The sequence below is a fragment of the Panthera tigris genome, chromosome C2, assembly GCF_018350195.1.
Source record: "Panthera tigris isolate Pti1 chromosome C2, P.tigris_Pti1_mat1.1, whole genome shotgun sequence".
Taxonomy (NCBI): domain Eukaryota; kingdom Metazoa; phylum Chordata; class Mammalia; order Carnivora; family Felidae; genus Panthera; species Panthera tigris.
The window spans coordinates 103,424,100-103,568,278 of record NC_056668.1 but is presented as its reverse complement, the minus strand read 5'-3'; the positions used below and the strand labels follow the sequence as shown (position 1 = coordinate 103,568,278).

General features: G+C 37.7%; 1 protein-coding gene, 1 long non-coding RNA gene and 1 other non-coding gene across 4 annotated transcripts; 1 reads left to right on the top strand and 2 right to left on the bottom strand.

Moving 5' to 3' along the window:
* Window positions 1–38,489: 38,489 nt before the first annotated feature.
* Window positions 38,490–106,615, bottom strand: KPNA4 (karyopherin subunit alpha 4). Of its 2 annotated transcripts, XM_042998386.1 has the most exons (18): window positions 106,269–106,339; window positions 105,587–105,708; window positions 81,046–81,090; window positions 80,072–80,161; window positions 79,938–79,967; window positions 79,802–79,854; window positions 76,834–76,929; window positions 76,224–76,309; window positions 66,527–66,613; window positions 63,709–63,878; window positions 63,576–63,620; window positions 60,486–60,617; window positions 54,205–54,333; window positions 52,700–52,804; window positions 47,794–47,865; window positions 46,412–46,574; window positions 43,797–43,891; window positions 38,490–40,474 (listed from the first exon to the last, which is right to left on the bottom strand). In XM_042998386.1, the coding sequence occupies exons 2-18, from the start codon at window positions 105,596–105,598 to the stop codon at window positions 40,376–40,378; spliced, it is 1,509 nt and encodes a 502-aa protein (XP_042854320.1). In that variant the 5' UTR covers window positions 105,599–105,708; window positions 106,269–106,339; the 3' UTR covers window positions 38,490–40,375. The 2 variants fall into 2 exon arrangements, with proteins under 2 accessions (XP_042854320.1, XP_042854319.1); XM_042998385.1 differs by lacking the exon at window positions 105,587–105,708 and having other exon boundaries at window positions 106,269–106,615.
* On the bottom strand, window positions 53,659–53,987 carry LOC122230892. The gene has a single exon (XR_006207959.1).
* A 222-nt stretch (window positions 106,616–106,837) lies between the features above and the next one.
* LOC102970251 lies at window positions 106,838–115,984 on the top strand. Its single transcript, XR_001510764.2, has 3 exons — window positions 106,838–107,315; window positions 110,352–110,497; window positions 115,663–115,984. It is a non-coding gene; the product is annotated as an uncharacterized LOC102970251 (long non-coding RNA).
* The last annotated feature ends 28,195 nt before the right edge of the window (window positions 115,985–144,179 follow it).

Below are 144,179 nucleotides of genomic sequence, written 5' to 3'. Positions count from 1 at the left end.
TTTATTTTGAGAGAGAGAGAGAGAGCATGAGCAGGGGAAGGGCAGAGAGAGAGGGAGAGAGAACCCCAAGCAGGCTCTGTGCTGTCAGCACAGAGCCCAATGTGGGGCTCAATCTCACAAACGGTGAGATCTTCATGACCTGAGCTGAAACCAAGAGTCTGATGCTTAACCAACTTAACTGATCCACCCAGGCATCCCTTATATTTGTTTTTAAAAAGAATTCAGCAGGGGAAAACTAGCCCTACCAGACATTACAGCATACTAAAAAGCCTTTATATTAAAAGAATGAATTATGATGCAAAAATAGACAAATAGACCAGTGGGATAATCTACAACAGGGGTCAGAAAACTATGGCTGTTTTCTCATAGACAATGTTATGGCATTGTCTATGGCTGGTTTTGCCCTAAAACAGCAGAGACTTAAGGGCCTACAAGCCTAAATACCTACTATGTAGCACTTGAAGAAAAAGTTTGATGACACCTAGACTAGAAGGTCCTGAAATAATTTCAGATGCATATGAAATTTAGTATATAATAAAGTTGGCATCTTAAATTACTGAGGCAAAGATGGATTTTTAAATAAATGCTGCTGTGACAATTAATTAGCCAATTGGAAAGAGATAAAATTATATCCATACCTCTCAACATACATAGGAATAAATTCCAAATGGATTGAGTCTAAATAAAATAAAAATTAAACTATGCATGTATTACACAAAAATGTGGGTGAATATCTCTTCATACTCCAAGCAGGGAAAAGCTTTCCTTTTTTTAAAAGAATATTTCTTTTTTTTTTAAGTTTATTTATTTATTTTGAGAGAGAGCAAGCAAGGGAGGGAGAGAGAGGGTCCCAAGCAGGCTCTGCACTGTTAGCACAGAGCCCAAAGTGGGGCTCTATCTCATGAACAGTGAGATCTTCATGACCTGAGCTGAAATCAAGATTTGGACACTCAACCGACTAAGCCACCCAGGCACCCCAGGGAAGGGCTTTCTAATGATTCAAAATCTAGAGGCAATTAAAGAAAATATTGATAAACTTCACTACATAAAAATGAAAAACTTGGCGTGGCAAACCCACCATAAACAAAGACAAAAGACAACTGCAAAACTGGGAGAAATATTTGCAACATATTTCATAGACAAAGGGCCAATAACCTCACAGATAAAGAACTAAAATTTGAGGGACAAATGACCATATATCTGATAGAAAATTGGGGAAAAGATGCGAACAGACAATTCACATAAAAGATATAAAAGTGGCACTTACACATAAAAAAGATATTCAAAGTCAATCATACTTAGAAAAATGCAAATTCTGTATAACACTTCTCATGTATATATCTGTAAAATATCATGGGAAATTAAAAATTATGACAGCACATTCTGTGATAAGGCTCTAGTGAGTCTCATACACTGCTGATGAGAATGCAGATTCTTTTGGAGCATATTATGGCAATATCTAACAAAACTAGATATGCACTTACCTTTTGATCCAACAATCCTAGGAATTTACTTCAGGAGACACCTCCAACAATATAAAAATACATATGCACAAGGGTATATGTTGTGGTACATTAGCAGTTGTTTGTATTTGCAAAATACTAGAAACAACCTAAATGCCTATTCACAAAGAGTGGTTGAATAAATTACAGAACGTCCATCTAGTGGAGTAGTAACCGGCTGTAAAAAAAAGAATGAAGAAGAGCTTTATGAACTGATATATGGTGATTTCCAGGATATAACATCAAATGAAAAAAGCAAAGTTCAGAAGAATATCTACAGTACACTACTTTTCATGTAAAAAAAGAAGAGGATCTAAGAATATTCATGTATCGTCGCATTTGTGCAAAAAGAAACACAGGAAATGTAATCCAGAAACTAGTCATTGACTGGTGATGTACAGGGCATAGGCAGGAAAGGAGGGAAAAGAGTGAGGGATGGAAAATGCAGGTAAAGCGTCATTTCTCTGAGTATGCCTTTGTGTGTAATTTTGTCTGGAGAAGCAGTTGCCTCCCACCCTGCTGACTCCCCTGGAGTTTTCATCCTGCCGCTGACACCCCTGCTGGTAAGCCTTCTGCAACAACTCCTGGCCTGGCGGACCCAAGGGTATTACTCATTTCTCATCTCACTTTGCTTTCCCGTCTGCCACAACACCCATATGTGACTCTAAATAAATTAGGAATTATTTTGGTTGCAAGTAACAGAAAAGCAGCTCCCAAGTAAGGATTAACAAGTGTTAGACAAGTAAGGTTTTCATCTACTCGCATAACAAGAAACCTGGAGGTAAGTGGTGGCCTGTGTTCATTCAGCGGCTCAGCTCTGCGACATGGGGACCAGCGCTCTGCAGTTCTCTTAGCCTCTCCCTCAGGGGGCAGGAAGGTGGTCCAGCTTCAGACACGTGGCTCAGTCAGTTGAGTGTCCCACTCTTGATTTTGGCTCAGGTCGTGATCCCAGGGTTGTGGGATGGAGCCCCTTGTTGGGCTGTGGAGCTTACTTAAGATTCTCTCTCTCTTGGGGTGCCTGGGTGGCTCATTAGGTTAAGAATCCAACTTCGGCTCAGTGATCTTGAGGTTCGGTTTGTGCGTTCAAGCCCGCGTTGGGCTCTGTGCTGACAGCTCAGAGCCTGTGTCTCCCTCTCTTTCTGCCTCTGCCCTGCTCATGCTCTCTCTCTCTCCCTCTCAAAATAAATAAATAAACTTAAAAAAAAGAAAAGAAAAAAGAAAAAAAGGGAGGAAGGGGCAGTGCCAGTCATGGCTGTCTCTTTTACCAGGAAAGAAAAGTTTTTCCAGAAACTCCTCAACATTCTTATATGCTGTCTTCTTAGCCAAGGGGGCCGGGATGGACCCTAATAGCCTTTCCAATATAAATTATTATTTAAAAATACATGTACATACAGTGATTTGAAAGAAGGCTATTTATGAACGAGACATTTTCTGGACTTCTGATGAAAAAAACTAAATAATGAAACCAATTTTGTTTCTTACAAGAAAACTCTGAACATTTAAATTCGAAGGAGTTGGAAATACAAAGCAAAGTCAGCATCGGTCCCTGCTTGAACTGGATTTAAATTTTTTTTTTTAATGTTTTATTTATTTTTGAGACAGAGAGAGACAGAGCATGAACAAGGGAGGGGCAGAGAGAGAGGGAGACACAGAATCCGAAGCAGGCTCCAGGCTCTGAGCTGTCGGCACAGAGCCCCACGCAGGGCTCAAACTCACGGACCGCGAGATCATGACCTGAGCCAAAGTCGGACGCTCAACCGACTGAGCCACCCAGGCGCCCTTGAACTGGATTTATACGTGCTAACTGTCCCGTGTGAGAACCATTTTGAATGTTACTGAGATGTTCTCATCTTTGTTAGCAACCAGCCCCAAACTGTGAGCCAGTGAGCCGAGGGCCATGTGGTGCCACAAGGTGACACAGCCATCAGGAAGGGCGGTCTGTGTGCCCACACGGCAGCAGCCATCACAAGTTTCAATCAGAAGCTTGTTAAAATAAACTTGTTACAAAACAGGTTAGTTCAGTTCCATGTCAAACACACACGTGCAAGGTACTCCTCTGCACCCGCTGAGTATCAACACAGCAAACTTAAACTTTATTTCCGTTTCATCTTTATGTGATAAAGCTGTTTTACCCTTTTTCCTGTTTCAAGTGAGAAAATAATCTCCAGGATCAGGAGACGGTCAAAGACTCAAGTATGAAATAAAATCGGCTTTTTAAAAATATTTTCTGATTGCAAAAGTAATGAAACTCCCCATTTAAAAAAAATCATTGGTACAGAAATGAAGAAAGTAGAAAACGGAATAATCCTACCCTTTAGAGTGACCACTGGTTATAGTATGAGAGGTATAGAAATCTCCTTACATGGCAACATTCACAAATAAGGGGGGAAATGGACTCAGAGTAGAAGCCTCACTGTCTCTCCCAGGCACCAAAAGATGCAGTGAGTGGAGACTTGCAGAGTGCACTTAACATACTTAAGGACTTCGTGAACAGGTCATATATGTATATATATATATATATATATATATATATATATATATAGTCAAGTTGGCTAACATACAGTGTATACAGTGTGCTCTTGGTTTTGGGGGTAGATTCCCATGATTCATGGCTTACCTACAACACCCAGTGTTCATCCCAACAAGTGCCCTCCTCAGTGCCCATCACCCATTCCCCCTCTCCCCGGCCACTGTCCGTTGAGTTTTAAAGTGCAATTCCTGGGGCGCCTGAGTAGCTTAGTTGGTTAATCATCCAACTCTTGATTTCAACTCAGGACATGATCTCACAATTCATGAGTTTGAGACCTACATCAGGCTCTGTGCTGACAGCACGGAGCCTGCTTGGGATTCTCTTCTCCTCTCTCTCTGCCTTTCCCCCTCTTAGTCCCTCAATACCCCCCCCCTCAAAAATAAATAAATAAACTTTTTTTTTTTAAAGTGCAATTCCTTTAAACTGCCTCCCACCCTCAATTTCCAACACCTGGGAAAATTCTCAAGTTTCCTCAAGATTTCTGAAAACTGCCATGCATTTAGCTTTAAGTCCCCTTGTCCCCATGGGTGATGTCTCTAATTCACCTCCCATGTCATCCTAGAAGGCAGAGCTCAACCCCACTTCTGGTTTGCACAAGAAATCTCTTCACCCAACGAATGTTATGTTTGAAAGTCCTTACCAGAGTTTGGAGGACGGCATCGTACAGTACCCAGCATTCTGCCACTTCCTTTGCCTCCCTCTGCTCTCCTTTCCTCCTGAACCTCCCTTCCCCAAATTCTTCCCCCTCAGTTATTCAGGCAATCTCCTGTTTCTTGTAAGCCAATGGTTCCCAAAATTTGGGGAGGCCAAACTGTTCCCTCCAAGCTCTTAAATAGAGTTCACTGCTTTGCAAGCCATTAGAGGTTGGTCCTGGTGCTGCACCACCCCCTGCTCCCCACTACCCACTGCTCTGTGGGCCCAGCTAGACAGTGGTCCTCAGTGCTGCATAGAAATGAGGCCCCATCTCCAGCCCTGTGCCCCTTAGATCCCAACGTCTCACAAGGTCCCTTATCATCCAGTCCTGCAGCTTCTGTCTGAATCTCTCAGGGTCAGCAGCATCAGTACCACCCAAGAATGCGTTAGAAATGCAAACTCTCAGGCCCTATCCCTGATCTACCACATCAGAAACTCTGGGAGCAGGAACTGACATTCTGTTTTAACAAGCCCTCCAGGGGGGTCGATGCATGCTAAAGTTTTAAGCATTTCTGCATTCACATCCAGGGTTTTAAAGCTACCCCATATATGCCTGTAAAATTATTTTGTGAATAAAGGAACACCCACCCCCCACCAAAAGAGGAATTTTCACACCAGCTACTGAGAGAATAAGAATGTCCCCGTCTCACTATATTCCACATCCATCATAATACATTTGCTTCTTGCTTGTCTCAATCTTCCCCTCTGATCAGATACCTTCTCTGCTTTCTGGAGGGAGGCGGAACCTGAGACCAGCCATCCCTTTGACCTTTGAGCACAGCCTGATTCACCGAGTGGCCAAGCCACTCCAGAGTAACCTGGGTGGATCCAGCCCGTGGGTGTCTGACGGGCAGGGGATTCACAATAGGACACTTAGGTGGGGGCAAGGTGTGCATAGAATTAACCAGCAAACACCAAACTTTAAGATGCGAGGTTGAAAGGCTAATATAAATTAGGAGCACTCCCCCTAGCTAACAGGTAATTAACTTAAAGGCTTTGAGTTATTTTGGAGGAGCAGAGGAGAAATGGGAAGGGAAGAGCAGCCCCTCCCCCACCCCATCCTGCCCAGAAGCTTACAGACCAGGTCATAAATAAATTCCCCCAAGAGGTGGGGGACACCCTATTCTGCACAGACTGATGGTCTTTCCAGAGAATGGAAAGAGGCCTGAACTTCTCTGGGCCATCACCTCCTAAGAAACCCAGCTGTTCTTTATGAGATCCGAATTTGCTTTCTCATTTCCACCTCCCAGTCTGCCTCTTCACCCCTCAAGTCCTGATTATCTTTGGTTGCTTCCATCTCTCATCAGACCTCCTCTTATGCATATTCACTACCTTATTCTTCTGGTCTTTCTTTCCTGACCTAATTTTCTACCATTCCACTCCCTCCAGAACTTTCCTTTCCCCTGTGACTTCTGGAACTTCTGTTTCCAGGAAAACAAACTCTCCTATAAACTCCTCTTTTCCACTAAAAGTTCTTTCCATTTCTGAAACTGGCTATTCCCAGAGGAGCCATGTCTCCTGCAGCTCCCTCCGAGAACTCTGCTCTCTCCCATGCCCAGGTACCTGGGCCCCCTCTCACCAGCCATGGACACAGATGAGAACACTTTTTGTGCTTGCTCCTTCGTTCCCCAACAACAGCAAACCCTCAGCTTCCAAAGTTTCCCCAGTGATGTGCTGTGGCCTCAGAGGGGTCACTCACATGTACTCTTGCTGTTCCATCCGAGCTCTTACGTAGAGTTCACTGCTTTTCAGGCCATTAGAGGCTGGTCCTTATGCTGCCCCTTACCCACCCCCACACACACTGCCTGCTGGTCTCTGGGCCCAGACGGCGGTCTTCTGTGCTGCATAGAAGTGAGGCCCCATCTGCAAACCCCAAAGTCTCACAGGCCCCTCATCATCCGTCCTACAGCTTCTACCTAAACCTCTAAGGGTCTCCATTTTCTTCATCTTTCTCCATCTCCCACACACCCAGACAACAGTATCTTTTTCCTACATTTTATTGTTCTGTTTTTTTCTCCAGCTTTATTGAGATATAATTGACAAATAGCATTGTGTAAATGTAAGGTGTATGAAGTGATGATTTGATATATGTATATATTGCATGATGACCACAAGAAGGCTAGTTAACAACAAATATCACCTTACATAATACATTTTTTTCTTTTTCCTCTTTTAGACAAAAAAAAAAAAAAGTTAAAACCATCCATGCATATTGAGATACAAATGGATTCCAGGGGGTGGGGGTTATTTACAGCCCCAAATGGCAAGTTTTACACCCTTAAGCATCTCTATCTTCTAGAAAGTAACTCAGTTTCGGCTTTCAGGATACCACGTGCTTTGATTTAACTCCTCCTCTCTGGCCGTGTCTTCTCTTTTAGGAGTCCTTTTCTGTGCCCGTGTCTACAGGTCCATGTTCCCTTCTTGGGCCCCCCTTTCCTTGCGCTCCACGCATTTCTCTCTGCCAGTCACACTTATTGTCCCAGCTTCCATTACCACAGGTAGGCTGAGGATTCTGTCCTACAGCTCTAGCATGGACTCCTTTCTCCACCACACAGCTGCATATTTTCCTGCTCATTGGACATCTATCTCTTCTTGGATGCCTTCCAGATACCTTATCATTAACATGTCCTAACTCACAGCCCTTCCCCACGCAGTAGCTTTTTGCCTTTGTTCCCCTTCCCTGCACATGGCCCCATTTGGTTGCCCTGATTCCTACTTTCTGCTTTACGACCATGAATTACAGAGTCAGGACTCAAATCCTGACCTCATGGTTCAGGTCAATATGATTCCCTCTTGGATTTCCTATGTAATGGGGCTCCCCACCTAGAGTTTTGCTCTCCTCCAAGGCCATGCTTTCCAATCCATTTCTCATGAAGGACTCATGGAAAATGACAACTTCTGTATAGCATACTGGGATAACTATTTGAGGCTTCTCGAAGAAAACACCAGGTTTTGCCTATTGCCCCCAAAGCTAAAAGGTTCATAATCTGGGCTCTCTTTAATGTGATTCCTGCCACACTGGGAAGCTCTGGGCTAATCTAAAATTTCCTCCTAATGATTATTTTCATTTCTATGGTTCTTTTGCTTTTACAGTAGTATTTCACCTTCACTCACATTAGCTTCTTGAACATTTTCCTAATACATCGAATAGAGTAGTAGACAGGACTTGAGATTTGGGGGTGGGACCTGAGAATGAGATCAGACAGAACAGTACAGGAGGGAAGGAAGTGCAAGTTAAAATGTGTTCCTGCTTCAGCCAGTTATCATTTCACAGTATGTGCCCCTGCAGATAAGATGTTTTTTCTTCTGGCTTTAGAGTGAGGGGTGCCAGGGTTGTTTCGATAAGCCCGCCTCGCGAGGGTGGCTGCTTGCGGGAGGATGGGCCCAGAGCTCTGTTTTCTAGGAGGTAGGGGCATCAGTCCCCTGGGCTTCAAGGGGTAGAACTGACCGCCCTAGAGGGAATGGGAACAGCGGTCTGGGCCCCCCGGGGTGAGTGCCAGAACACAGCTTCCAATGCAGGGAATGCCCCCCATGGGTCCTACAGACATGAGAGCTCGGGACTGGCACCTGGGAGCTATCCCCAAGTGAGGCCCTTCCTTGGCTAAGCCTAGTGCCGAGGGAAGGAGCGTCCTGCTTCAAAGGGTCACTTAGCCTTGTGGCCCACTTGGGTTCATGGGGCACAATCACTCAGAGGCCAACAGTAATAGTCTATGCTAATGCAGGACCAGCCTCAAAAAATGACACTAAATACCAGTGAGACACTATAGCAGCAATGGCTGTCTGGATTGAGGGGACATGAGTGCTTTCCCCGCTTGAGGGGGCTGACACCCCTTTAAACAGGGCAAACCCTTCTGCAGAGTGGGCCTTCTAATGCACAGACTTTACCAGGTCACTGTCCTGCTCAGAATCCTTCTGTGATTCCATCAGCTCACATAGCTCTTCACGATCTGTCTCTGCCTCCTTCTCTAGCCTCCTCCCTTGTTTTCTCCTCATCCCCTTCCTTGTGTTCCAGTTGATGACATTAAGAAATTTTGGGTTCAGAGTGAACAGCTAAGAAAGAATTCTTCAGATGTTTTGGGTGCAAAAAGGTGATTTTTTTATTATAGCACAGGGACAGGACCCCTGGGCAGAAAGAGCTGCACTGGGGTTGTAAGGAGTGACTGATTATATACTTTTTAATTAGTGGGGGTTAGGGATAGCATAAGTGCCTAAGGAATTTGGAAGCAAGGCTTGCAGGACCTCGAGGAGCTAACTGCTGTGAAGACAAGTTTACTTTTAGTCGTTAATAACACATAAACATTAAAGCACTAAGGCAGCCATGTCCCTGAGGAAGGTCACGCTCCGCCTGTCTCAGGCGTGTATCTGTGGGCTGCAAGCTGTTAGGTAATTTAATTTAAGCTACATTTCTCTTGCCTCTGTTTCCCTCATCACAATCACACCAAAATTACTTGCAGCTCCTGGCCTCTCCCGTAACACCCCATACTCCCCTAAGGCTGGCACTCACTGCCGTCCAGCAAGGAAATTCATGGAGGGCAGGAACTATGCCCACAACTGTGCCTGACACCCAGTGAGAACCCAAACACTTCCTGAAGCGTGTGAGTGAATGCATGAGTCCGCTTTTGTGATAAAGCACCAAACCAGAGAGGAGAAACTTGGGTCCCTGCTGTGCCTCTGACCCACTACACCACTCTAGATACCTCCGTCTGGGCCTCAGTCTTCTCATCCATCAAGCGAGAGGACTGGTCTCTGAATTCCTTCCCAGCTTCAAAGGCCTGTGCTCCCCAAGGGCTCTCCGATCCCAGCTGTTCTGCAAAACTGCCTAACTCTTGACCCTTGCAAATAATGGAGGTTTAAATTTGTAACAATTGCTACAAATTTCCTCACCAGCAGAAACTGGAAAGTAACTAGATGTAAACAGTATATTTTTATAATACTTTTTAAAAATTCCACATTTGGGGGAAGTCAGCAATACCTGGCTTCCTCACCTGCCTCCCACCCCCACCCCCACCCCGCCAAACTCCTAGTGTTTGGGGTTCAGCTTGAGGACATAAGGTTGTGACTGTGGAGGAGAGAGGGTGTCAGAGTCTCTGTGCCTCCTCTCTTCCTGCTTTCATTCGCTTCCCCTCACTCCTCTGCCCAGTTCATTTGGTTGGAGGAAAGAATAGATACACTATCGGTCTCAAGGCTGACTGTGAAGTAAGATCCAAGTGAAGGAGGTGAAAAGGTAAGTAACACAAGGTCAGGGGCAGGCTCTTCTGTAAGTCCTTTCAAGATTATACTGATCTTCTCAGACCATAGTCACCAAACAAAAAGCTTTAGTCATCAGGAGGAAAATGGGTCACATTCATGCTACACTTTGTATTGGGCAGTGACTCTAAATTGAAAATGAAGCTAATAAATGACCCAACTCAAGAAGAAAGAAAAGAAAGGTCAGTCTTGCAAGGGAAGAGAAACTCGGCCATTTAAAAAACATTTTTTTTTAAGTTTACTTATTTATTGTGAGAGAGAAAGAGAAAGAGCACAAGTAGGGGAGAAACAGAGAGAGGAAGAGAGAGAATCCTAAGCAGGCTCTACACTGTCAGCACAGAGCCCGATGCAAGGCTTGAAGTCACGAACTGCAAGATCATGACCGGAGCTGAAATGAAGAGTCAGATGTTTGGGGCGTCTGGGTGGCTCAGTCGTTTAAGTGTCCGACTCTTGATTTAGGCTCAAGTCATGATCCCATGGTTTATGAATCTGAGCCCCACACTGGGCTCTGTGCTGACAGTGCAGAGTCTGCTTGGGATTCTCTCTCTCTCCCTCTGACTGCCCTTCCCTCTCTCTTTCTCTCAAAATAAATAAATAAACATTAAGAAAAAAAGAGTCAGATGCTTAACCACTGAGCCATCCAGGCACCCCAGAAACTTGGCCACTTTTAAGAACCTCTCATCCAGAAATTCTCTTAGTGTGTTTAAGACGAAAATTAAGTCTTAAAGTGATTGCTTCCATTAGGGTTTCTGCCAGGTAGAAATTTTATAATTGAAAGGCCTTGCTAATAACCGCTAATCAAAATAATATTGACCATCAAATACTAAAGCATTGAGTTATTGTATCTATTGTGGGCAGGCTGAAGTCTGTGCTAGGGTGCATTCTTGTTCCTCTATATATTTGTTTCCTATATATTTTGTTTTGTTTGAGAGAAACTAGTGCTATACTAATAACTTAGGCACACACCTACACACACATACATGCATGTACATAACTAGTCCTCCAGAATATAATCTAAATTTTCCTCCTAATGATTATTTTCATTTCTATAGTTCTTTTGCTTTTACAGTGGTATTTCACCTTCACTCACATTCGCTTCTTGAACATTTTCCTAATACGTCGAATAGAGTAGTAGACAGGACTTGAGATTTGGGGGTGGGACCTGAGAATGAGATCAGGCAGAACAGTACAGGAGGGAAGGAAGTGCAAGTTAAAATGTGTTCCTGCTTCAGCCAGTTTATCATTTCACAATATGTGTCCCTGCAGATAAGATGTTTTCTCTTCTGGCTTTAGAATGAGGGGTGCCAGGGCTTGTTTCGATAAGCCCGCCTCGCGAGGGTGGCTGCTTGCGGGAGGATGGGCCCAGAGCTCTGTTTTCTAGGAGGTAGGGGCATCCGTCCCCTGGGCTTCAAGGGTTAGAACTGACCGCCCTAGAGGGAATGGGAACAGCGGTCTGGGCCCCCCGGGGTGAGTGCCAGAACACAGCTTCCAATGCAGGGAATGTCCCCCATGGGTCCTACAGACATGAGAGCTCGGGACTGGCACCTGGGAGCTATCCCCAAGTGAGGCCCTTCCTTGGCTAAGCCTAGTGCCGAGGGAAGGAGCGTCCTGCTTCAAAGGGTCACTTAGCCTTGTGGCCCACTTGGGTTCATGGGGCACAATCACTCAGAGGCCAACAGTAATAGTCTATGCTAATGCAGGACCAGCCTCAAAAAATGACACTAAATACCAGTGAGACACTATAGCAGCAATGGCTGTCTGGATTGAGGGGACATGAGTGCTTTCCCAGGTTGAGGGGGCTGACACCCCTTTAAACAGGGCAAGCCCTGAGGTTTTTAGCAAATTGTATGCTTTACAATTCTTTCAGTCTGTGTGAAAGCCCATCTTCAAGTATTGAGAGAGTTCTTTTAAGGTCTCAGTTACTCTTGCTTGTTACACTATAAACAACCTATTTGAACAGAAAAACTGTGACAATTCTTACAGTAAGACAGGAAGTAAAGGTGACATTGGAGTGGAAGCAGTCTGGAATTTACCAGATACCGCATTTTATCACAGGTAAATACCATTCTCTCTTTCTCTCAACGCCCCCCCCCCCATCTCTATGTTTAAAAGAGGGAAAAGGACAAGAACTCTGGAGAGAACACTGTGGCCACCTGAACACTAGTTGGGGTCACTTAGAGGCCTTCACCTTTTCATCCTCTGGTGAGCTCTTCTCCATGCATCCAGTGATTAAATCTCAACGAAACCACTCACTCCAACAAAGACAGAAACATTGTAAACAAAAAACATTGCCCTAAATTTCTGCTTGTTCTCTCTTCCTCAACTTTCTTTTGGAGGGGGTGATGGATCAATTATTATAATTTACTTTGAAGGTAAGGAATTGTAATAAAAATTTTAAACAAAAAGTTTTAAAAGTCACAACGAAAAAAAGTATCCCAAAAAGTCATAACGGGGTACTTGGTACTATAGCTCTGAGCTCTGATGACTAAAGGTAAATAAGAATATGAGTTCTTTGAATGTAGGGAGAAAATTCTTGACTTCCAGATTGGCATATTTCAGGTGTTTTTAAATGTTTGGAAGTCAAAATGTGTTTTCCTATGGGTGTGGCAGGAAGTAGACAAATGAAGGAAGAAACATCATTAAAAAAAAAAAAAAAGTGGGTCTCTACGTATTAGAACAGAACTAGTTGGGATTAACAACTTCCTGCTATGGAATTTGAGGGAAAGAAAGGAAAGAGTGGAAGGGTGGGGGCAATTCTCAGAGCAGGTCACGAAGCACAGAACCGCTTGATTGCTCTCCAGAATAATGGTTTACACAGGTAGCCACTTTCTTCATCTGTTGTCATACAAAGGTCTTTTATAAGTCACATTACTGTCCTTTGGCCATCACTGCATGGGCCGTCCAAAATCCCCATTCTAATCCCCAGTGTGGTTAAACTTGATACAGAATCTCTTCTCTAGTCTCATACATTGCCCAGAATCTTCATCTATGAACAAACCCCTCATTTATCTTTGGCACAATCACCCTTCTCCTTTAGGGTGCAACAGAAATCTCACTTTTATAGAAAGAACCTTTCTGACTCAGGCTACAGGAACATCTCTACCACCATATTTTGACTCTACCTAGAGAGAGGTAATCTCTATTTTTGTACATATTGCTTAGGTACTTATGCTTCTTCTTCTTTTATTTTTATTTTTTATTTTAGAGAGAGTGTGTGAGTAGAGGAGGGAGAGAGAGAGAGAGAGGGAGAGAGAGAGAGAGAAAAAAAAAGTCTTAAGCAGGCTCCATGCTCCACGTGGTGCCTCGTGCAGGGCTCAATCCCCCGACCCTGGGATTGTGACCTGGGCCAAAATCAAGAATTGGAGGCTCAACTGACTGAGCCAATCAGGCACTCCACCTTGTGCTTCCTCTAATCTATATGGCTTCACAGTACTCTTGGAAAGCTTTTTTGCATCCTAGAGCCACTTAAGTTAGGTGAGCTTTCAAAGAATAGAGGATTTTTTTAATAGAACCATTTCTATATTAATTTTTTTCCTAAAATGAACTTTATTTCAAAGGCAAGTATTAAAAGTTGTTAAGTGTCTTATAAACTATCATTAATTATTTATTTATGATTAAAAACTAATCTTTTAGGCCAAGTACACAGTGGAAGGGGTAGATAGATCCTTCTAAGGCTACTATGAATAGATAACAATTATTACAAATTATAGGAACAGCATTTAGAAAAAACAAACAATCATGCTAGTCATCACACTAGTTATTTAATGGCAACACATTGGCTTATTTAACGCCTAATGGTTTCTTCATATTCCATCACACAAAAGTACAAAAGCATGTAAGTATATGTAGTGAGTGGACTCCTCATTAAATTGAATCCAAGGAGTCATTAGGGAATCACTATATGTAATTTTATTTGTAGGAAAAAATCAAATTAGTAACCCCATCACTCCTGTTTGGGATTATTGAAGAAGATGAAAATTACATAAATATTTTAAAATGGACGTTAGTTTTAGTAATAAATAGCTGCTGACTTAATTTTGGATAAACCAAATCTTAGTTGGTGCTAAAGGACCAAAGCCAGCGGGTTGACATCTACTTGATGCTCATTACTCAGAGATTTTTTTTTTAATAGCCATTGTCCCTCTGAATTATTCCCTCAGAAGTATGTGTCTGTGGTCAAGGGAAGCTAGCAGTGAAAAGCATGAAGGTGACTGAGAAATAACTCCAAGTATCCATCTTGAATGAATAGTCTTTGGTACCTCCATATATGAAGAACATGTCATTTTGATCTTTGAATTTATATGGACATCCCATCTCATTTCCCAAAGGGTTTAAGGCAACCCACCATTCTTAATCCACAGTTTAAAACTGATACTTGAGGAAGTCATTAGACATGAGGGAAATATGAAAACAATTTTAAAAGTTGAAGTGTCTAGTATTCAACTGTCTGGGGTTCACCCTTGTGTATGATTGCTTCCCTCCCCTGAGTATGGGTGGGACCTGCGATTTGCTTTTTTTTTTTTTTTTTTTAACACATTCATTTTTTTGAGAGACAGAACATGAGCAGGGGAGGGGCAGAAAGAAAAGGAAACACAGAATGTGAAGCAGGCTCCAAACTCTGAGCTGTCAGCACAGAGCCCGACGCAGGGCCCAAACTCATGAACTGTGAGATCACGACTTGAGCCAAAGTTGGACACTCAATTGACTGAACCACCCAGGTGCCCTGACGTGATTGCTTCTAATCAAGACTATGGCAAAGGGGATGGGATGGCACTCCTGTGATTACATTATGTTTCTAAGATTCCAACTTGCTGGCAGGCTTGTTCTCCATCTCCTGCTGGCTTTGAAGAAGCCATGTTATGAACTGTCCGTGAAGGGGCCCACATGGCAAGGATCTGCAGGTAGCTTGTAGGAGGCCTGACAGCTTCAAGGAACTGAGTGATCCTCGAGGTGGACCCTTTCCCGTCAAACTTCAAGATGAGATTATAGCCCAGCCAACACATTAGTTGAAGTCTGGTGAGACCCCAAAGCAGAGAACCCAGTTAAACCACACTTGGGACTCTTGACCTACAGAAACTGTGTATGTTGTTTTAAACTGGAAAAAAAAAAGTGAAACTAAATAGGAATATTTTCTTTTTCAGCAACTCTATATGCAGAAGGATTTTTAAGTTCCATAATTCTATCCTGTCCAATTTCCTAAAAACCTTCAGGCCTATGCTAAGAGAAGAAGAAGAAAGAAGGGAAATCAAAATGGCAAATATAGAAGGTAAGCTTAGCAGTAATATTTAAGACATAAAGGAGACAGAACTAAGAGGGATTCTGTGAGATGACTAACCATGGTCATTCTTGGTAGCCACTTTTCACTATGTTTTTTTCTTTTTCCTTTTTCTCTTCCTCCTCCTATGTTCCAGAAAGGATGCTCGGCACTTTCATGTATTACCTCATTGAATCCTACCATGAGATAGAACACATGTATTTTTCTCAGATTAACAAATTGAGGCTTGGATAGATTAAGTAGTTTTTCTTGTCTAGTACGTAAAGCAGAGGTAGGATTCAAACCCAGGCCTGCTGAACACAGATGCCCATGTTCTTTCCACTGCACTAAGGTCTAAGCAAGGAATCAGAAAGTCTTAGTGTCTGAAAATACACAGGGTTTGGTAGACCGTCTCTACTTCCATAGAAGCTACCTCTTTCTTTTTTTCTTCCTCCCTTCCTTCCTTCCTTTCTCTTTCTTTCCTTCCTTCTCTTTCTTTCTTTCTTTCTTTCTTTCTTTCTTTCTTTCTTTCTTTCTTTTTCTACCTATAGCACTTTGTAATGATTCTGCCTTCAGACCAAGAGTGTGTTGGAATAAGGACTGTTGGGGCACCTGGGTGGCTCAGTTGGTTAAGCGTCCGACTTCGGCTCAGGTCATGATCTCACGGTCTGTGAGTTCGAGCCCCGCGTCGGGCTCTGTGCTGACAGCTCAGAGCCTGGAGCCCATTTCAGATTCTGTGTCTCCCTCTCTCTCTGCCCCTCCCCTGTTCATACTCTGTCTCTCTCTGTCTCAAAAATAAATAAACGTTAAAAAAAAAAATTAAAAAAAAAAAAAGGAATAAGGACTGTTGAATGCAAAAGTTGCTTCAAAAGGAGTTTATGTAAGTAAGAATGCATATTTATACTTAAAACAATATTTTCAAAATGACTAATATGCATTATACCTTGCTTTCTGAATATATGACCATTAGAGTTAGCCCTGGACATCCATTTGCCTGGAAGAGAAATTAGGAATATTATTGGTAATATTAGCTTCTGACATTCAAAAATAAAATTCTGAAACAAGAGAATAGCCTTGTAAGACATGCTACACTATAGTCTTGAGAGAAACAAAGCATCTACAAATCTTTTATCTCCCCCATTAGCATATCAAGGATCAGACTTGGCCAGCTTTATGAGTGGGATGTCCAGAGAGGAAGAGGAAGGACCACAAAGTAGACCCTTTCCCATTTCAGTGTTAAAAGAAAATGTATCTGTGATGCATTAATTTGTGTAGCATCTTGCGGGCCATGAGATATCCAGATATCTAGTTAAACATTATTTCTGAGTGTGTCTGTGAGGATGTTTCCAGGAGAGATTAGCATCTGAATCAGTAGACAGAGTGAAGCAGATTGCCCTCTCTAATGTTGGTGGGCCTCATCCAATCCACTGGGGGCCTGAATAGAAAGAACAAAAGGGGGGAGGAAGGAAGAATTTACCCTGCCTAATTGCTTGAGTTGGAACATCAGTCTTCTGTGCTCAGACAGGGATTTATACAATTGGCTCCTGGTCTCAGGCTTCAGGCTTGGACTAGAGCTAAACCATGGGTTTTCCAGGACCTCCAGCTTGCAAACAGTAGATCATGGGACTTATCAGCCTCCATAATCTACTGAGCCAATTCCTCATAATAAATCTTGCTCTCTACATATATGTATGTGTGTGTGTCTGTACATATATATGTATTTATGTGTATACACACACAGACACACACACATTCTCTCTCTTTCTCTCTCTCTATTCGTTGTTTTTTTTGAGAACCCTAATATAATATCCTATAATTTGGATATGCAGAGAAAATGTACCTTCTTTATTTTATTTATTTTAAAAAAAAATTTTTTTTTTAACGTTTTATTTATTTTTGAGACAGAGAGAGACAGAGCATGAGCAGGGGAGGGTCAGAGAGAGAGGGAGACACAGAATCCGAAACAGGCTCCAGGCTCTGAGCTGTCAGCCCAGAGCCTGATGCGGGGCTCAAACTCACGGACCGCAAGATCATGACCTGAGCCGAAGTCGGACGCCGAACCGACTGAGCCACCCAGGCGCCCCGTACCTTCTTTATTTTAATCTCTAGCTGATCTAGCAGATCTGGTGATCTTCCCAATGAGCTTCCACCCACCTGTTACAAACGTAATATTTTTATTAAATTTTTTTTAATATTTATTCATTTTTGAAAGAGAGAGAGAGAAACAGAGAATGAGCAGGGAAGGGGCAGAGAGAGAGGGAGACACAAAAATCAAAGCAGGCTCCAGGCTCCGAGCTGTCAGCACAGAGCCCTACGCAGGGCCCTAACCCACGATCCACAAGATTATGACCTGAGCCAAAGTTGGACGCTCAACTGACTGAGCCACCCAGGTGCCCCACAAGAACAATATTTTTAAATAAAATTCCAATTTGAAGTTTAGTTCAATCTTGTCATTTAAAAAGTCTCTTTAGGTAGTGTTTGGTCTTGGAGAAACAATTGCTGAGGCTCCTTCTCTCTCTAAGGTGGGTCTGGATGATAAGGAGAGGGGTGTTCCTCTGTAACTTTGTGCAGTCGGTTGGGGGAAGAGGCAAGGTCCTTAGAAACGTGTTCAGGTTTTGCTTTTGCACCTGGAGGCTCTGCAAAATCCATCATCTACTCAGTCCCGCTCTGTGCAGCTGGACTTCGTGGCTGAAGTCTGAGGCTGGTGTGAGTGGGGACTGGGCTCTCTCAGTGTAGGCAGTGCTCCCCCGGCTCCCCTAGCTGCCTGGCTTTCCCAGACCTTTCCCTGGCCTGCAGACCCCAGAGTCTGCCATATTCACTCTCCAGTCTTTTAGCCTTGTTCTCCACCCCAGGCTCTGGATGAGGGTGAGTCACCTTGCTCTGCCTCGCTGGGACTCAGTGTAGACCTGCAGCTCCGGCTTCCTTGTCTGTCCTGCGTGGGAGCAGAGAGTGGCAGCTAACCTGTTTCTGTCCAGCTGTGCTGGTCACTGCACTGACATGGAAGTTCCCTTGCGGGTATAGGCAGCCTGAGGTGGGGGTACCTTCCACGAGTCTGAACTAAGTTGTGTGTCCATCTTCCTCCCTCCCTATTTCCTTTTTGTTTCCACTTGAAGGATTTGAGGGAAAGCGGAAGTAATAAAGACCATCCAGTGTACCCAGGAGACTCTGTCCGTGTTCTCAGTAGTTGCTAAACAACTTTTAGGAAAACTGCTAGGGACCATGTTAAGGAGCCTTCATTAGGTTTTCAAAATCAAACTCAAGACACCACAGGATTTGACTGAGTAATCAAAATAGTCATTGGAAAAATCGCAGTTGGGCATCTGACTCTTGATTTCCGCTCAGGTCGTGATCTCAGGGCATGTAGGATCCAGCCCCACCCCCACCCGCATTGGGCCCTGCACTGACAGTGCAGAGCCTGCTTGGGATTCTCTCTCCCTCTGCTCCTTCCCAACTCACACACACGCTCTGTCTCTCTCTCAATATAAATAAACTTAGAGAGAGAGAGAGAAAAAGGAAGTGCAGCTCTAAGGAAAGGCCTGCAGGAAGAAGATGGAACAGTAGGAGAGGTGAGCAGGTGGACCTGATGCGGTGCTATTCTTCATGTTATCCCCTTGATGTTTATGGCAAGTTTAGAACGGCGGGAGGCCCATAGCTGCCAGTGTAAACAATGGCCCTATGCTGACCCTGTTAACCTCTTCCTCAGACCCTTCACACTCTTTGGCTTGGATTTAGAGTTGCAACTGCAATGCCTAATAGTTAATATATCTGATATAGAGGTCATCCGGCTTTGCTCCCAGGCTGCACCTGCCGGCTCGCAGGCCTCACCAAAGGGTGCACATGCTGGCTGGCTGGGCACCTTGGGCCCTGAGCCCAGCCTCTTCCACCACCTCCGGCTCTGCTCCGAGGAAGGTGCCGCGAGATGCAGCTCCCCATCGCACCCACCCTTGGCCACTCCCCACTCCCCGACCCTGGCACCCCCCCCATTATAAGGTCAGGAGAGGAAGACAGAACACATCTTCTTTTTTTAAAACTTAATTTGTAACATTTAAATAATTAGACATAAGTAATATTGATTCAAGTTTGTACTTTTCTTCCAGGCCTGACCAGAAAGAAAGGGAAGGGGCAGAGGAACTGGTGGGGAATGAGATCAGCACATCAAGGAGAAAGGCTAGCAGCGAGCTCTACTGTGAGTGGCCCAAGTGTATCTCTCATAGCGCTCCAGAAAACAGATGGTAGATGGGTGCTTCTTTTCAACGAATAAGAGAAGCCCTTACCTGAACTTGTATACACAGAAGTTGATAAATCATAAATTCATATGGTTTATGGTGATTCCGTGGGCTGTTTGCTTTCCTTTCAATAAATTCCTTGTTGCTTAAATCAAACAGAGTACATTTCTGAACTGCAATGAATGACAAAGGCTAGGGATGATATGGTCTATAATAACAAATTAAAAAACAAACAAATCTGGGGCCAAGCAAAATGCCCCAAAACAGAATTTATAAGTAAATTATGGTCTATCCATACACTGCAATACTATGTAGCCATTAAAAATCATGGAGTAGAAAATTTTGTGACTTGAGAAACTGGTCATGATGTAAGTGAAAAGAGCAGGATATAAAATGACATGGTATATTATCAAGTATACTTTTAAAAAATACACCATATGCATACTGAAGAGACTAAAAATAAATACATCATAATGGTAACAGTAATTATTTGTTTGGTGGATAATAGAAATTTATTTTCCCATATTTCCAAATTTTAGAAGTTGAGTATGTATTATAGTTATAAACTGTTATAAACACATATACACACACGCACGTACATATGAGATCTGGGGAAAGGAAATAAAAGGCAACACTACGAGTTATCACCAGAAAATTCCATTTCAATACGGTGATGAAATGTGTATTTTCTGTATTTCCATTTGGGAAACTGTTGAAATGAAAATGTAGGAGCACGTAAAGGAATAAACCCTTAGCAGTAAGGAGATTAGGTGAAGGAGTAAATCACTAGATGAGAGGTATCAAGTGATCTCAGGGGAAAAAAAAGTAGATAGGAGCAGGTTGGTCAGAATGGAAGTTGCTCATAAGTCTGGAGACTGGAGTGCAGATGGGGATTGACCTGGAAAGCTGAAGGAAGAGGCTCCAGGCCAAGAGTGGGCTGGTAGATAGAGAGATGAAGAAGGGGTCTGAAAACAAGGATAAACTGAAGGTTGACCTTTGGCCCCTTAAACTCCCTTCCCTACCCTTATGTGCAAGTAAAAGAATTGACATTTATCTTGAGGGCAAAAAAAAAAAAAAAAAAAAAAAAGGGAAAGCAAAACAAGTGGGCTCTTAGCCAAAGAAAACGATCTGCTTAGGAAGAACTTTGGCTTCCTCTGTTTTCCTCCCCTTCCAACCTGGGCCCTGATCCCACGACCCTGGGATCGTGACCTGAGCTGAAATCAAGAGTGGAATGCTCAACCTACTGAGCCACCCAGGCGTCCCTTATTCTATCCCTTTTCTACAATATTTCTTAACCCCTGATATGTAAGAAGAGTATTATCACTTCCACTCTTCACCCCTGTGCCCTTCTTCCACCTCACAACTTTTGTTAGCTTTACTTAAAAAAAAATCTTGATTGATATATAATTTGCATGCCATAAACTCTACACATTTAAAATGTACAATTCAATGTTTTCTTGTTAAGTTTTATTTATTTTTTGAGAGAGAGAGAGCGCGCGAGCGAGCATACACGCGCACAAGTAGGGGAGAGGCAGATAGAGGAGGACTGAGGAGGAATCAGGCTCTGTGCTGACAGTCTCAGGCTGATAGCAGTGAGCTCAGTGTGCGGCTCGAACTCGCAAACTGCAAGATCACGACCTGAGCCAAAGTCGTAAACAGTTGTGCAAGTATCACCATAGTGTAATTTTAGAACATTTTCATTACTCCCATACGCATTTGTTAACCACTCCAGACTTACACAACCACTGATCTGCTTTCTGCCTTTATAGATTTACTTACTCTAGGCACTTCATATAAATGGAATCATACAATATATGGTCTTCTGTGACCAACTTTTTAAACTTAGCATAATGTTTCTGAGGGCCATCCATGTTTTAGCATGTATCAGTATTTCATTCCTTTTTATTGCTGAATAGTAAACTGTTGTAAGGATATACCACATTTTGTTGGTCTGTCTCAGTTGATAGACATTTTGGTTGTACCCACATTTTTTTTGCTCTTATGAATAATGTTGCCATAAACTTAGATTTATTTTTCATTTTATTCTGTAGCCATAATTGCTTTATCTGCCTTGATTATGGATTGATTCTAAAAGTTGAAAAATAACAAATAAGGTTACATTATTGTGGACATGTTGCTTACTACAGAGCAAAATAGTTTGCTAAGATTTTATTTACTTCTCTATAAAACTAACCTCATAATCACCTTTTTTCCCCTGAGGCATCCCTTCCAGAGCCTTCCACCATCTGCTATAATGTCGACTCATTGCAAGTGGTAATCCAGGAATTAATTGATCAATTCCTTCATGGATCCCGTCTTTCTCTTTCTTGTTTATTCCTTTACAAGTAACTTCCTCAGAAATGGCTCATAAATTTTTGAAGTCTATGTGTGCCTGAAAATATCTTTATTTTACCTTCACATTAATTTGACCAAATATAGAATTCTGCATTCAAATCTAGAATTCCCAAAGCCTTGAAGAAGTTACTTCACTGTCTTCTGGCACCTAATATTACTGATGATAATTTTTATGACAATTGATTCTCATTCCTTTATTGATAGTCTATTTATCCTTTCCTCTTTGAGCCTTTTAATGATCTCTTTATATTTGGCATTCTGAAACTTTATGATGATATATCTAGCGTGGATCTTGCTTCTTTTATCATATTTGGCAGAGTCATGTTTTTCTTTAGATATTAGAAATGTTTGTTATTTTCTCGATAATTTCTTCTCCATTTACTCTGGTCTCTTTTTTTGGAACATACATGTTAAACCTTGGATGCTACTTATCATCCCCCCCCCCTTTTTTTTTTTTTTTTTTTTTGCTTAACATTCTAGGAAGTTGGTTTTTTTTGTTTGTTTGTTTGTTTGTTTTTTTTTTTTTTACTTTATCCACAGGTCCTTTTATTAATTTCTTTTTTTACTTTGGCAATCACATGTATATTTCATTTTCGGTAGCTTAATTTGTGTTTCTGAATGTTTCTTCTTCCTTACATTCTATTCTTGTTTTATGGGTTACTGGCTTCTTACACCTCTCTAAATATTAATTTGAAGATTATTTCCTCCTCTTTTCCTGAATCATATTGTTTTGTTTTTTTCTGTGATCAGGTGTCTTGCTTATATTGACCCTTATCTTTCTTGCCACTGGTTTTCATGTGGGTAGTGGTCTTTCATTTTCTCTTCATCTTTAAGAATGGAGGGTCAGACTGGTTGTGCCAGGTAGCTAGTGTGAGTTTTCTCTGCTGTTGCATTGTAGGTCCTTTTCCCCAAGAGGCTTTCCTTTTTTTTTTTTTTTTTGAAAACAATGTGGTTTTACTTGATCAGTGGAATGTGGTTCTTCTTCTTTTTTTTTTAATATATGAAATTTATTGTCAAATTGGTTTCCATACAACATCCAGTGCTCATCCCAAAAGGTGCCCTCCTCAATAGGCTTTCCTTAAGCTGACAAGATGCAGAATTCTGCATGCTTTGGCTAGTTCTTGTCGACTGCAGACTTTGCCTTAGGGTATGTGGACAGGACGCTGATCCTCAGTCTGACATCCTCAACATTTCAGATTGAAATGCTTGGGATTCTCTTTCTCTGTGCCTCTCCCCCAATCTCTCTAAAATGAAATTTAAAAAAATTAAAAAAAAAAGAAAATGGATAGAACTAGAAATGGAGATTTAATGAACAACTTGAAGCATAAAGATAACCATTAGAAGAATTCAAAAATAATGTATCAAAATTGGGAGGAGAGAGAGAATAAAAGTGTAAGGTGTTAGTGAGCTACGTCTTTGTCTTTCATATTACAAGGAGCATGTACTATTTAAAGTTGATAAAACTAGAGAGATGGGTATTATTGAAATAATACTATAGACTATAGTTATAAAATTAGGGAAATGAAGGGACAGTATTCACCATAGCTCCCCAAATATGCTATTTTGTATGAAAAATAAATTTTAGATATTTTCAATCCTCAATTGGATCCTTGAAAATTACAGGCCAAATGAAAACATTTCTGTCCTGAGACTAATTTAAAAATACTGCGTTCTTCCATAAAGCCATTAACACTGCCACCTTGTGGCAGGAAACGTGAAGCTTTACGTAAAAATTATTTATCCATGTGGTTGAAAATTCAAAAAATATATTTTAAAACATCATGAAATGAAAAGTGTCTCTCCAACACTGTCCTTCAGAAACTGGGTTTTTCTCCACAGAGGATCCAATGTTAACAGTTTCTTATGAATATTTTTCCACAGAGATTTTAAGCATATTCAAGCAAATGTGTATCTGTAGTTATATTTTTAACACAAATAATAGAATACTATATACATTTTGCATTTTCAGTCTTTTAATATTTGGGGGATTTTTCTATATCAATACACAAAGAGACTTCCTTAATTTTTTAGTAGGTGTATGATGTTCCCTTTATATGTATGTTGATTGATTGATTTAAACCAGCACCCTCTTGATGGTTAATTCCAGTCTCTCGATTTTTCAAATGACGTTGAAATGAATACATTTGTAGGTATGCCATTTCTCACATTTTGGGAAGGCTATGTGTATTTATAATTTTGAGAGAATTGGTCAAAGTCCCCTCTACAGAGTTTGTATTAGTTTGTACTCCAAACAGCAAGGCAAACTAATGACAACACATTTTGTCATCCGGATTCTTGGTCTTTAACAATCAGGTAGACTGCAAATGGCTTCTTGCAGTTTTAATTTCACTTATGGTGAGGGTGGGGATGCTGAGTATATTTTCATATGTTTAAGAGCCTGTGTTAGTTTGCAAGTGCTGCTGTAGCCCAGTATTGCCAAGTGGGTGCCTTAAACAACAGAGATTGATTGTCTCACAGCTCCGGAGGCCAGAAGTCTGAGATCAAGGTGTTGGCAAGTTTGGTTCCTTCTAAGGGCCGTGAGGAAGGATCTATGCCTCTTCCTTAGCTGCTGGTGAGTTGTGGGCAATCCTTGGTGTTCTTTGGCTTGGAAAAGCATCTTTCTGATTGTTGCCTTCATTTTCACATGGTGTTCTTTCTTTGTGCAGGTCTGTGTCCATGTTTCCTCTTTGAAAAAGTTTTTTTTTTTTTTTTTAATGTTTATTTTTGAGAGAGACAGAGTGTGAAATGGGGAAGGGGCAGAGAGAGAGAGGGAGACACAGAATCCAAAGCAGGATCCAGGCTCTGAGCTGTCAGCACAGAGGCCCACGTGGGGCTCGAACTCAGTGAGATCATGACTTAAGCCAAAGTCGGATGCTTAACCTACTGAGCCACCCAGGCGCCCCCATATTTTCTCTTTTTATGTGGACACTGGTTACATTGGATTAGAGCTAATTTGATTATCTTTTTAAAAATGCTTTCTCCAAATGAGGTCATGTTCTGAGGTACTAAAGGTGAGGGCTTCAACATAGAAATTTTAGAGGAACACAGTTCAACTCAAAACAAAGTTATTTATATTTTCTTAAACTGTCTGTTCATATGCTTTATCCATTTTTCCATGGAGTCTTTAAAAGTTGATTTGTAGGACGTTTCATATGTTAGAATAATTGGCTCTTTGTCTAGAATGATTAGAATTATCTTTTTAGTTGTTTTTCTTTTGAAGTTTTCTTATGAAGATTTTCCTGCACAGATAATGATCTTTTATGTAAGTAAATTTATCAGTTTCTTGTTTATGGTGCTTCTGAAAGTTTGTATTATATCCAGAAAAATCTTCCTCTCTTTACAGTTAATTTTTTTTCTTTTAAAAGGTCAACTTTGGGGGGCTCCAGGGGGGCTCAGGGGGTTGAGCATCCAATTTTGGCCCAGGTCATGATCTCGTGGTTCGTGAGTTCCAGCCCCACATCAGGCTCTGTGTTGAAAACTCAGAGCCTGGAGCCTGCTTTGGATTCTGTGTCTTCCTCTCTCTCTGTGCCCCTACCCCACTCATACTCTCTCTCTCTCAAAAATAAACATTTAAAAAAAGTTTAAAAAAATTATCTTTTAATTAAATGTTTGTGTTCAACTACAGCATTTTTTAAAAGTTTTTATTTATTAATTTAAGTAATCTCTACATCCAATGTGGGGCTCGAACCCATAACCCCAAGATTAAGAGTCACACACCCCTTTGACTAAGCCAGCCAGGCACTCCCAACCATAGCATTTTTTAAAAAGTGAGATATAATTTACCTACAGAAAATTTCATCCTACTTAGTGGGCAGTTCTATGAATTTTGACAAATGAATATAGTTGTGTAATCACCACTACACTAAGGATATAGCACTTCTCCGATCACTCTCAAAAATGTCTCTTGTGCCCTTTTATAGTCATATTTTCTCCTCCCTAGACCTGGGCAACCCACTAATCAATGTTTTATCCTTATAGTTTTGCCTATTCCAGATTATCATATGATTGGAATCAAACAGTGTTTGAATTTGGCTTCCTTAAGTGTAGCAGAACGCATCTGAAAATTCATTCATGTTGTGTGTATCCATTTATTTATTTTTATCGATGGATAATAATCTATTAGATGGATGAGCCAGTTTATCCATTTGTCAGGTGAAGGAACTTTAGGGTTGTTTATAGTTTTGGGTGATTACAAATAATGCAGCTATACACATTCATGTGCAGGTTTTTGAGTGAATGAAGTTTTCATTTCACTTGAGTAAATAAATACCTAAGAGCAGGGGTGCTAGTTGTAGGGTAAAGTCTATGTTTGGCTTTAAAAGACACTGCAAACTGTTTTCCACAGTGACCGGCCTACATCGCATTCCCACCGGGAATATAAGACAGCCAGTTGCTCGGCATCCTTATCAGTCCTTGGCAGTCTGTTTTTTGTTTGTTTTTGCTTTTGTTTTAACTTTTGCCACTCTAATATAGGTGTGTACTAGTACTTCATAGTTTTTACTTCCATTTCCCCCATGATTAATGACGTTGAGCATCTTTTCATGTGTTTATTTGCCATGCATGTATCATCTTTCATGAAGTGTCTACAAATTTGTGCTCATTTTAAACTGGGTTATTTTCTTATTGTTTTGAGAGCTTATGTATTTTGAAATTACACTGATTTCCTGCATTAATATTTTAAGTTCTCTTCACCTTAATCTGGTACATTTATTATAAAATTTATTCCTTGGATAAAATAGTTACTGTGAATCTAGTTTTATTATATACTCTATATACACACACACAATGCCATGGAAGAGGCCTGTTGGAGCTGCTCTAAAAGCAGCTGCCATGTTGAGAGAGCATGGCCTGAAGGCACAGCAGGAGCTGGCCCCTGGTCACTGGGCTCCAGGGGTAAATCATAAACACGGACAACTGGCATCCAGAAGTGTCTTCTTCCCACAATTGTTCTATGGTGTCACTCCAGTGCTCTCTATTGACAAAGCCTAACATTGTGCCAGCTGGTAATGGAAAAATATTTATGGTCCAGCTCCAGTGTCACAAAGTAGTGCAAAGACGGGTGGATTTGGAGCTGAGAGACAAGTAATAACGGATAGGCTTCTAAGTATTTTTTAGGCCACTCCTTCTTTTCTATTTCTACTATGCACTGCCCTGTTCAAGACCTCTTTATCTCGTGCTCAATTGCTCTAAAACTTTTCTAATTGGTCTTCCTGGCTCTATTCTTATCTTCCTAAAATCTACATTCAGCAAAGTTGACAGTGATTTATTTAAAAATCTGAAAAGGACCCTCTCCCTCTTAAAAACCCTAAGTCTCTCTCCCTAAATAAAACATATTATATGTTGCTTGTTCTCATCCCTTCCCACCACTCCCTGATGTGAACTTTTAGAGTAAAAATGATTACAGGTATACCTTGAAGATACTGCAGGTTTCATTCCAACCACCTCAATAAAGTGAGTATCACAATAAAGTGAGTTGCATAAATTTTATGGTTTCCCAAAGCACATCAAAGTTATGTTTACACTATACTGAAGTCTGTTAAGGGTGCAATAGCATTATGTCTAAAATGTAGATACTTTAATTAAAAAATATTACTAAAAAAATGCTAACCATTATCTGAGCTTCGGCTAGTCCTAATCCTTTTGCTGGTGGAGGGTCTTGCCTCAATGTTGATGGCTGCTGACTGCTCAGGGTGGTGGTTGCTGAAGGCTGGGGTGGCTGTGGCAATTTCTTAAAATAAGACAACACTAAAGTTTGATGCATTGACTGACTGTTCCTTTCACGAATGACTTTTCTGTGGCATGTGATGCTGTTTGACATCAATTTACCCACAATAGAACTTTCATAATTGGAGTCAATCCTCTCAAACCCTGTCACTGCTTTATCAACTTAGTTTATGTAATATTCTAATAAATCCTTTGTTGCCATTTCAACAACCTTTACAGTATCTTCACCAGGAGGAGATTCCAGCCCAAGAAACCACTTTCTTTACTCATCCATAAGAAGCAACTCTTTGGGCGCCTGGGTGGCTCAGTTGGTTAAGTGTCCAACATCAGCTCAGGTCATTATCTCACAGTCTGTGAGTTCGAGCCCCACATCAGGCTCTGTGCTGACAGCTCAGAGCCTGGAGCCTACTTCAGATTCTGTCTCCCTCTCTCTCTGCCCCTCCCCTGCTCATGCTCTGTCTCTGTCTCAAAAATAAATAAAAATAAATAATAAATAAAACAAAAAAAGAAGCAACTCCTCATCCCTTAAAGTTTTCTCAAGAGATTGCAGCAATTCAGTCACACCTTTGGGCTCCCTTTCTAGTTCTCTTGCTGTTTCCACCACATCTGCAGTTACTTCCTCCACTGGTCTTGAACCCCTAAAAATCATCCATGAGGGTTAGAGTCAGCTTCTTCCAAACTCCTGTTCATGTTGATATTTTGACCTTTTCCCATAAATCACGAATGGTCTTAATGGTATCTAGAATGGTGAATCCTTTCCAGAAAGTTTTCAGTTTACTTTGCCCAGATCCATCAGAGGAATCACCATCTATAGCAGCTACAGCCTTACAAAATGTATTTCTTAAATTATAAGACTTAAAAGTTGAAATTACTCCTGATCCATGAGCTGAAGGACTGATGTTGTGTTTACAGGCATGAAAACAACATTAATCTCATTTTACATCTCCATCAACTCTTGGGTGCTCTGTCAATGGGCAGACATATTTTGAAAAGAACTTTTTTTACTGAGCAGTGTATCTCAATAATGAAGCAGCAGAAAGTGAAATTAAGAAAACAATCCCATTTAGAACTGCATCCAAAATAATAAAATATCTAGGAATAAACTTAACCAAAGAAGTGAAAGACCTGTACTTTGAAAAATACTGATGCAAGAAATTCAAGATGATACAAAGAAATGAAGAGACATTCCATGCTTATGGATTGGAAGAACAAATATTGTGGGCTTAAAATATTCAGTAAACCACAATGTAACCAGATGTTTGGTCATCTAGGCTTTGTTTTTCCATTTATAGAGCACAAGCAGAGTAGATTTAACAGGATCCTTAAGGGCCCCAGGATTTTCGGAATCGCCAATGAGCACTAGCTTAAACTTAAAGTCACCAGCTGCATTAGCCCCTAACAAGAGAGTCAACCTGTCCATTGAAGTTTTGAAGCCAGGCATGGACTTCTTTCTAGCAATGAAAGTCCTAGATCGCATCTTCTTTCCATAGAATTCTTCTTCCCATAGAATTCCCATCTGTATTGAAAATCTGTTGTTCACTGTCGCCACTTTTACTACTGACCTTAGCTAGATCTTCTGGATAATAGGCTGTAGCTTCTACATCAGCACTTGCTGCTTCATCTTGCACTTTTATGTAGTGGAGATGCTTCTTTCCTTAACACTCATGAGCCAGCCTTTGTTAGCATAAGCTTTTCTTCTGTAGCTTCCTCATTTCTCTCAGCCTTCAGGGCACTAAAGGGAGTTAGGGTCTTGCTCTGGATAGGTTTTGACTTAAGAGAATGTTGTGGCTGGTTTGATCTCATACCCAGATGACTAAAACTTTCTCCATCTCAAAATAAGGCTGTTTTGCTTTCTTATCATTTGTGCTTTCACTAGAGTAGCACTTTCAATTTCCTTCAAGAACTTTTCCTTTGCATTCACACCTTGACTAACTGTTTGATGCAAGGACCTTGAACGAGAATATTAGGAAAAATTACATGCCAACGAACTGGACAACCCAGAAGAAATGGATAAATTCCTAGAAACATATATCCTACCAAAAATTAAGCAAGAAGAAATAGAAAATTTGAACACACTGATTATCAGCAATGAAATTGAATCAATAATCAAAAAACCCCCAACAAACAAAAAGTCCAGAAGCAGACAGCTTCACAGGTAAATTCTACCAAACATTTAAAGAGTTAATGCCTATTCTCAAACTATTCCAAAAAACAGAAGGAAAACTTCCGAATTTACTCCATAAGGCTGGTATCATACTGATACCAAAACCAGACAAAGACACCATAAAAAGAGAGAGAGAGAGAGAGACAGAGAGAGAGAATTACAGACAATATCTCTGATGAACATAGATGCAAAAATCCTCAACAAAATACCAAGAAAGCGAATCCAACAATACATTAAAAAATCATTCACCACAATCAAGTGGGAGTTATCCTTGGGATGCAAGGGCATTTTTTGTTTTGCTTTGTTTTACAAGGGTGGTTTAATATTCACAAATCAATGAGTATGGGGGCACCTGGGTAGCTCAGTTGGTTAAATGCCCAGCTCTTAGTTCTAGCTAAGGTCATGATTTCAGGGCTTTGTGGGTTCGAGCCCCACTTGGGCTCCGTGCTGACAGTGCAGAGCCTGCTTGGGAGTCTCGCTCTCCCTTCCTCTCTGCCCCTCCTCCACTTGCATGGTCTCTGTCTCTCTCAAATAAATATATAAACTAAAACAAACAAATCAATGAGTACGATGCATCACATCAATAAGAGAAAGGATAAAACCATGTGATTATTTCAATAAATGTGGAATAAGCATTTGACAACGTACAACATCCATTCATGATAAAAACCCACAACAAAGTTAGATCCAGAGGGAACATAACTCAACATAATAAAGTCCATATATGAAAAATCCATAGCAAACATCACACTCAATGGGGAAAAACTGAGAGGTTTTCCCCCTAAGTTCAGGAACAAGACAAGGATGTACACTCTCACAACTTTTATTCAACATAGTACTGGAATCCTAGCCACAGCAATTAGACAAGAAGAAGAAGTAAAAGACATTCAAATTGGTATGGAAGAAGGAAAACTTTCACTATTTGCAGATGACATATTATATATAGAAAACCTCCACCCCAAAACTATTAGAACTGATAAATGAATTCAGTAAAGTTGCAGGATACAAAATCAATGTGAAAAAATTTGTTGCATTCCTATACACTAATAATGAAGCAGCAGAAAATGAAATTGAGAAAACAATTCCATTTAGAATTGCACCCAAAATAATAAAATAATCTAAGAATAAACTTAACCAAAGTGAAAAACCTGTACTCTGAAAACTATAAAACAATGATGAAAGAAATTCAAGATGACACAAAGAAATGAAAAGACATTCCATGCTTATGGATTGGAAGAATAAATATTGTTAAAATATCTATACTACCCAAAGCAATCTACAGATTTAGTGCAATCCCTATCAAAATACCAACAGCATTTTTCACAGAACTAGAATAAACAATCCTAAAATTTGTATGGAACCAAAGAAGAACCCAAAAGGCTAAAGCAATCTTGAAAAAGAAAAACAAAACTGGAGGTATCACTACTCCAGACTTCAACTTATATTGCAAAGCTGTAGTAATCAAAACAGTATGGTATTGGCTGGCATGAAAATATACACATACATCAATGGAATAGAAAACCCAGAAATGAACCACAATTATATATATGGTCAATTAACCTTCAACAAAGAAGAAAAGACTATACAATGGGAACAAGGAGGCAGTATGGAGATTTCAGAGAAAGCAGATGCTAACTTGAGGATTAATGGCATGTCACTCACAGATGATGGTTTAAGTGTGACCATTTTGATTGATTAAGGGGAGTTTAATGTGAGAAAAGAATTTGGGTCAAGAATGAACCCTTTAAACATTTAATTACCAGGAAGAAGAATGTGCTAGAAAGGAGACAAAATGCTGGGTAGGCGTCTGGGGTGACATGAGAAAAGGAGGTGGCAATGACCAAAGAAGAAAAACAATGAGATATTGTGAGATTTAGTGGTCAAGTGTCTAATGTTTCTGAGCCAAGTTAAAGAGAAAAAAATGTTCATTTAATTTAGTGAAATGTTGGCACTGGCGATTTTTCAAGGGCTTTATAGAGTGATGGGGCAAACAAGATTGTAATGGGTTGAGAAGTGAATGAGACTTGAGCAATTGGAGGGAGCAAGCAAACTCCTCAAGACAGAACTTTGGTTCTGATGTTAAGGAGAGGATGGGGTGGGAGCTGGAAGGGGAGTGCTTCACTTGCATTTTAAGATAGGAAGTAATTGAGCATGTTCAAATGTTAATAGAATCACACTGAAGGGGAATAGTTGAATAGAAAAAAGAGAAAAGCCTTAATGCATAGTGTGGGATTCCTGAGAAGTAGTAAGAAATAGAATTTAAGACAATAGGACTGCCATGGTTATGAGGAAAGATATCTTCTTAAATGGAGCACAAAGGAGTGGATGAGTTATATATGTGGATTTCTAAGCTGGAAGTGAGCTGAGCAGTTCCTCCTCCCATATAGTTCTCTTTGCAATCTCTCCCCACCGAAATAGGAAAAGACATCTACTAAGAATGAGGAAGTGGGGGTTGAGGGTTTGCAAAAAAATTATGTCTAAATAGGTAAAGAAAGTCTGAAGTTGGAGATACTGAATCTAGAGATACTAAGCCTAATTTTTTGTGTGCTCCATCCAACACTCTGATACAGTCCCAAAACAGTGGGGTCTAACAAAAGTATCATGTACATCTATCATTGTACTTACTTTTTATCTGGTTATGACTGTCTCTCTCCCCATAAACCCTGAACAAGTGCTACATTTTAATTGGCTTTGTATCTCTAGCTCCTGATTTAAGGCCTAATCCAATGTGGGCTCCCAGATATTTGTCAAATATAAAAATGAATAAAGCTTCTGCCTTTATTTGAAGTAAAACTTGAAGGAAATTTTCCCTAGCTGCTATGAGTACCTATTATTTATTTACCTAGAATATTCTAAGTGCTTTACATACATTAACTCCTTCAGGCTATAAAATAACCCACTGAGGTAGGCATTAGGATTACTTTCCATTTTTCAGATGAATAGGAACATAGAGATAAGTTTGCAAGGTCCCACAAAAATTCAGAGGCAGAGCTGGGATTTGAAGCCAGATTATCAAATGTGCCAAGGTCTGAATTTGTACCAAAGGCCTCTACTATAGCAGTAAAAAACCGAGTAAAAACCAGGGATTATCAGACTTGTTTAGATTAAGATTGGGATTAGACAAAATTGAGGGAGTTCCTTGTGCTTGCTCCTAATTATTTCTAGCAACCAAAATTTGTGTAATTGCTATTCAGGCAGAAGAAAGCCTATGTAATTATTTTAATCAATGAGCAGCGCAACAACCAAAAAAGCATTTTAATAATTTTGTACTACAGATCGACTAAGATAGCAATCACTTACCTTTATGATTTGGATAGTTTCTTTGTAAAACACCTACTGATATGATGCAAAGTTATTTCAACAAAATACATGTTTAAAAACATTAATTGCATCAATAGTATTAGATAGTAGGTTGCCTCTGCTTCATAGTATGTAAAACTGTTATTTGAAAACCCCATGAAGATCCATTTCACTATCTTATGAGTGTCAGATATCCAGATCTGATATTGGGTATAACATCAAAAATGAAGAAAAGGAAATTTTAAAATGACCATTCATCTGGCAAGGGATGAAATATCTTTCCTTCTGATAGGAAGCATTCTAAACCTCTGGTGCAATGAGGCAAATTTTTAAATTCCAATCAAAGACTGATTTTTAGAAGTAGTCCCTACAATCAGTTTATCAGAGAGGATGCATCATTATTACTGCAAACCTTTATTGAGTCCCCATAGAACTCATGACACTTTCATGGGGTTTACAGAGCTTTGTTTATATGCAGACCTCCCCCTTAAGAAACGTACAATCTAGTGGAAAGAAAGATGGAGAAATGCAGATGTGATAAGAGCAATGACTGATAGTCTCTACAGACTGAAAAATCACCATAAATGTAAGGCACATAACCGCAAAATAAGTTGATGGAGATGGCAAGGGTAGTAGATGGTACTGGACATACTTGGCTTCCTGAAGAAGACAGAGATCTGGAAAATTCAAGATACAAAGAGTGGAGTTGAGAAAAACCAGGATGCAAACAAGGCACTTCCTACCTGCTGCCTCTCTGCAGCTGGGCAGAATTGCAAAATGAGGGATATGGGGATAGAGAGAACAGGAAAACAGACTTTTCAGTTCTCTTAGCACTTCTGAGCACTAGTTGACTCAGACTGGAATGAAGTTACTAAATCTAAGTACCTTAACAGCAGTCCTAACCATTTTAAATAGGTTCAAAGTGGGGGGAAAGGACGTAAAAACCAGTTCCAGTGCGCCTGGGTGGCTCAGATTGTTGAGCGTCTCTGACTCTTGGTTTTGGTTCAGGTCATGATCTCGCCGTTCATGGGTTTGAGCCCCACGATGAGCTCCACACTGACAGTGTGGAGCCTGCTTGGGATTCTCTCCCTTTCTCTCTGACCCTTTTTCACATTCTTTCTCAAAAAATAATAAAAACCAGTTTTTCAGCACCAGTTATATAGTGACAAGGGTGACTGCACTGGGAGCTACTTGATTTGAGGCAGAGTGTTAACTGTTTATGGAGGAGCACAGTGGCAAGTACAAAGGGAACTGGAGGTAGAAAATACCTACAATAGGTAAGTTTTGTGTTAATGAGTTGAACAGGGGGATGACTTGTAAAAAACAAGAGAAGTGTGGTAATACAGCAAGTCAAAATAAGCCTATATTGATTCCTTCCCAATCCCACAATTATGAGCCAAGATGGGGAGGGTTTGTTTTTGTTTTTTAAAGAAAAATCCTCCTGAGTCCAAGAGTTGGATATTTAGCATTGATAGTACGTCAAAAGAGCAAAAAGGTAACTATGTACAAAGGGTGGGGGAAAGATGGCTCACAAGGCTCAGAAACAGAGGAATGGAATGGAGAAGACAGGATGTTGAATTAATTATCTGGAGGGCAGGGCAGGTAACTGGAGATTAACGGCATCACAAAAAGGATACAGATTTAAGCAGACTATTAGACATTTTTAACAGTTGTTTGGAGAAAAAATAGATGGGAAATCTCAGATAAAGTTAGAGAGTAACAAAGAATCCATCAGCTACACAAAACAGAAGTTAAGACATGGGCAGGGAAAGTAAGATTCATGCTTTGAAGAATAACAGAAAGAAAAACTAAAGTGGAAAATGTTGTAAAAAATGTCTTCATAAAGAATAAAACTGGAAGAATTGATAGTCTGGAAAAGCTAAATAACCTGGAATAAGGACCATATTTAGAACTGAAGGATAAAAAATTCATGGAGAGAAGGGAGAAACTGGGGTAAAAATACAAGCAATGATAAGGGACTAGTGCAGTCCTCTGGTGAGAGGCAGATCAGAAAGAATTTGTAGGGCAGTAATTTTCACATTCTGCTGCCCTTATTCACGTTAGCAGCTGTCAGTTTTATAAACAGTACAACTTAACATGGACATTCTGAACCAAATTTGTCACCTAAGGGGCCTGAATTTAAAGGGAGTATTAAAAATTAATGGAAATGCTAGGTTAGGTCTTAGGGAAAAAATACTAAATCTATCTTCTCTGTCATTGTTGATACTTGACACGATAGCCCACAGTTGCTTCTTGTCACACTGGAATACAGACTTGACAAATCTGTTTTTCATCTTCCTTCAATTTAGGAATTTGGATTTTAAGGCTGTCAACGTGCACCTTAATTTTGCTTAAAGGCATCTAAACTTTTATTACTGTACTTATATTAAAAAACATTTTATTAATGTGTTTGAAAAAAAGTTTGTAGGTAAACTTTTAAATTTTTTAAAGTATGGGTCTCTTATGTAAAAAAATTTTCCTAATGTTTATTTATTCTTGAGAGACAGAGCTCAAGTGGGGTAGGGGCAGAGACAGAGGGAGACAGAATCTGAAGGAGGCTCCAGGTTCTGAGCTGTCAGCACAGAGCCAGATGCAGGGTTCAAACCCATGACCTGAGCAGAAGTCACTCAACCGACTGAGCCACCCAGGCACTCCTCTTTTATTGCTAAGTAATCTCTACACCCAATATGGGGCCTGAACTCATGACCTCAAGATCCAGAGCTGTATACTCCACCAACTGAGCCAGTTAGGTGGTCCAATGTGTTTATTAAAAGGAAGTTTTCTCCTTTAAATGTTCAAAATGTCAAGTTGGCTAGGTATGGATTTGCTAGTTTGGGAATACTGAAACAAACATCTGGGCAAATTTTTCTTTCCTAGTCAGTATTAAATTACTGGCTGATATTTAATGGATTTTGCCTATTGGTAAAATAATCAAGAAGAGGTACAAAAATTTACCAGATTCCCTGACCTTCAAAATAGTCAATTCAACCTTTATACCTATGATGTTAACTTTTATACTTAGGTGAATAATTCACCAAACCTCAAAAGTTACTTGTGACTGCCTTTGATTCAAGGTAGGTTGGTCTGTTTCTAGTTCACCTCCTTAATATCTACAATGGAAAGTTGTTTTGAAAACTCAAAATAATTTCAAAATTCATACTCAAGCTTTTACAAGTGTTAGCCATTCCTCAAAAGTTAGAAAAAGCTGCATCATTTTATGCATTGGTTTACAAATTTAAATGAACTTAGAACAATGGCTGAAGTGCAGCTTCTAATGACAAGGGAATTGAGATAAAGCTTTCATCTAGCCCTTAGTAGCTGTGGGACTCTTGGCAATCATTTAAAATGGGGGGGGGGGGGGGTGCGCACTAAGATCATTCATTTATACTCTGAAATTCATGGACTCCTACAGACTCCCTAAAAAGCTGTTAGCTTCTGCATTTGGGAGTAAGCTGGTCCAGAGTTTTCATTCAATTCCAATAGGTGGTCCCAAACCAAACTTGCAATATATTAGGGGGATCACTTCCAAATTGTTCCAGGGTCTAAAGACTGATAGTCCTTTGTGGTAGGCAGAACTCTAAGACGGCTCCCAAGATTCCCTGGTGCACATACTTTATAATCCCCTTCCTTCAAGTGGGGCAGAATCTGTGAGTATGATGGATGTTATAGGTTGCAGCATAGAGCAAAAGGGAAAGGATTTTGCAGGTGTAATTTAGGCATTAATCAGTTTGGCTCTGAGATCAAAAGGGAGATTACCCCGGATAAGCCTGACTTAATCAGGTGAACCCTTTAAAAGGGGGGTTAGGGCCTGCTCTGAAATCAGATTCTCCTGCAGACCTTGAAGTAGCAAGCTGCTGAGTTCCACAGCTGAAATGAAATGGATTCTGCCATATAAGCATGGAACAGGACCCCCAACCTTGAGGCTGTGGCTCTGGCTGACACTTTGCAGCCTCGTAAAGCCTTGAGCACAGGATCTAGCTAAGCTGTACCTGGGCTCCCAGCGTGTGGAAACTGTGAAATAATAAATACATGTTGGTTGAAGCCAGAAATGTGTAATAATTTGTTATAGAGCAAAAGAATATATATCACTTCTCTTAAAATACAAAGCTTAATTTCTCCTTTTTCTTGAGGGAAATGAGGCAATGGAGAATGCAAATAGGGTGTTCCACAAATTACATTGATGTTACAATTAACCCCATCATTTTACAATGTAAGGATACCTTTAAAGAAACAAAAAACCTATGAAATGCAGTTACCAGGTAAGCCTAAACTAAGAGTTAAACGGTCTTCCAGGGTATTTTTAATCATTAGTCAATAATTTTAGTTATACAAAATGCCTGGTTTTGGTTCAGAGTAATGTGGAAAGTACTAATTCCATCAGAACACAAAACAGAAAGGAAAAAATATCTTTAAAGATATATTTTAGAGTAGGGCTACTCACACTTCTGTAATAGAATATTCTTATTTTATGAGATGGGCTCAATGCTCCAAAAGGCAGTTTAAGATGTAAGAAGTCAAGAACGTTAGGGCTTAGTCCATTAGTCCATTTTTTCCCCTCACCATAAATAACGCTCTATGTTAAAAAGGAATCAGTAGAGAATAAAACAAAGAGTTGTGTTTACGTTTTTTTAATGTTTATTTATTTTTGAGAGCGCAAGCAGGGGAGAGGCAGAGAGAAAGGGGGACAGAGGAGCTAAAGCAGGCTCTGTGATGACAGCTGAGAGCCTGATGAGGGGCTTGAACTCATGAACCGTGAGATGATGACCTGAGCCAAAGTCAGATGCTTAACCAACTGAGCCACCCAGGTGCCCCAAAGAGTTGTGTTTAAATTCATAAACTGTGGTGAACTGTTAACTGTGCTGAAACAAATTTCAGACCCTGAAAAATCCTTCCAAGAATTCTATTAGAAAATCAATGTCCTATATGAGACCATAGGTAGAAATGAAATATTTAGGTCATCAGGTAGCCCTTGTATTCAGATGTTGATATCATCCACAACTAGGAGGTATTATAGAAATAACTATTTTATAAAATCATTTGGCTTCTTATAACTTTACTGGCTTACTCTGAGCCAGATTTTTGCTTACTAAGAAACATGGATGATACACAATACCGTTATGTTCACCTTTTGTTAATTTAAGCCTTCTGTAAAAAACAAGCTTTGTATGTAATCTGCCATTTGGAGCCACGTGTTGAAGTTAAGAGTATTATGTAAAATACAGTTCAAGCTGTCTTTCTCAGTCCGTTTTGCTGGAAGAATGAAGAAAGGTCAAAATCTTGGGTTGGACAGCAGAAGCAAAGATAGTGTCACCTGAACAAATCCAGCGGGTTAGAATATTACTAAGTCTGTACTTAAAGACATTTCTTCTGTTATTCTGGTTCTAGGTCAAAAGCTTAAGGACAATCTAAAACAAGCCAATCAGTTATACTCTTAACTTTACATTAATATATATGTAATATAAAAAATCCAAACAGCACACACACACACCCCATGTAAAACATTGCTTTAAGTTTTAATGTTTATTTCCCCAAGACAGCCTAGCCTGCATTCTACTTGGATAAATTTTACAAGCTAGTTTTCTGCTGCTTCTAGTTTTAAACTTTAACCATGTTTCTGATGACAAGGAATGCTGCAAAAATACTCTAGTTCAACAAAGAGTTATGATCACAAAATAATTTTTATCCATTCTACAGTGTTTCAGAATTACCAGTTGATTTTTAAACACAAAGTAGATATAGATGCTAATGGTGGCTAATCTGGTATGTTTCTTATAGCAAACTGTTGTTCATGCAACACTTGTGCTCAAAGGGGAAGGCACAGGATTTCCTACAATGAGCCACCTTATAAAGAGTTCTTTTTGTACAAATTAATTTATGTCACATTTAATTTAGTGTGCATAACCTCAAAACTGAGGTATTATTCCAATTTATAAAAACCACTTGCATAACTTTTATGCAAGTTTTAAAAATACAAAGTTTTCTCCCTAAAGTGGCTCAAAATAGATTGTTCATGGCTGCCTACATCTAAGATAAAAAGATTCTAAAACAATTGAACAGATTAGGCATATTATTAAAGGTGTTCAAACCATTACTTGATTTGTACATCTACTCAAACCTCTTCATCGGTCTTTATTCAGCAGTACATATGCACCAAATTCCATTTTAGAAGTTTCCATATCATTTTCATAGAAAACAAAGTTTGAAAACAAGTAACATTTAAACACAGCACGGTATTCTACCACAACTGAAACTTTTTTCTTCTTCTTCTTTACAGGACTCAACAAAATCTAAAAATGAACTATGCTGTAGATTTACCTCATGCAAAGATCTTTATGTTATCTCTGAAAATGAAAAGGATGGCTTTTTAAAGCACATTTTACTGTTTTATACTATTATGGTAACTTGTGTACTGCAACACAGTCTATTTTGAGGGAAATTTATGATTTTTTTCATGCAAAAATCTACACAAATTAGTTTTGATGATATGGAAAGCTTTTCATAGCATCAAACATTCATCTGGTGCAAATGCACAGGGAAACCTTCCTGAAAAGTTTTCTGACTTGAGAAGCAACTAAAAAGCCATACTAGGTAAAGTAAATAAAAACTAAAAAGAAAAAAAAAGGAGGGTGGGTGGGAAAAGGGAAGAGGGGGAATAGAAAACACAGGCTGCAGAGTAAACCAATGTCTGCTGCTAAACCGGTCTTTGTTTTCATGTCCAGTGTACATTAACACTTATGATCTCACTTTGATGATTTACTAGGTTTGTTATCAGCCCCCTGAAGGCGAATCAAGCTTGCATGCGTTCACATACAGCACCACAACCATACTCTCGTACACAGTCACTCCAGGACTAGGAGTCTGCTTCATGAGTGAAGAGCCCTAGATTTGAAAGATGAACCTGACTCCCTATCACTGAGCCAGACATTCATTCAACATTGTCCATTCACACATTGCTTCATAGCAAGGCCTGGGCTCGTTTTCCTTTGACTTATATGGGCATCATATCCTCTTTTATGCTTACAAGGCTTGAAGATGACAGTACTGCACTTTCCCCTCAATTGATACAGAATAAGTCAATGTTCCTTCTCAGGCACGGAAGATCTGTGACCTGTAGCCCTTTTTACTTTGAACAACCTAAATAAGCATTCATGTAAAGTTTTCGTTACATTTTGCCACTCATTCTCACTCGCACCCACTCGCCATCTTGACCTCATTTGGGCATTTTCTGTGATTCCAAATGAAATCTTCACATTTTCTTTCCCGATTTAATGCAGCAGCAGATCCCATGAGCCAAGCTTGATGGATCAAACCTTTTTATATATATGTATATATATATATATATCTCAGTGCTGCATTGTACCTAACTTCCACAACATCTTTCTAAAACTGGAACCCTTCTGTTGGTACATTGGCAGATGAATTGAAACCAAATGTTCCACCTTGTATTGCCTCTGGAACAAGGCTAGGATCTTCATCAATCTAAAGGAAAAGAGAAAACGCAAGTGATAATTAGTTTTAAAGGCTATATAAATAGCATTATAGAAATATTCTCATTTCCCATAAAAAAAAGTATGAGAAAGATGAGGAGAGTGAACACTGTTCCACCATCTCTTTAGAAAGCTGAAACATTTTGGGGTGTCTGGGTGGCTCAGTCAGTTGAGCGCCCAACTCTTGATTTCGGCTCAGGTCATGATCTCACGGTTCGTGGGATCGAAACCTGCTTGGAATTCTCTCTCTGCCCCTCCCCTGCGCACACACTCTCTCTCAAGATAAATAAACTTAAAAAAAGAAAAAAAAAAAAAGGAAAAGAAAGTGTGAATATTTTGTAAAGGCTTTTTCTTAAGGGACATCAAAATGAGAGGGAACTTAAGAGAATATGCAAGATAGGTATCTTCCAAAAGAGTGAAATATAAGAAATTAGAGATGGTCTTTTATATCTCAAACTGAGATGTATAATTTCTCTTTTACCTGGGCAAATAGATAAAAGTTGATGACTTAATTAAAAAAATTAGGGGAACCTGGATGGTTCAGTTAAGTGTCCAACTTCGGCTCAGGTCATGATCTCACAGTTTGTGAGCCTGGAGCCTGCTTCGCATTCTGTGTCTCCCTCTCTCTCTGCCCTCCCCCTACTCACACTCTGTCTCTCTGCTTCTCTCTCAAAAATAAACAAACATTAAATAAAAAATTAAAAAAAGAGAAATTAATGCTGTCACTTTTGCAGAGTAAATGTAATCTTTAGATACTTTTCTACTAGCAATTGGAGACAAATGACCTTTGGGCTTAAAACAGTAAAATAATAGCTATGCTATAATGAATAAATAATATTCTATATGCTCTATAGCTAAAGGTTCTTTTTGAAATACCACAAAATCACTGATTTACAGCACAGTTCCTATAAATACGCATTTGATTTGAATTATTCTTTTCACAATGTAAGAGAGTAACAAGTAACTTCATGTTGAGGTATTAGAAATCATAAGGTCTTGTGTGTATCTATTTGCAAATTAGGACTTCCAAAAATCCAATTCTAAGACATGTGATACAAGATACCCTTAAGAGAGTATGTTTTTCTGGATTTTAGTTCTGATTTATTTAAATGGCATTACATTCTAAACAGAACTTAGCTTGATCATCTGTAGGTAAATAGTCTATAAATTTTTTTCCCAGTATTGTTTTTGTCAGGTTAATGTTCAAACCGTATATACTTAACAAAATGTTTCATTAACACTGAATTTTTTTTTTTTTTTTTGATAATGTGGAAAGGTTGGGGGTATTATGACTTACTTATTCTTTGAAAAGTTGAGAATCATCAAAAAAAAAAAAACCCACTGGTGGCTGTATCTAATTAAAATTTTCTTAAAAATTTTATTTATTTTTTTAATTTATTATTTTTAATATTTATTTATTTTTGGGAGACAGAGAGACAGAGTGCAAGCAGGGGAGGGGCAGAGAGAGGGAGACAGAATCTGAAGCAGGCTCCAGGCTCCAAGCTGTCAGCACAGAGCTCGACATGGGGCTAGAACCCATGAAGTGCGGGATCATGATCTAGGCCGAAGTCAGATGTCTAACCGACTGAGCCACTCAGGTGCCCCCTAGTTAAAATTTTTAAAGGAATAACTGCTTTTAGGTTTATTTTTCCAAAGAGGCAATACTGAAAATAAGTTAATACTTTAATTTCAACTACCACATACTGACAAAATGAAGATACTTTTGTATACTACACTTTACATTATACAGTAACTTAACTTTCTCAATGATTTATTGTTTCCATTTTATCTATCCTCATATTTATTTTTGGTCACCTACTAAAAATAATAGTGACAACATCTTTAAGTATGGGTTAACTAATTCTTGTCATAAACATTATAGAATATACTAGTGTCACTGCTTTGTTTACAAACATGTTATGCTATTAACTATAAGGATATCAAGTGAAAATAAATTCTGACTTGTCCAGCGTTAAAAAAAAAATCCTTATCATAACTCAGTAGCAAAAAGACAACCCAATTAAAAAATGGGCAAAAGACCTGAGCAGACATTTCTCCAAAAGAAATATAAAAGGTACACACATACATGAAAAGATGCTCAATATCACTCGTAATTAGGGTAATGCAAATTAAAACCACAATGAGATATTACCTCACAGACATTAAAACAGCCATCACAAAAAAGACAAGAGTTAACAAACGCTGGTGTGGATATGGAAAAAGGGAAACCTTGTGCATTGTTGGTGGGACTGTAAACTGGTACAGCCACTATGGAAAACAGTATGGAGGATTCCCTCCCCCCAAAATTAAAAATAAAACTACCATATGATTCGGCAATTGCACTTCTAGGAATATATTCAAAGAAAACAAAAACACTAACTCAAAAAGACATCTCCACCCCATGTTCATAGCACATTATCTACAACAGCCAAGGCATGGAAATAATCTAAATGTCCATCAACAGATGAACGGAAAAAGAAAATGTGGTATATATACACAACAGAGTATTATTCAGACTAAAAGGAAACCCTGCTATTTGCAGCAACATGTATTAACACTGAGGGCATTTAATGCTAAGTTAAATAAATCAGACAGTGAAAGACAAATATCATATGCTCTAACTTATATGTGGAATCTAACAAAACAAAAAACAAGCTCATAGAAAAGATCAAACTTGTGGTTACCATAGGTGGAGGGTGGAGGAAGAGAAAAGTGGAGGAAGGTAGTCAAAAGGTACAAACTTCCAGTTATTAGATTAAAAAAAAAAAAACAAAGATACTTTACAAGCAAACCTTTCAGCATCACTGCAAAATAAGAACATTTCATTCTATTTTTAACTATTAATGTCAATAAATTTGTAAAAAAAAAAAAAAAAAAATTCCTTATCTTTTTTTGCCCTTAGAACTAGTACTACATTTTAATGCCCTGAGGGACTTAAAAAATTTTTATTTTTATTTTTTTTCTTGAAGGAGAGAGAGACAGAGCATGAGTGGGGGAGGAGCAGAGAGAGAGGGAGACACAGAATTTGAAGCAGGCTCCAGACTCTATGCTGTCAGCACAGAGCCCAATGCGGGGCTCAAACCCACGAACCCCAAGTTCATGACCTGAGCCGAAGTCGGACGCTCAACCAACTGAGCCACCCAGGTGCCCCTGAGGGACTTCAAAATACTAAAATATTTATGTTCCTGGAGGTGACCTTACTACTACATACTTAATTCCATTCCAAAAAAATATATACATGTATGACCTGCTTACTATATTTCTAGATTTATGTTTATACATAAAACTAAGAAAACTATAAAATTATTAAATACATCATCTGAAGAGAAGAACTGGTCAATGATCTCATAGGCCAACTTGTAGATGTCTTCATTTTCATGATTTTGAAGCTGTTCAATTTTCTCCAGTCCTGCAAGAAATTTTATGAAGTGAAACAACGGTAATATTTAAAATTCAGTAACAACAACAACAAAAAATTACATTACTCTTGGGACCACATAATCTCAATTTTTGGATTTGCAAATCTGATTTTTAAAGAATCTATTCTAAAGGTGAATCTTAAAAATAAAAAGGTTTTATGCACAAAGATGCAGCATATTTATCTTAAAAAGTTAACAACTTGAGTGTTTAAACGCATGTAAATGTTTAAGCAAGCAAAGGGGCACCTCTATTCAGAATACTACATAACCAATGTGTATAAGGAATAACAACATGGACTGCTTTTGTTCGTTACAAGTTAAAAGCAGATTCTCTCTACTTTCTAGCCTCTGTCAAGTTTTTATAATGACCATGTATAAAAATAATGAAAATAATGGTGATTAATAAATATGAATGTTAAGACATCTGTTAAGCATTATAGAAAATGATCAAGATGAACCACAGTATTTAAGGAGAAGCTTCCCTATAAACATTAATGAGTTTTTTAAATCATAGGCAGAAAAGAATATATAAAAAGTGATATGCAAATTGGATCTTGTTTTGTTTGACAGGAGTAATAATTTTAAGGCTTCTGAAATAAAGTGAAATTGCCCTTTCATGAGTGTTCTTCCTTTATTGCTTACAAGGGAGAAACTGTTATGGGCTCATTTCTCACTCTATACACACTTTGTGGGCCTGCACTTCCAAGTGAAAAAAATTTAGCTAGGAGGCCTGGCTAGCTCAGTCAGTACAGCATGTGACTCTTGACCCCAGGGTTGTGGGTTCAAGCCTCATGTTGAGTATGGGGATTGCTTATGTATAAAAGCTTAAAAAATAAATAAAATCTGAAAAGAAATTTAGCTACTAAGATAGGTGAGGACCTGCAAATCTACAACTTCATTTCTTTTCTGAGCTTTAGATGCATAGAATTAAAACACCTGTATGATAATTCCACCAGACGTTTCATGGGTACTTGAAACTTAAAATGTCCAAAACACAATTTGTTATTTGCCTCTCCTCAACTGAATTGTTCGATCTACTGTATTCTTACTTGGTGATAATAAACAACGTGAAATCTGAGAGAAAGCCCAAGTTCCCCTTTCCCTCCATACTCTATCATCAAATCTCAAAACCTCAAAGTCTATCCATTTCTTGATGTCATCATTTATTATGGCCCAACCGCTGTATACTTTCCTAACGGGCTTCCTGCCTCTTGTCTCCAATGGTCCCAATCTCCCTGCTATCCATGCTCTATTTAAATATACCAATCCCCCAGGTAAAATCTTTCAATGGCTTGTAATACCCTGGGGCAGAATCCAATGGAGAAGCCTAAAAATACAGATTCCTGGCCTTACGTCTAGTGATGGAGGCAAGGCTCTGATCTACATTTTAATTTTAATATATAAAAATAAAATTTTTAATAATTACAATGTTTACATGGTAAAAAAAAAGTAGTAAAAAATTTTTTAACTATGTTTAATTTTTCTGGTACTCAACTTCCTAATTAGGTTCCCTAACACTATTCTCCCTCTTCTGTTTCTAACTTGATAGTTAGGCATTATTTTTCTGTTGCTCTAATTGTCACGTTAGTAACTTTAAACATGCTTTTCTTATTAAATTCACTTTCAAGCCTCTGAACTCCACACCAAGCAAACTGAAGATTTGGTTCTCCTACTCTTACTTCTCCTTTCATTTACTTCTCCACTTGTCAGAAATCCCTTTCCTTTTATGCTCATCCACGTTGGTAACATTTACATTTTGTTCCATGGCTACACTTGAGACTTCTATGTTCTATCTAAATGGCAATTCTAAGAGTTGAAAGCTAAGACATGCTGTTTACATTCTGGGTGGCTCTGGCACACAGTCACGTTTGGGAACCACTGACCTATAGAATAAAGAATCTGCTGTGCTACAGAGCTTCTGTAAGACTGCAGACGCCTGGTGATTGGCTGTATCTACAGCCTCATCTTTAGGCAGCCATCTACCCCGTACTTTGTGATTCAGCAACACTGAACTACTTATTATTTGCTGAATGCTAGGTCTCACCTCAGACTTTGCTCATGGTGTTATCTCTGCCTGGAACACCTTTCATCCCTTTTTACTTTATTAATCCTTATTCATCTCTCAAAATCCAGCTCAGGTGTCACTTCCTGCTTCTTCCAGGATGGATAAGGTATTTCATTTTGTTGTACATTTCTATTAGGGTAATTAGCACATTAAATCAGTTCATATTTATCTCCATGACTAGACTACATGCCTTGAGGGCAAGGGCTGTGTCTTGTTTACCACTGTTTTCCCAGTACCTTAGCACAGTGCCTGTTCAATGCATGGCAGCAATTCAATTACCTAAGCATATGCAAGAAGCTGAGCAGGACTGTACATATAGAATATAGTATTTACTTTATTCTGTTACTTGATTATCTGAGAAAAATACAGAAGTGCTACATTAGTCAGAAAATAAAAGTAGTTACAAAAAGAACATTAAAATGTGAAATAATAGCCTATAACTTACCTCCACATTCTTCTATAAGATTGGCTATGGTTTCCGCCTCATCTTCAGCCATTTTTAATATATTACTTAGTCCATCAAGTACTACTTGCACAACTTGTGCATCTTTTACAGTCAGCAAGTTGCAAAAAGGTGGAATAACATTTTGTTGGATTAGATAGGCCACCTGAAGAATAAAAACACCATGACATAATAAGTGAACTTTGTGTACCAAATGATCTCACTGAAATAATTCTGACTTTAAAATTTTGAGTAGGAAACATGACCTCATCTTTCAGGTTATGTTAGACTACATTAGACTATTTTATGACTTTATTGTTAGATGGTTTTATTATTAGATTCCTTCTCTTTTAAATGTAGTGTTTACTTTTCTTGAACTTAGAAAAAAAGTGAAAATGAAGGAATCACTCAGCTTCATATGAAACATATGCCATAAAAAGTATTTTCTTCAAAGATCCTTTCCTCTCCTTTAAGATTAGGAAATAATGAAATCTGTTAAAAGGCTGGATTTTTTTAAAGCTACAATCGTTTGTTGTTGGAGTATTCAATGTGAGAGTGCTACAACATTTAGTGCCCTCATAGCCACCTTCAATTCACTATTCAATTGGTTCAATTCAATTTTCACAATATTTTTCAATCATTTTATATTTTGTTATGCTGTTATTACCATGTACTATTACTTATATTCTGCTCTGGATTCCTTGCTCACCACCAGTCTACAGCTCACTTGTGACAATTACCAGCTTATTGTGTATCAGCTCTAAATTCACCCTTTTTACCTATCTGTAAAATTTATCTGAAACCTTTAAAACTCATTTTATTCTTCTAGTTTGGCACAATGTTAACCTCTGTCACCCACACAACTCTAGAATGAGTGCCACTTTAAATTTTACAACCTAGGCACCTCACATTCCTTTCCCTAATTTCTAGTCTCAGCTTTTTGGTTTTGGTTAGTTCCCTGCTTTCCTTGCTTTGTCTGCTGCTGATAAATTTTTCTTGTTGTTTGCTTTCTTTTTATTTTTGATGTTCACTTGTTAGGAGAATCTGTGAAGTTGTTTCAGTCTGCCCTATTAACCTAAAAAGTCCTATTTTTCCCTAATACTGTTTAAAAATAAAAAACCAAAATCTTGACTACATGTGCTTTGATCTTACCATGGATTAGAAAATTCTTAGAGGCTAAGATGGTATAAAGAGAACACTTCTCATCTATGAAATATAACTAAAGGAAGTCAAGGTGACACTTTTATATGGGGTGAAAAAAATTACAGAATGCCTGTTACCTTGCTATTATTTTAAATTAGGATTTAACTGAAATCTAAATCTTAGAATTATCTGTACTGTTTTATTTTTACCAGTTTTGAGAAATAAATAAGAGCTGAACTTACTTGATCTTTCCTCCCACTAATTGTTAAGTTACTTATGGCCCAAGCAGCTTCTTTCTGAGTGCCAAAATCCCCCTGTAAAATCAAAGGATACAAACTTCAATTTAGGATATTGGGAAAAAATGTTGTCTGAAATTATTTTCAACTGTTTATTTCCCCAGGTTTTCCTCTAGCCTTTCTATATGCATATATAACTTTTAAAAGAACTTTTTAATGTCTATTTCTGAGAGAGAGAGAGTACATGCACAAGCAGGGGAGGGGCAGAGAGAGAAGGGTACAGAGGATCCAAAGCAGGCTCCAATGCTGACAGCAGAGGAGCCAATGAGGGGCTTGAACTCATGAACCAGGAGATCATGAACTGAGCCAAAGGCGGGTGCTTAAGTGACTGAGCCACCCAGGTGCCCCCATAATTTTCATTTAAGAAAAGCTTTTCAACTCAATTTGCCCTAAACAAATGTAGACTCCCTTTTGCAGTCTCTCCTAGCAACAAACTGACTTGATTTTACTGTTCAGTTAGATTAAATGAAGTCAATGATAAAAGGGAGGGGAATGTGCATTTCACTTTAATCAAAGAAATGTCAAGTTAAATTATCCTTTTAAACACAGTTTTAAAAATGATAATGTCCACCATTAAAATATATTTAAAAATCATTTAACAAGTCATACATATGATTTAGCAATATACTTAGTAATACTTAATAATATGAAGTTCTCATAGGTGAGAACCTTTGAGAATTTACCAAGAAAATAATTTAAAACCAAGTAATACTATGTATCTTTCTATATATTGTATTAGAAGCAATACTAGTCAAAAAGTAAAAGCCACTAAAATTCTCAACAGTGAAATAACTAATTACAATAAATCTAAATGGAATAATAACCAGTTATTAAACATAAAGAAGACTAGCGGGGCATCCGGGTGGCTCATTTGGTTATGCGTCTGACTTCGGCTCAGGTCATGATCTTGCAGTTCCTAAGTTCCAGCCACTTGTGAGTTTGAGCCCCATATTGGGTTCTGCACTGACAGCTCAGAGCCTAGAGCCTGCTTCAGATTCTGTGTCTCTCTTTCTCTGCCCCTCTGCCACTTAAACTCTCTCTCTCTCACTCTCAAAAATAAACGTAAAAAAAAAAAAAAAAAAAAAAAGACTAGCAATCTGGAAAAATGCTTGTAATTAAGAAAAAACTTATGTAAATATGAGGAATAAAAATTAAAGTTGCAGTGGGCATCTATTTTTATACATCAGACCGATAAAATCCAAATATCTGTCAGTGGTAGGAGTGTAAAACAGTACAATCTTTACAGACAGGGATGAATATTATACAGCAAAATTTACATATATGTCTATCTGTAATTCTAGTATTCCCTCGTAAAATACTGAAAAAGAAAAAAAACCTTAATCTTAGAAACATCTCAAATATCATAAAATAGTAAGGTGATTGAATACATTATAGTACATCCATATAATGGAGTATCATACGTAGGTATAAAAAAGGATTAAAGAAGCTCTCTTTATAATGCTATGGGAATGATCTCTGGGATACACATTTTTTAATAAAAAAAAGCAATACCATCTGTGTAAGAAAGGGTGGGAATAAGCAAATACAAAAGAATTTGCTGATATTTAAAAATAAACAATAGAATAACCCCAAAGCTAATAAAGATGATTATCTGTAAAGGAAGGAAGAGTATGTGAAAGAAATGGAAATTAGATCTTTGTGTATGTACTTTTAAAACAAGGCATACATTTTTTACCTGGAAACTATATAACCATTTGCTTTATATAACCAAAAAAACCCTAAACAAAGAAAAGTAACAATGCAGTGAAGAAATGGGCAAAAAACATGAACAGATGATTTTCCAAAAACACACAGATAGATAACAAGACACATGAAAAGATGCTCATCATCATCATCATCAGGGAAATACAAATTAGAACCACAATGAGATACTGCCTCACATCTGTCAGAATGGCTAAAATTAACAACTCAGGAAACAATAGATGTTGTCAAGGATGTGGATAAAGAGGAACACTTTTGCACTGCTGGTGGGAATGCAAACTGGTGCAGTCACTCTGGAAAACAGTACAGAGATTCCTCAAAAAATTAAAAATAGAACTACCCTATGACCCAGCAATTGCACTACTAGGTATTTATCCAAAGGATACAAGAATAGTGATTTGAAGGGGCACATGCACCCCAGTGTTTATAGCAGCACTATCAACAATAGCCAAAGTATGGAAAGAGCACAAATGTCCAGTGCTTGACAAATGGATAAAGATGTGGCATATATATACAATGGAGTACTACTTGGCTATCAAAAAGAATGAGATCTTGCCATTTGCAACAACACAGATGGAACTAGAGTTTATTATGCTAAGCAAAATTAGTCAGGCAGAGAAAGATAAATATATGATTCCACTCATATGTGGAATTTAAAAAATAAAACAGATGAACACAGGGGAAGGGAAGAAAAAGTAAGATAAAAACAAAGAGGGTGGCAAACCATAACAGACTCTTCAATACAGAGAACAACAACAAAAAAGAACAAAATAAAAAAAGAACAAAAAATACAGAAAACAAACTGACAGTTGCTGAAGGGGGAGTGTGTGGGGTTAAATGGGTGATGGACATTCAGGAGGGCACTTGATGGGATGAGCATTGGGTGTTAAATGTAAGTGATAATCACTAAATTCTATTCCTGAAATCATTATTATACTGTATGTTAACTAACTTGGATTTAAAACAAATAAAATAAACTGAGTCTTGACCCACTCTGCAAACAAAAGAAAACAGAAATAATCTAATTGTATTTCATGTTGGTGACTTAGCCACACATGCAAAAAATCATTTCAAGTGATATATTACTTTTAAGTACATCACTGATGGAAAATATCCTAAAGACAAAAAACCGTCAAAGAAATCTTAGAAGTGGAGTAGTCATATTGTTAGTGGCAATGTGATTTTGTTATTTTGATAAATTTTATATATCTCAATATATATTGCAATCTTTTTTTTTTTTTTTTTTTTTAAATTTATTTTTGGGACAGAGAGGGACAGAGCATGAACGGGGGAGGGGCAGAGAGAGAGGGAGACACAGAATCGGAAACAGGCTCCAGGCTCCGAGCCATCAGCCCAGAGCCTGACGCGGGGCTCGAACTCACGGACCGCGAGATCGTGACCTGGCTGAAGTCGGACGCTTAACCGACTGCGCCACCCAGGCGCCCCTATTGCAATCTTTTTATAAAGATTCCAGCATAAAAGAGATAAAAATATAAAATTGAAGAGAAAATAAAAACAGTTTACCCTAAATACCCAGTAACAGCTGATAGTTTCCTTTCATTCATGATTCGTTTCTTATGAATTCTTATGTTCACAAAAATACTATATATTTTCTACTTTTTTTTAAAGTAGGCTCGACGCCCAATGTAGGGCTTAAACTCACAACCCTCATATCAAGAATCGCATGCTCCACTGACTGAGCCACTCAGGCACCCCTATCTTCTACTTAAAAACAACAACAACAACAACAACAAAGAAACAAACCCAGAACCCCCTGATCCCCTATTTTGTTCACTCAGGCCTAAAAACAATGACAACCTCATAACAATGGTCATCTTTAGGACCTGAACTATGGTCCTTAAATACTATCTGCTACCTAAAAGGGCATCCTGGAGAGTCTACATCAGAAAATACACAAAATAAGCTTGAGAATCATGTCATATTCAAAGGTAGGAAGCTCTCATAAACTACTGAGGAGATGTAAAAAAGACACAGGCACTAAATTTAAGAGGTTCCCATTGGTCAGGGACAATTTGTTAAAAAAAATGACTACAAGATATAAATTCGTAATTTCCTAAGGACACTAAAAACTCCACCTTAGTCAACTTTTGAAGTTGTTAGGGAACCATGTTATTCTAAAAACTGAGTGATAATGAGAATTTACCTTGTCTTTCTTATATGAAACATATTTTAGAGTAAACCAATAGCTGATAGTTTTTTATTGAAAAATCACAGGTAATACATAAAGAATGATAGAATTAGAATGTCACCATTTTGCATTTCCTTGTAAAATAAGGGATCCATGCAATGATCATCAATGACTGATTACCTAAAAACCCCTAGGCAAAAGATTGGTGGATAGGTTTATAACAATCAATTGCAGTAGGCTGAGAACACCTGAGCTCACTCATCAATCTGGAACAGGAGATCTAGGACATCTGGAGATACAGGACAAATAGTATGTGTCTTCTGATGTGAATCATCAGGAAATACAGAGTAGTGCATTAAGCCTTGCCTAAAACACTGAACCTGATCTACCAGTCTACAGGAAACTAAGCCTTTACTATCAGCTTGTAGAAAATATGGAGGGAAAGAAGACAGAGGTATCTTCTCTTTAATTACAGATCAGTGTTCAGAAAAAAACCCTCATGCTGTGACTGTGGTCTCTTTCCCAAACATTAAAGTAAGTATGAGAGATGATATAGCATCCAATTAAATAGCACACTTACTTGCTGTTTGATTTTGGGCAAATTTATTGGTCTATACCATAGTTTGGAGCTACAGTATTAAATGAAGTAATATATGTAGAGTGATGAGACTATGTAAGCATTTATAATCAGTAATAATTATGACCATGAACATTATCATCAGTAGTAATAATAATGTATTTTTAATAAATCCCAGGACGATGGTAATTTTGGTAAAAGAATGATACAGAAGAAGGGTCAGGGGTTCCTAAAAAATGTCTTTTATATATAAAAATCAATGGGTTCAAAGTTTTCATGTTAATACTACTTAACTATACTATTCATGCCACTGTATAGGTTCTAATTAAACAAACAGAAGAGTGTATCTGTTAAATTTAAACCCTTTTCTTCTTACCCAGATGCATGCAAGAGGATTTTCTTACCTTATCCAAAAGATGTATTATCATTGGTACAAGATTGGCATCAATTACTGCTTGAACCTGCTGCTGATTTCCTGCAGTTATGTTAGAGAGGAACCACACTGCTTCCTGCAGAACAAGACTCCGTCAATATTTCTCATTAAAAATTAAAATCTGCATCTGACCTAAATTCAGTATGTTTGCTACAATGTCCAAATGATTTTATTATGGACTGAGTTCCATAATAAAAACTTTAGGAATCTCAACTCCTCTATCCCCTCCTATATTTTCTTTGGACAAATTGTTTATGGCCCTGATCCAACTCATAATGAACTAACCCTTCTGAAGAATTCTTAAGCAGTGTTCCCAAACATAGGACTCAAAAGAAGCTTGGCTGAACAAATACTAAGGAATTGATGAGCTGTAATACAGATACAAATCCTGAAACTACTGTAAATGAGACTTAGCATCCCCCTCACATAATGTGCTTTATTCTCTATTCTATTGTGATCGAGAGTGCTCGCCAAAGTTGGGAAGTCTCTCAATTATCCATGATGATGGAGACCCAAAAGCTGAAAGAGTGGGTTGTTTTAGTATACTTATGTGTAAGTCATTCACTGTGCTATTTCTCTCAAGAGCTAACGTGGCACCAAATGTTTGATTGCTTCATTGGCCCACCTTAATGATCTTTGTGTGCCACCCTTTACACTACAGTGCTGCTACTGTTGCCAAGATGATGGTAGTCAGGTGTTTCACAAGTTAATACATAATAAATAGACACTAAAACCAGTTAGCATGAAATAAGACACAAAATATCTACCTACCTATCCTACATAGGATATTATAAAAATTATGGTAATTTATCAAACTTAATAAATTTATTATATTTATCAATGTAAAGGGAAACATTTTCTCTGTTAAAAATTAGGAAACAAGTTTTACTCCACAAACTATTAGTATTAGCTAGTGTGAAGTAGGCTCTTTTGGATCAGATCACAGGGCCATGTTTGATGAACCTGTTAGAGATTTTAGGGTGCTAGGCTACTTAGGTGAGCTGTTCTTGGGTTATAATCATCGGCAACGTTGTAATCAACAACCCATGTATTTTTACAACAGCCTCAAATGCACTCCAATATCAGCATCACCAGTCAGTGCCCCCTTTCAATAGCCTCCATGAGTGCACACACACACACACAAATGGCACACACACACACTCTATTATCTATAAAATATTAAGCTTAATAACTTACATATCAAAAGTTTCCAATCACACAACATTCAACACCCAATTATCTCTATTTCATCATTTCCAAGAGAGCCAAATCTGCACTGTTTACTACCGGTTTTATATACAGAAAATCATAAAGATCCATGATATAAAGAGAAAAATATTCTATCTTCTCTGGATATCTAGCTGATGGTTTTATATTAGTAATCATTATAGATACTTCTGAATCCCTAATTTTATAAATGAAAACTAATGATACTTTATACATTATTATTATTAAGTAGTATTTAAAAATACTTACTTTATTAATTTTCTCTTTGGGATGTGTCAGAAGTGCTGGGAAGTGTGAAAGAGCATCACAGTTCAAAACTACTTGTGTTTGCTCATCAGTTCCAGTAACAATGTTGCCCACAGCTCGAAGTGCTGCAGTCTGCAACAAAAGATTTAATGAGATGTTCTATTATGAAAGATACATTCTTTCATTCACGCCAACTATGCTTTTTGAGCAAGTTGTGTCTGATACAGATTTAGGAACAGAGGAGTGATTAGGACAGACAGGATTAGGGAGTTTACATTATTGTAGAAGACAGTCAACAAACAAATAAGGATAATTTTGGATAGTAAATTAGGGCCATAAAGACAGGAAGACAGTACTTTATATTTTTGATTCAGTGTTTCAACAAATTACAAAACAAAAACACAGTGCTCTTCTGAAGGAAAGCTGCTTACTATGAGATTTCAGTATTGTACGAATTTGAATTATCAATTATTTTTCTGTTGTTGTATTACACCATTTTCTGTCAAGTTACAGTTTTCTCGGGGGGGGGTAGGGGGAGCTAATTTTAATATTTACAAGACAAATGACTCCGTTTTCAACCCTCAATTGAGATATAATTCATATTAACATAAAATTTACCCTTTCACAATGTACAATTCAGTGGTTCTTACACATTGAGTTGTACAACCATAACTAATATAGAATTCCAGAACATTTTTATCACGCCAAAAAGGAGTATCTGTACCCACTGGTAGTCACTCCCATTTCCCTCACCCCCCAAGGGTTCCTGACAGCCACTATAGTATGCCTGAGACATCTGTTGATTTGCCTATTTCAGACATTTCATATAATTAGAATCGACAGTGGGTGGCCTTTCTGGTCTGACTTCCTTCACTTAACATCATACTTTCAAGGTCCATTCATGTTGTAGCATGTATCGATGCCTCATTCCTCTTCATGGCCAAATAATATTCCACTGTATGGATATGTCATACCACCATTTCCACCTTTTATTTAACCATGCATTAGTTGATGAACATTTGGATTGTTTTCACTGTTTGGCTATGGCAAATAATAGTGCCATAAGCATTTGTGTGCAAGTTTTTGGGTGAACAGGTGTTTTCAGTTCTCTTGGGCATCTACCAGTGAATGGAAAATGCTGGGTCATATGGTAACTCTATATCTAACTTTTTGAGGTACTATTCAAACCGTATTCCAAAGAGGCTGTACCATTTTACGGTTTTATAGCAGGGTGTATGGATTCCACTTTCTCTACATCCTTGATGAAACTTGTGACTGTCTTTTTGACTATACCACCCTGGTGCATACAAAGTGGTATTTCATTGCAGTTGTTTTTTTTTTTTAAGGTTTATTTTTGAGATAAAGAGAGCGCAAGCGGGTGGTGGGGGCGACAGAGGATCCAAAGCAGGCTCTGTGCTAACAGCAGTGAGCCTGATGTGGGGCTCCAACTCATGAACCATGAGATCATGACCTGAGCAGAAGTCGGAAACTCAACTGACTGAGCCACCCAGGTGCCCCTTCATTGCAGCTTTGATTTACATTTCCTTCATAACTAATAATGTTGAACATCTTCTCATGTGCTTATTGATCACTTGTAGATCTTTCTGAATAACTATTTAAATGTTCAATGTTTAATGGGGTTATTTGTCTTTTTATTGTTGAGTTGTAGAAGTTCTTTATGTATTTTAGATAGAAGTCACTTTTCAGATATATGATTTGCGAATATTCCTTTCCATTCTTTGGGTTGTCTTTTCATTTCTTGATGGTGTCCTTAGAAGCAGAAGTTTTTAATTTTGGGGCGCCTGGGTAGCTCAGTCAGTTGAGTCCCCAACTTCAACTCAGGTCATGATCTCGCAGTTCGTGAGTTCCAGCCCCGCATCCGGCTCCATGCTGACAGCTCAGAGCCTGGAGTCTGCTTCAGATTCTGTGTTTCTCTCTCTCTCTCTGCCCCTCCCCCACTCACACTCTCAAAAATAAATAAACATTAAAAAAAATTTTTTTTTAAGTTTTTAATTTTGGTGAAGTCCAATTTATCTACTTTTCTCTTTGATTGCTTATGCTTCTGGTATCATATGTAAAAAATTGCTGCATAATCGATTATCACGAAAATCTATTCTTATGTTTTCTTCTAAGAGGTTTACACTTTTAGCTCTTACATTTAGGTGTTTATTCTGAGCTAATTTTTATATACAGGAGTTTAATTTCATTTGTTTATAGGTATATATTTAGTAAGTCTCAGCTACATTGTACAAGTATAGTTGAATCACTACTTCCTGAAAAGACTATTCTTTGCTAAGTGAATTTTCTTGGCACCTTTGTTAAAAATCAACCGATCATAAATGTATGGGTTCTTCTGGACTCTTGATTCTATTTCACTGATCTATATGTCTACCCTTATGCCGGTATCACAAAGTCTTTTTCACTGAAACTATGCAGTAAGTTCTGAAAGTGAGAAGTCCCCAACTGTCCTTTTTTAAAGTTTGTTTCTGCTATTTCTGGGACCTTTGTATTTTCATATGGATTTTAATATTAGCTTGTAAGTTTCTACAAAAAGGCACCTGGGATTTTAACAAATTGAATTTAATCTGTAGGTAAATTTGGGGAGCACTATCATTCTAACAATACTGTCTTCTACTCCACGAATGTGGATGTCTTTCCATTTATTTAGTAAGTCTTTAATTTGTTTTAAAAATGTTTCTAGTCAGGTGCCTGGGTGGTTCAGTCGGTTAAGCATCTGACTCTTGGTTTCAGCTCAGGTCATGATCTCACGGTTCATGGGTTCAAGCCCTGTGTCAGGCTTTGAGCAGACCGCGCAGAGCCGCCTTGGGATTCTTTCTCTCCCTCTCTCTCTCTCTCTGCCCTTCAGCTGCTCATGTTCACATTCTCTCTCTCTCTCAAAATGAATAAACAAAGTTTCATAGTGACCCAGCTTCTTTAACAAATAAATTTAAGAGGGGAAAGAAAAATAAAACTGTAGAGTAACAGGAACATAAAAACAAAGCTACCAAATGCAATGTCAACCTTGTTTTGATATAGATTTCATCAAAGTGTGGGAAAAAAAAATGAAGCAATCAGTAAAATTTGGATACTGATTGGATTCTAATATTAACTTTCTTTTTAAGTTTATTTATTTGAAAGAGACAGAAACAGTGCAAGTGTGGGGGGGGAGGCGGGCAGAGAGAGAGGATGAGAGAGAGAATCCCAAGCAGGTTCCACACTGCCAGTGCAGAGCCCCATATGGGGCTCGAACCCACAAAGCTATAACAACATGACCTGAGCTGAAACCAAGAGTCAGACATTTAACTTACTGAGCTACCCATGTGCCCCTGATTTTACTAAGATTTAAAAAATACTCTAACAGTACTGTGATTATATAAAAACATACAGCCTTATTTTTTAAGAAAAGCTGATGAAATTATATACTATCTGGGACGTGTCAAAATAATTTGATGGGGGAAGTAGGAATATAGAGGAAACCTACATGGAGGTTCATTACAAGTATTACAACATTAACTTTGAAAGCTGGCTAAAGAAAAATTCCAGCCCTATTTCTGAATGAAGTCCAAAATTAAAACTAAAGATGCATTCTGAAAAAAAGAAAACAAAAAACAGACCAAATACCCATACCAAGATAGAAGTATTGCACTTAAGAAATGCAAACTCAAGGGTACCTGGGTGGCTCAGTTAATTGAGCGTTACCTTTGGCTCAGGTCATCATCTTGTGGTTCGTGAGTTTGAGCCCCACATCAGGCTCGCTGCTGTCAGTGTAGAGCCTGCTTCGGATCCTCTGTCCCCCTCTGTCCCTCCCTCACTTGTGCTCTCTCAAAAATAAACAAACATTAAAAAAAAGTTCAAGAAAAAAAAAAGAAATGCAAGCTTAATAATACATATGTATACGAATATTTATTTTTTAAAGTTTATTTTTTTTTAGTAATCTCTATACCAGACATAGGGCTCAAACTCACAACTCTGAGATCAAGAGTCACATGCTTTTCTGAATGGGCCAGCTAGGTGCCCTAGTAAGAATACTTTAGTGAACCACAAATAACCCTAAATGGCAAACTACTCTATTAATTCCTTCTGAATTCAGCTCAGTGTTCCCTTTTTCTTTAAAGTGCTTTACATTTTAAGATAGTGTATCTCCATTCTAACTGTACATGAGAAACATCTGAAGAGCTTTTTAAAGCCCAGGTTTCTAGGAAATATCCCAGATTTACTAAAACAGAATCACCAGGGGTCAAGCAAGGGAAATAAAAAAAAAAAATTTTTTTTCTTTAAGCTTCACAGTTGATCTTAATGTCCACCCAGGGTTGAGAAATAGTGCATTAGGTTAACGGTTTTCCTTATGCTATTATTGACCAGACTGTAAGTCATCATAAGATGAAAGCATTCTATTTACATCAGAAGGGTAGGGAGAGAGCTTGCTGTATATCCCTTTACCACTGCAGTTTGACAGTTACTGCTCATAATATTTGTGTGAACTTCTCACCCTCTCTTTTTTGGCTCTTTCTAGATGGCTTGGGATAAATATTTATATGGAAGGATTTAGAAATAATAAAAGGATAAAAAGTTAAGAAGATTTTAGGGGTGCCTAGGTGGCTCAGTTGGTTAAGCTTAACTATCCAGCTTCAGCTTAGGTCATGATCTCGTGAATCATGAATTTGAGTCCCACATTGGGCTTTCTGCTGTCAGCTCAGAGCCAGCTTTGGATCCTCTGCCTCCCTCTCGCTCTTTGCCCCTCCCCCGCTCTCTCAGAAATAAATAAAAACATTACAAAGAAAACAAAAATTTGAAATAATTAAAAGGAAACAATTTAGGAAGCTCCTGAGCAGCGTATTTCAGTACAAAGCCTTTATCACAGTGCCAATGAAGTTAAGCATTAACTAAACTTGCCAGGTGCAGTATGGCCGTTAAATAAAAAGGGGAAAAAAAGGAGTAGAGTAGGCAAAAAGAAACAGGACAAAAAGAAAAAATTAAAATATCAGTACTTATTTCAGATGCCACCATGTTATCACATGAAATTTCCTAAGAAATTCTTAGAAATCAGTAATTAACAAAGGAGTTGACCTGGGATGGGGTTTTTGGTGGGGTGGGAATAGGGGGACAGGGAAAGATTCTTGTTGACTTGTAGTAATCTTACCCCATTTTCTCTCTCTTTTTAAAAATTTTAAAAATTATTAAGTAGTCTCCATGCCCCACATGGGACTTGAACTCATGACCCTGAGATCAAGAGTCCCATGCTCTACTGACTGAGGTACCTAGGTACCCCTCATTTTCTTCATCTTTAAAATGGGGATATAATTGGGGTGCATGGGTGGCTCAGTTGGTTAAGCACCTGACTTTGGCTCAGGTCATGCTCTCATAGCCTGTGAGTTTAAGCCCCACATCGGGGTCTCTGCTGTCAGTGTGGAGCCTGCTTCAGATCCTCTGTCTCCCTCTCTCTCTCTGGCCCTCCCCTGCTCACATTCTCTCTCTCTCTCTCTCTCTCAAAAATAATATACATTTTTTAAATATGGGGATATAATTAATACCTCACTCCTTTCAAAGATATGTTCTTACTTTATTCCAAAAAGATATCTGCACCCCTATATTTATTGCAGTGTTATTTATAATAACCCAGATATGAAAGCAACCCAAGAGTCCATCGATAGATGAATGGATAAAGACATGGTATATACATAAAATGGAATATTAGTCATAAAAAGATGAGATCTTGCCATTTACAACCACATCGATGGACCCAGAGATCATGCTAAGTGAAATAAGTCAAAGACAAAATACCTTACGATCTCAATTATATGTGGAATTTAAAAAACAAAATGAACAAACAAACAAAACTCAAAAACAGATCCATAAATACAGAACAAACTGATGGTTGCCAGAGGGAAGGGAGGTGGGGTGATGGGCAAAATGGGTGAAGGGGAGTGGGAGAAACAGACTTCCAGTAACTGGATGAGTAAGTCATGGAATACAGAGCACAGCATAGGGAATACAGTTAATGGTATTTTAATAGCATTGTATGGTGTCAGATGGTAGCTACACTTGTGGTGAGCATAGCATAACATATAGAGAAATTGAATCACTATGTTGTACACCTGAAACTAATGTAACCCTGTGTCAACTATACTTCAATAAAAAAATAGATTAAAATAAAGATGTGTTATCAGGCTAGAAATATACTTTGAACTAATGAAACTGGCCATTTTTAAATGCCATGCTTAAAGCAAATTAGTGGTAAAAAGCAAAACAAAACAAAAATATTGTATTATTAACAACAAACTCACCTGAACTTTGACTTCCTGGTGGCTGAGTAGAGGAACCAAGTGAGGGACTATTCCAGAGTCTATTACCATCTGTATCTGTTCATTGCCAGCATCAGTAAGGTAAGAGAGGGCCCAGACTGTATCTACCAATATCTAAGGGATAAAATGAAAATTCAAATAGCCTTTGAATATTTTCTAACTTTAATAATTCTTAACCATACAGACTAATCTATGATTGTTCCACTGCCTTTTTTCTTCTTCTCTCAATTCACTGAAATCTTAATCTCTATTATACTAAACAACATCATCTATCAATGTCTGTTATCAAGTATGTGAATCCTTTAGCCATATTCAGTATGCTTCAGTTAATTATAATCCTGACCACAGGTTGGTAGCTAATCTTAATTCACTAAGATACACAGTACACCATACAGGAAATAGAAAAAGACATTCTCTTTCTCAAATACTCACACTGACGCAGAATACGTCCAAAGATATTATAGTAAATACACAGAGTTGGAAAGACTATTAAGTATCCAACATACACAGCGATTCAAAACATCTGGGCTAGATGTATTTGTTCAAGTGTTCTCTAGTATCACTGGCATTGTGTTGGTATGTCACGAGCCAGTATTTAAGTATTAGGAGTTAATAGCAATTTCATCTTTTCCAACCAGTTTGCTTTGCCTTATAAAATTGGAGGCAACTTCTCTAATAATGAAGTGTCCCACAGCTGCACATCGAAACATGAAAAACAACCATAGATCAATCTGTGTGATCTATAATCAAAAACGTTTTAGTAAAAAAAGAAAATGCATAATTTACAGCATGTGCCAAAACTACCTATTAAAAAAAAAAAAAACCCTCTGTAGCTAAATTATACTATAATTTAACCTATAATTTTTAATGTTATATTCTGAAGTTCAGAAGCCCATTGTGTTTCATCTTTCTTTTGTATTAAGTCTAATTAGTAGTTACGTCCAAAAGGAAGTAGGACAACTGTTGAACTGTTGCATAAATAATACAGTTATTGACAAAGACACAGGAAAAGTAATTGTGCCTGGAACTTTACTTCCGAAGCCTTTCTGGAATATGAACTCTGTGTCAAAACACAAGCCAGGAACATTTGAAACCTTTTAAATTCTAAACCAACATTATGTTTGAAACATCTGAGAATCTCCTGGTAGGAGAAAACAACACTTTGCTATTGTTTCTTTCAAAAACTAAAGAGAGCTCTTTGGTTATTTTTAATGTAAAAAGAAGACTCCAAATCAAAGAATTCACACACATAAGGTGGTATTGAAATACATGAAAGAACTAAATTTCAACTTACAAATGTAAATCTTTTTTCTAGAGTTCCAACATATGCCAAAATTGGTTGATAAAGGCAAAGAATTTCAAGTTACTTGTCCATGACTGTACAATTTTTTTTTTAAAAGGCCCAACACTAAATGTCATTAATATGCTCACATCAAAATCACAATTTAAACAGACTTGATCTCCTATATAATTTCTGTATTAAAGTTAGTGTTCTATAATAAATTTACTAATTATAACTACAGTATAATTTCAGTGTTTCACTTATGCTTTGTGGAAGCAGTTTTTTATTTTTTTCTTTCATGGTCTGATTTAAGAATTTGCTAAGTTAAGTTTACCTAAAAAGATTATATTTTTAATAAATATTATTATATAGTAAACAATATTACTTAGCAAACATGCTACTAAAGAATAATGAGACTAGCTTGAGAAATTTAAGATACATTAAAAGAAAGATGGAGTTACAATTTCAACTGGGTTGGGGTAAACGGAAAGAACACAATACATCTCTGAAATAAGGTCAATCAAGTTGTCAGGTTTTCTGGGAGAGGTATAAATGTTCAGACTAACTTTCCATGGAAATTTTTTAAAAGTGTGAAAATTTGTAATTTAATAAAAAAACTTGGTATTACAGGAGCCAAACTCAAAAATGGCTTATACGTTCCTTTAAAACAAAACAAAACAAAACAAAACAAAACACAACACAACACCTTGGACTATTAGGATTGAAAACAAAGTATCTTTAGAGCAAAGATCATGTTAATTTAATGAATTTTGTACATATGTCACTCCTTGATGTAATATAATTCTAAGTTTGATTTGTTCCATATGCTTTAGACAGATCCTGGAAAAAATGGTATTACCCTGGAAACTGTAAAGGAATGAAGCAGCTTATCAAACAATGGTCATCACACCAAGCTGTTTCTAAGGAACCACGTAAGTTCCTGAATGTTGCTGTGCATTGTATCCCTGTGCTTTCTTTTACCCATTATATTTCTAGCTTTTCTAATACACTGAAGGTGAGGCTGGTTTTGTAAGCAGTCAGGGCAGTTTCCCACCTCATCATACTTCCTGAGGTGCTTTTTCTTTTGCCATCTGTATTGGTGAGAATGAATAAGGTATATTAATTACTTTAAAAATCTAGTCTGCAGGAACTTTTTTTCTTGTTTGGATATTTATGAGTTTTCTCTAAAACATGTGAAGCCACTAAAAAGTCACCATAGATGGAAAAATACAGTGAAAATGAAATTAAAGAGCAACTGATGTTCTCAAATTGATGTATGTATTCTTATGAATACAAACCCATACATAAAGGCACAAATATTTCTCTTTTTTAATCTTTCAAAAAATGAAAGTACAATTAGGCCTATGTATTCTCTCAAACACTGGCCAGGCTGTTAAAATGAGCTTCCATAAAAAGCTCTTGACCAATCAAAGATATAATCTTCATGGGAGAGATCACTAACTGGCAACTTTAAAACTTTGAAAATGAGTTTTTGCAACACACAAACAACACACACACCCCTTTAAGAATTTTCAAAATGAGTTTTTAACTCCCCCTCCAACATGTTATTGCCCAAAACAAAATATAGTTAGGCTTGATTTCTTCACTGTAAATTATATTTTATGATACAGGAAAACACAAAGTAAATACAGTAATAGTAAGCTATTACAGCTCTTGAAATGGAAAAATCTGATAGAGTATACTAACATCATGTTCAGCATAAGATTTTCTTCCCTATGTCATAGAGGCAGCCCTAGACATACATACATATACACATAAAAAATACTCACATTTACGTCTGTGTGATGAATTAAGACACAAAGAGCTGGAAGAATCTGAAGAGAGAAATATACAGATTTAAAAACATATACATAATGGTATCTAGTTAAAAAACAAAAAAGAAAACACACAACACCTGTTTACCTCCTGAATGGTTTCCATTGGGGGTGGTGGGTCTTTGTGGCGACATAAGTTGACCATAACCCAAGTAACATTCCTTAAGAATGTTATAGGAATAGATGGACTTATGAAGGAAAGTAAAGGTTTCACAACTCCAAGACTTATGACATAATCTCTACATTGTGGCCCATCACCTGTAGGAAGGAGTGATTAATTCAATAAAATACACTGACAATAAGCAATTCAGAAAACATACGGCAGTGGGTTCAATATGCTGCTTTCTAGATTTTTAACTATTAGTTTTATATAAAAGTGTAGCTATTTAGTCTTACAAAGAAGTTCTGGACAACAACCAAGTTCTCATTTTAGGTCTTTTAGCCAAGAGAAGCAACATAAAGTAATAACATTTTTTTGGTACATGATTTACATATTCAGGTTTATAAATTGTTCACTTATGTTTTTATGCCATCCAAAAATAGAAGCCTAAGGATTCTTTAGAATACTTTGTGAGCAGAGAACTGCTGCTTTTACCTTCTCTCGCAATGGTACTCAGTTTAACAAACTTTCATGTAATAAAAACATATGTATATGTACACACATCAAAATACTATTAGAAAAAAAATCTGTAGAATTTATACTTGTGACCTAATATCAGAGTACCAAAAGTATTAACTACAAATTATTTGACATATTTAAAAAAAACTATGTCAAAAATAAAGTTAAAAAATAAAAAACTATGTCAAAAAAAAGGAGTGGGTGGAGGAATGAACCAATATCCCTAGAGCAGTGGTTCCCGAAGTAATTTTGGGGCCCTATCCCAGATCTGTTAAAACAAACTCTATGAATCCAGAATTCTGGGTCAAGAATTCAAGCCCTTATCATAGGATACTGAAAACAGTTAAAAGTTTGAGAATCATTGCCTTAGAGAACTGCCAAATGGAATTTCTGTATCTAGAGTATTGCCGTAATTTCTATCATGAAAGTCATGTTAAGTATTACATTCCACAAATGAAAACCCTTTTCTTTGCACTGCAATATTTGGAGATAAAATCCCTGTTATTTTGGCATCCATGTAGTCTAATTATTCTACGATGTCACAGGAATTGAAAACCAAAGATCAAGATACTGCATTAATAGTTCTAAATCTAAAATTTAGTATAAAAGCAAAGGGGTGAAGGAATTTGAATACACAAAAGATAGCATTCTTTTTTTTTTTTTTTAATTTTTTTTAACGTTTATTTATTTTTGAGACAGAGAGAGACAGAGCATGAACGGGGGAGGGTCAGAGAGAGGGAGACACAGCATCTGAAACAGGCTCCAGGCTCTGAGCTGTCAGCACAGAGCCCGATGCGGGGCTCGAACTCACGGACCGCGAGATCATGACCTGAGCCGAAGTCGGCCGCTTTACCGACTGAGCCACCCAGGCGCCCCAACAAAAGATAGCATTCTTAACAGCAACAGATCATATGTGAATAACACTTTACGGAGAAATTCTCCCATTTTAAAACTCCTACTTGTGGGACACTAACCATCCCTCTGCATTCTACCTTGGTCCCCCCAAACGGTAATATAGAAGAGGTACATTAAAGTAATACTGACTACTTCCATGCAAGAACAATGGTCTGTGGCAAAAATAAACTTAAAAAAAAAATTTTTTTAACCTTTATTTATTTTTTTGAGACAGAGAGAGACAGAGCATGAACGGGGGAGGGTCAGAGAGACAGGGAGACACAGAATCCGAAACAGGCTCCGGGCTCTGAGCTGTCAGCACAGAGCCCGACGCAGGGCTCGAACTCACAGACTGTGAGATCATGACCTGAGCCGAAGTCGGATGCTCAACTGACTAAGCCACGCAGGCGCCCCAAAAATAAACTTTAATACTAAGGGACATAATACAGTTCAGATTCCAGTTTTTTTCCATTCTCCACTCACTGGAGGACAGTTTTTTTAAATTTTGGAGTTTGAGTAAAGTTCAGATCTAGTTTAAAAACAAATCTTGAGGGGCGCCTGGGTGGCTTAGTTGGTTAAGTGTTGGACTCAGGTATTGATCTCGTACCTTGTGGGTTCAAACCCCGTGTTGGGCTCTGTGCTGACAGCTCAGAGCCTGGAGCCTGCTTCAGATTCTGTGTCTCCCTTTCTCTCTGCCCCTCCCCTGCTCACCCACTCTGTCTCTCTGTCTCTCTCTCAAAAATAATTAAACATTAAAAAAAAATTTTTTTTTAATCTTGAAATATTAGAATCGTCTTTATTCTTCCTACAATTATGTCAAAGAAAAACTGAAAGGTATGGTAATCATGGTGTTCAACATTTAATGTCACGGTCTATAAGCTACAAACACCTTCTGTAGGATGACGACCTCACAATAATAATGGATAACATTATTGTATTTTACCATACTAAAATCTATAAAAAATACTAAAAATTTCCATTTATACTCTTTTTAGAACTGCCATTATGGAGAAAACTTATTGGTTTATTTTGTACCACCTTTTTTTTTTTAGTAGTTTCTATGACAATGGAGAGTTAGGGAATAAAATGGACACATCAACACAATAAAGGAAGGAGATACATATTTCATAATTACTCAAATAACTAAGATTGACTATATATTTTTTTAAAAAGCTGTCTATATATAAAATGATATTACCGTATCATAAGCAACAAAAAATTCATTCTATTTACCATAGGTTTACACTTAAAACAGCTTAATTTCTATAAATTATTTCACAAAAATCAGTACGAAAATGACAAACTGTTTCTCATTTTTCACTATTTGTAGTCATTTTTATTACACAGTATATGATAACAATTTTTGGACTAGCATTACAAGTTTTATACAAACCTATGATATTTCCCAGTGCCCACACTGCCTGCTCACAGACATTTTGATGGGGTGAATGTAGAAGCCTCAGGAAAAGTGGCACAGCATCTAAAGGAAAAAAATGTAAGTTACATTTAAGTTTAAAAATAGTTTTAGAGCTCAATTTCAATAATATTGATTAAAAAAGGGGGGAGGGGACTAAAGATACTATGCTCTAAACCAAAAATCAATCTGTTTTTGCTGAAACCTAAGAAGAAAGAAAGCTATCACAAATATATTTGGGGTGCCTGGGGTGGCTCAGTTGGGTAAGTATCTGACTTCAGCTCAGGTCATGATCTCACAGTTCATGAGTTTGAAGCCCACGCTAGGCTCCGTCTGACAGTGCAAAGCCTGCTTGGGATTCTGTCTCTCCCTCTCTCTTTCTGCTCCTCCTTGATTTCAGCTTTCTTTCTCTCTCAAAATAAACACACTTAAAAAAATTAATATATATGTATATATATGTTAAAAATATTTATTAAATGTTTTTTTACTAGGGTAAGAATAATGGAAAAATTTTAACTAGCAGACCACTTAATTCACCATCAAAATGGCAGTTTCAACATACAAATATCGTAACAAGTTGGCAAATTTTCATTCATAATTAAACCTGGATAAAATTCCAAATTAAAAATCAATCCTTATAAACAAACAGATAAATAAATTCCTTACAGATTAAGCATTATTCTCAAATTTTGAGGAATAAAAAGGACTCCAGTTGTTGAAATAACTTTTGAATGTGGAAATGTGAAATAACAGGAGGGTGCAGTTCAATACAGTGGCATAGTAAGATCCTGACCTCACCTTCCACCATGGCACATCAAACCTACAGCTACATATACAACAATGCTCTCTACAGAACTAGCTGAACAGGTCCTCTGTATCAAAAGATAAAAAGATCACACTGAGACAGATAAGAGAGTCAGAGACTGCCATCCTTACAAAGCCATGCCCCCCCCCCCCTACCCACCACCGCAATAGGAGGGATTCACAAGTGGGATGGATCTCATAAATATGGAACATATCCCTGAGGAGGGGTTAGAGCCCCAAATCAGGCACCCAAACCCTTGGGACCTACACCAGAGACAAACCCCCAAATCATCTGGCTTTAAAAACCAACAGAGCTTATGTCCAAGAGACCCAAAGGCTGTAGGAAACCAAGGGTACACTCTTAAAAGAATCTGTTCAAAGACTCACTTGCCCCAGGACCCAGCACAAAAGCAGTAGGTAGAAAAGTACCTAGAGCATATGTAAAGGAGGTTCATTGGCTAAGCTTAAAGCCTAAGGGATGAGGGTCTTATGGAACTTTCTCCAAGGATGGAGGTGCTGGCAGGTGCCATTTTTTATACACACTACCTTGCTAGCAAAACTTGCACCAGCCCTTCACCCCAGCCCTGAGCACTGCTGTAGCCACACCCCACCAAACCCAGTGGGATGGCTCATCCTGGCCTAGCACTCCCCTGTGGCCCTGCCAAAGCTGGCAGGAGCACAAAGTCCACATAGGGGATACTCCCTGAATGCCTAGTACTGGTCACTGGGGTGGGGTGGGGGGTGTCTTAAATTTGGGGGTTCCGTGGGAATGACAATCTGAGACTACTTTTGACAGGCTCCACCTCCACAGCATAGCACAGATTGCTGCCTAAAACATTGTCTTCCTGTGACCATTCCTTCAAGACTGGGAGAGAGAGCCATTTCACCTAATACATAAAAAACAAACACAGAAAGTCAAGTTAAGTAAGTAAACTGAAGAACAGAGCCAAATAAAACCCCAGAAAAAAGCTTTACTGAAATGAAGATAATTTACCTGATAACGAGTTCAAAAACATGGTCATAAAGATGCTCCCCAATCTTGAGAGAAGAATGGATGAATATAGAATAAATTTCAACAAAACAGAAAATACGAGGAAGTACCAAACAAAAGTCACAGAGCTGAACACAATAACTGAAGTGAAAGACACAGGAGAGGCATTCAACAGCAAGTTAAGATAAAGCAGAAGAAAGGATCAATGATCTGGAAGACAGGGCACTGGAATGCACCCCAACAGAGCAGCAAGGAAAAAAGAAATTTTAAAAAGTGAAGACAGCTAAGGGACCTACAGGATAACATCAAGTGGAACACATTCCCATAATGGGCTCTCAGGAGAAGTGAGAAAGAAAGGTACAGAAAATTAATTTGAAGAAATAATGACTAAAAACTTTCCTAACTTAGAGAAGCAAACAGTATCCAGATCAGGGAAGCCCAAAAAGTTCCAAATAAAATGAACCCAGAAAAAGCCACACCAAGACACATTATAATTAAAATGTCAAGAGTTAAAGATAAAAAGAGTAAATTAAGGAAGCAACAGAAAAACTTATTGCGTATATGACAAGCCCCATAAGGTTATCAGTAGATTTTTCAGGATATGGTTTACAGGACAGAGGCATGATATATTCAAAGTGCTGAAAGGAAAAAATTCCCAACCAAGAATACTCTACCCAGTAAAGTTATTATTAATTGAAGGAGACAGACAGTTTTCCAGACAAGCAAAAACTAAGGAATTCACTACTACTAAACCAGCCTTACAAGAAATGTTGAAGAGACGTCTTTAAGCTGAAAGGATAGGACATTAACTTGTAACAAGAAAAAATATGAGAGGAAAAATAATCAGTAGACAAAGGAAATATATGGTAAAGGTAGTAGACTAATTACTTCCAAAGCTAGCATGAAGGTTAAAAAATAAAAGTAGTAAAAATAACTGTAATTACACCCATCAATTAAAGGGACATACAAAATAACAAGATATAAAATGTGAGGCAGGGGGTAAAAATGGAGTTTTGGAATGTGTTCAAACTTAACCTGCTATCAACTTAAAATACTCTGGTATATGTAAAAGCTATATATGTAAGCCCTACGGTAACTGCAAAGCAGAAACCGGTAGTAGATACACAAAAGATAATGAGAATGGAATTTAAACATAACATTCAAGAAAAGGCATCAAACCACAAGGGACGAGAGCAAGAGAAGAAAGGAACAGAGAACAACAAAACAGCCAGAAAACAATTAACAAAATGTCAGTAAGTACACATACTTATCTATAATTACTTTAAATGTAAGTGGATTAAATTCTCCAATCAACAAACACAGAATGTCTGGGGTGACTCAGCTGGTTAAGCGTCTGCTTTCAGCTCAAGTCATGATCTCAGAGTTTGTGGGTTCCAGCCCCACACTGGGCTCTCTGCTGTCAGCGCAGAGCCCACTTCGGATCCTCTGTTCCCTCTCTCTCTGACCCTCCCCTGTTCACATGCATGCGCGCTCTCTCTCTCCCCACCTCTCAAAAAAGAAATAAACATTAAAAATAAAAAGACACAGAATGTCTGAATGGATAGGAAGTAACTCTCATCCATATGTTGCCTATTAGAGACTCACCTCAAATGTAAGGATACACACAGACTAAAAGTTAAGGGATAGAATAAAAGGGTTTCATGCAAATGGAAACCAAAAGAAACATGGGGTAGCTATCCCATGTGTATCAGCTATGTGTATCAGACAAAATAGACTTCAAAACAGACTGCAATAAAAGACAAAGAAGGACATTACATAATGCTAACAGGGTCAATCCAGCAAGAAAATACAATGTTTGTAAGTCTTTATGGATCCAATATAGGAGCACCTAAATATATAAAGCAAATATTGACAGATGTAAAGGGAGGAACTGACAGCAATAAATAGTGGGGAGGCTTTCATACCCCACTTACATCACTGGATAGACCATTCAGATAGAAAATCAGTAAGAAAACATTAGCATTAAACAACACATTAGACCAGAATGACTTCACATATATATATACACAAACATTCCATTCAAAAGTTATAGAACACACATTCTTTTCAAGTGCACATGGAACATTCTCCAGGACAGATCACATGTTAAGCCACAAAAGAAACCTCATGAAATTTAAGACCAAAAACACATCAAACATCTTTTTAGAACACAGTGGTATGAAAATAAAAATCACAAAACTGGAAAAATTATAAATACGTGGTGATTAAACAACATGCTACTGAACAATCAATGGGTCATGGAAGAAATCAAAGGAAAAATTTAAAAATATCTTGAGACAAACGAAAATGAAAGTACAACATGCTAAAGTTTATGGGATGCAACAACAGTTCTAAACCTGAAGCTCACAGTGATACAGAAGGACTACCTCAAGAAACAAGAAAAACCTCAAATAATCTACCTTTACTAAAAGAACTAGGAAAAGAGGAACAAGGCTCAAAGTTAGTAGAAAAACGGAAATAATAAAGATCAGAGCAGAAATAAATGAAATACAGACTAAACAGATAATAGAAAAGATCAATGAAACTAAGAGCTGATTTTCTGAAAAGATAAACAAAAACTGGTGAACCTTTAGCTAGACTAAGGAAAAAAGAGGGTCCAAATAAATAAAATCATAAATTAAAGTTGGGAAGTTACAACTGTTATCAAGGAAAATTAAAAGATCATAAGAGACTTCGATAAACAATTACATGCCAATAAACTGGACAACCTAAAAGAAATGAATAAATTCCTATACATTTACCATCTTCCAAGACAGAAATGGAAAATCTAAATAGACCAATTGCTAGAAGCGCAATTGAACCAGTAATCAAAAATCTCTCAATAAAAAGTCCAGCACCAGACAGCTTCACTGTTGAATTCTACCATTCAAAGATTTAACACCTATCCTTCTCAAACTCTTTCTAGAAAGTGAAGAGCAGGGAACCCTTCCAATCAGTTGAGGCCAGCATTACTCTGATACCAAATTCAGACAAGGACATCACAAATAAAAAGTATTATAGGCCAAAATTTTTGATGAATACAGATGCAAACACCCTGAATGAAGTACTAGCAAACCAAATTCAACAATACATTTAAAAAATCGTAAGTCATGATCGAGTAAGATTTATTTCAGGGATGCAAGGATGGTTTAACATCTGCAAGTCAATTATGATATACCACATTAACAAAATGAAGGTTAAAAATCGTATGATCATTTCAACAGATGTAGAAAAAGCATTTGACAAAATTCAACATCCATTTATGATAAAAATTCTCAACAAAGTGGGTACAGAGACCAATATAATAAAGGTCTCATATGATAAGCCCATAGTTAGTATCATACTCAAAGGTGAAAAGCTAAAAACTTTTCCTCTAAGATCAGGACTAAGACAAGGATGTCTACTCTCACCAATTTTATTCAAAACAGTATTCAAAGTTCTAGTCAGAGCAAATAGAAAAAGAAAGAAAATGCATCCAAACTGGAAGGAAGGAAAACTGCCATTATTTGCAGATAACATAATGCTACATATAGGAAACCATAAAGACTCCATAAAAAATACTACTAGAATAAATGAGTTTGGTAAAGTTGCAGGATGCAGAGTCAATATAGAAAAATCTGTAGCATACTTATATGCTACAAACTATTAGAAAAATTAAGAAAACAACTCCATTTACAATTTCATCAAAAAGAGGAAAATACCTAGGAATAAATTTAACCAAGGAGGTGAAAGACCTATGCAAAAAACTACAAGACACTGATGAAAGAATCAGATGAAACAAATAAAAACAAATAAATGGAACAATATTCCATGCTCCTGTCAAAATCCCAATGGCAGTTTTCAAAAAAATAGAACAAACAATCCTAAATTCATATGGAATCACAAAAGATTCTGAATGGCCAAAGCAATCTTGAGAAAGAAGAATCAAACTGGAGGCCTCACGCTCCTTGATTTCAAACTATATTACAAAGCTACATTAATCAAAACAGTATGGTACCTATGTTGGCATAAAAACAGGGATGTAGATCAACAGAAAAGAAATAAACCCATGCACATATAATCAATTAATTTACAGCAAAGGAGGCAAGAAAAGACATTGGGGAAAGGACAGTTTCATCAATAAACGGCGTTGAGATAACTGGATAGCCAAATGCATTAAGAATGAAACTAAACCAGAATGTTATACCATATACAAAAATGAACTCAAATGGATTAAAGACTTGAATATAAGACCAGAAACTGTAAAAATTTCTACTAGAAAACACGGGTGGTAAGCTTCTTGACATCATTCTTGACAGTATTTTTTTGAACTTGACTTCACATGCAATTAGCAACAAAAGCAAAAATAAATGCAACTACATCAAACTAAAAGCTTCTGTACAGCCAAGGAGACTATCAACAAAATAAAAAGGCAACCTACTGAATGAGAGTATATTTGCAAATCATGTATCTGGTAAGTGGTTAACATCCAAAATATATAAAGAATACCAACCCCCTCCCCCAAAATTTGATTACAAAATGGGAATAGAACCTGAATAGACATCTTGCTAAGGAAGGCATACATATGGCCCACAGATAGATGGAAAAGATGCTCAACATCACGAACCATCACGGAAAAGCAAATCAAAACCATAAGGAGGTTATCACCTCACACTGGTCAGAACAGCTAATCAAAAAGACAAGCAATAACAAGTGTTGGGCAGGATGCTGAGAAAAGAGAGTCCTGGTGCACTGCTGGTGGGCATGTAAATTGGTGCAGCCACTATGGAAAACAGTGTAGAGGCTAATGAAGAAACTAAAAACACATGATCCAGTAATTCCACTTCTGAGTATTTATCTGAGCAAAATGAAAACAAATTTAAGAAGAGTACCCAGTATTTTCACTGTAAGTATCTTTGCCACCAACACTTTCACCCTATAACTAATTGGCCATAAGGCAATTATGCCATTAAAGAGAGGCATTCATTTAAAAGGACATAATGAGGGGCGCCTGGGTGGCTCAGTCGGTTAACCGTCCGACTTCGGCTCAGGACATGATCTCGCGGTTCGTGGGTTCAAGCCCCGCGTCAGGCTCTGTGCTGACAGCTCAGAGCCTGGAGCCTGTTTCGGATTCTGTCTCTCTCTCTGTCTCTCTCTCTCTCTCTCTCTCTCTCTCTCTCACCCTCCCCTGTTCATGCTCTGTCTCTCTCTGTCTCAAAAATAAATAAACATTTAAAAAAAAAATTAAAAATAAATAAATAAAAGGACATAATGCAATATGAAAAATGCATTAACAAAATTAAAAAGACTTTATTGCAAAATACAACATTTGAATACATTTAAAATGTGTGTAGATTCATGTAATTCTATGCAAACAACTGATTTTATTTTGCAGACTAAGCACTTGTCCTCAAAGTCTTTCTTTCATAATATACGTTTTTTTTCCTTATTGATTCATCTCTTTATTTGGCATCACCTTTTCTCATTTTTTCGCTAAAATTTTTTCCTTAAGGGAGGTATTAAGTTTCTAAATACAAGGATGCATGCATATTTGTAACAGTTTTGTATGGCACTGTGAAAGTCTTCTACCTTGTTCTCTGTTCTCAGCATGCTGTCACATGTCTGTTGATAGATGTTTCAAAGTTCTAGGAGAAATGTGGGTTCAAAACTCTGTGCCACTGTATACACTATTATGAGGGCTAAGATTAATATAAAAATGGGAGTACCGTGTCAATGGAGAAATGAAAGCAAACTCAATTATTTGATGAAACAAACACACTATCAAATCAAACTGTCAACCAGTTTTTCTGATACCTTTTATGGCAAAACTGCTTTACAGCCAATGCGTTTTGTGGGGGAAGTGTTTTCAGCAAAGATACTTACGGTGAAATCGCTGGGAACCTTTGAAGATATATGCACCCCTATGTTCATTACAGCATTATTCACAGTAGCCAAGATATGGAAACAAAGTGTCAAATGATGGATGGATGGATTACAAGATGTGTGTACATGTACACATGTATACACACACATGCGTACACACAGACACAGACACACACACAATGGAATACCACTCAGCCATTAAAAAAAGAAAATAAATAAATAAATCCCTGTCCATTATGATGTCAATGGATCTTGAGGTACTAAGTGAAACAGGTCTGAAAGACCATGTATGATTTCACTTACATGTGGAATCTAAAAAACAAATGAACAAAATAAAACTCATAGATGCAGAGAACAGATTGGTGGTTGACAGAGGGGAGGGTTTTTTGGGGGTGGGTGAAACAGGAGAAGGGGGCCAACAGTTACAAACTTCTGGTCATAAAACAAGTCACAGGAATGAAATGAAATGTACAACATGGTAACTGTAGTCAATAATACTGTAATGCATACTATGTAATTTGATATGAAGATGGGGAAACTAGAGTTACTGTGATCACTTCTTGATGTATACATTTTTTTTTTTGAGAGCAAGACAGCAAGTGTGACAGGATTGGGCAAAAAGAGAGGGAGAGAGAGAATCCTTAAGCAGGTTCTGCACTGTAAGTGCAGAGGCTAATGTGGGGCTTGAACTCATAAACCTTAAGATCATGACATGAGCCCAAGTTCGGACACTGAAACACTGAGCCACCCAGGCACCCCTTGGTGTATATACATACATTTTGAGTCATTATGTTGTACACCTGAAACTAATTTAATGTTATTTATGTCAATTACACCTCAATTAAAAACAAACTTCACATGTGTCTTCAGACAGGCCAGTGAGTCCTGTACCACATAGCCCTTCTGAATCAAAAAGTGGTTCTGTTACTTTAGAACAAGGATGGGAAACAGAGAAAACTCTGTATCTAAACAGAGTAATACTGCATTGAACACATGATTCTTCCATTTTTTCTTTCTTCTGATATTACTTTACTTTGAAAAATGCTATTTAAGTACATGTAGATCATGCTTTACTCATAAAAAATCATTCATTCATCTATTATATTTGGTAAAATAAGACAGACAGTGTTAAAACCAATTCTAAGCCTCCTTCTAATCTTGAAAAAGCACTTAGGAAGCAAAATGAGCGACTAAAAGATTATCTTGAGATAATAAAATTTACTAGTCAATTATACAAAATAAAACCAAACATAAAAACCGAAACCCATTTAAACCTCAAATTAAGCCAATTTTATCATGATTTAAGGTAGTATTAATATTCTATGTAATATAAGAACAGAAATGTCTACAAAATAAAATGTTTACTTGGGTAAAACCTCTGTTCCCCTTTAAAATCATGTAGAAATTAGAGCTTAAGATTTTAACAGGCTTAGTTAGACAAGCATCCTGCTTACACACCTGAGAAGCATTTTAGAAGTACCTTCTTTAAAATTATTAATTTCTTTGTTTGATAAGAGAATTAAATAGTATTAATGAAAACAATACTCAGGTTATTACTTCCAATAATCTTCCACTTACAACTTTTGGAACATAAAAGAAAAACAATCCTATTAAAATAGCAATGAACAAATTTCAAGCTATTTTTCAACAGGACTACTTTATCAAAGATTTCTCTAAATCGCATGATGAAAATCTCATTAAGAGAGGCCAAGAGGTAGTATGGCAATGGGAAAACACACTTGTATTTGTATGAGGTCCTATAAATAAAGCGAAACTACAATATAATCGCTACTAAGGAAATGTTGTCAGATTTAGCATCAAATGAATTTATGGAAATAGAAAATGTCAGTCATTGGAACAACATGATCAAAGTAATATACTTAAGTTGGCCTATTTCAACTACCCCGTTATTGGATAGATATTATTTTATAATATATTCTTTTAACAGAATCACTATTTTTTTTTTTTACTAACTTCTTTGTTAGAAACCATAATTTTATCCATCAATCACCAACTTACTGGACTGAACTACTGCTTGAGTTTGTTCAGAGGTTCCAGATGCAATGTTTGTCAGAGCCCATGCAGCTTCAAACTGTAAAGAAGGACTACAAAAAACAAATAATTTTAATTAAACAGTAGGGATTTTTACATTGGCCCAAATACACTATCTGCCAACCATTCCTCTCCTGGAGCATTTTTAAAGTATTAAATATTTTGTTTCAAAAGGTGTCTATACATCTAGCTTTTTTTTTTTTTTTAAACTTCCAATGATTATTTACAATATCTCTTCAGTATAAAAAGCATCCAATTTCCTTGGGTGTCCGTATTTTTAGTAAAAACTCTTTATTAAGATACCTATATATTACTACCCAACAGTTTTCTTAAGTACTTACCGGCCAAGCTACTACTTGTCAATTCTCAAAGCTTAAAAGTTAAATGTATCATTCTCAAGTTCCTCTTAAGCCTTTATGTTCACCTCTTGGTGTAAACACACCTTGCACTGTTTTACCCTTTGGCTTTTTCAGTTCCATCTTATAGCCCTTTTCTTTAAAGATCAAACTAACTACTAGAAAATCTTGTTTTCTGCAAAAGATAGATTCTAAATTAGTTCTTAAAATAATGTACTTACTTGTCATCTCTTTCAAGACAATGGACTAAAATAGGCAATATTCCAGATTTTATTAAGTCATCGATTGGTGGATTTCGATCACTGGACAAAAGCTTCCTATAAGAGACACACATACCCTTGTGAAATTTAATGACATATAATTAAATTCAAATTCGTATTTGACATAGGGATGACACAAATCCTCACTCATTTGAATACCCTGCACAGCAATTTTATAAAAGCTTAATCAGATGATTCCTCTATATAAACCAAGTGATGGCTACTTATTTACTACCCAATAAATGAAAACTCTTTGCCCTAGCCTAAACCATTCCACAAGTTGGCTCCATTTTACCTAACTAATCTCATTCTCTGTAATTCAACAATAGATCAGTTGTCTGTCCCACCATTTCAATCTCATTTCCAGGCCCTTCACATCCTAGTCCCTACACTTGGAATGCCCTCTTTTCCGTCTATTCAAACTCTTATCTATTCAAAGTCCATTTCAAGTTGTATGTTTTCACAGTACCCTCTCTGAATTCCAAGAACATTTACACAGCATATGCTTACATTTGCTATTAAGTATCGCTATTTTTAATACACTTCGCTGCCTTCTCAATTAGGTTCTAAACTTTTTACATAGCAAGAATTATACTAAATGCTTTTCACAGTATTTTCCACAACATGGCACAATTCTTAACACAAAGTAGAAAATAACCCAGTCTTTCTTAATCGAGGTTCTAGATTTAATAAAAGAATTTTACTTCATTTACTTTACTTCATTTTACTTCACTGAGGACATTCTTAAATATTCAGAAATGTCCTTTTTTTCTGAGTGCATAATGTTGCATATAGTATCTACAAAATATGAGATCAGTTTGATGCTACTGTCTTGATCTGTGCTAAGGTACCATCAAGTTTTACCACATGTGCTTTTACAACATCACTGTAAATTGTTAGCATATTTAAAAAAGGCAAGTAAAGTCTTAGTATTATTGATAAATGAGTTTGATTTTGTATACTCCCCGAAGTTGTCTCAGGATCTCCTAGAGAGTCAAAGACCATCATCTGAGGGATGCCTGGGTGGCTCAGTTGGTTAAGTGCTCAACTCTTGATTTCAGATCAGATCATGATCTCATGGTTCGTGGGATCGAGCCCCTGTTGGGGCTGTCAACGTGGAACCTGCTTGGGATTCTCTTCCTCTCTCTCTGCCTCTCTCCTGCTTGCACGCACACACACACACACGTGTACCCTTTCACTCTCAAAATAAACAAACATTAAACAAACAAACAAAAAACACAAAAAAAACAAAGACCCTAATTTGAAAATATCTGCTCTAGGGGCCTTAGGGCTTTAATTATTTTGTAGAACTCCTATTGAGAAGAGTTGCTCCAAAACTATCAAATAATCAACAATGAAAAATGGTGAGCATAATGTATCAATTTTTTCCAGTTTATTTATTTACTTTGGGGAGGGGGGGCAGGGAGGAAGAGACAGTGACACAGAATGAGAATTCCAAGCAGGCTCTGCACGGGAGCCCGACACGGGGCTTGAACTCATGAATCATGAGATCATGACCTGAACCGAAATCAAGAGTCAGACACTCAACCGAATGAGCCACCCAGGTACCCCTCAAATTTCTTAATCATTCTATCTATAAACATAATTTGCCATTTTGAGATGTGAATACTCCTATGATTTTCTTCCTACATAACCAAGTCCTCTCTACGAAGTTCTTTTACCTGTAGTGGGCGATAGTGTTAATTCTATAATTTTCCTATCTGTTCTAAGGTTTTTAAAATACACAAAAGTAGGAAAACTAATAACCTATTCATTAATACAGAGGTCTCAGAAACAAGTTTTTCTGGTTCCCCTCTTAAAATATAGGAGCATACACCTCTAGACCACAGATTTCACAGCAGAAATATACAAAATAACATAATATTCCTACCTGGAAATCCACTGGGAAACTCTGTAGCCCTCAATCTTTTATCTTTTATTTTTAAAACCTTTACATCCAAGTTAGTTAGCATATAGTGCAACAATGATTTCAGCAGATTTCTTAATGCCCCTTGCCCATTTAGCCCATCCCCCCCCCACAACCTCTCCAGTAACCCTCTGTTTATTCTCCATATTTAAGAGTCTCTTATGTTTTATCCCCCTCCCTGTTTTTATATTTTTTGCTTCCTTTCCCTTGTTCATCTGTTTTGTATCTTAAAGTCCTCATATGAGTGAAGTCATAGGATATTTGTCTTTCTCTAATTTCACTTAGCATAACACCCTCTAGTTCCATCCACGTAGTTGCAAATTGTAGCCCTCAATCTTAATGTCTACTTGCCTTTACACTGCTATAGTAAGCTTATAACTCAATTTATTGTTTGATTAAAATAAGGACTGTGAAAAGAATTAGCTACCTGGGCAGGAGATGAAAAACCTGACTTTTTATAAAATTAAACCTATTAATAAAAAGTGAAGTTTTATAAATAACGTTTTTTGGGGTGCCTGTGTGGCTAGTTGGTTAAGCATTCAACTTCGGCTCAGGTCATGATCTCATGGGTTCATGAGTTCGAGCCCCACGTCAGGCTCTATGCTGACAGCTGAGAACCTGAAGCCTGTTTCATATTCTGTGTCTCCCTCTCTCTCTGCCCCTCCCCAACTTGTGCTCTCTCAAAAACAAATAAAAACATATAAAAGAATTAAAATAAATAAATAATGCTTTTCTATTCGTTGCTAGCAATAACCTGTCAAATCAACTCTTTCCTAGCATCTGTATGTATTCTGCAACTTGAAACTTTATCTGAGTTTAGAAAAAACTGCTATCAATACACTAAACCGGAAAAAAAATTTTTAAGTAAATTTAGTTGGTCTATGGACTGTTCTTTATTGTTTGTCATCAAATTTGAGTCACAGTAGTATTACATAGTGAAAAGTCAAACAGAACTCCTGTGTAAGTTATGAAATTTAAATATGTCCTCAAAATTTAACTTACCTAGCAGCTTGAACTGCACTTAACTGAATTCCTTGGTTATCACTTGAAGCATTCTATAAAAAATTAAAACAATTTTTGATATAGATACACAGTAATTAGAAATACAAATGAAGACACGGGAAAACGCTCAACTTACTTGAACAATAGCTTCTAGAGAGGTATTTTGCTGTAAAAAATTACAGAGAAAACAAAGTTAAAAAGTCACCTTAAAATTCTTTATGTAAAATCTTTCATTCGTTGTTTTATGTTACCAGAATAATGATAACTTACCACTCTATAATCGCCATCTATATCAGAATCTTCACAGATATCTTCATGTGGTACATTCCTTCTCTTTAAGAGATGTTCATCTCTTTTATTCTTAAAAAAAAAAAAATCAGAAAAAGAACTTTAGTTAAATAAAAGGATAGCTTCATACAAAGGTTACGCAATCCTGTCCTACAAAATGAAACAGGAAGTGCCTTTTAAAAGTAAAACACAAATGAAAAATTAAACCAAATTGTGAATCAAACACTTAAGCAACACTAATTTGAGACCCAAACCCCAAATACTACATTTTTAATGAACCGTGAACTATGTAAAAACAAACTGAAAAACAAAAAATTCTGATTAAAAAAGATAGTGTACAGTTTAAGCCAGAACCAATCATACATATTTATTTAAAAGTACTAAACCATTTTATACATCATCTGGGAGCTTCTCTTTATCACCTAAAAACAAAGTCAAAGCAAAAGGTGGGCAGTTCAAAATCAGATAGAAATCAACAATTCCTTACAAAAATCTAGGGCCACTTAAATTTCACTTAAAATGTGTGGGACAAATTTAAAGATATATATTTCCAACTATAACCTATTTTTCTTTTTTTACAGACATAACTTATTTTAATACTTGAAAAGTTGATGAAATTATAAGTAAAATAAGTTCTTTTCAGGGCATATTTACACCTGTAAATAGCAGAATTATTTAGTAAAACTGTATAGTTATGACTTACACTTCATATAAATTATTAAAAATTACAGAAGAAAAAACGCCACATAAGAATTCATTTATCTCTATTTCTGGATAGTGGACAAGTTGTACCTCGCCAACTTCAATAGCCTATCTAAGTTTAGTCAAAATCCTTCAGTTTTCAAAAGAAAAAGAAATGCTAGGCACTTGAGATTAATATACATTTAGTACCTTCCATATATGCTATAATGTTGTTAGAATTATGCTTGGAAGTACCCAATATTAATCAGACTCACCTTCCTTAATTCAACTACAACTTCATTTCGTTGTCTTCTCATAGTCTACAAGAAATTAAAGAAAAATATGTTTTTAAAAACACCACAATTTCCATCACCCAGAGAAAACCACTAGTAACATTTTAATGTACATCCCATAATCTTTTCTTCTAGTCATGTATGTACATAGTCACATTTTACTCATAATAAAGATCATAGTATATATATATATATATGATTTTCTATATTAGACATAAAATTTTAAAACTGTAGCATTTATAAAAATACAAAGATACAAAGAATAATAGAACCCATAAGCTCGCCTCCCATATGAACCACAACACTTAAGTAATACATGTACAAGGTTAGTAAACTCAACTGCTTAAAAGGAGGGGTGGGGGCATCTACCTGTCAATCCAGCTCTTTCTCTAAAGGTGACCTGTGTTAGATTTACTGTGTGATTTACTGTGACACACTTATCGATTTATTTTGTCTTCACCTTATTTTTGTTTACTTAATTTATAGAGTTTAGAGCCCTTCCATGGTGGTATATACAAATATCTTCTATTATTATTATTATTATTATTATTATTATTATTATTATTATTTGAGAGAGAGTGAGTGCACAAACACATGCATTCACTTGCACAGGGGAGGGGCAAGCAGAGACTCTTAAGCAGGTTCCACACCCAGCACCAAGCCTGAAGTGGAGCTGGATTTTGGATCTCACAACTCTGAGACCATGACCTGAGTGAGTCCAAATCAAAAGTAGGAAGCTTACCCAACTGAGTCACCCAGGCATCTCTCTTTTTCATTATTTCTAATGACCACATAATTTTTATCACATACTGTAACTATTTTCTTATTCTTTTAATATGAATTTTTCTCATTTTAAACTTACCTAACACATGGATACATGTTCACTGTAAAACATTCAAACCTTCAGATGAACAACAGAAGTTTCTGTTCTTTTTGTATAAGTTCCCCTCATTCTTTCTAGTGACTGCATAGGTCAGGGCATACCAAGTAGAAATAGCAAAATCACAAATACTCAGATGTTTAATAAAGATCTCAAACTTATATCCAAAGCCAAACTTTTGATTTTTAACAAACATACATAACTCTATCTGATCTCACATGGTTCACATAGGGGGTGAGACCATGAGTTCTTTTATTCTTTGTACCTTTTTATTAGCCTTATGTTACTGCTTAAAAAATTTATGACATACCCAGTATTATAGATCTGCTGATAATTTCAAAGAGATTTCAGTAAATGTCAACTCTATTCTTCCAGATGCACAGACAAAAACTTTAGAGCAATCCTGGATTCTTCTTCTTCTCTCATGTTACACATTCAATCTGCTAACAAATCCTGTGGTTCAACCTTCAAAACTTATCCAAAACCCAACTACATATCACTATCTTCTCTGCCACTACTCTGGTCCAACTTTCCATTATCCTTCACCTAGATTATTGCAAAAGCCTCTTAACTTGTATCCCTCTTTCTGCTCTTGCCTGCCTTCTCCCCCAGTTCATTCTTATCACAACAACCAAAGCAATCCTCACAGGGAATCTTAATTCTTGAATGCCACAGTCTCCTTTGACAGCTGGTGAAATCAATGAACACCTTCCACATGGTGTTTTTAAATACAGATAAGAAATACATAAGGTTACAAAGAAAAGCAAGTATATTGACATACAGTTGTCAAAAATATTTAAGCATGAAAAATCTGTAATATATGTACTTCGTTATCACATTAAACAGGTTCTAGCAGTGAGTCCAACAACTACTATAATTTCAAAGTGATGATAATAAAGATATCCTGCAAAAATGTTTTACTGGTGGTGACAAAAAGTCACCGGTAACTTTAATAACTGCTGCAGTTTACTGGCTACATTATTAAATGAAGGAAACACTGTTAGAAGTTAGAAGTTAGTGAAAAATAAAGATGTAATTTTTTCTAAGTTTCTAGGCCTTCCTGAATTCTACTTATAGACTCCAAGGGAGGAAGGACCCAGTAAAGAACCCCTTTCTAAAAAGTCAGCCAGATCACAGACTTCAAATTGTATTACAAAGCTGCAATCATCAAGACAGTATGGTACTGGCACAAAAACAGACACTCAGATGAATGCAACAGCATAGAGAACCCAGAAATTTACCCACAAGTGTATGGCCAACTAATCTTTGACAAAGCAGGAAAGAATATCCAATGGAATACAGACAGTCTCTTCCACAAGTGGTGCTGGGAAAACTGGACAGCGACATGCAGAAGAATGAACCTGGACCACTTTCTTACACCACACGCAAAAATAAACTCAAAATGGGTGAAAGACCTAAATGTAAGACAGGAAACCATCAAAATCCTTGGGGAGAAAGCAGGCAAAAACCTTTATGACCTTGGCCACAGGAACTTCTTACTCAACACATCTCCAGAGGCAAGGGAAACAAAAGCAAAAATCAACTATTGAGACCTCATCAAAATAAAAAGCTTCTACACAGAGAAGGAAACAATCAGCAAAACTAAAAGGCAACAAAAAGAATGGGAGAAGATATCTGCAAATGACATATCAGATAGTCAGTATCCAAAATCTATAAAGAACTTCTCAAACTCAATACCCAAAAAAACAAATAATCCAGTGAAGAAATGGGCAAAAGACATGAATAGACACTTCTCCAAAAAAGATATCCAGATGGCCAACTGACACATGAAAAAAATGCTCAACATCTCATCATCAGGGAAATACAAATCAAAACCACAATGAGACACCACCTCACACCAATCAGAATGGCTAACATTAACAACTTAGGCAACAACAAATGTTGGTGAGGATGCGGACAAAGAGGATCCTTCTTTTGCACTGCTGGTGGGAATGCAAACTGGTGCAGCCACTCTGGAAAACAATTTTAAAAAAATTAAAAATACAACTATCCTACGACCCAGCAATGGCATTACTAGGTATTTATCCAAGGGATACAGGTACACTGTTTTGAAGGGGTACATGCACCCCCATGTTTATAGCAGCACTATCAACAATAGCAAAAGTATGGAAAGAGCCCAAATGTCCACTGATGGATGAATGGATAAAGATGTGGTATACATATACAATGGAGTATTACTTGGCAATCAAAAAGAATGAAATCTTGCCATTTGCAACTACATGGATGGAACTAGAGGGTATTATGCTAAGCAAAATTAGTCAGAGAAAGACAAATATCATATGACTTCATTCATATGAGGACTTCAAGACACAGAACAGATGAACACAGGGGAAGGGAAGCAAAAATAATATAAAAACAGGGAGGGGGACAAAACATAAGAGACTCTTAAATATGGAGAACAGTGTTACTGGAGAGGTTGTGGGAGGGGGGATGGGTTAAATGGGTAAGGGGCACTAAGGAATCTACTTACTCCTGAAATCACTGTTACACTATATGGTAACTAACTTGGATGTAAATTTAAAAAATAAAATTTTTAAAAATCAAAAAAATAAATAAATAAGAAGTCAGCCAGATGATGTGATTTCCCTTTTCAAAACTATCAAAGGCTGTCCAGTTTGGAGTAAAAGCCCAGTCATTAAAATGGCTTAAGTCCTCTGAAATCTCTAACCTTAACTGTTTTTCAATTACCACCTTTCAGACCTCAGGTTCTATCATTTTCTTGATTCACTTTGCTGTATCTGCACTAACTTAGCTATTCTCCTAACACACTAGAAATTTTCTCTCTTCAAGGCCTTCACTAATAGACTCTACAGCAACTCCTAAGAATGGACTCCATGGCCAAACTGCTAGGGTTTAATTTTCAGCCACACTACTTACTAGCTCTCAATGCCTCAGTTTTCTCATCTATAAAATGAGGATAGTAAAAATACCTATTGCATAGGATACTATATAAAGATTGAATAAGTTAATATATGTAATGGGCTTAAACAGCTCCTGTCACATAGCAATGTATGTGTTAGCTATTATTATTACTGCTACTGTGAATTCCTCAGGTTGTAATGCTGTTCCTTCACTATCTGCAGTGCCCACATTCATGTTTGAATCTCTCAGAAGTCACCTCCATGGTAAGGTCTTCCCCTTCCTAACCATCCAGCAACTCTCCAACTGGGTACTCTCTATTCCTCTTCTATGCCTTATTTTTCTCCGTATCATTTATCACATTCTAATATGCTATATATAATTTTACTAATTTTTACCCTCTCCCTACTAGAATATAAATTCCATATATAGGGAATAACATAAGGAATAAATATTCCTTCTCAAAATGTATTGGGTAATCTTATATGTACTTATATGTAATCTCATATATGTAATCTTATATGTACAGAAATCTTTACCTCAATTTTTGACCAAACCAATTTATTCCATCTCTGTTTAAGTGAGTTTCTGATGATCATTTGAGCTTTGATACAGATACATATTTAAAAAATAACAAAAGAATCAAACTGGACCACTTTCTTTAAAAATTTTTTTTTCAACGTTTTTTATTTATTTTTGGGACAGAGAGAGACAGAGCATGAACGGGGGAGGGGCAGAGAGAGAGGGAGACACAGAATCGGAAACAGGCTCCAGGCTCCGAGCCATCAGCCCAGAGCCTGACGCGGGGCTCGAACTCACGGACTGCAAGATCATGACCTGGCTGAAGTCGGACGCTTAACCGACTGCGCCACCCAGGCGTCCCTTTTTTTAAAAAAAATTTTTTTTTCAACGTTTTTTATTTATTTTTGGGACAGAGAGAGACAGAGCATGAACACCACTTTCTTAAACCATCCACAAAAATAAACTCAAAATGGGTTAAAGACCTAAACGTGAGACCTAAAACCATAAAACCCCTAGAAGAAAACACAGGCAGTAATTTCTTTGACATCAACCATAGAAACATTTTACTAGGTACGACCCCTCAGGGAAAGGAAACAAAAGCAAAATTAAACTAGGACTATACCAAAATACAAAGGTTTTGCACAGCAAAGGAAATCATCAACAAAACAAAAAGGCAACCTACTGAATAGAAGATATTGACAAATGACATATCCGATAAGGAGTTAATACCCAAAATATATAAAAAAATGTCTACAACTCAACACCAAAAACGAATAAATAATCCAATTAAAAAATGAGCAAAGGATCTGAATGGACCTTTTCCCAAAGACATACAGATGGCCAACAGACACATGAAAAGATGCTCAACATCACTAATCATCAGGGAAATGCAAATTAAAACCACAATAAGATATCACTTCACATCTGTCAGAATGGCTAAAATCAAAACCACAAGAAATAATAAGTGCTGACAAAGATGTGGAGAAAAGAGGACCTGTGTGCACTGTTGATGAGAATGTAAATTGGTGCAACCACTGTGGAAAACAGTATGGAGTCTTCTCAAAAACCTAAAAATATCAATACCATACAACCCAGTAATTCTACTACTATTTACCCCCCAAATACGAAAACACTAATTCAAAAGAATCCAAGCACCCCTATGTTTACTGCAGCATTACGTACAATAGCCAAATTATGGAAGGAGCCCAAGTGTCCATCAATAGATGAATGGATAAAGAAAATGTGGTGTGTATATATATGTATATATACACATATACATACATATATATACACACACACACACACACACACACACACACACACATATATATATATATACACACACACACACACACACACACACACAACAGAATATTTTTCAGCCATAAAGAAGAATGAAATCTTCCATTTGCAAGGACATGGATGGAGCTAGAGTACAATGCTTAGAGAAGTCAGTCAGTCAGAGAAAGACAAACACCATGACTTCATTCATATGCAGAATTTAAGAAACAAAGAAAAAAAAGAGACAAAAAAAGAAAATACAGAGAACTGCTGGCTGCCAGAGGGAGGTGGCTGACAGGTGAAACATGTTAAGGGGATTAATGTACACTTATCAGGATGAGCACTGAAAAGTATATAGAATTGTTGAATCATTATATTGTACACCTGAAGCTAATATAACACTGTATGTTGATTATGTTTGAATAAAAAATAAAAACCAAATCCCTGCCAACTGTTTTCCAAACTGGTTGTATAACTGTCCATCCCAGTAACAGTAGAGTTTCCTTCACATTTTTATCAATATTTGAAATGGTCAGTCTTTTTCATGTAGCCATTTTAATACATATGTAGATGTTTCATTTCCCCAGATGATTAATGATACTGAACTTCTCATGTGTTTCTTTTCTTATATTTTCATTCAGAAAGTCCTTGTGAATCTTTTGCCCTTAAAAAAATACAAAGATCAAAAAAATACAAATAAGGCTGCAAAATGAATAAAAATACTTGGCCAAGTACTATCATAAGAATTTCAACATTCACTATCTTTTAATTATTATAGCCTTAAGAGATAAAAACAACAACCACAACCACAAAACATTTCTTTCTTTTTATAAATAAGGAAACTGAGGCCTAGAGAAGTTAAATTACTTAATTGGCCAAGGCCACACAGCTATAGTGGGACAGCTAGGATCAGAATTCGGACAGTCTCATACAAAGCCAATTAACCACTAAGCCATACAGTTTTCCTCAAGTCTTAAAATCAAATACAGTTCAAGCCAATTTTAGAGCCTATGGCTGATACTAAAGAAAAAGCACTATCATGAAGACAGTGGGCTTTGCACTGTCTCACAATACAACATCAATAAACAATTCTGGTAAACAACAACAACAAAAATTTGGTCCTAAAAAAGTAGGTCCAATGTCTCACAGACAGAAAATAAAACTGTAAACTGTACTACTTAACAGATTATACAATAGACTTCTGAGGGACTGATATTTGTGGTCAAAAAAAGTTTTAATAAAAACTAGTAAGTATTCCATCTAATAAATAAGCAGAATTAAGTTATAATGGGCTTTAACTTCTTTTCAATAAAGCAAAATATTGCACAAAAAATAAAATATTAAATATACACTATTACACAAATATTTACACTAAAAGAATTTTTCCCATTACATCTTATTAAATTTGGAGTTTCTGATAATTTGAAACTATTAATAAAGGATTTATCAAACCAATTTAACATTTTAGTAGTGACACAAGCCTTAGGCTACTACTACCAACTGAAATTTATTTACAAAATAGGAGATTTGACAATCTATTACACAGCAAGAGAGCAAGAAAAGAATTTTCTTCTCTTGAGAAAAAGCTATTACCTTCAAGGTAAAGAGAAGACCGAATGAACTAGTAGAAAGACATCCTATGCACCAGTGTGGCAGCATTTACCCATGTTTTTTATTGTAAAAAAACCATGTCTTAAAAGTGGAATTAGATATTTAGACAATTACAAGTCACAACTCCATCTCAAATAAAGGACTTTTATTTCTCTGGGGCCCCATGAAAGGGGTATAGAAGGCTTATTTTTCTAAGTCTTTTCTTATCTTAAAGAGTTTTCATATACTACATGCAAATATAATAGTTGTGAATTCACATGACTTACACTGATGTGGTGAGCTGTCAATTAGAATTCCAAAAGGCTGACAAACTGGCCAAAGACTTATTTATAGGCCAAAGAGCTATCTAAAGGACAAAGGCAGTCAATGGGGGGATGGGGAGAGAAGCAGAGAAAGGCTGAGTAAGGAGTATAGTTTAGGCAGATAACCCAGAATTTTTATATTTCTTTGCTTGTAATAAATATAGTTACAAAATCCTATATTCAGGCAAAAGGGGACAAGAAGTTGTCAAAAAAAGTTCAAACAAGCGAATCTTACAGAACACAAGATAATTTTTTAATTTAACAAATTAAAAATAGTTATGATAGTGTTCATCACTATCATAATTCTAGGGATTAAACACCTTCCTCTTATGATAACAGGGTTCAGTACTTCCTTTTCCAATTTATAGCTATTTGATTTCTAACTAGTGCCTACTTAATTTCTAAGTCACTTTTTACCAATGTATAGTTTTTTGAAAAAAAAACTCTAAAAACTAGTAATTTAAGATGTGACGATGTTATACTGTATGAAATTTTAATACCTTAAATTTTGAGTAAAATATGAGGGTTTAGATTAGTAAGGACTCAACTCACCTCACTGAAGAAAAATTCTAAAGTTGGTCATACAGAAGATATGGCATATAATGCTATGATTTTATTTTATCCAGCCTATCTTTATACCCCAGGGATGTTAACATAGCACAAAACAAAACAAAACAAAACACCAAGAGAAAATAAAAAGTTAAATGATTAATCAGGCATGAGATATTTTGTGGGGTGATGGGATATATTCTATAACCTGGATTGTAGTAATGGTTGCAAAACTATGAAAATTTACTAAAAATCATTGAACTGTACACTCAAAATGGGTTTTAGGCAAAATAAATTACATCTCAATAAAACAATTTTTAAAAAGTTATACATACACAAACATACATAACCTTCCCCTCCCCTTGTAGCATGAGATTCTACAGTATTATTATTTACAGCCTGCTGGGAAGCATTCACTCAATCATTCAAATATTTATTAATCACATACTTGTCAAGCACTAGAAGATACAAAGGCGGATCAGAGATAGCATTATCAATGGCTTTAAGGTGGCAGTTCTTATGACAGAAAAATATAATTTAATAAAGTCTAACATTCTGCAAACATTTGGTGCCAAACACCATTTAAAACACATTACTTGACTTTACTCATCTAATAAATGTGTTATGCATGTACTGTTTTTGACAGTAAAAAGTTTAAAGTAAGCGAAGAAAGACTGAAGATGAAATATAAGCTGAATCTTTAAGAACAAATGAAAACTGATCTAGAGACAGGCATTCCAGGTAGAAAATATAGCATATACAAAAAGAGAGGATTATAAAAGATGGTGCACGCAGGATCTGTTGAAGAATGTCAGAAGCCAGAAATGGAAAAGTAGGCAAGGAACCAAATCAATCACATCATATAAAGCTAACCTACACAACAGTAGTTCAGAGAAAAGCAATTTACTGGCGTTTTCAACCCAAATGATCATCACATCTTAAACATACCTGGTAGGTACAACAGTTGTTCAACCCAATAAATATGGTAAACCAAATGCTAAAATGTGTAACTACAAAAGTCTGTTTTCCCATTCCTTTCCTATTTCTACCTCCTTTCATTTCCACTTGCTGATCTCTCCAGGAGGAGTCATCATGGTACTTATCCATGCCTTTGCTAAATATGTATGCTGGCAAATAAATTCCATTTATGACAATAAAATTTATGACAATAAAAGGGACATTAAAAAAATTTTTTTCAATATTTATTTTTGAAAGAAAGTGTGAGTGGCAAAGGGGCAGAAAGAGAGGGAGACAGCATCCGAAGTAGGCTCCAGCCTGTTAGCACAGAGCCTGACGCAGGGCTCGAACCCATGAGCCGTGAGATCTAAAAGGGACATTTTAAATGCTTAATGTTAAATGCTTACTAAAACAGCGATTTCTCAGAGATAGTATTTATTAATAGTAGTAAAATTCTAATTAGCACCACTAGCGATGGGCAAGTCTTCAATCATATTCTTACCTCCAACAAATAAAAAGATAACTCAAGACTGAGTGTAAGTCTGAAAGTAAATTCAACAGGAGGCCAGATTTAACTGTGGCAAGCTACAGTAACAGTTTTTAAAAAGAATTCTACTAAAAATAATAATACTTTAAAATGATCCACATCTAGGGGTGCCTGGATGGCTCAGTCGGGTAAGCGTCTTACTTCGGCTCAGGTCATGATCTCACAGTTCATGAGTTCCAGCCCGCATCAGGCTCTGTGCTGACAGCCCGCTTTGAATTCTGGGTCTCCCGCTCTCTCTGCCCTGCCCACCCCCCACACTCACATTCTCTCTCTCTCTCTCTCAAAAATAAAAAACATTAAAAAGAAAATTTTAAATGATCCACATCTAAATTATAAGCACTGAAATAATTAGTGCATAATTATAATTTAAAAATCACAAAAAACGTTAAGAAATTATTAAGTTGTTAACTCCAAGGAAAGGGGTTACAGTAGTTTTACTATCTAACATTTGAACAATAGGGAAATGTATTAAATTCAGAAGTTATACATATCTCTTTGTAAAAGTCAGAAAATAAAGAACAGAAAAAAATTGCATTTCTAGTTTTTTATATTCACCTATTTTGCACAAGACACACACACACACATCTTTGGTGTCATACCCAAGAAATCTCTGTCCAATCCAATGTCATGAAGTTTTTGTCCTGTTTTTTTCCTAAGTTTTGTTTTAGGTCTTACGTTTAGGTCCTTGATCCATTTTTAGTTTCTAGCATATGGTGTTAGGTAAGGGTCCACCTTCATTGTTCTGCTTGTGGATATCAAAATTTCTCAGCCCCATTTGTTGAAAAGACAGTCTTACCACTGAATGGTCTTGGCACTGTTGTCAAAAATCTCTGACATAAAAAAAAAAATCTTATATGCAAGAGTTTATTTCTGGGCTCCCTATTCTATTCCACTGGTCTATGTATGACTTTATGTCAATACCACACTGTCTTGAATACTATAGCTTTGGAGTAAGTTTTAAATTAGGAAGTGTGAGACCTCCCCAACTTTTGTCTTTTTCAGGATTGTTTTGGCTATTCAGCATTCCTTACAATTCCATATGGACTCTTCTATTTCCACAAATAACACCACTGGGATTTTGACAGAGACTGCATTAAATCTGTCGATCACTTTGTACACACTTAACAGTAAGTCCTCCAACCTATGAACATGCGATGCCTTTCCATTTATTTGTGTCCTCTTTAATTTCTTTCAGCAATGTTTTGTAATTTTCAATGTAAAAGTCTTTTACCTCATTGGTTAAGTTTATTCCGAAGTATTTTACTCCCTTTGATGTTACTGTAACTAAACATGTTTCTCACTTTCCTTTACAGATTGTTCCTCAGGAGTGTATGCTGATTTTACATCCCGTAACTTTGCTGAATCATTAATTACTGCTAACATTTTTTTGGGAGGATCTTTAGAGTTTTCTACATAAAAAGATCAAGCCATCTACAAACATAGTTTTACTTCTTCCTTTCCACTTTGGATGCTTTTTATTTCTTTGTTCTTGCCTAATTGCTCCGGCTAGGACTTCAAGACTATGCTGAACAGAACTGGTAGAAGTGGGCATCCTTGTCTTGTTCTTATTCTCACAGGAAAAGCTTTCACTTATCATTGAATATGTTGTCTGCTGGTGTTTTTCATATTTGATCTTTATTATGTTGAGGTAGTTTCCTTCCATTCCTAGTTGAGGGTTTTTATCATGAAGGAGTACTGATTTTTGTCAAATGCTTTTTCTGTATCAATGGAGATCATGTGTGGTTTTGTTCTTCATTCTTGTTAATGTGTTATATAGTACACTCATTTTCATATACTGAACCATTACATTACATTCCAGGAATAAATCCCACTTGGGCACAGTATATAATCCTCTTAATATGCTGTTGAATTGTTTGCTACTTTTTTGAAAATTTCTGCCAACGCTATTCATCAAAGATATTGGTCTGCAGTTTTCTGGTAGTGTCTTTGGCTTTGGTACTAGAGTAATGCTGGCCTCATAGAATGAATGTTAAAGTATTCCCTTATCTTCAGTTTTTTGAAAAAGTTTAAACAGGATCGGTGTTAATTCTTTAAATGTTTGGTAGAATTCACCAATGAAGTCCTCTGAACCTGGGCTTTTCTTTGTTGGGGGATTTCTGATTAGTGATTCAATCTTTTTACTAGTTATAGGTCTGTTTAGATTTTCTGTTTCTTCAAGATTCAGTCTTGGTACGTTGTATGTTTCTAGCAATCTATCCATTTCATCTAGGTTATCCAATTTGTTGGTGTATAAGTCATACATACCCTTTTGCAATACTTTTCTCTACAAAACACACAACAAGTGAAAACATTACCTTACATGAGGAAATACTAAATGTGGGTACATAAATAACTACTCTAAGAGTTCAATGAGTGATCAATACAAATTGTTGATGAGGAAAATCTGTATGCCAGACTCTGTGATGAGAATTTAGAGTAGTATACAAAATAGACAAAGTCCATATTGAACTGACGCCTCCAATTCAACTGAGGCTTCAGTGCAACCTAGAAATATAAATCAGAAATGGCAAAGTAAAAGGAAAACAAGAAGGTGTTTCCAAGGGATCCACTAAAAGCAAAGATAAGACAAGCAAAACTGAGTGTTAAAGTTAAGGTGGATTTACCTGCCCAAGTGGCAGAAGAGTCTAAGATGAAGTTATTATACAAATGGGGGAATTATAAACTAAAAAGGTAAGAATTAAAAAAAAAATTTTTTTAATGTTTATTTATTTCTGAGACAGAGAGAGACAGAGCATGAGCGGGGGAGCGACAGACAGAGAGGGAGACAGAGAATCCAAAGCAGGCTCCAGGCTCTGAGCTGTCAGCACAGAGCCCGACGCGGGGCTCCAACTCAAAAACCGTGAGATCATGACCTGAGCTGAAGTCGGTCATTCAACCGACTGAGCCACCCAGGCACCCCAAGAATTAATTTGCTGTTTAGTGTTTGCCCCTTCCCTAGTATTTATGTAGGAAACACTCAGATATCTGCTAAACCGAACTGACAGCCTGAAATACGTGACTTATTAAAAAATTTTGACTGACTTAATTCAGTGAAGTAATGGTGTTCTGGGAAATCTACTGAACTTCGTGAATCCCAACAGTTCTCATCCAGGGAGATTTTCCCAGTCAGGGAACACTTGGCAATTTCTGGAGACAATTTTAGCTGTTAACACTGGGAGGGAGCATGCTACTGGCATCTAATAGTAGGGGCAAGGGATGCTGCTAAAACATCCTACAATGCACAGAATGGTTCTCCCACAACAAAGTATCATTTGGCCCAAAGTACCATTAGTGTCAAGGTGGAGAAACTTGGCTGTATTCTACTATGAGTTATTCTCATAAGAACCCAAATTAAGTCCAAATATATTTGAAAAGCTGTACACAAGGAAAAGGAAACATTCTAAAAGATTAATAGCAGTAAGATTATGGAAGATTACTTTATTTTCCCATTTTTCTGAAAGACTTCTATAATTACCATGCCATTACCATTTCAAGAGACAAAAATTACCTTGACTTAAAAAATTTTTTGATTTAGCCATCAATTCTAATCAGAGTGCACACACACGTCTTTTTTTAAGTTTCATTTAATTCCCTCAAGTATTTACTTAAGTGCCACTTACATGCCAGGCCCTGTAATGAGAATTAAGAAAAGAGTGGTATACAAAACAGACAAAGATTGTACTCTCACAGAGCTTCTAGTCTGATGGGAGAAATTAATAGTGAGTGAACCCACTAACAAATTATCATCAGTGTTCTCAAGAAAAACAACAAGGGGGGTTAAATTTCAATTAGCTCAGTGGGGGGTGGGGAGTTGGGAGGATGGCATTTCTAAGTAAATTACATTGAAGACTCAAAGAATGAGAAATAACCAAGCAGTGAAGGAAAGGGGATGCAGGTAGAGGGAGTGAAGAAAGCATTCAGATAGACCAGCATGTGTGAAGAGCCTAAAGAGGAGAGAGCTACTGAAGTGTTAGAGTTCAAAAACTTAAAAGAAGATGAGAGTATAATAACTAAGGGAGAAAATAAAGTGACAGAGGTAGGACAAATAGATAGTGACTGGATGTGGCAAGGCCTTGAAAGTCTCAGTAAAGGTTTGGAAGCTAAATGTGGTGGGAAGCTACTGAAGCAGAGGAGGGCATCATTTCATTTTTTAAAAGAACCACGCTGATTGTTTTATGAATTGGACAAGAGCAAAAGCAGAAATAAGGCAATCACTGTGGAGATGAGATTAATAATGAGGTAAATCATGTGCCCCAGATTTTTAACAGTGAGTAGAAAGTTAACAGAAAAGTAAGAATGGAGTGACATTAGCTAAATAATGTCATACTTACAACCCTAAGAGAAATTTCTCTTTCCAGGGATGCTGCTGCAGAAGCAAGCAAAGGCTGTTCTTTATCATGTGACATCCCCCCTTTCACATCACTGCTGACTGGGGTGGGGTGAAGGGAAAGCACTTGACTCAGGAAAAGCCAATCCATAAGCAGGCCAGTAAAAACAATCTGTTTCACCTTGGGCAGAGCTGTATTAGCTCAGATTCTCTCAGTAATTGAACACAAAACTACATAAAGACTAATAAGACCATTGATATCTGGGAAAAATAAAACTTAGCAACTGGGTTAGTGGCTGGCAGAGCAGCACAAAGAGTATCCATGAATTCCTACCACCAAGACACTCTTACCTGAGATATGTTGCATAATGTGAGAATTGGCTCCTTAATTTTCCTAACATCCCACCTTATTTGACCTGGTCCGAATAAAAGGTGTTCTCTGCATTCTTAAAAGCTTAATCAAAGCAAGTACCTATTAGGTGGATTTTAATTTTACAGAAATTGAGGTTAAAAAAATTTATTAAGCTTTCCTAATGGTGTACAGTTATTAAAATGTAACCCTAGGTCTTTCCACTCTAAAAATCCAGCATTTCCACAAACCTCAAAGGAAGAGTTACTGGACAGTAAACATTTAGGATGTCTTTTCTGTTCATGTTTGGGGCGAATTGGAGTTTAGGAAAGAAAGATAAGAGATCTACCACAACACTAGCTCAATTTATGTTAGGTTGAATATCCCCACAGGGTCAGTTTAGAGCAGGAATCTGAGAAATCTTGACTTGCTAGAATGTAAACTCCATGATAATTTAGCCAGTGTTATTCATTATTCTATCCTCACTGCTTACAACAGAACCTCAGACACAGGAACTGAATAAATATTTGCTGAACAAATAAATTCAACACAGAGAAGGGCAGATGGAGAAGTCGGTAAAAAGAGATAACAGGAGTTCACCTGTGACCCTTCGTTAGTGGAACGTTGTCACAGTCCCTATTTACTTCTAGTAAGCTTTTTTAAAAAGACATACAGCTTGAGATATAATTCACACACCATACAATTCACCTAAAGTGTACAATTCACTGGTTTTTTTAGCATAAAGTTGCACATAAACCACCATCTAATTACATCTAATTACTGTCTTCACCATAAAAAGCCCCATACCCATTAGCAGTCATTCTCCATATGCCCCTTGTCCCAGGCCTTGGGAACTATTAATGTATTTTCTGTCTCTATGTGTTTGCCTATCCTGGACATTTCATATAATTGAAATTATAGAGTATGGGATCCTTTATGACTGGCTTCTTTCAGGTAGCATAATACTTTCAAGGTTCATCATGGTATAACATGCAGTGGTACTTCATTCCTTTTTATGGCAGAATAGTATTCCATTGTATGTATAGACCGTATTTTGTTTAGCCATTCATCAGTTGATGGACATTTGGGTTGTCTCCGTTTCAGCCACAATGGATAATGCTACTAGGAACATTCATGTACAAGTTTTTGTGCAGACACTTGTTTTTAAATCTCTTGGGTGTTATAAGTAGAGGTGGAATTGCTAGGTCACATGTTAACTGTATAACTTTTTGAGGAACTGCCAAACTACATTCCAAGGTGGAATGCACCATTTTACATTCCAATCAGCCATGTATGAGGGGTGCCCTTTCTCCATATCCTCACCAACACTTTTTATTGTTTTTGTTTACTTACTTTAATTTTCATACTTACTAAAGAACCCCTTCTAGCAGGTTGAAATGGTATCTCATTATGGTTTTGATCTGCCATTTCCCTAATGAGTAATGATGTTGGTCTTTTTGTATTTGTTCATTGGTCCTAATTAAGCTTTTCCATCATTTGAGGAGAATACTGTTACTATTTTAAAGCAGGAGAACAAAAGGGAACTGGGAAAAATTATTCAAGACATCAAGAGAAAAAATGTGAACACTCAAAATTTTGGAGAAAACAGTTGATCAACAATGAGTTCAATTTTATAGATACGCCTGTAATACAACAAACATTCCCACATAATATTCAAAGGCAAAATAAGGAACCATTCTACATCTGTATTGAATGGTGCTTTATAATTTTGTCTTCAGTAAATTTTTTCTTCCTTTCTTACTTACTCTTAACAGACCCCTCATTCTTGTGACAAATCTGAGGGTTAAGTGAAATTACCAACATCCCTCCCCATCTACCACACACACACACACACACACACACACACACCTGGACACATGACATGTGACTTTTTGCTGGCCAATCATAGAACCATATTTCTCTACCCAAAGTAATTGAGGCATAAGCATGCAATCAAATCTTGATCAATCAGTCTTCCCTAGACTTTCACTAGAACTCTTACCACAATTAATGCCAGTTGTGGCCCTGGACTTACTGGGTTATGAAAGCTTATGTTTCAACTAATGTGAACTGGGTTTCTTTTCCTTAAAACATAACTACATAGTATAAAAATGAGCTCTCTCGACCTAAAGCTATCAGACTTAACTTTTCACACTAACAACATTATGAAGAAAGAGTTCAGGGTATCCTTAAAGCCACTATTTAGAGTAAAAAAAGACTGGGTTTCATATTTACTAAAGAACCAAGAATAATGTACCAATTACTTGAAAATATTAAGACTATATTTTGCTTGCTTTTCTGGACCAGCAACAGCTGAAAGTGAGTACAAAGGACCAAGGTAAAAAGGCAGGATGGGTGGCAAAGAGGATAAGGGTCATTCAGTACAACCAAGCAGACACTACTTGTAAAGCTATCAGGATATAATTACCATTAACTAAATAAATTTATGTAATACCTACTTTAAGGAATCACAAAGACATTCTATAAAAACTAAAAGAAGTACTTGGGGTGCCTGGGTGGCTCAGTCTGTTAAGCATCAGACTCTTGGTTTCTGCTCAGGTCATGATCTTACGGTTTGTGAGTTTGAGCCCCACACTGGGCCCTGTGCTGACAGCCCAGAGCCTGCTTGGGATTCTCTCTCCCTCCCTATCTCTGCCCCTCCCCGGAGGCTCGCTCTGTCTCTCTCAAAATAAATAAACTAAAAAAAAAAACAAAAAACAAAACAAAACAAAAAAACTAAAACAAGTATTATGAATAAATACTGAGCAACTAAACTTTTTTTTTCAATTGCATTTCTTTATTTTTGAGAGGCAGACAGAGACAGAGCACCAGCGGGGGAGGGGCAGAGAGAGGGAGACACAGAATCCAAAGCAGGCTCCAGGCTCTGAGCTGTCAGCACAGAGCGCAACGCAGAGCTCGAACCCACGGAACATGAGATCATGACCTGGGCCAAAGTCAGACACTCAACCAACTGAGCCACCCAGGCGCCCCAGAACTAAACTTTTCATAAAAGAATAGGACGGGGTGCCTGAGTGGCGCAGCTGGTTAAGCATCTGGCTCTTGCTTTCAGGTCAGGTCATGTTGTCACAGTTTGTGAGATTGACTCCCACAATGGGCTCCATGCTGACAACACGGAGCCTGCTTGGCATTCTCTCTCTCCCTCTCTCTGCTCCTCCCCTACTCACTAGCTCTCCCTCTCAAAAATAAATAAACATTAAAAAAAAATAGGAAACTGAGAATATGATTTGCTTTCCAATATTAAAAATATGTCTACCACCAAATTATAAAACACCATATTATCTTAGGATTCTGACTTTTGTTAATAAAAGTTTAATAAAATACAGGTTTCTCAAAACAAATTATTGAAATTGTAATTTATGTTAGGTTTCATGTACAGTAAATTTACGGTAAAAGTGACAGCCAATAAAATTTTGTTCTAATAGTAAATAAACAGTAATAGAAAAAGCCTAGATTTTAAATAGTCAAGCTACTTTTATATCACCAGCATGTCTATCACCTTAAGTCATTTTTCATCACAGGTATTAAACACTGTGAATTAGAACTATTTTCTGATTAAATTTACAATCTTGTGGAAAAACAGTTACAAACTACATAAAGTATTTACTAACCTACTTACAACACAGAATTAAAGAAATGAAGTCAGAAACTAGTAATTTTGCCACAATTTGGTTGAAGCACACAGGAGAAAGGCTTTCACTTGAGTGCTAATGAAGGGAAAAGGAAGTCTTCTCCAATTTACGTGATATGATTTGAGTTATGGTACACAGTGGTAAAAAAGGAACTGCAAACAAAATATTATTCTGACAGGGAACACAAGGGGTTATCTGGATAAAATGAACGATGAAGCAAGCTGGAAGAAATTTAAAAAAAGCCTCCATTCACTCTGCATATACTATATGCCAGGCACTATTAAGCATTTAAATGGTTTAGAGAGATTAAGTTAACTTCCATAACTATTAAATGGAAGAAACAGGGTTCATATCCTGGTGTGACTCTATAGTCCATGTTCTTTAACTGTGATACTACAAAGTCTTTTAAGAGCTTTATTAATTAAAAGTGACAGTCACCTCTTACAGAAGTAACGCTAATCAACAAAGACAACAGTACTCAAAAGTGTTATCAATAGGTCCCTGCGGGGACATTGGAAACCTTTTCAGAGGGTCCACAGATCAAAACTATGTTCATATTACTACTAATATTATCGTGCTAATATTTGCACTGCAGTGCAATGCAGCGGGTAAAACTGCTGGTGCTTGAGCATGAATTAAAGGCAATGTCACCAAGCTGTATAAGTACTCACTGTATTTCAGTTTAAAAAAAAAAAAAAAAAAAAAAAAAAGCCAGTTCACTTAATGTCCTTGATTAAACAGTAAAAAATTACCTTTATTAAAAACCAGACTTTCTAAAATTTTGTGATAAAATGGGGATTACACATAAACCTCTTCTGCAAAATACCCACTTCTGCCATACGAGGACTGTCTCAAGGAGAAAGTTTTTGTGAGCTTGATTTGCAAACTGAACTAGTCATTTTTTCATGGAACACCATTTTTACTTGAAAGAACGACTGACAGACAAATTATGGCTATTCAGACAGAGTCTGGCAGATGTTTTCACAAAAATGAGCAAAGTGAGCTTATATGGCTTCAAGGGAAACAACTACAGAGTTTCTTGCTAATGATAAAATTTAAGCTTTCAAATGAAAATAAGAATTTTGGAAAACCTGTATCCACCACTGTGACCTTCACAAATGCCCAATATTTAAGATTTTTCTGATAACCTATTTGGTGACACTGACAATAATTGTGAATTTTAATTATATAATAAAATGTGTCAGTATTTAGAAGATCTATATAATTCTGTGAACTAGTATTTTCCAAATGACCAATACATGCTGTTACAAAATCAGGCATGGGCAAAGGATACATTCCAGGTGCAAGACAGACCTATAAATTCTAACATAACAGAGTATGAAAGGTTCACTGATGTGGCTTCAGATTCCATATTGCAACTAACCCTTAAGAAACTATTTTGTAGAGTTATTGTATAGAATCAAAAACAAAAATTTCCATAATTATCTGAAAAGCCTAATTAAAACATCCTCCCTTTCCAACTGCCTGTGTGAGGTTAGATCCTCTTCATAAACTTCAACCAACATTAGCACAAAAGACTGAATTCAGAAACAGACATGAGAATCCAACTATCTTTTCTTGTCCCATACATAAGATACACTTCAAAAAAAGTTAAACATGGGCATTCTTTTCACCAAATTTTTGGGGTTTTGGGAAATAAGTTATTTTTCATTAGAAATTTATGTTTCTATAAAATAGTTTCATGATTTTTTAGGAGTTAATATTTTTTAAAATTCTTAGTTTTAATTTCTGAAATGATAAATGTTGATAGAAACCCACAAACAAAGCTCTTTGAGGTTCTTAATTTTTAACAGCATAAACACATCTTATGCTCCCAAAGCTTTTGAACTGAGGCCATTAGAAGCACATACAGTATATATCTGTCCTTATTTAACAGGTGCCAATACAGAGGTTGTTCTCACATTAACTGTAAAAAAACCAGGAGTCTCCCCTAGCCCTTTTACTAAATCTAAATAGCCTATAAATGTGTTCTCTAGAGTTTAAAGGTCACATTAGATGTACTATTTCCAAAACTCTCTTTGGGAGAAAAGGAAATACTTATTGAATATCTACTATACCCATTTGACTATGCTTTTACATATAGCCTTTTAATCAACTTTCAGACCTGTATGAAGGCTGAGAGAAGTTAAAGACAAGTAATATGGTATAGTATAAATAGTACACACTTTACTATGACATGTACCTGAACTAAAATCATTCCTTAAATGTGATGCTATTAAGTCACTTTACTGTAGAGATTTTTCTTCTATAAAATGAATAATTAATTCCTACTTATTAGACTGAGAGAAATGAGAATACAATTAAAAGCATATACAGTGTGTGCTCAAAAGTCAGTTCCCTTCAATCATACTTCTCTGTTCCAAAACTAAACCAGCAACTACCAAAATCATCATTCAAGGTTAGACTTGACCACAAGTTGTCATTTTATCACTATAGGCCTTAATTAAGTATATGAATGCTGCTCCAGAAAACACTTAAAAATATTCTGAGGACCCACAGTCACTAACAGGTATTAGACATCAATGCCTAAAAACTACCTACACATTTCTTCTAAAGTAATTTCATTCTTTTACAGCTAAATCACTCCTAAAATTCTTCCCAATCTTGTATATTCATTTGACTATGAAAAACAAAGACATTTTGATATCTCAAAGATGATTATCAATGAAGCAATTCTGAAATTGACTGTCTTATAAACCAGGAAAGCTGGCAGGAAGCACAAAAACAATTATTTAATTCCTAACTATACTTCCATCAGATGTTTCATATTGTCACATGCTTGGACTATTATATGAAAAATTAGACAGTAGTTATTTTAAGTATAGTAAATATGTTCCAAGATTTGTGATGAGAGAGGTCAGTCTCTAAAAGTTAACAAGACTTAATAGCTTAACAATGCTTTTCACTCTGTATAGTTACAAACTACCAAAGCCATTTAACAACAACAAAATAGCTGATCAATTTATTAAACTCTTGCCAACCAAACAACTATTTATTTCTAAAGTTCAAGCTGACTTCATACTTTATGTTGTGTGGACAATCACAAGTTTACAATCACATAACATTTTATTATTCTTTAATATTTAGGGTTTTTTTTTAATTGTGTTTTTATAAGATCTAATTATTTTCTAACAGAATTTATGCTCTATTAGGCCCTGGATACTCTCAGAACTTGTATAAAAATCATGCAGATTTATTTGAAAGTCTACAAAAGAGTCGACCCTCTACTTCTAAACTAGATGAGCTTAATTTGCTATATTTTGACATATACTTTATTTGAAATTTGGTCACTACACATTTCCTGTGTTGCATTCGGTGTACCCTTTCTATGGTTACTTTTCTTAAACTAATAATGATGATCCTTTGCCACACTGCAAGAAAGCATCTGAGTCTTGAATATTACCTGAGATTCCTATAAATTATTTTACATGGATACTGACATATGCTTTCTTTAATGCTTTTGTGTTTCAAGAAGTTAGCATGACCACATTTTGGAACACCCAGAATGGTAGGATGAAAGGTAAGAATCAGTGTCGTATTTAAATCTCTAAATCAGTTTCAACTTCTAAAACTTAGAAATTATGACTTAGAAGGGTCAATAATTCCCTGTGGCCAAACTGCCCTTCAATGAGCAATTACAGATCTCTACCTTAAAAACTTTCCCTGTTAATTATAAGTTCAATGTAACTTAAATTCTGTATGGACACAGAGGAAAAACAAAGAGCCAACTGCAAACTAGGGAATAAAAGAATCAATTACAATGAATCCTATTAAGTCACCCTAACCCCCTAGCAGAACAGCTACAAGAGATAAAATGCTCAGAGAACTGCTAGGCATCTTCCTAACATTAACCCATTAATTTTCACAACACTCATGAAGCAGATGTTAAGTACCTCTAGTTTTACAGATGAGAGACTCATAAACCTGACTCTCTCAAGGTCACACACAAATTTAGAGAATATGAGATTGCACTAAACTCTAAAACTTTGTACCCTATTAATTTCAAATCAAACAATGTTAGATCAAACTGAAAAGTGGTACAATTATCTCATTCTATATGCTATTCTATTTCTGTGCTGTCCAATAAGACAGCCAATAGCCTCATGTGGTTATTAAGCATCTGAAATGTAGCTAGTCCAAACTGAGATATGCTTTAAATGTAAAATACAAACCAGATTTTGAAGACTCTGGATGAAGAGAATATAAAATATCTCAATATTTTTTTTACATTGCTGATGTTATATTGGTATTCTGGATGTACTGGATTAAACAAAATGTATTGACTAGCACTGGTCTATACTTCTTCATTAAAAACCTCCCGGTGAAACAGATGGCATCATTAAGACCTAAACCAAAAAGCAGTATTTTCTTAGAAACCGTTGTAGCAAAACATAGTAACCAATTTGTAGGGGAAGATTATGGGCATAGTAATTGTTCTGAGGCACAGACATATATGTAATTAATAAATACACAAAACAGACCATTCTAGTGTTCTCCAAGGATAATAAAAGATGTTTCTGTCTCACTACAGGTGATGTGACTAAAGAAGTGAGGAGAAAGTATGATTTTCCATTAATGTCATTTCCTTAGGTGGAAAAGTGAAAATATCACTATTCCTTTTGTACACATATGGTTATTAAAGTTACCAAAGGATGCATTTAAGGCACTATAAACTTCTCAAAAATATTTGGTTAATTTGCATTTATTTAAAAATTTTTTTTATTTCAGAAAGAGCATGGGAGGGAGGGAGAGGGGAAAGGGGGAAAGAGAGAGAAAGAGAGAGAAAGAGAGAGAGAGAGTGAGAGAGAGAGTGAGAGAGAGAGAAGAGAGGGATTCTCAAGGAGGCTCCACACTCAGCAAGGAGCCCAATGTGGGGTTTGATCCCACGAGCCTGGGTCTGTGACTTGAGCCAAAAGCAAGAGTTGGATGCTCAACTAACCGAGCCATCCAGGTGCTCCTATTTATGGTTACTTTTAAAAATCACTCATAATATTGTTTGAATAGAGACAGCACAATCTGACTAAATAAGAGATTCATGATAAGAGGAAACATCAATTTACCAAAAAAAAAAAAAAAAAAAAAAAGTCACTTTAAACAGTTTGGCAATCCCAGAAAAGGTTACACATAAAGTCACCCTATGATCCAATTAATTCCACTCCTCAGTATATAACCAAAAAAAATGAAAACACAGTTCCACACAAAATGTGTAAGTAAATGTTCATAGCAGCCTTATGAATAATAGCTACAAAGTGGAAACAATGCAAATGGCCATCCACTGATGAATGGATAAACAAAATGTGATATATCCATAGTTTGGAATATTATTTAGCAATTATTCAGCCACTAAAAGGAAGGAAGCACTGTTACATTTTCGTTACATGTGTGAACTTTGAAAGCATTATGCTACCTAAAAGCAGCCACTCACAAAAGATCACATACTGTATAACTCCATTTACAGGAAATGTCCAAAATAGACAAATCTAGAGACACAGAGAGTAACTGGGAAATAGAGATTGCTCATGAGTTAGAATTTTTTTGTAGTGATAAAAATGTTCTAAGATTGATTGTGCTAATGGTTGCACAATTATGTGAAAACACCAAAAAACACTTTAAATAAGTGAATGGTGTGGTATATGAATTAATTCCAATGAAGTTGTTTAAAAAAAAAAATTGCCAGAAATGTAGAGGGGAAAGGATTAGAACCTGTCAAGCATCTAATTGCTATTTTTTTGGATTCTGTCACTAGCGGTATTTATACTTTTAAATTCTGTAATTTTTTTTCGTTCTAAATACTGATATTAGTAAAAAAATTTCCTTCACATCATTACACAACGAGGTAAACTTAATAAGAAAATCACAAACTGGACACTTAAAATGGTGATTACTATAGCATATGAATTACCTCAATAAAGATGTTAAAAATTTTCATTTAAAAAAAGGGATCACAGGATAATGTCTCACGTTAACCTTAAAACAGTCACAGAACGAAGAGCCACAGTCACAGCTCCTCAAACTATGAAAACCACTAAAAACAGCACCAACTACTTTAGAGACTGAATGGCTTTGTGAAAAGCCCAGAAAATAGTTACTATCTCAGTCAAGCAAATGCTCACAGTTCAGAAACTGGTGATGGGAATTTGAAGATCTCAGTACAAAAAAGGACAGAGGAACAACATAAAAAATACTTCACTTTCTTTTCAAAGCTAAATTCCTGATTCAGACGCAGGATTGAACTATTAAAAAAAAAAAAAAAAAACCCACCTCGATTTACCTAGACTCTTAAAACTAAAAGCGAAGTCTTCTATCGAAAATCTGTGTTGTGTGTGTATGATTTCACCCTCACACTTCAAGTAGCCTAACCACCTCAGGAGCAGCTGTATCGAAGATAATGAAGGGTGGGTTTTTTTTTTTTTTCCGCCCTTTTAAAATAATAAAACGTTATGGTGCCATTCCATAACCCACCCCATCCCCCCACTACCACCACCAGCAGGTGGAGGGAAAGGATACTGTAGACTAGAGGATGACAGCTTTGTATAACCCTGTGGACTTTATATATAAGAATGCAGCTGGTGGTCTCTCAGGAGGGGATAAAGAGATTTGTGAGCAAGCTGAAATAAGGGGTATTCTTTGCCTGGAAGAGGGCACACCGTGAGCCACATCTTGAATCAGCTATATCCAGAGTAAAACACAGGCCGCTGGAAGGCACTGTTAGCATCACCAGGATGGCCTCTCACGCCGGGGGTGTTTTTTTCAACGGAGAAGTTGACTCCTGTAGTTTGGATATTGGGGGGAGGCAGGGGTAAAGCGGGAGTCGGGAAGACCAGAAAAAATGCCTTTAAGTGGAGACGCGGACCCCGCAGGGGAAGTTCCGAGCCCCACTCGGTCGCCACACACTTGTCCCCCCACCTCCCACCGCCCTCCTTTTCGCGGCGCTAGACGTCGGGGCTCGGGGGACAGCCGGAATCTCCGCCGCTGCCGGGGCTGGGGCCGCAGCCCGGCCGAAGCGGCGCGGCACACGCACGCCTCCTCCGCACTCGCCGCGCCCGGCCTCCCTGCCGCGCGGCCCAGCCCCTCGCACCCGCGCCGGCTCCCCCCGGCAGGCCTAGGCCGCGCCGGCCGTACCCCAGCACCTCGCTCCCCGGCGGAGGTGGACCAGGCCCGACACAAACTTCCCGGCGCGTTCACAGAAGCGTCACGGACGGGCCGGCCCCCAGCGCCATTCCCCCGCGGCCCGGCGGCGGCACCCGCCCCTACTCCCCACACTGGGAGTCCCGGCGGAGATCCGCCCGAGGCCCAAAGCCCCCACCCCTCCGGCGCCCCCGAGTTTACCTCCAAGTCGCGGCCTTTGTTCTTGAAATTCTTGAGCCGTTGGTTGTCCAGTTTCTCGTTGTCCGCCATGGCCGGGCCGGTGACTCCTTCCCCCGCCCGGGCCCCGCGGGATCCGCCCCAACCACCACGCCGCACCGACACTCCCAGGAACCGGGCCGCCGCCTGAGCTGCAATGCTCGCCGGGCCGCCGCTTCCTTCCTCCTCTCACCTGCCTCCGCCTCGGCCTTCTCCTCCTCTCCCCGCCCGCCCCCCCCCCGCCCTAACCCCAGCGCGACGGCAGCTCCAGAGAAGACAACTGCGGGGCCGGGCGGCGGCAACGGCGGCGGAATGTGCTGCCGGCTGAGAGGGGGAGGCAGCCTCGATCTGAGGGCCCCGGAGTCGCGGCCACGCCCATCACCGCCAGCCCAGCTCGCCGATTGGTCAGCCAGGCTCCCGTGCGCTCGACCAATCAAAAAGGACGATGGAGAGCGGGGGCGGAAGAGAAAACGGAAAGGGGAAGAGAGCGGCGCCGGGAGGGAGGGCCGGAGGACTGGAAGGCTGGGAGGGGCGCGGCGGGGGCAGGGCGGGGAGGGACCACGTGCCTCCGGAGCAACCCGGAGGAAGCGAAAGAGAATTGGACGACTTGAAGGGAGGCGGGGAAGGGGAGGCCGGGGTAGGAGTTGGTTTGCTCTTGTCGGGGCTGCCCCAGACCTCTGTGTTCCAGGATTGCAGCAGAGTTAAGTACATACTTCTTTGTCGGGTGCGCCCTCTCTTCTAGGGCATTCCTTTCGCGCTCTATTGGCTTTACAGGAAGTGGGAGCTGCGCCTCGGCTCAGTTCGCCGGGACACGCCTTCCCGTCCTCCCAGCCCCCAGCCGGCCCCAAACCAAACTCCATTCCCAGGTTGGGGGGTTCCCGCTGTGTGAGGGCTGAGCCTCGGGGTTTGGACCGGCAGGGGTGACGTGCGTTCGGGAGTCGCAGCGGAAAGCGAGAAAGGCAGTGGGTGGAAAAGGGAAAGGATGCATTTGACAAATCTGATTCATCTCTTCAGACCAAGTCCCCGCAACAGGTAGGAACTTGGAAGCGCAGATGATCCGGTGATGGTACCGCCTCTTAGGTATTTCGTTTTAGAAAGTTAAAGAAGCTACTTGGCCACAAAGTACTAACTTCTGGAAGACGGGGATTGTGGCACCTGACATAATATAGTGTTGTAACTGTTGAGAAATGAAATGAATTCCCAAAGGAATACATTTCTATCAGAAATGTTATTACTATAGGCAGAAATAACACAAACTACAAAGGAACGTATTCAAATGCTTAAGAAAATGGGAGAAGGAAATGGTTTAAAAATACATTTACCAACGAATAGCGCCTCAAATGTGCAGGGAAACGAAGTAGGCAGCAGCAAGCAACTCAGGTCGGAAGGAAAGGGGGCGGTGTAGGAGTATTGGGCGCGTTTAAATTTGGCAAGGTATGGGGATTTCTTTCGAGAACTCTTACTCCTCGCCCGCCTCCTTCCCTCCTACTTCTTTACTAATGTACATATATATATATATATATATATATATATATATGTATATATGTATATATATGAGTAGAACAACGTACTGAGAGATAAAACCTTTAAAATGAGAATAATACTTGCAAAGTTCTCAGTACTTTGTATACTTTCAACCGCCTAGGCAAACAAGCTGTACCTGGAAATAATTCACTCTGAAGGTTAACTTGAATGTAAGTTCATTGCCGATCTTAAAATATAAATGAAATTCATTATAGATCCTTATTCACCAAAGAATAATTTAATTGAAGTAACATTGCACACTGGAGCACTGGTGTTTTCAAAATAAGTTTAGTTGAAAAGCTGGAATATATGTGTGTGTCACCATTACGGATTTTTGTCATGAGCAGGATTCTAGAAAACCTACTGCTGGTGAATTCCCACACTATGAATAGAAGTTATCTTGTCAATATGCATGTATAGATGAATATTTTGTACTTCTTGGAATAAATTCCATGATAGCTTTCAAGATAAAGTTTATGAAATCATCTATCATTCTGTCTTTATTTCTCGCAGCTACAACTGATTGTCTCCTGTAGTTAAACAACTTCGCAAAACTCTTTGCAGAATACTCCTAAGAGAAGGGTGTGACCACAGTTACCCACTGTAAAAGAGGCAGTACAAATAGGAAATAACCACAAAGTGATTTAGTTTCTTTTATTATTATTTAATGTCTTTCGAAGGTCTCTGGCATGTCTCCGAAGTCAAGGAACGAATGTGTTTTGTTCTCTGTCATGTATTCAGAAACTAGTAGTGCTTGGCACATAGTATGCCCTCAGTGACTTTGACAAATATAGGACTTGAATCTAAGTTTCTTTGAATGTATATTCCATAAATTAAAAAACAAGCTAACACTTCTTGATTAAGAAATGGATTGAGGGTCGTCTGGGTGGCTCTGTTGGTTAAGTGCTCAATTTGATCTCAGGTCATGATCTGGTTCTTTGAGCCCTGCATCAGGCTCTGCACTATCAGTATCTCTCTCTCTCTCTCTCTCTCTCTCTCTCTGCCCCTCCCCCACTCACTCTCTTTCAAAATAAAGAAACTTAAAAAAAAAAAAAAAAAAAGAATGTGGATTGAGAGGTGCCTGGGTGGCTAAGTTGGTTAAGCATCCCACTCTTGATTTTGCTTCAGGTCATGATCTCACAGTTTGTGAGATTGAGCCCTGTGTCAGGCTGAGAGCACCTAGCTGGCTTGGGATTCTCTCTCTCTCTCCATTCCCCACTGGCCCGTGCCCTCTCTCTCTTTTTCTCTCTCTCAAATAAATGAAATATTTTTTAAAAAAGAATGTGGATTGACTTGTTATTGCTTTTAATTTATACTGGGTCCCTCCTAAGAATTCTTAATTTGGTATCTGCTTCTTCCAGGGATAAAGCTTAGGGAGTAGATCAGACATAGGTTTCAGAGCAGACCCCCCAACATGTTTAAAAATAGTTGTGACACACTTTGGTAAGAGGAACAATTATCCTTAATTATAATGCTTAGGTAGTCTGTTTGATGGCCTAAATTTTTCATTTGAAATTATAACTACCTGTTCTGTACTTCCAGTCCTTCCTAAATAGAATATACACAATTTATCAGACGGGTAAAGAAGTTCTTCCAAGAGTTGGTAATAGCTCTTAAATGCAGATTGGCAACCTAATTGGCAAGATATGGTAGCTCTAACTGTAGTTAGGAGATTTCAGAAATTTAATTTGCTGAATTAAGGAAGTATATGCAGCCATTAATACAATTTCAACAGACTGTTTCACAAATGTTTTTGTGTATATGAAATATAGTCATAATCAAACTACAAAACTTATATATAATATATAACACCTGTTTTTAAATAGGATATTTAATGTCTGCTAACTTCATATCTTGACTTGTTACTACTTTAGTGTAAAAAAGTCTAAAATATTATAGAGCATGAATGTATCATGAAATTCTCCTTAGTCACTTTCAGAATAAAAAATCTTTGTTCTGCAGCAGAGATTTGTGAAAGGATTTGTGAAGCTTTACATAAGTTTTAGTTGATCAAATGTAATTTTAAAAAGAATTATAATTGATAATTCTTTCATTTAAGAAGTTTGGAGTATTCTCATGATACATATATTAAATTGAAGTTAGCAGAGTGTTTCTTTATAATATGGATCTTATGGTTTCTGTTTGGGGGATTATATACTGGGTTATGTACTGGGTACATACAATTATGTACTGGGTAGTATTTGCTGAAACAGGAAGCAATTATATATATCGCTAAATTTTTTTAATCAGGTTTTTTTTAGATTTGAGGGAGAGGGAGCGAGAGAGAAAGAGAGAGGGAGAGAGAGAAAGAATCTTAAGCAGGCTCCACGCTCAGCACAGAGTGCAACACAGGGCTCCATCCCACGACCCTGGGATCATGATCTGAGCCAAAATCAAGAGTCTCACACTCAACTGACTGAGCCACCCAGATGCCCCTGTTGCTAAATCTTAACTAAAATGTAATTTGTGTTTTTTATAGTTGGACTCGTTCCTTTTTTGAAAGACAAACACTGGACCTTTGGTAATATACCTTAATTTTCTTAGGAAAACATAGTTCATCAAGAATTGGGAGACTTCATTCATTCCTCTTTATTGCCAAGACTTTTCTGACTTCCAACTTAAGGAGCTTAGGAAAAAACAAGCAAATAAACAAAAAACTACCTCTTTACTTGGACTGAAGTTCCTGAATGGTAAGAGATGATGAATTAAAAAGCTAGCTGTTGGTGTTAATTTGATTGAGAGAAATGAACCATATAGTTTTTCTTTAACTTAGTTTTTAAGTTTATTTTTTACTAATTAATTGGAGGAAACATAATTAATATGTGTATAAGTCATTGATGACTAGTGGATATCTATTTGTATTGCTACTAAGCAAACATGGTTAGATTACCTAAAGCTTTTTTTTACTTGCTTTTTTATTTGGGCCTAAAATATGTTTTTAATTTTTAAAAAATAACTACTACAGCCATTTAAGAAGCCAAATAGGAAGATTGATCATGTGATATAGAAGTGTTTCTCAAACAGAGAGTTTTTGGAACTCCCCAAACTTAGTAAATGTTTGTTTAAAAAAAGTTTCTTGGTCTAACAATTTTAGGAACTTAGAGAGTGGGTGGCAGTGGGAACTTTAAGACATTAGTGTTAAGCAGAACACTATTTGGAAACTTGAAATCAGTGAGCCTAGAATGATCATTATCACTCAATTTAAAAATTTTGTGTTAATAGCATCAACTAAGTATAATAACTTACAAATTGGTAGTGTTTCAGAAGTTTGCTTGAAGATTAGTTCTTTGAAATATGTCCATAGAACATAGTCACAATTAGTGGGTAGGTGTCCAGGTTAGTCCACAAAGGCTTTTTTTTTTTTTTTTTAAGTTTATTTATTTATCTAGAGAGGCAGGGAAGGGCAGGAGGAGGAGGAGGAGGAGGAGGAGGAGGAGGAGGAGGAGGAGGAGGAGAGAATCCCAAGCAGGCTCTGCACTGTCAGCAGAGCCCAGTGCCCAGTGTGGGGCTCGATCTCATGACTGAGATCATGACCTGAGCTGAAATCAAGAGTCTGACACCCAACCGACTGGGCCACCCAGGCGCCCCCACAAAGGCCTATTTACTTAATCTATAAAGTACTTATGTGAACATCACAGAGCCTAATCACATTATGTGGCAATATTTCTATGAGGAAAATATTTGGATTTACAATTTTGATCCAGAAGAGCACATCTTTTTGTCTTTGCCTTTGTGCACAAGGAACTGTGTTAGGTAATGAAGTTACAGGGATTACAGTGTTCCTTACACTAGAATTCCATGCACCAGACATTCTCCAAGTTCATACCTTACCTGATATTATGGGAGCCTGGCCTAGCTCTCACCAGACTCCCCTGGCTTCCAGTAGCCCACATTGGTAAAGAGGAAGGTTAGGATTCTAGGGACTGATAAATAAGGAACTGGGGGTGGATGAGGTACCCAACCTCTTGCCCCAACACTTCTCACTTCAGGTAAACTCCCTACCCCTATTTTTTTTTTTCACTTTTTTATTTCTAAATAATTACAGATTCACAGGAGTTAAAAAAAATGTACAAGGAGGTCCTATATGCCCTTCACTCAGCCCCCCGTCTATTGGTAGCATCTTGTATAACTATTATACACTATCAAAACTAGGAGATCGATATTAATACAATACACAGAGCTTATTCAGAGAGGAGGGAAGACATTAGAATATAAAGAATGTATGAAAGTGTCAAGGGCTGCCCATGTACTGGAACCTCTTATAACACTATGCTTTATAAGAAAGAATGTTGTAATGACAGTAATAATTATATTGAATACTTAGCAAACTCTAGGCCTAGGTGTTTTATGTACATGTAATATTTTATTATTATCATTGTTTTTATTTGTATTTCTAGTCTTACAAACAGGTAATTATTGAGCAATTATGTGGCAGGTAGTCTTCTAAGCAATTGATACATATTAACTCATTAAACCCTCACAACAACCCTGTAAGGCAAGTATAGCATAACTCACTTTACAGATAAGAAAATTGAAGCACAGAGAGGATTAGTAATTTGTCCAAGATCACACTGTAAGGAGAAAAGCTGGCATTTAAACTGGGCCTGATGCCAGAGCCAGCATTCCTGATTACCATGTAGGCACATAAACTTCATAGTGTTCATAGTAACCTTTCAAGGTAGGCATTATTCTTTCCATTTTTAAAATAAGGAACCTGAAGTTCAGAGAGATTGAGCAACTCGCTCAAAACCCTACCCAGCTGACGAGTGCTGGAGCCGCAGTTTGATTCCAGGTCTGACTAGCTGTAAAACCCCCACTGTTTCTGGTTGACCATTACTGGACTGCATGATTGTGTCCTCCTAAAATTTATGTGTTGAATCCTCATCCCCAGTGTGATGATGTTTGGAGGCGGGGCCTTTGGGAAGTAATTAGGTCATGAGAATGGAACCCTCAATGGGATTAGTACTCTTAGAAAAGAGGCTCCTGAGAGATCCATCATCCCTTCTGCCAAGTGAGATTAGTGAGAAGGTGGGGTCTATGAAGAAATGTGTTCTCACCAGACACCAGATTGGCCACTGCCTTGATCTTGGACTTTCCAGCCTGCAGAACTGTGAGAAATAAATTTCTGGGGGCACCTGGCTGGCTCAGTTGGAAGAATATGTGACTCTTGATCCTCAGGGTTGTGAGTTCCAGCCCTGCTTTGGGTGTAGAGATTACTTAAATAGGAAGGAAAGAAGGAAGGGAGGGAGGAAGGGAGGAAAGAAGGAAAAAAAGAAAGAAGAAATTTCCGTTTTTTAGAAGCACTGCTCTATGGTATTTTGTTATAGCAGCCTGAACAGACAAAACCACCATGCTGCCTCCCTGGCCTATAATACAGCTCTCTCCTGGAGCTCTGTGATATTGTGGTTTATATTAAGAAATATATATTTGGTCCTCCTCCCTGGTTCCTGGCAAATAACTCCTAAAACCTTTGTAATTTCTTAAGTGATAAGAGTTATAGGGGCATCTCTCTTTCTCAGCTTCTGAAATAGCTCCAGAATGAAATGGATGTCTTTTGTTATTCATAACAAGCCCCTTTCAACCACATCTGAATTTATATTAATACAATGACTTTTGGAAAGTCCCTAAGGATACTGGGGGCTGGTTGCCAGGGGAACCAACTGTGTGATTAGCGGGTTGGAACTTCCAGTCCCACCCCACTCTGACCTCTGGTGAGGGGAGAGGAACTACTGGTTGACTCAGTGGCCAATGATTTAATCAAACATGCATTCTTAATGAAGCCTGCTTAAAAACCCAAAAAGGATGGATTTGGAGAGCTTCCAGGTTGGTAGACATGTGGAGGTGCTGAGTGGGTGTCAAGCCAGAGAGATCATGGAAGCTCTGTGCCCCTTTCCCCATACTTTGCCCTATGTATGCATCTCTTCCATCTGGCTGTTCCCAAGTTATATCCTCTTATAATAAACTGGTAGTCTAGTAGGTAAACTGTTTTCCTCAGGTCTATGAGCTGCTCTAGCAAATTCCCCAAATCCCAGGAGGGGGTTATATGAATCTCTGACATATAGCTGGTCGGTCAAATGTACAGGTGACAACTTGAACTTGTGATTGGTGTCTTAAGTTGCTTAGTGTCTGCAGTGCTTAGTCTTGTGGGGCTGAGCTCTTAACCTGTGGGATCTAAACTATTTCCAGGTAGTATAAGAACTGAGTTAAATTGTTCTCACTCAGCTGGTGTCACACAATTGTTTGGTATAGGAAAAAAACTACCACACATTGGTAATCAGAAATGAGAATAGGACTGTGAATAGACAGAAAACAGAACAGGATTTTTTTCCTAAACAGACTCTAAAGACATCTAGTTCTGAAATGCTTGAGGCCATGGTTCTCAAACTATAGAGTGCTTTAGAACCAGCAAGACGACTGAAAACCCAGATTGGTGGATTCCATCCCCAGTTTCTAACTCAGTAGGTCTAGGACAGCATGTGAAGATTTGAATTTTTAACAAGTGCACACTCAATGCTGATGGCACTCTTTCCTGGAACATAATTTGAGAACTACTAGATCCAGACTTATATCTCATGTATGAAGTGGTTTCAGTCTAAGGTAAGGACAGAATTAAAATAAGGATAAACAGCCTTCACAGTAATAGATGTGATGTGTTATACAATATTTCAAACTATTGCACATGTGAAATAATGGCTATATAGCTCTCACTAAAAAAATGTACAAAATAATTAATGTTTCAAGGACAGAAATTTACAGGCTAGTAATAGCCAATTCCATTTTACTTTTTAAAAATGTTTTCTTTATTTTAGAGAGAGACAGAGCATGAGCAGGGGAGGGACAGAGAGAGGGGGGAACAGAAGATCTAAAGTGGGGTCCATGCTGATAGCAAGAAGCCCCATGCAGAGCTTCAACCCACAAACTGAGATCATATCCCAAGCCAAAGTCAGATGCTCAACTGACTGAGCCACCCAGGTGCCTCCCATTTCACTTTGAAAAATATATATGTTTGTTTATTTTGAAAGAGAGAGAGAGAGCAGGGGAGGGGCAGAGAGAGAGGGAGACAGAGAATCCCAAGTGAGATTAGTGCTGATAGCTAGGAGCCTGATATGGGGCTCAATCTCATAAACTGTGAGATCATGACCTGAGCCAAGATTGAGAGTCAGTATCCCCATTTCACTTTTTATCTTATTTTATTTTTTTATTATTAAAAAAAAAATGTTGGAGAGAGAGAATGCGAGCAGGGGAGGGGCAGAGAGAGGGGGACAGAGGATCTAAAGTGGTCTCCTCGCTGACAGCAGTGAGCCCAATGTGGGGCTTGAACTCATGAACTTTGAGACCATGATCAGAGCCGAACAGACACTTAACTGACTGAGCCACCCAGAAGCCCCTCCATTTCACTTTTTAAATAGATTTATGTAATATTTTCCCAGGTCCCTTTGTGCCTCTAGTTTTTCTCTTGAGTTTTCTCAAATGCCATTTTCTTTTTTACAAATACCTATTTATGAGAGGGGGGTGGTAAGGGCAGAGAGAAGGAAAGGGAGAATCCCAAACACGTGGGGTTCAGTCCCATGAATGGTGAGATCATGACCTGAGCCAAAAATCAAGAGTCAGCTACTTAACCAACTGAGCCACCTGGGCACCTCTCAAATGCCATTTTCTTGATGGCATTCTTCAAAAAGACTGACTCCATTGAGCCTGTGACATCTAGTCTGAGTTCCTTGTTTTTAGCTTAAACCTTATATCCTCTGCCAGTGCCTTCCCTAGTTCCTTGAAGGCTCAGGCCTGTCTCAGTTCTTGAGTGAATTCCAAGAGGCAGAATGTGTCTCCTAACGGTTCTTCCTCTGCTCAATTCCAGCCCATTTGCCAGACATTCTGGTTTACGTCTACGAACCTCTGCCTCAGGGCCATGCCCTCACAGTTACAGTCAGGAGTGCGGTCTCCTGCCACATCCTGGTTGATCTCCTGGAACCATCTCTGGTACCAACAAAGAAGTTCAGTGTTCTCCATGTTTAGGCACCCTATTCAGAGTGGATTCTTTCAAAACAACAAAAAAAGAAAAACCTAATGGTGCTAATGTACAAGTAGTTTCTGAAGCTGAAAATATTGGTGTTTTTTTAAATTACTAAAAAAAATTTTTTTAGCAAGAGAGAGAGCATGTGCATGTGAGAATGGGGGAGAGGGGCAGAAGGAGAGAGAAAGAATCCCAAGCGGTTTCTGTGTTCAGCACAGAGTCCAATGCGGGACTCAATCCCATGACCCTGGGATCATGACCTGAGCCGAAATCAAGAGTCGGACACTCAACCAACTGAGTGACCAGGCGCCCCTGAAAATATTAAGTGTTTTTGATATTTTATTCTTTTCTCCTGGGTTCCATGTTCAAACAGTGGCAACTTGTATTGAATAAATATAATATCTTTATGGTGTCTCTCTCATTTGCCTCCTTTCCATTCTTTGCTCATCCTCTGTCTTGTTCAAGACTGGTAAGAATTGTTTTGTGTTCATGATGTCTCAGAGTTAGAAGAGAACACAAATATTATCTTGTCCAACCACCTATTTTGTGCTTGAATTCTCGTTTCAACAGTTTCATCGTATGCAACACATTCATCAATGGGGAACTCAATATTTCTTGAATCATAGCCCATTCAGTCTTCATAGGATATCATTACAAAGTTCTTTATGTCAAACACATGTGTATATAATATCACTTAAAAGAAAGTCATTGTAATATTTAAGGTAGAAGCAGTTAAGTATACAGAAAACAAAGGAAAAGTGCATTAAATAGAGCTATTTTTTGCATTTGTGAAAATGATAGATTTCTATCAACTGTAATAGCTTATACCTGTATTATGGGTCCTGTTTTGAATTTTGAGAATAGTAGTGCTAGGCAACCTGATGAAAATTCTCAAGAATATGAGTGATTTTTAGTAGTTTCAATAAAGACAGAACTGATACCCTAAAACAGATGACTACCTTGGATAATTACACATAAGGAGGACTCTCATGTATTTATTAGTGGTTTTTATCCATTACTGAGCATAGATTATATGTGACGTATAGTACCATATATACACATATAATTCAGGAAGATGAATTAAAAAATATAAGATTGAAGACTTTTAAGTACAGAAATTAGTCTTGAAATTCACAACTCATAGGATTTATCAGCTTTCTACTTACAGTTCTGTCATTATCTTATACAACACCCTGAAGTCTTGGAGAACTCAAATAGCTTCAACACATTCTCCAGATGCCTATGAAGTCAAAGGTCTGTAGCTCCTGGTGTGTTAGACTTTGACCTCTGATTACCGTATGATGGACTGCAGAAAAATATTTAACAACAAATCTTTTAATGTTTTTCTCACCCTTTCCCTATTTGGTTGAATCCTGGAAACCTTTGTCCTCTCACCTATATGTACTTATCCCAGCATCATCAGAGGCCCTGTTAAAAGTTTTTGTCTTTAATGAAAATCAGAGTCTGGTAAGATTAAACCATCTTATTTAGAGCCCATTAGATATTAGAATGTCTTGTTCTCTTGTATTTTGGCTTTAACCCTAAGATCTGCCTAATCAAACCTTGATATTCTACATGGCAGAACATAAGCTGCCACGCTGATCCCAAATTAGACCTCTTGGTTTTTAGTTCTACTTATAAATAGAAGCATCAGAGGAAGCATTTAACTTGTGGACATATGAAGTCAACTAATAACTAGTAATATTATTTGGTTAATTCAAGGAGATCACAGAACCATTTAGAGCTGTAGAAAAATATCCATACATGGGTGGCCCAGTAGAGCTATTTAATTCCTAGAAATCAGAAATTTCTGTTATATTTTTATTCCCATTTTTTTCTTATACTTCTACTTCACACATGAAAAAAGGAAAGAAATTACCTATCACTTATCTGTCCTGATAGTCATTATCATAGAACCTCATTAAAAGTAATTAAAATGTGCCACAGAATTCTCTTTGGAGGGCTGCACATCTCTGTTGAATTTCTGCTAGTCCTCTGGAAGGCACTCTTGTGGCATGCGAAGTGATCCAAGGGGTACACCGGCACATTGTTAATCTCAGCACCCTTAATGTGTTAGCTCTTTTTAAGAATAATTTAAACACACCTTGGATTGCCCTTATCACAAAGTGCTGCTCTTATTACAGTACCCAAAATAACAACAGGAGGGGGGTGGGGCAGAGATAGACAATGTGTATATCTCTAACCACCTATCTATATATTACCACACTGTAGTGTATGTCTTAGTGTATATCATATAGTGTAATGGATAGAACAGTGTAGCATATATCTAAGTGGAAAGCATAGCATATAGCCAGGGTCAGCTTCAAGGGCACATCGCTTATAGAGTCTCACAGGGCCCTGCACTTAGAAGGGCCCCATACCTGGTTGAATGCTCAGCTGTCACCATCTTGAAATTTTTTATTTTTTAACAAGAGGCTCCACATTTTCATTTTGCTCTGGGCCTTGCAAATTATGTAGTCTGCCATGGATAATGAAGTGTATATTCTTCTAAATACCTACCTACCCACAATTCATTTTAGCATGTATTCCTTCAATCTAAAAAATAAAAAGACCTATAAAATATTTCTATTTCAAATGTAAATAAGTAATGTAAATATACATAGGAAAATACATACTAGTTTTGTTTTTCATTTAATATATTATGGATGTACTGAAGAATACTTTTTTGTATGTATCAATCATAATTTATTTAACTTCCTACTGATGGACACATATATCTCCTGTTCTTTGCAATGACAGAGTGAACATCCTTGAGTATACATCTTTGCTCACTTGCCCACTATTTACCTAGGATAGACTTCTAAAAGTAGAACTGCTGAGTCAAAGGGTAAGGGCTTTTTTTCCTTTTGAGGAGAGAGTGGGAGAAGGGCAGAGAGAGAGGGAGACAGAGAATACCAAGCAAGCTCTAGGCTCTGAGCTGTCAGCACAGAGCCTGATGTGGGGCTCGAACTCACAAACCTGAGATCATGACCTGAGCCCAAGTTGAACACTTAACCATCTGAGTGGCGCCCCACCCCACCCCCACTGCCAAGGGGTAGGAACATTTAAAATGTGATACATACTACCTGATTGTTCCTCAAAAGATTGCACTAGTTTATACCAATCTAAATCCCACCCACAGATTACAAGCAGATGCTCATGATTGCCCCACATGCTAGCATAATAATTTAGATTCACCTCTGCCAATCTGATAGTGCTGGTATTTCTAATGGCATTAACCTGAATGATTAGCTCACTAGGATTTCATTGATTGTGCTAATATGGAATGGAAGTTTACCTATCAAAGTGAGTACCTTTAGGTAGGGAGAGATTTTTGTAGAGGTCTCCTAGCCAAATATTTGAGGCACTCTAAGCTCCCACCTTTTCTTTCAAAATAAGGATTTTGTGTTCTGAGTGTAACATTCAAGGATGTTGTAAGTGCTCAAATAAACCCTTAGGACGTTGACCTTGCTATCTTTCTGCTCTAAATCTCCCCAACTTTTAAAACCCTTTTTATTTTATTTTATTTTATTTTATTTTATTTTATTTTATTTTATTTTAATTTATTTTATTTTATTATTTTTAAGCATCTTTTTTTAAATTTTTAAAAATTTTTTTTCAATATATGAAATTTATTGTCAAATTGGTTTCCACACAACACCCAGTGCTCATCCCAAAAGGTGCCCTCCTCAATACCCATCACCCCCCCCCCCCCCCACCCCCCATCAACCCTCAGTTTGTTCTCAGTTTTTAAGAGTCTCTTATGCTTTGGCTCTCTCCCACTCTAACCTCTTTTTTTTTTTTTCCTTCCCCTCCCCCATGGGTTTCTGTTAAGTTTCTCAGAACCTAAGAGTGAAAACATATGGTATCTGTCTTTCTCTGTATGGCTTATTTCACTTAGCATCACACTCTCCAATTCCATCCACGTTGCTACAAAGGGCCGTATTTCATTCTTTCTCATTGCCACGTAGTACTCCATTATGTATATAAACCACAATTTCTTTATCCATTCCTCAGTTGATGGACAATTAGGCTCCTTCCATAATTTGGCTATTGTTGAGAGTGCTGCTATAAACATTGGGGTAGAAGTGCCCCTATGCATCAGCACTCCTGTATCCCTTGGGTAAATTCCTAGCAGTGCTATTGCTGGGTCATAGGGTAGGTCTATTTTTGATTTTTTGAGGAACCTCCACACTGTTTTCCAGAGTGGCTGCACCAATTTGCATTCCCACCAACAGTGCAAGAGGGTTCCCGTTTCTCCACATCCTCTCCAGCATCTGTAGTCTCCTGACTTGTTCATTTTGGCCACTCTGACCGGCGTGAGGTGATATCTGAGTGTGGTTTTGATTTGTATTTCCCTGATGAGGAGGGACGTTGAGCATCTTTTCATGTGCCTGTTGGCCATCCGGATGTCTTCTTTAGAGAAGTGTCTATTCGTGTTTTCTGCCCATTTCTTCACTGGATTATTTGTTTTTCGGGTGTGGAGTTTGGTGAGCTCTTTATAGATTTTGGATACTAGCCCTTTGTCTGATATGTCATTTGCAAATATCTTTTCCCATTCCGTTGGTTGCCTTTTAGTTTTGTTGGTTGTTTCCTTTGCTGTGCAGAAGTTTTTATCTTCATGAGGTCCCAGTAGTTCATTTTTGCTTTTAATTCCCTTGCCTTTGGGGATGTGTCAAGTAAGAAATTGCTACGACTGAGGTCAGAGAGGTCTTTTCCTGCTTTCTCCTCTAGGGCTTTGATGGTTTCCTGTCTCACATTCAGGTCCTTTATCCATTTGGAGTTTATTTTTGTGAATGGTGTGAGAAAGTGGTCTAATTTCAATCTTCTGCATGTTGCTGTCCAGTTCTCCCAGCACCATTTGTTAAAGAGACTGTCCTTTTTCCATTGGATGTTCTTTCCTGCTTTGTCAAAGATGAGTTGGCCATACGTTTGTGGGTCTAGTTCTGGGGTTTCTATTCTATTCCATTGGTCTATGTGTCTGTTTTTGTGCCAATATCATGCTGTCTTGATGATTACAGCTTTGTAGTAGAGGCTAAACTCTGGGATTGTGATGCCTCCTGCTTTGGTCTTCTTCTTCAAAATTACTTTGGCTATTCGGGGCCTTTTGTGGTTCCATATGAATTTTAGGATTGCTTGTTCTAGTTTTGAGAAGAATGCTGGTGCAATTTTGATTGGGATTGCATTGAATGTGTAGATAGCTTTGGGTAGTATTGACATTTTGACAACATTTATTCTTCCAATCCATGAGCATGGAATGTCTTTCCATTTCTTTATATCTTCTTCAATTTCCTTCATTAGCTTTCTATAGTTTTCTGCATACAGATCTTTTACATCTTTGGTTAGATTTATCCCTAGGTATTTTATGCTTCTTGGTGCAATTGTGAATGGGATCAGTTTCTTTATTTGTCTTTCTGTTGCTTCATTATTAGTGTATAAGAATGCAACTGATTTCTGTACATTGATTTTGTATCCTGCAACTTTGCTGAATTCATGTATCAGTTCTAGCAGACTTTTGGTGGAGTCTGTCGGATTTTCCATGTATAATATCATGTCATCTGCAAAAAGCGAAAGCTTGACTTCATCTTTGCCAATTTTGATGCCTTTGATTTCCTTTTGTTGTCTGATTGCTGATGCTAGAACTTCCAACCCTATGTTAAACAACAGCGGTGAGAGTGGACATCCCTGTCGTGTTCCTGATCTCAGGGAAAAAGCTCTCAGTTTTTCCCCATTGAGGATGATGTTAGCTGCGGGCTTTTCATAAATGGCTTTTATGATGTTTAAGTATGTTCCTTCTATCCCGACTTTCTGAAGGGTTTTTATTAAGAAAGGGTGCTGTGGATTTTGTCAAAGGCCTTTTCTGCATCGATTGACAGGATCATATGGTTCTTATCTTTTCTTTTCTTAATGTGATGTATCACGTTGATTGATTTGCAAATGTTGAACCAGCCCTGCATCCCAGGAATGAATCCCACTTGATCATGGTGAATAATTCTTTTTATATGCTGTTGAATTCGATTTGCTAGTATCTTATTGAGAATTTTTACATCCATATTCATCAGGGATATTGGCCTGTAGTTCTCTTTTTTTACTGGGTCTCTGTCTGGTTTAGGAATCAAAGTAATACTGGCTTCATAGAATGAGTCTGGAAGTTTTCCTTCCCTATTTTTTTGGAATAGCTTGAGAAGGATAGGTATTATCTCTGCTTTAAACGTCTGGTAGAACTCCCCTGGGAAGCCATCTGGTCCTGGACTCTTATTTGTTGGGAGATTTTTGATAACTTTGATATTTGATATTTGATAACTTTGATATATTTTTGATAACGTTTATTTATTTTTGAGACAGAGAGAGACAGAGTATGAACGGGGGAGGGTCAGAGAGAGGGAGACACAGAATCTGAAACAGGCTCCAGGCCCTGAGCTGTCAGCACAGAGCCTGACATGGGGCTCGAACTCACGGACCACGAGATCATGACCTGAGCTGAAGTTAGCCTCTTAACCGACTGAACCACCCAGGCACCCCCCCCTTTTTTATTTTAAAATAATTTCAGACTTTCACTAAAGTTGTAAGAGACTAGTACACAGAATTTTCATATACCTTCCCCCAGATTCCCCAAATGTTCGCATTTTACCACATTCACTTTAACATCCTTGCTCTTTCTCTGAACTCTGAAAATAAGTTATATGCATGATGCCTCTTTACCCCACATGTTTTGGGTTCATTCTCTTATGGAATCACAGTGTATTTATCTAAGTCAGGAAAATTGATATAAAATTATTTTTACACATTTTTAAAATTTCATTAATTTTCCCAATAATTTTCTTTATAGAAAATGAAGAAAAAAATTTCCAGTTCAGGATTCAAACTAGGGTTACACATTATATTTAGTTGTCATAAGTTCCCCCCAACCACACACACCTTTTTTGTTGGTCATATTTTCCTAGATATATTCTAAGCTGATATAAAAAAAAAAAAAAAAAAAAACAACCTTTTGGCAACCTGAATTTCAAAAACCTGCTTGGTTACCTTTTTTTTGGTATTTGTATTTTTTTAAAGCAAAGTTGCTTAAAAAGGAAAAAAATAAGATCCAACAGGTTAAAGAAGTGACACACTGACTATAAATAATAGAAATTTGAAGCAGTAAATCATAAGCTGTAAAAAATAAAAATGTCAAAACCCTTTTAATAATGCTCTGGACTTTTAACAAAAGTCTTCTCAGGGCCTTTCTAAAAAGATTGCCACATTTGCTAATGATACCAGGTATTAAGAAGTCCTATTTGATTATAAACAAATAAAGTGACCTCTTAGTTCCTAGAGAGTCAAAGGAGGGAAAAAAATGAAGTAGATATAATGAGAAATGAGTAAATTCTGGAGACAGGGGCAATTGCATTCCTAGTAGGAGAACCCTAAGCAGTTTTGTTTTCTCTTGATAGTTTTTATTAAAACCAAAATAGTGTGAGGTATGTTAACCAGGTAGACCAAAGCTTTAACTATGGTTATCACATGAGTCGATACCCTGAGGCACTCAGGATTTTTGATAGTTGCCATCAATTGACCTGAGAGCTTTTACAACTTAAAGTAAGTTCATAAAGAAGGTGCAGATGGGTGTTTTACTTATTAAACCAACTTTCAAAAAGTCATCACAGCCTGTCAAATCGTGTTTTAACTACTTTGAATGAAACCTCATTAGGCTATTATTTTTCCCATTTTACCAATGGGGAAGAGGAGGCACAGAGAGGTAAGAGCAATTTGTCTAAGGTCACGCAGCTAGCGGGTGACTGGGAAGCTGAGAATCTCAAGGGAACACCTATAGCACCCAGGGTGGTTTAGACCCAAGAACTCTCAAGACTGACCCATTTGTTTTACCTGGAGGCTAGGGTCTCATGCTGGTGGATGGAACACAGTCAAAATTCAGGTGGATGGAACAGTGAAGAAGCAAAGAGAAGATCCAGACTAATGTGGGAAAGGGAAACACTCAGAAAGCCTCGGAAAGCAAACTGCCCTATTTTTTATCAAAGTTATAAATGTCTATCTGAACCTGTCTTCCTTCTTAAGGTTCAGGAAAACGAAATTCACATAAAAATGAGCAATAAAAAAAAATCACGATCTGATGCCAGATGAAGTTATAAGAAAAAAGAATAAGGAGTTAAATAACAGCCATATAGACAATAAAAGCATACCAGAAAGACAGGCCCAAAACGCAGGTCCAAAGCACTGTTTTAGTTCAAAATGAAGTTAAACCACATGAAGAAAATTATATAAGAAATGAAAGAGCAAAATAAATGGGAATTCAAAAAGGAAGTGACAAAACCTCAAGAAAGAATTCAAAATTAAAGTAGCAGAGCTGAACTTCCTACTCTGGAGCCTGGCTCCAGGGCTCCTGCACTTTAGACCCAGCACAGGGCTCCTGGGGCAGCTGCCTCCGGGTTTATTAATAAAGCTGCTAAATCTCTTTACTTTCAAAAGTAGCCTTAAAATATTTTTAAATAATAAATGTTGAGTAATTCTAGTAAAAATTATTATTTTAAATAAAATATGAACCTTTTGTTTTATCGTATCATGGGTGCATCACTAGAGAATGAGAATTTCAATCTTAGACCCTGTGGTTTCAATCCAAAGATTGTGGTGCCTTACTATACTAAATGCAATTTTGTGAAAAGTGAATACATTTTTTTTGGAAGCCAGAACCATTAAAGTGGCAGCAATGTCAGTTAATAAATGGCAGCAAATGTCACAATATATTATGGAGACATTATACTTATGTAAAAACTCACTCAAAATTTATTTGAGCAATCCTTTGTAATGCGTTATTATGAATTGGAATTTTACCATCATAAAGGTGTGAGGAATATGTTCAGGAAAAGGATGCTGTTAGCAGAACTGAATGCTAAACTTAGAACAATCATTCTCAGGGTGGGAGACCATGTGCAATTTTAAGAAATGAATTAAATATGACTATTGCTCTCCTAATACAACCCAAGAAAATTGAGCTTGATAAAATCTGTTCTGCTGGTGGATGAGTTGTTCAACCATGAGAAGGCACTATAATGGAATAGAATAAGTCTGACAGATAGTGATATAGACCCTGATGTGTGTGCATGTGTGTAAAGAGTACACTGGAGGTGTATACAGACTGAATATATTCAAATCACTGTGGTAGATTTTCCAAACTAAGAGTACCCCGGTAAAGCCCGTCCTGCCCTAACTGAAAACCACAAATATGAAATACTAAGGTGAATTGGAGAGGTATTTGGACTATGTGCAGAGGTTGTGTATTCTAGCATAGATAATCATGGAAATTTTTCCAACCTCTAAATTTGGTTACATAAAACATCAAGTTAAATGCATGTTGAAAAATCTTAAAGAAAAGGGATGGCTTTGTCAGCAACTTGTTTTTAAGTTCTTCATAACTGGTTTCATTTCTTTGAGCCAACATACAGCTGAAGGAAAAAAAAATGTTTTAACTGGATTTTGATGAACATAGAGGTCCTAGGACTTCTCGAAGACAATTTCAAATCCAGTCTTTGGATCTCCAAGTGGGCCTTCCTTACCAAGAAGGGAAATGAAGGCAAACTAGACCTTTTTGCCCAGTCTTCATAATAAGTTAATTTACTAGTACAACTGAGCCACAGATGAGCACAGGTAACATTAACCACTTTATCTGGGGCTCATTTCCAATGTGAATTTGGACCCTGGACTCCAGGTGACTTGTGCCTGTGTTGTTTCCTAGCACCTTAACCTCAGAGCCTAACACAGCCAATTCTTTCTTTCTTGCCCAGTGACTGAATCCTTTCATGACTTGTCCAATTCTCTGCCCTTTTCCTAAAAAAAAAAAATTGAAAAAAAAAAAAAAGCATTTTCACTGCTCATGGCACATTCATTGGAGCTTGGAGGTTAAGAGATGAGAATATTTAACTCAGTTTGACTCAGTCCATTTTATTTTTTGTTAGCAGCTTTTAACATAAAGTTTGTTGCAGTATGATCAAAATATTTGATTGAAGTGAGATTTGAATTTTGAAGAGTCCAGTTTATTGTTGATACCATGACCCTGGGAATACGATAATTAATTTGTTCTTATTGGCTATATAGACATTCAGCTTTGTTTTTACATAATACAATAAAGAATTTTGGGACTTCTGGGTGGCTTATTTGGTTGAGTGTCTGACTCTTGATTTCAGTTCAGGTCATGATCTCACAGTTCATGGGATCAAGTCCCGCATCAGGATCTGAGCTAACAGTGGGGAGCCTGCTTGGGATTCTTTGTCTCCCCTTCTCTCTGCCCCTTCCCCATTCACATGCGTGCATCCACTTCCTCTCTCAAAATAAATAGGTAATATTAAAAAAATACAATAGAGAATTTTATAGTAACAATATTAGTAAATTCTGTGGAACTTCGGGGAAAGCACCATTTCCAAAGCAGATACAAAAAACTACTTCTGTAGTTTAAAAATGTAGCTGTTTTTTTTTTTTTTTAAGTTGTGGTTTGTGGTTATTGTAAGGTAATCAATAATGCATGTGGTAAAAATACTTAAAGAAAATCAAACAGTAGGGAGTTATCAAGTAAAAAAAACAAATCTTCCTCCCAGATCTGCTCCCCAGTCTTCAAGGTTCCCTCTAAAAAAGACAGTAACAGTTTCTGAAGCTAAGATTGATGAGCAGGTGGCGCATTAATCCCTTTGCAACTCAATCTTAGTCTTTTAAAGACTTAAAAAACCAGGTTGGGCTATGAAACTTTGCACTGTTGGAAAAAGCCACACAGCATTGGTTTCCTGAGAGTCATCACTGGTGTTGCTTACATGTAAAGTGGATACGATCCACGGTTTACAAATGATTGCACAATAAAAATTAGAATGCCCTGTTGTGGATCATTGAATAGATACTGTTCAGGTTACAGTTTAACCATGCTAAAGAAACCAAACTATGGAAATAAATGGTAATAAGTGAAACATGCATCAGAGATTTAAAACAATTTCATTTTAATTTATGGTTTGGAATATTCCCCCTCCCTCAGTGTTACAGACTCTGAATGACTATTTAAGGTCATTGTTACCAGGGGCACCTGGGTGGCTCAGTTGGTTGAGTGTCTGACTTCGGCTCAGGTCCTGATCTCATGGTTTGTGAGTTCAAGCCCTGTGTTGGGCTCTGTGCTGACAGCTCAGAGCCTGGAGCCTGTTTCAAGTTCTGTGTCTCCATCTCTCTCTCTCTCTCTCTGCCCCTCCCCTGCTGGCACTCTGTCTCTTTCTCCCTCTCTCTCAAAAATAAATAAACATTAAAGTAATTGTTACCTTGATAGTTTTCAAAGAGATAGATGTGTTAAAGATAAATCCATTTTTATAAGCCAAATTATAAATATTTATCTTTTCATTCACCACTTTTTCTTTTTTTTTTTTTTAAGTTTATTTATTTTTGAGAGAGAGCAAGTGAAGGAAGGGAAGAAAGAGGGGGAGACCGAGGATATGAAGTGGGTTCTACGCTAGCAGCAAAGAGCCCCATTTGGGGCTCAAACTCACAAACCGTGAGATCATGACCTGAGTTGAAGTCGGATGCTTAACCAACTGAGCCACCCAGGCACCCCATTCACTGCTCTTTGATATATATTTTTTTCACATAAGAAATTCCTTGTCTTTTCATGGTCAATACCTGCTTATCTTTGATATCTGAAAACTACATTTCTAAATTATGGTGAATATAGTCTCCCTTTACAGTTCACTGCATTAAGCTACAATCCTAGAGAGAATATAGAATAGATATTTTCTATAAAAAAGTTATTTATGTTCTAGATTATTTCTTTGGTTGTATTTTGATAGCCCAGAACCCAATATTTCATTAGTGTGATCTGAGTTATTTTCTTCCAATATATTTCTCTTAACACTTGTCCACACTGAATTCAGTTGTCATATTTCTGCATTTTTACAGCCATTATTGATCGTCACTACATTTTATAATCCACACAATAAACATTCATTTCTTTATCCAGTAAACATTCATTGAATATGCACTCTGGCTCAAAGTTGGATAAGACATAGTGCCATTTTTAACTGTCTCACAATGTTTGGCTTGAGAAGCCAACCAACATGGAACAGTAAAACACACTTGAACGAATCAATTTTATAAAATGTTAATACAGAAGATACACTTACAATCAGGACACCATGGTGAAACATAATAATAATGTTGGCAGAATACACTTTACCCTTAGAGAAATAGTCACTTTAGTATCCTCAGATAATTGGACAAGAGCTCAGAAATGTTATTCTGTTATATTCAGAATAGCAATGTTTGGTCATTCACGATTTTAATTTGTGTCATACAAACTCTGAAAGAATTGTTTCATCCTAGTTCAAAAAGTTTTACTTTCTGGTAGCTACTCCCAGTATGGGGAACTGGGGGTGCTTGGTTTGTTTAGTACTAACTTGCTAGAGTTGATTATGGAGAACATTGCCAAACTAAGACAGTGTCATTCGCACTTCCATTCAGAAATAAATTGTAGAAAAAGTCTAAGGTTCCTCTGTAACATCATGGTCTGCTTCTGTAGCAGATACACTCTATCTCCTAACTTTTAAGTCCTATATTGTATTGAAAAGCAAAAATCATGTGGTTCAATTGTTACCTAATCACTACAATCTTTTAAAATCATTATTACCACCACCACAGGCAATAGAAAGGAGCATCCTGCATCTTTCAACTGAAGCCTCTAGAATTTGTCCTCAAATCTATTCCCAGTTAGTTGTTCCTTTTATCAGTAAATGGTAGCTCTGTCCATCCAGTTGCTTGTGGTAGAAATGTGGTTGTCATGCTTGAAAATTACATCTTTTTGTGAAGTGTACTTCACATCCAATCAGTGACTTTTCTACTTTCAAAATACTTGTTGAATTTGTCCACCTCTCTCCATCTCATTGTCATTGCCCTAGTCCAAGCCACGAATGTATCTCTCTGGCTGATGGTGAAAACCTTCTCACTGGCCATTCCATGTCCATACTTGCCCCTTCTCCAATCCAATTCTCAACAGCTATGAGAGTGATAGTTTAAAGAGAGATCACGTTATGCCATTTGTCTTGGTCTGTTGTGGCTACTGTAACAAAATACCACAGACCAGTTAGCTTATAAACAACAGAAATTTATTGCTCACAGCTCTGGAGGCCTGGAAGTCCAAGATCAAGATGCTTCTGGTGAAAGACTTCTTCCAGTTCATAGCTGGCAACTTCTCACAATGCCCTTACATGTTTGAAGGGCTAGAGATCTCTCTGGAGTCTCTTTTCTACAGGCACTAATGCCATTCAGGAGGGGGGTTCATGATCTAATCATCCCCAAAGTCCCTACATCCTAATACCATCATCTTTGGGAGTTAGGATTCTATACATGAATTGGGGGGAGGGGTGACCATACCAGTCATTTCTCTGCTTAAAATCTTTAAGTGGTTTCTCATTGCCCTTAAGATAAAATTTAAAAATCCTTAACATGATCTCCCAGGTCCTACGTAATTGTTACTGTCATTCTGAGCTCTTGCTCACTCACTATGCCCCAGCCATATAGACCTCCTTCCTCCTTCCATATCCCTCAAACTCCTTCCCATCTCAGGGCCTTCTTATGTGTTGTTTCCTCTGTTGCCTTATCCTCATGGTGGAGAAACCCTCCTTCAGGTCTCAGCTTGAATGTCACTTTTCCTTGAATCCTGATCTGGCAGGCTGGATTGGATTCCCCTGTTGTATTTTTCTCAAAGCACTCTATTCCTGTTCTTTATAACAGTCACCAGTAATAACTATATGGTTATTTGTGTAATTATTCATTCAATGTCCATCTTTTCCACTATTATAAACTCCATGAGAGCAGAGACCTCACCTGTTTTTTTGTCACATTTTATTCAAAGTACCTATAGCATTTCCTAGCATGATAACTGCTCAATAAATATTTGTTGGAAACAAATGAGGGTAGATATCAAAACACAACAGAGTTTAATTTATGACAGTTTTGTTTAAAGTGCATCTATAATCAACTGAATCAGTAAAGAAATTAATCAATTAGTTATCTTTTCTGAGCTTTGATAGCCATATACTACGGCCTAGTCAGTTTTGTACAAGTCAAATACCCCTGTATTGTTGAGTTGAATACAGATTGTCTTTTTATCTTTCTGTCTCTTAAAATAATTTTTTTTTTTTTTTTTTTTTTTTTTTTTTGAGAGAGAGACAGAGAGCGAGCAAAGGAGGAGCAAAGATACATGGAGACAGAATCTGAAGCAGGCTCCAGGCTCTGAGCTATTAGCACAGAGCCTGGTGCAGGGCCCAAACTCACAAAGCATGAGATCATGACCTGAGCCAAAGTCAGACGTTTAACCAACTGAGCCACCCAGGCACGCCCCTGTCTCTTTCAAAGCAGTCACAGAGTCTGTCTATCTTATCTGGCCTTTTACTGGAAAGTTTTTTTGAATCTCTGAGAAACTTCACCACGCACCCACATCTCTCTTGCTGTGGTGCTGACCAGAATGTTTTCCTCCACTGTTGCTAACCTCTCAGGGCAACATTACCAGAACTTCCTGAAGGGAAGTACCTTGTCTTACTCTTAGATGCCACCAACACTGTTCTAGTTGTGTTTTTTTTTTTTTAATATATTTTTATTTTTGAAAGAGAGAGATAGAGCACAAGCAAGGGAGGAGCAGAGAGAGAGGGAGACACAGAATCCAAAGCAGGCTCCAGGCTCTGAGCTGTCAGCCCAAAGCCATTGTGGGGCTCAAAACCACGAGCTCTGAGACTATGACCTTAGCTGAAGTCTGACACGTAACTGACTGAGCCACCCAGGCGCCCCAAGACTGTTTTAGTTGTTGCTTCTGTGTCTTCGTTCTCAGATGTAAGTCCACATACAGCTTGCCAATGATGTTGCTACTGTTGCTGCTTGTGATTTCCATTTACCAGTCTTTCTTCACTTGTTCCCAATGTCATGACATCTCTAGAAAATTATTTTCTTTGGAAGACTAGGAAATTCTTTTATTTTTCTTCTCTTCCAGATCATTTGAAACATATAACTAAAATGGTCCTTATAGTTCCTTTGGGCACCACTGTGGTACCTCTCCCTAGTTTTTATCCCTAAGCCAGTTCCCTATTACATAGGGCAGACTCTTAGGAGGCCCCATGATCTCTACCTCCTGGTATTCATGTCCTGTGAAATCCCCTTCCCTTGAGTGTGGGTGGATCTATGACTTGCTTCTAATGAGTAGAACACAGTAAAGGTGACGGGGTGTACTTGGTCACATGGATGTGATTACTTCATTTGTTTTTAAGTTTTTATTTTATTTGTTTTTGAAAGAGAGCATGCACATGTGTTCACATGAGGGGCAGGGGAGGGGCACGTGCCCAGGGGAGGGGCAGAGAGAGAAGGAGAGAGAGAATCCCAAGCAGGCTCCTTGCTGTCAGCATACAGGCCTACATGGGGCTTCATCCCACAAACCATGAGATTGTGACCTGAGCTGAAATCAAGAGTTGGTCGCTTAACTGACTGAGACATCCAGGTGCCCCATGGATGTGATCACCTACTGAGGTTGTAACATCGGTCTTGCTGGAAGGCTTTTTTGCAAGCTGCCATGTTGTGAGCTTCCCTAATGAGAGGACCATAAAGCAAGGAACTGATGGCAGCCTCCAGCCAACAGCCAGCAAGAAATTGAGGATCTCTGCCTGGCATCCTGAAGAAATTAGATGCTGCCAACAACCATGGGTATAGAAACAGATCCCTTCCCAGTTGAATCTCAGGTGAAAATCCAGGCCTAGTCACCACCTTAATTGCATCTTACAGAGAATCCAGTTCAGCGGTACTCCAAAACTTAACTCACAAAACAAAGATAATAAATGTATGCTGTTTTAAGCCACTAAACTTACAATAATATTGTTATGTAGTGATAACTAATGAATATGTCCATCCTTGACTGAAATGCTTTTCTGACATACTATTTTCCCATCCATTTATTAATATCTCTCGACATGGAATTTGGTCACAATGAACTTTGAGAAAATAGATATTATAGGGTCCTTTTTCTACACTTAATTATTTACCTATAAAAAATGTCTAATCAAGTATGACTTTTGCCTTAAGAATTCTTAGAATCATTCCTTCTGTTCCCTGGGATCACGTATATGTACATATTCAGAAGTAATGCCTTTTATTTATTTAATTTTTAAATGTTTATTTGTTGATTTTGAGAGACAGAGAGAGAGGGAGAGAGAGAACACAAGTGGGGGAGGGGTGGGTGCCAGTGGGGGGGGGGGGGGTGCTCCATCCCACCAACTGTGAGATCATGACCTGAGCCGAAATTATGAGTTGGACGCCTAACCAACTGAGCCACCCAGGCACCCCAGAAATAATACCTTTTATAACTGATTCCATCAGTTTCCATTTCAAGAAAATAAGACTACAGCTACTCCTTCCTGGATAAAACCTCCATCATGAGTAGGACAACTCCTATTCTAGCACAGTGTAATCTAACACAATGCCACTTGTTGAGTGTACAGTCTAAAGATATTTCTCTGGAGGGGCACCTGGGTGGCTCAGTCAGTTAAAGCATCCGACTTCAGCTCAGGTCATGATCTTGCAGTCCGTGAGTTCGAGCCCCACATCAGGCTCTGTGCTGACAGTTCAGAGCCTGGAGACTGCTTCGGATTCTGTGTCTCCCTCTCTCTCTGCCCCTCCCTTACTTGCACTCTGTCTCTCTCTGTCTCTCAGAAATAAATAAACATTTAAAAAAAGATATTTCTTTCAAAACTGATGTCTGAATGTTTGGTTCCATGCCATGTATATTATATTAGCAGTGTGTCTGAGTTAGAATCTATCTGATCCTAAAAATGGCTAGATGCATAGTGTAAGTTGTAGGTTAGCATTGTCTAACGGAAATATAATGCAAGCCACATATGAATTTTAAGTTTTCTAGGAGCTACATTTAAAAAGTAAAAAGAAAAAGGTAAGATTGATTTTAATAATATAATTTATTCAACCCAAGATATCCAAAATAGTGTAATTTTAATGTGTAATAATGTAATAAAATTTATGAGATCTTTTCCTTTTTTTTCAGTGAGTCTTCAAAGTTCCATGTGTTTTTTACATTCATAGCATATCTCAATTTAGACTAATCTTGGTTTATGTGCTCCGTAAACACATGCAGCATGTATTGAACAGTATAGCTTTAGAGCTTTACATGAGCATGTTAAACCACAGACATACAATAATCCACACAAATTCTGCTTAAGGCAGCTGGATTCTTTTGGATTAAAAGTGCATATCCTATATACACATGTAAATATAAGATCTGAGTGGGTAGGTAGGCATGGATCAAAGAAGGGAGCCTACCTATAGAAGGGTAAGTACTCTAATTTAATAGTTGCGCAATGGGTCCTTGGCATGTGCAGATTTTATATTTGTAGTATTACCTGCCCAAGAGTGACTCTTGTGAATTTGCTGTAGTTCTTATAAATTTGCTGTGGTGTGAATTTGAATTGGCCTGACTATGGCACCAGTTCCTTTGCTGGTATTTAAGCCTGTCTGACCTCCCTTGTCTGTATTTCTGTACTTATCTCACAAGTGTTAATGTTCACTAAAAGCCTGAAGGAGTCACTTAATTTTTATCATTTATGTTTGTGGCACTTTAAGGAAGAGATCACATGTGTAGTGAATATACAGACTTGGGGGCATGCTCGTGCTAAGACTGAATCCTTCCCCAGTGTCACATTTTGATGGAGCTATGAGGGTCTTGTAAGACTAGATTGTGTTCTTCTGTCGGATCCCATTTAAGCAAAGTCCCCATGAAATGTCATGCTTCATTTGTTGAAAGTTTTCTTCATAGCATACTGCCAATTTTCTTTCTTTTCTAGATATTATGCTATCTTAATGATATTCGTTAAATTGCTTAATGAGCCAAAGAGAAAACTGTTACTCTTAACGTAATAAATTATTCCTTTCAGAAACTTTCCATTTTAAAGCTCTGTGAAGGAGGAACAAAGGACCTTTACCTGAAGATTATTAAGTACTCTTTCATCAGATACAACTCATTCTCAGTTATAGAGGGCTAGAGTGTTTCTCAAGAATGATCTAGACTCATGGCCTTGTCTCTTTCTCCTTGATGTGGATAAACCATGTTATGAATATGTCTTAAATTTTAGTAGTAAGTATGTGGATATTTATTATATTTTAAATATGTTTAAATAGTGTATAACTAAAAAATTTTTTTTAAATATTTATTTTTGAGAGAGAGAGAGAGCACAGGGGAAGGGCAGAGAGCAAGGGGGACAGAGGATCCAAAGTGGGCTCTGTACTGACAGCAGTGAGCCCAATGTGGGGCTCCAACTCAGAAACCATGAGATCATGACCTGAGCTGGAGTCAGATGCTTAACCGACTAAGCCCCAAGTGCCCCAATTTTTAAAAATGTTGATGAAAAGGGCGCCTGGGTGGCTCAGTCAGTTGAGCATCTGACTTCGGCTCAGGTCATGATCTCACAGTTTGTGGGTTGGAGCCCCACATCAGGTTCTGGGCTGATGGCTTGGAGCCTGGAGACTGCTTCAGATTCAGTGTCTCCTTCTCTCTCTGCCCCTCCCCAACTTGTGCTCTGTCTCTCAAAAATAAATAAATGTAATAAAAAAAATTTTTTTTAAATTTTTTGACAAAAGTTCATTCAACTTTTTAGATTTCTTTCCATTAATATAGGGTTTCTTCATCATTGGCACTACTGATCTTTGGGCCAGATAATTATTTTTGATGGCTGTCTTATACATTGTAGGATCATTGGCCTCTGTCCACTAGATGTTGATGTCTTATGTTCTGCCATTTCTGTTCCTATAGTCGTTGTTAACTTAGGGCCCTCATCACCTTCCCTAGATTCCATTTCAGTCCCTAAACTAGCCCATATATTCAATATCCTACCTTGCTGATAGACCATCCACATTGCCATAAAAATAAATACCTATAATTTATTTAACCTCTCCTGTGTGCCATGCAAGTGTTGAGGGCTTTTCATTTGTCAGCTTTCATCTGACAGGATGAAATTGAGAACAAAGAAGTTAGGTGACTTGTCCCAGATGACACTGCTAGTGAGTACAAGATAAGATTCAAATTTACGTCTGCTTAACTTTTAAAGCCTATGATTTTTATGTTATCACACTGCCAAAATATAATTCCTCCTAAAACATGAGTGAGACTTGTTCCTTCCTTTTCCAAATTTTCAGCATCTTGTATGACATGTCTCAGGCAGCATGACTTGTCTGTTCCTTTTGACATCCTGCTCCCATAAGTATTTCCATGCACACTGCATTCTTATCTCACTAGATGGTGACCATTTTTGCAAATTTGCCACACATATTCGTGTTTTTATGCCTTTGCTCAAGCTGTTTCCTCAACCTGAAATGCATTTTCCATCTCTTTTTCTTCTCCAAAATTCTAATCATTGTTCAAAACATAGCTCAAATATGTGTTGGGTTTTGTTTTTTTCTTTCCCTGTGAAACTTTTCCTGATACGCCCAGGATGAATTGTTTCTTCTACACTTCCATAATACAATGTTTGTTACACAGAGCTTTTAGATCATCCTGTTCTATTGAGGACTTTCCTACATATCTGTCTGTAAATACCTGGAAGGTATTTATACTCCTTATTTATACTATGCCCCATTAAAAAAGATTGAGGTGACTAACTAGAGGCTTTCTCTTTGTAGCTCTATATTTCCTAGAACACATCACATAAGGGTTTTAAGAAAACACACACACACCTTGCTAAGAATTGGTTGAATACAGGGACAAGTGAATGAGTGGATACATGACAAATATTTATGAGTTCTTTCCCTGACTATGTGCATTATAGAAAGTTTACAAAATACAGGGAAAAATAAATAATTCACATACTCATCACACAGATTTTGGAAAATGTCCTTCTGTGTAGCTGATGTTGAGAAATAGCTTAGAAAATCATCTCCACGTGCCCTTTGGTATAGAGTAGACCTAACAGACAGAAGGCCACAGATGCACAGACCTGAACTCTCAGAGAAACATACTTTTATCAAGTGAGGCTGGACACATCAAGAGATTGTATAGGTATTTTTTATGAATAGATATAAAATTCAAAAGCTACAAGGGATATAGAGTGAAAGAAAAGTAAATCTCCCTCTACTCTTATCTTTCAGCCACCTAATTCCTCTTTCCAAAGGCAACGATTGTTATCAGTTGATTTTACAGATTTTAAAAGATGATTATTCCAAATAATACTTATTTTTTATATATTACTCTTATATCTTGGACAAAAGATGCTATTAACAAATAAAATATCTAAATAATAACCCCACTTTAGCTAGAATTACAATTAAATTAATTTTGTGAACTAGCAATTCTTTTTAAACATAGGGGAAAGAATAGTCTTGAGGCTGCAGTAACATGCTATATTTTATCCATTGCAGTGACTTTGCTCCTGGAGAAAAATCGCATAACCATGTAATTTGACATCTTCAAAACTGTCCCCAAATCATTTTTCCAAATGATCTCTCTATCATGTGTGGGTATTTTAAAACTTTTGAATTTCTCACATCTTTGACTCTGTCACATTCTTCCCTTACTTTTTTTTTTAAACTGAAACTCTTAAAATTTTTTTTAAATGTTTATTTATTTTTGAGAGAAAGAGAGTGTGAGCAGGGTAGGGGCAAAGAGAGACACACACACAGACTCCTAAGCAGGTTCCAGGCTCTGACTTGTCAGCACAAAACCTGAGTCAGGGCTTGAACCCACGAACCATGAGATCATGAACTGAGCTGAAGTTGGATGCTTAACCTGACTGAGCCACCCAGATGCCCCTCTTCCCTCACTTTTAGCAGGTGACTTTGCCTCTTCTTCATGGGGGAAAAGAAATCATCATCAAGGTTTTCAGATGCACTCATGCAAGTTTTGGAAGGAATGTATCACAGTCTATTTTGTCTGAGGTGTGGATCTATACTGGTTCATGGGAAAAACTAAGTCAGGTCATAGAAAAAAAACAGATTGAAAGGCTGTAACAAGGAGATATGGGGAAAGAAATGCATAGATGGACATCTTTAGATTGTGTCCAGACTACGAGAATAACTGTGTCCCATGGATGCTTGTCAAGGACTACTACGGAGGATACTCTCAATGTTCCCAAACTAGCCTTTTCCCAGGCATCTAAGTGTTTGTTCAATAGGCTTTTAAAGTCTTGATAATGGCAAGGAAGGAGATTATTCCTAGGTTCAATATTAACACCCCCCCCCCCCCCCCGGGGCTGACTTGGCTACTACAATTCCTGAGTGCCTAACATACCTGCCGCAGTGACCAACAGCTGGGTCCTGATCTAGCCCTCAGTCCTGGAATATCAAACAACCACCTACTGCCAGTTTGACTACATAGGCCTCTTTCCAGCATGGATAGGGCAGCATTTTTTCTCAGTGCAAACACATATTAACTATAAATACAGGTTTACTTTCCCTGCATGCCAAAATTTTACCTGCATCCTTATCTATAGTCCTATCAAGCACCTAATTCAGTGTCATGGTATCTTTTTTTTTTTTTTTTTTTTTTTTGTCATGGTATCTTATTAACCATTGTTTCTGACCAGGGAATCTATTGGTGAATGAAATAAAGCATTGGGCTAATGCTTTTTTTTTTTTTTTTTTTTAATTTTTTTTTTCAACGTTTTTTATTTATTTTTGGGACAGAGAGAGACAGAGCATGAACGGGGGAGGGGCAGAGAGAGAGGGAGACACAGAATCGGAAACAGGCTCCAGGCTCCGAGCCATCAGCCCAGAGCCCGACGCGGGGCTCGAACTCACGGACCGCGAGATCGTGACCTGGCTGAAGTCGGACGCTTAACCGACTGTGCCACCCAGGCGCCCCTGGGCTAATGCTTTTGAGATTCACTGGTCCTACCATGTATCCTATCACCCAAAAGTGGGTGGGCTTTTAGAAAGGTAGACAGTCCTTTGGGAGACCCAATTAAGATACCAGCCATGAGGCTGTAATGCTGTCAGTCAGGATGCACTCCATATATATCTTTCATGGCCACAATACATAGGGTCAGAAACCAATGGATGTGAAGTAAGAGTGACACCTCCCACTAATAAGCTTAATGACCCACTCTCAAAATTTTTCTCTCTATCCCTGCAACTTTCAACTTTGCTGGTCTAATAGTCTTACTACCCAAGGGAGGAATTAGTTCATTGGAAAACACAAAAGTGGTTACAGTGAACTGGAGGTTGAGACTGACACCTGATCTTTTTGGATTCCTCATGCTTCATGAACAAGGCAAGGTGGATTACATGTATTGGCTGGAGTGCTTGATGTAGATTTTAAAGGGGAGATGGGGCTTCTACCACACAAGGAAGGCAACTGTGCCCAGTGGAAAAACCTCAGGGATCTATGTTTGTGGTATGCAATTTTAAGGGGAGAAAGATGAACAGATGCTGAATAACCAAAGGGATGGACAGTGGCAAACATTACCAACTGTCTCATTCTACACCTTTTCTATCCATTGCAGCATGCCTTTTTGGGCTCCCATGAAGTATAGCGAGGGTTACTCATGCTTTCTGCCAGGCAGATGCACCCCTGCCAGACTTGGCAGGCAGAAGTGAGCATCACGAGGCAGAGGCCACGTAGTTCTGGCAAGCACAGATGTAGAGGCTTTTGTTTTTTCTACTGCAGCTGTTGTAGAGATTCTAGTGACCAGATCCTGATTCATGGGTATCAAGCATCAGGTGGTGACAGCAAGAACTTTTCTGTTGGAAAGTTTTCATGGTGTGGTTGGGCTTTTCTCATGGCTGTGTTATCAATGAGCATACAACAACCGAGCTTGGTTTCTTGGCCTTCCCAGATATACTGTAAATTAACCAATACCCTTGAATAAATCTCTTTCTACTTAAACTAGTGAGTGTGTACTGTGCTGTCTAAAACTAGTACAGTAAAACCTTGGTTAGCGAGTATAATTCATTTCTGAAACATGCTTGTAATCCAAAGCACTTGTATATCAAAGTGAATTTCCCCATAAGAAATTATGGAAACTCAGATGATTCCACAACCCCAAAATATTCATATAAAAATGATTACAATACTGTAATATAATACAAAATAATAAAATACAAAATATAAAGAAAAAAATTAACCTGCACTTACCTTTGAAAACTTTTGTGGCTGGTGTGAGGGAGACAAGAGAGAGGATGGTTACTGTGTAGGATGACTTTCACTATCACTAATGGAATCACTGCTATCTGTTGACTCAATGGAATCTTTTCCTGCATGGGGGGCCATTGTATACACTTACACGGATATTGACTACAGTATAGTATTAATAAACTCTTTTCATATACTGTATTTAAAGTAATTGGCAATAAGGCAGCAGAGGAAGGGTCTAAATCAGCAGGCAGCCTGACCTAGAATGAAGCAAAGCATCCCTAAGCTTACTATTGTATGGAAAAGCGAAGGACTGTCCACAGATGCTTTGAAGTGACAGAAAATACATGAGTGCCAGTTGTGGACACCTCCCAATGTTCTGAAAAATCACCGATTTCTGCTAAACATCACAGCCTGAGACCGAGCATCCGAGCATGGGCGACAATTACCCACAATCTCCAGTGAGAGAGAGAGAGAGAGAGAGAGAGAGAGAGAAGAATCATTGGCTCAATTGTGATCATGTGACATCCTGCATCACGCACTACTCATATTGCAAGACATTGCTTGTTTATCAAGTTAAAATTTATTAGAAACGTTTGCTCATCTTGCAGAACACTCACAGAACAAGTTACTCTCAATTCAAGGTTTAACTGTACTGTAATTATTATGTGTCTACACTAGTCAGTAGCCAGAGATTAGGATTCTCCAATTTTGGAGAGGGAGTGGGTGTTTGAGAATCAGACACAGTAACCACCTCACCTCCCATTCAGTCCTCAACCACTGCAATTTGGCAGCTACCTCCTCTGCTACTCATCTTGTTAAGATCACCAAGACTTCCCTGATATAATCTCTTGGCAGTATTTGACCCTGTTGCCCACCTAACACTCTTGGAAAAATCTCCCTTCCTTTAGCTTCTGTACACACAATCTTCTGGTTTTCTTCCTTTTTCTTTGTTCCTCCTCAGCATTCTTTGAGGGACCTTCTTTCTCTTCTGCTTTTCATTTAAAGGTGAGTATTCCCCTGTGTTGTATACTGAATCTGTCAATCTTTTAACTCTACATATTATTTAGGAGTGATTTTAGATTTTCTCTACTTCATGGCTTTAGTTAATATCCGTACAATGCTGACTTCCAAATTTATGCCTTCAGGACAGTTATGTCTCTTAAGCACCAACTGCACTCTGAATGTCTCTACTTCACTGTCTTCAAGCACTTTGAACACAGGATAGACAAAACAGAACTCATTAGCTTCCTCCTCAAAATCTCTCCAACTAGAAAACTAGAAAAATAATACTCCTTATTATATTCCCTATCCTGGTGAATGGCATCATTGTCAACAGGGTGACTTAAGCCAGCAACCGGGTGTCAACCTTCATTTTTCACTCTTCATTGCTTAGCCAAACAATCTTCAAGTCCCACTATTTCTACTTCCCCAAATATCTCTCAATTCATCTCTACTGCCTTAGTTTTAAATACCATTATCTCCAGCTAATTTACTGCAATGGCCTCCCAACCTGTCTCTCTTCCTCCAATCTTGCCTCCCTCTAGTTCATTCTTCACAATGTTCATTCTAATGCATCTAGAATATATGTCAAGTTATGTCTTTTTCTTATGCACATAATAAAATCTTTCCCCCTTTCACAGGGTTCACAGGGTCCTCCATGGGTTGGCTTTTTTAGTATCATTTATTGCATTCCTTGCTCCCTCTCCAGCATACTTTATGTCCATACACATTCAACTTCTCTCAGGTAGATATTCCATGCCCTCTTTGGCCTGTGGAACAGCATGCTATCCCTGCTCTAAAGGAACTAATTTCAGCTTAGATACTAGTTTCTTTAGCAAGTCTTTCCCTTCTGGGTTGTTGTTGCCTCTGCTTTGTTCTCCAATAGCAGGGTGGTGCATTCTACTTTCCCATAATACATTTGTGACATGCAATTGTAACTTTTTAAAAAAGTATATAGCCATGTCTATTCTCACCCAGCAGAAGTCTAAGGAGACTTCTCAGGAGAGGTCTCTGAACTGCAGGATACCAGGCACCCTCACCCTAACCCTCAACCCTACATCTAACCATGAATGGTTTCTGAATGTATGAAAAGAAAAGCTGAGAAGCAGCTAACTTTTTCTAGAGAAGATCCCAAACCTTTAAGAATTTGTAATATTTCTGGGAGCACCTCGATGGCTTAATTGCTTGAGCATCAGACTCTTGATTTCAACTCGGGTCATGGTCTCATAGTTTGTGAGCTCAAGCCCTGTGTCCAACTCTGCACTGACACCATGGATCCTGCTTGGGATTCTCTCTCCCTCTCTCTCTGCCCCTCCCCTGCTCATGTGTGCTCTCTCTCAAAATAAATAAACATTAAAAAAAAAGAATTAGTATTTCTGAAAATGGATGTGAAGGTAGAGATAAAAACAGAAGAAACAATTGAATGTCTATTTAAATGTATTTAGAGCCCCACATCCCCTCCTGGCCTCAGTTCAGTAGATGGCTGACATGTATTCACACCCTAGCACATGCCTAGGATTTTTTTTCCAAGTTTTTATTTAAACTCTAGTTAGTTAACATACAGTGAAATATTAGTTTCAGATGTGGAATTTAGTGATTCAACACTTACATACAACACCCAGTGCTCATTACAACACAAGGAGGGTATTAAGTGCCCTCCTTAATAAGCATCACCAATTTAATCCACACCCACCTCCCCTCCAGAAACCCTCAGTTTGTTCTCTATGGTTAGGAGTTTGTTTCCTGGTTTGCCTTTCTTTTTTTCTCCCTATGTTCGTCTGTTTTGTTTCTTAAATTCCATTTATATATATATACATATGATACATATATCATATATATACATCATATATTATATATGTGTGTGTGTGTGTGTAAATATCACATCTTGTTTATCCATTCATTAGTTGATGGACATTTGGGCTCTTTCCATAATTTGGCTGTTGCAGATAATACTGCTTTAGACATTGAAGTGCATGTACCCCTTTGAATATATATTTATGTGTCCTTTGGGGAAATTCCCAGTAGTGCAATGACTGGATCATATGTTGGTTCCCTCCATACTGTTTTCTAGAGTGCCTACACCAGTTTGCATTCCCAACAACAGTGTAAGAGGGTTCCCCTTTCTCTGCATCCTTGCTAACACCTGTTGTTTCCTGTGTTGTTAATTTTAGCCATTCTGACCGGTGTGAGGTGATATCTCATTGTACTTTTGATTTGTATTTCCCTGATGTTGAGCATCTTTTCATGTGTCTGTTAGCCATGTGTATGTCTTCTTTGAAAAAATGTTTATTCATGTCTTCTGCCTATTTTTTTTAACTGGATTATTTGTTTTTTGGGGGGTGTTCAGGTTTATAAGATCTTTATATATTTTGGATACTAACCCTTTATCAGATACATCATTTACAAATATCTTCTCCCATTCTGTAGGTTGCCTTTTAGTTTTGTCGATTGTTTCCTTCCCTGTGCAGAAGCTTTTTATTTTGATGAAGTCCCAATAGTTTATTTCGGCTTTTGTTTCCTTTGCCTCTGGAGACATATCTAGTAAGAAGTTGCTACAACAGATGGCAAGGAGGTTACTGCCTGTGTTTTCCTTTAGGATTTTGATGGTTTCCTGTCTTATGTTTAGGTCTTTCATCCATTTGTAATTTATTTTTGTGTGTGGTGTAAGGAAGTGGTCCAGTTTCATTCTTCTGCATGTTGCTGTCCAGTTTTCCCAACACCATTTGTTGAAGAGGCTGTCTTTTTTCCACTGGATATTCTTTCCTGCTTTGTCAAAGATTTAGTTGACCATACAGCTGTGCGTTCATTCTGGGTTTTCTATTCTGTTCCATTGATCTATGTGTCTGTTTTTGCATAAGTATCATACTGTCCTAATCACTATAGCTTTGCTTTTTTCTTTTTTAAAGATTTTATTAAGTAATCTGTTTACCCAACATGGGACTCGAACTCACAATCCCAAGATCAAGAGTCGCATGCCAGCCAGGCACCCCCACTACAACTTTGTAATATAACTTGAAGTCCAGGATTGTGACACCTCCAACTTTGCTTTTCTTTTTCAAGGTTGCTTTGGCTAGTAGGGATCTTTTGTGGTTCCATGCAAATTTTAAGATTGTTTGTTATGCTCTGTTAAAAATACTGGGGGTATTTTGATAGGGATTGCATTAAATGTGTAGATTACTTTGGTTAGTATAGACATTTTAACAATATTTGTCCTTCTAATTCATGAGTATGGAATATTTTTCCATTTCTTTGTGTCCTCTTCAATTTCTCTCATCAGTGTTTTATAGTTTTCAGAATCAGATATTTTATCTCTTTGGTTAGGTTTATATCCCTAGATATCTTACGGTTTTTGGTACAATTGTAAATGGGACTGATTTCTTGATTTCTCTTTCTGCTGCTTCATTACTGATGTATAGAAATGCAACAGATTTCTATATGTTGATTGTGTATGCTGTGACTTTCCCGAATTTGTGTATCAGTTGTAGCAATTTTTTGGTGGAGTCTTTGGGTTTTCTATATAGATTGTCATGTTTTTGCAAATAGTGAAGGTTTGACTTCTTTCTTGCCAATTTGGATGCCTTTTGTTTCTTTTTGTTGTCTGATTGCTGAGGCTAGGACTTCTAGTGCTATTTTAAATAACTGGTAAGAATGGATAGCCCTGTCTTGTTCCTCACCATAGGAAAAGCTCTCATTTTTTTCCCATTGAGGATGATATTAGCTGTGGGTTTTTCATATATGGCCTTTATGATGTTGAGGTATGTTCCCTTTCTCCTTGCTTTGTTTTTTGTTTGTTTTTTTTTATCATGAATGGATGTTGTATTTTGTCAAAAGCTTTCTCTGCATCTATTGAGAGGATCGTATGGTTCTTATCCTTTCTTTTATTAATTTATATCACATTGATTTGCAAATATTGAACCACCCTTGCAGCCCAGGAATAAATCTCACTTGACAATAGTGAATGATTCTTTTAATGCACTGTTAGATTTGATTTGCTAGTATTTTGTTGAGAATTTTTGCATCTATGTTCATCAGGGATATTGGCCTGCTATTCTCTTTTTTAGTGGAGTCTCTGTCTTGTTTTGAAATCAGGATAATGCTGGTCTCATAGAATGAATCTGGAAGTTTTCCTTCCATTTATATTTTTTGGAACAGTTTGAGAAGAATAGGTATTAACTTCTTTAAATGTTTGGTAGGATTTCCCTCTGAAGCCATATGGCCCTAGCCTTGTTTGTTGGGA

Bases quoted from the DNA above. Each gene is read 5' to 3' on its own strand.
- KPNA4 (XM_042998385.1), bottom strand. From the start codon at position 106,337: ATGGCGGACAACGAGAAACTGGACAACCAACGGCTCAAGAATTTCAAG. The intron at 63,879-66,526 runs GTTTGTATAAAA...TCCTTCCTACAG, and splicing joins GGCACTGGGAAATATCATAG to GTGATGGGCCACAATGTAGA. The intron at 46,575-47,793 runs GTAAGTTCAGCT...TTTATTCTTCAG, and splicing joins TTAGTGGGAGGAAAGATCAA to GTGGCCTATCTAATCCAACA.